Source organism: Acanthochromis polyacanthus, chromosome 4 (assembly GCF_021347895.1).
Source record: "Acanthochromis polyacanthus isolate Apoly-LR-REF ecotype Palm Island chromosome 4, KAUST_Apoly_ChrSc, whole genome shotgun sequence".
Lineage (NCBI taxonomy): Eukaryota > Metazoa > Chordata > Actinopteri > Pomacentridae > Acanthochromis > Acanthochromis polyacanthus.
In genome coordinates this window covers 25,383,823-25,528,001 of record NC_067116.1, presented here as the reverse complement: position 1 = coordinate 25,528,001, position 144,179 = coordinate 25,383,823, and the positions used below count along the sequence as shown (strand labels likewise).

The 144,179-nt window shown below is 42.0% G+C and overlaps 1 protein-coding gene across 12 annotated transcripts; it reads left to right on the top strand.

Moving 5' to 3' along the window:
* The first annotated feature begins 63,314 nt into the window (after positions 1 to 63,314).
* LOC110950787 (ephrin type-B receptor 3) lies at positions 63,315 to 124,739 on the top strand. 12 transcript variants are annotated; one of them, XM_022193623.2, is made up of 16 exons: positions 63,315 to 64,057; positions 93,478 to 93,542; positions 97,818 to 98,490; positions 102,367 to 102,522; positions 103,550 to 103,885; positions 106,512 to 106,636; positions 107,218 to 107,380; positions 107,929 to 108,037; positions 109,592 to 109,644; positions 109,881 to 110,015; positions 112,171 to 112,418; positions 112,985 to 113,200; positions 114,265 to 114,414; positions 114,702 to 114,901; positions 117,929 to 118,084; positions 120,240 to 124,739. In XM_022193623.2, exons 1-16 carry the CDS (start codon positions 63,994 to 63,996, stop codon positions 120,346 to 120,348), a joined length of 2,958 nt encoding a protein of 985 aa, XP_022049315.1. In that variant the 5' UTR covers positions 63,315 to 63,993; the 3' UTR covers positions 120,349 to 124,739. The 12 variants fall into 12 exon arrangements, with proteins under 12 accessions (XP_022049315.1, XP_051803019.1, XP_022049256.1 ...); XM_051947059.1 differs by having other exon boundaries at positions 109,881 to 110,099; XM_022193564.2 differs by having other exon boundaries at positions 109,881 to 110,099; positions 114,229 to 114,414.
* Positions 124,740 to 144,179: the final 19,440 nt, after the last annotated feature.

Genomic DNA, 144,179 nt, shown 5'->3' with positions numbered 1-144,179 from the left:
TGTTCCAGATAACTACAAGTTTGTTTATTCAGCTGGATCGATGAAATTTTGGCATCATGTTTTGACACTCGGAGAATCCCGTCTCTGTTCAAATGGCAGCACATCTGCTCGTGACTTCAAGAGGGTCTATCTTTGACGTTGCACTTTAAAAAGAGGTGGGGCTGTGGTAAAGAAGAGAATTTTAACCTCCGTAAATGAGAGCATTATGGAAGGAGACGGGGTCAACTGGAGAGATATGGCTACATTAGTGAGGCTCATGCTCCCCGAGTGGTGCTGGTGAGGGTCAGCCCAGAATATTAACGTACATTAGTCAGAACAAAGAGCTACACCAACAGTGGCAATGAGACGGGAGGTAGAGAAGGTCAAATGCTCCTTGGGGCCAGCTAGAAGCCATAACAGTGGGTATTTTAGATCAAAAGTGATATTGTGATGGTTTACATCAAGCAGAGTAAATCAAAAATGTGCATTTCACAGTGTCCTTGAAGAGAGATCTTTCTATTTTCCAGTCACCTTGAATGATTTTAGTTGTGATCTCAATCTCTGATCAGCTATTGGGATAATAACTGTGTGAGGATGACAAGCAATATGACAAGAAAACACCCTGGCCCTGTGTTGGCCCAGCTGTTTGATGGGAGTAAAGTCAATTATTAAAATGGAATTGACTGTAAATGCAGCAGGCAAGAGTTATGTGGTGATACTGACGTTATTTATTGAGGTGTTTGGGGTCATTTGCTGGCGTCTATCTAATCCAAAGGAGAAAGACTCCGTCCATATGGTTGTTTAATTCCACACACAGCCTATTACACATTCAGGAAATTAAAACAAAGCTTATGGAGCCAAAGGCCGTCAGCTAATTCTTTGCGGAAAACAGCTCATTTTTCATGTCTGCCCCTTTCATGTTGGTTTAAGATTTTCTGTGAGTGTAGTGATCTGGAACAATGTGTCTGTACTGTGTTTTCTTTTTCTCTATGAAACTGTGTGTGTGTGCGCATTTGTTGAGCATTTGTAGACAAGCATCTGGGCCGGTCTGCATTCTGCAACCACATGATGACAGCACCCGATGAAGTCACAGTAAACAGTGAACCAGCCCTCATTATCACTCCTATGTGCTTTTAGATTTATTCCGCTCAGTCGCAAAACCCCCTGCTGTTCTCCAGTGTGTCTTTTTTTTTACTTCTTGTCTCAGTGTGGACATTCAGTTAGTCTGCCAATGTTGCCTTAAAGTCCACAGTTTCTGTAGACAAACTGACTGCTTCTGACAGCTTAAAAAACGGGCCCAGATCTGCCTCCTAATTGTTAAAGTGAAATGTTTGAAGTCTGTGAAACCGCTGGCTTGATATTGTTTCAACAGTAGTCATAAAATGCATGCAGCTTTGCACAATGGCTTTCAGCAAACACCAACTAATAGGCAGTTTTGTGATGAAATTGAGAAATGCTTCATATTACTGGCTGAAAATGACTGAAATGCTTTACATTTACTTCAGTTGATTTCAAACTACTGAATACTTCCTATTTCTGTTGAAGATTGGAAGTGAAGCCTTTACGTATAATTGAATTACAGCCTTACACTGAAAACTGTGTTAATCAGCTTAATTTAAGACTCTGCAGAGGGGACATGCTCAAATTTAATTGACAATGGCATCAAAATATATTAGCAGATAATATAACATCCCTTTTAGAGCCACATTTTTATGAATTCTAATTGGTAGCTGCCACTGTCAAATAATTTAAAAAAGCATCGATAAGAACACAAATATAGAAATACCCAAAACCGTTTTAACTTTTGCACAGAATAGCGTTGCCCTTGCTAGGCCATCATCGCCTGCTCTTAAAACATTCAACATCTTTTATATTGCAATAATTGTGATCTGCAGAATTTTTCAGCTTTGGTAGATTCATGTAACTGGACAAGGTAGGTCAGTTTGCAGCTTATTACAGATTTTGACTCCTAAAGCTGCTGCTTAAACTCATATTCCTCTCAATGATAGTCAATACTGCCTGGCCATTCTCCATTTTTTGTTGAAAAGACAATGTCAGGTTGATATTTTGGTCTAATCTTACCACACACACACTCGCACACACAAGACTACCCTTTTCTTCTTTTCCCTCTTCTTTTACTGCATGTGTAACACAGCCACAAACTCTTTTTATCACCACCACCAATGACTTTAGCTTTAGTCTCCATCCTTCTCATTAGCCAGCGCTGGGAAATAAGGATTCAGTAAAAATACAGAGCATCATTAAACACTGTAAACTGTACACTCAGAATGGCAAAAGAACCCTGTAAAAGGGCTGGAAGGGTGCCAGGGAACCTATTTCATTCCTCCAGCTGCAGGTGTGCTCTCCTGCAACAAATCACCCATGCTACAGGTCTAATTTGTAAAAGACAACAACGTAAAATATATACAGAGCGTAAAATGTTTGTGGAACAAAGGCAGATGCTCCATACTGAGATATACGAGACTTGTTGGAGGAGGTCCGTGACAGAGAAGTAATTCATCTCGCTTTCATGTGATCAACCTTTGACATGAGGCGAGTGTAAAACACAGATAGAGACATTAAGTTAAAGTAAATGAACTAGTGAATGAAATGCTGATTAAATGGAAACTTAAGTATAAAAGTCAACAAACAAGCTAAGATCAAGATAGAAGGTAAATACTTGGACAGTGAGTTAATGTTAGTTCTGCCTAATGCTGAGCCATGAATGTTAAGCAGATTTCACACAAAAACATGAATAAAAGAGGAGACTCTCAGCTGGTGATTATAGGGTTTTATAGCACTCTTCTTTTCTTTACTTTCCAAAAGCGGGAATCGGTTCAAAACTTTTCAAACATGCGGATGTGTCTGTGCGATAAAGACGGCATTAACCTACTTGTGAATCAGAAAAATTGTCCTTTTTTGTCATTTTTCTCAATCTTCCATTTTAGTGAACCAGGATCCATTGAGGTGAATGAACGAACACGGCAAGGAGAGCATGCTATTTTAAGTGGACATGCGTAAATAGCCTCTTTGTGTGCACTTTGGAGCCCAGACAGATCTGCTCACTCAGGAAACTGAACCAGAGTATTTAACTTGGAAGGTTGAGGTGAGACTGCCGGAGCGCTTGGAGAGCCGGCTCACCTCACCCAGTCTACCATAAATTCTCACCCTCTTCAGATTCTCGCATGCTGTGAAGACTTATCCGTTTTCCACATTTCAGTGGAGATGAGATTCTTAGTATAGAACCGTTGCTTAATTGGAAAGCTCTGTGAATGTGATGTCAAAGTGCACCATGACACGCTGGAGAACAGAGCAGAGAGGACTGAAAATAGGGCTGAGACTGCCACCACCATATAGTCTGCTCCTGAGAGAGTATGTTCAAGTCTGCCATTTGTCTATTTCACATTATTTTTATTTTCATTTAAGTGAGGGCACCGTAAAACTTGAGTCGCCTCTTACCCTTCAGAACTCTTTATTTCAGGCATATTACCTAAATCACTGGAGGTATGTTGGAAAAACAGGACACCCCATAAAACCCTGAAAATGGCCTCCTGTTTTAACATACTCGAGGGGGACTGAATCAGACTCTTTGTGAAAAGAGCACTTGTGTCGGAATGAAGGACAATGAAATGGGACAAGCAAAGTTCAGGGGCATTTTATTGTCCTTTTATTTTCGACTTACTCAGGACCATTTTTGACTCGGGGTAGATACACAACTAACTGTCCTGAGACGAAACACAAGCAAGCCGTAGTTACCTATTATTTCAGAACATGACACAATGTTTCGCCGTGATACAGCTGCGGTTCTGAGGTTAAGACCCTGAAGGGACTGAGGAAAACAAGGGCGAGGGGTTTATAGAAGCATGGAATATCTGTAACCCAACCTTCAATTTTGCTGATTGACAGGTGGGCCAACCTGTGGCCTTTTTTATCTTGTTATGAGTGATTAGAAGTAGCTGGGAGGAGAGGGAAAGGGAGAGAAGACAAAGGAAAATTAAAGTACATTAGGACAGTCAATATGACATCATGTAGGTTGAAGGACATACCACTGGTAACACAATCTGGTAAAGTGTTTTGCAAGTTTATCGCCTAACTTCATTATTGCAGATAGGGGTTTGGAACATTTGCACAATGCGTGTGTGATGCTGATTTCCTATAGTGCGAATAGTGAGTTCAGAGATCAGAAACTGTAATGATTTAACATCAGCATTGTACTATGTGGTATTGACAGCAAAGTCTTTGTTTTCTTGAATCCTTGGATCACACATCGGGTGGATATCCTGTGTTACAATGTTGAAACAAAGCAATTATTAGATTTCTGGTTTATCTACACTCTCTTCTGACTTCTCTATTACCTGACACCATCTCAAATGTCTCAGTGTAATAAACATCGCTCATCTCTTACTTCAAACATTTAAGATCACTGCGGCTTGGAAGGTCGAACTATCAGCCAACTCCCATGAAGTTTATAAGGTTACTGGAGGTATTCCATCCACGGAAAAAGGGATTAGGACATTGCTAAAAGAACATTTTCTACTAAATGGGATCAATCAGGGTTTTACTTGCATATAATATGGCAACAACATTTTTTTTGAGTAAGTTATGGTTACCAAAACATAGAACATGTTTAATGCCATTGTGATAAACTACACCTGCAGGTACTCTACTGTAGGAATCTGTGCGAACATAATGGTACACACGTGGACAAAATTGTTGGTACCCCTCAGTTAAAGAAGGAAAAACCCACAATTCTCACTGAAATCACTTGAAACTCACAAAAGTAACAATAAATAAAAATTTATTGAAAATTAAATAATCAAAATCAGCCATTACTTTTGAATTGTTGATTAACATAATTATTTAAAAAAAAACAAACTAATGAAATAGGGCTGGACAAAAATGATGGTACCCATAACTTAATATTTTGTTGCACAACCTTTTGAGGCAATCACTGCAATTAAACGATTTCTGTATCTGTCAATGAGCGTTCTGCAGCTGTCAACAGGTATTTTGGCCCACTCCTCATGAGCAAACAGCTCCAGTTGTCTCAGGTTTGATGGGTGTCTTCTCCAAATGGCATGTTTCAGCTCCTTCCACATATGTTCAATGGGATTCAGATCTGGGCTCATAGAAGGCCACTTTAGAATAGTCCAACGCTTTTCTCTCAGCCATTCTTGGGTGTTTTTGGCTGTGTGTTTTGGATCGTTGTCCTGTTGGAAGACCCATGACCTGCGACTGAGACCAAGCTTTCTGACACTAGGCAGCACATTTCTCTCCAGAATGCCTTGATAGTCTTCAGATTTCATCGTACCTTGCACACTTTCAAGACACCCTGTGCCAGATGCAGCAAAGCAGCCCCAAAACATTACTGAGCCTCCTCCATGTTTCACCGTAGGGACAGTGTTCTTTTCTTCGTATGCTTGGTTTTTGAGTCTATGAACATAGAGTTGATGTGCCTTACCAAAAAGCTCCAGTTTGGTCTCATCTGTCCAAAGGACATTCTCCCAGAAGCTTTGTGGCTTGTCAACATGCATTTTTGCAAATTACAGTCTCGCTTTTTTATGAGTTTTTTTCAGCAGTGGTGTCCTCCTTGGTCGTCTCCTATGAAGTCCACTTTGGCTCAAACAACGACGAATGGTGCGATCTGACACTGATGTACCTTGGCCTTGGAGTTCACCTTTAATTTCTTTGGAGGTTGCTCTGGGCTCTTTGGATACAATTCCAACGATCCGTCTCTTCAATTTGTCATCAATTTTCCTCTTGCGGCCACGTCCAGGGAGGTTGGCTACTGTCCCGTGGGTCTTGAACTTCTGAATAATATGAGCCACTGTTGTCACAGGAACTTCAAGCTGTTTAGAGATGGTCTTATAGCCTTTACCTTTAAGATGTTTGTCTATAATTTTTTTTCGGATGTCCTGGGACAATTCTCTCCTTCGCTTTCTGTTGTCCCTGTTCAGTGTGGTACACACCTTTTCACCAAACAGCAGGGTGACTACTTGTCTCCCTTTAAATAGGCAGACTGACTGATTATGAGTTTGGAAATACCTGTGATGTCAATTAAATGACACACCTGAGTTAATCATGTCACTCTGGTCAAATAATTTTCAATCTTTTATAGAGGTACCATCATTTTTGTCCAGGCCTGTTTCATTAGTTTGTTTTTTTAAATAATTATGTTAATCAACGATTCAAAAGTAATGGCTGTTTTTGATTATTTAATTTTCAATAAATTTTTATTTATTGTTACTTTTGTGAGTTTCAAGTGATTTCAGTGAGAATTGTGGGTTTTTCCTTCTTTAACTGAGGGGTACCAACAATTTTGTCCACGTGTGTATATACACTCAACAAAAATATAACGCAACCCTTTTGTTTTTGCTCCCATTTTTTATGAGATGAGCTCAAAGATCTAAAACTTTTTCCACATACACAATATCACCATTTCTCTCAAATATTGTTCACAAATCTGTCTAAATGTGTGATAGTGAGCACTTCTCCTTTGCTGAGATAATCCATCCCACCTCACAGGTGTGCCATATCAAGATGCTGATTAGACACCATGATTAGTGCACAGGTGTGCCTTAGACTGCCCACAATACAAGGCCACTCTGAAAGGTGTAGTTTTATCACACAGCACAATGCCACAGATGTGGCAAGATATGAGGGAGCGTGCAATTGGCATGCTGACAGCAGGAATGTCAACCAGAGCTGTTGCTGGTGTATTGAATGTTCATTTCTCTACCAGAAGCCGTCTCCAAAGGCGTTTCAGAGAATTTGGCAGTACATCCAACCAGCCTCACAACCGCAGACCACATGTAACCACACCAGCCCAGGACCTCCACATCCAGCATGTTCACCTCCAAGATGGTCTGAGACCAGCCACTCAGACAGCTGCTGAAACAATCGGTTTGCATAACCAAAGAATTTCTGCACAAACGGTCAGAAACCGTCTCAGGGAAGCTCATCTGCATGCTCGTCGTCCTCATCAGGGTCTCCACCTGACTCCAGTTCGACGTCGTAACCGACTTGAGTGGGCAAATGCTCACATTCGATGGCGTCTGGCACGTTGGAGAGGTGTTCTCTTCACGGATGAATCCCGGTTTACACTGTTCAGAGCAGATGACAGACAGCGTGTGTGGCGTCGTGTGGGTGAGCGGTTTTCTGATGTCAGTGTTGTGGATGGAGTGGCCCATGGTGGCGGTGGGGTTATGGTATGGGCAGGTGTCTGTTGTGGACGAAGAACACAGGTGCATTTTATTGATGCATTTTGAATTCACAGAGATACCGTGACGAGATCCTGAGGCCCATTGTTGTGCCATACATCCAAGAACATCACCTCATGTTGCAGCAGGATAATGCACGGCCCCATGTTGCAAGGATCTGTACACAATTGTTGGAAGCTGAAAATGTCCCAGTTCTTGCATGGCCAGCATACTCACCGGACATGTCACCCATTGAGCATGTTTGGGGTGTTCTGGATGGGCGTATATGACAGCGTGTACCAGTTCCCACCAATATCCAGCAACTTCGCACAGTCATTGAAGAGGAGTGGACCCCCCCCCCCAATAAAACAAAACTGCACCTTTCAGAGTGGCCTTTTATTGTGGGCAGTCTAAGGCACACCTGTGCACTAATCATGGTGTCTAATCAGCATCTTGATATGGCACACCTGTGAGGTGGATGGATTATCTCAGCAAAGGAGAAGCGCTCACTATCACAGATTTAGACAGATTTGTGAACAATATTGGAGAGAAACGGTGATATTGTGTATGTGGAAAAAGTTTTAGATCTTTGAGTTCATCTCATAAAAAATGGGAGCAAAAACAAAAGTGTTGCCTTTGTATTTTTGTTGAGTGTATTATATATCCACTATATCCACCTGTAGAAATAACAAAAACAAACAAACAAAAAACAATAAATGAAACTCAAACACAATTTGGCAGTACAAAAGAGGCTGCTCTATTTGTTAGCGAAAACATTCTACTGTTGAGTATATCGACACAAGGGTAAAAAATGTAGGAGTTATGGCCAAGATCAGAAGGTACACAAACAAAATCAGAAAGAATAGCATAAAACCGGAGCACATCATAGTGAATAAAACCAAGGAAAGCTGTAAAGAAATGGGACTGCTTCAGAATCAAAAATAATTACCAGACACAACTAAGTTCACAGCCTACAAATCTGCAAATGAGTACTTAAACAATCTCTAATCAAATTAATCATGTTAGCATGTTTAAAACAACTTCATTTCGGCCAAAATGCTGCACCAAATATGTGCCAACAGCCAAACAGGAAGTAGAGAAGAGTACAAAATAAAATTGCACAGAATATCAAGAATAGGGCAAAAAGCATTTGAAAACATGAGATTGTTCTTTAAAAATGTCTATTGAACATTGTAATGAGAGTATGTTGGTAGGAACCAATGTGTTGTGTTTACCGGAAGGGGGCACTACGACTTACCTGGCAGAGGGTACAGTGTTAATAAATACAGAATGACAGAGCTATGAATGTCTTCGTCCTGTCTCCTTCCAGTACATGATGATACATGGTGTCAGAAGAAAAAGAAGCCCGTCTCCAGCAGCAAAACAAAGAAAAAGTTGGAAGTCGGCACCGGTGAGAGTCAAAAGTTGTGTTAGCCGCGGGTGAAGCTAACTCGAGCTAACTGAAGCTACAAGCTAACGGTGGGGAAAAAAAATAAGAAGTCAAGAGAGCAGCGCGAGAATGGCAGAGCCTCTTTTCTCTATCAACCCACCTGAAAACTTTGATTTCACCGATTACTCCTCATGGCCAAACTGGATTCGCCGTTTCGAAAGGTTTCGTGTGGCGGCAGGACTGGATGCTAAAGACGAAAACTATCAAGTAAACTCTTTAGTGTACACAATGGGAGATAAAGCGGATGATATTTTGAACACGCTAGGTTTGAGCACAGATGAGATGAATAAGTTCAAGAGTGTGAGAGATGCTTTTGACAAACATTTTATCGGCAAGCATAATGTTATATACGAGAGAGCACGTTTCAACAAAAGATGCCAGGAGCCAGGAGAATCTGCTGAATCCTTCATTGCGGCTGTTTATAAGCTAGCAGAAAACTGCCAGTATGGAACATTGCAGGACGAAATGATAAGAGATCGACTGGTTGTAGGAATACAATACCAAGGCCTGTCAGAAAAACTGCAAATGGACAGTGCATTAACATTGGAGAAAGCAGTTTTACAGATAAGACAGCATGAAGAGATTAAGAAGCAGCAACCGGTCGTGAGAGAAACAAACGTTAAAGACACAAAAGAGGCAAATGTGGACTTCTTAAGGTTTAAGAAAAAGGCTTTCAAAGACAATCGAGAAAAACCAAGAACATTAGAGGCAAAAAGACAGAGTGAATATCAAAAGGACAGAAATATTGTGGGCGCTGTGGAAAATCACCTGCACACTCCAGATACACCTGTGCAGCACGAGATGCTGAGTGCAATAAATGCCATAAAAAGGGACATTTTGCAGCAGTATGCAGATCAGGCAAAGTTGGTGCCGTCCTGGAGGAAGAGGACAACACTTTGTTTTTAGGAGCAGTGACTGCAGGAGCGCAGCCCAGCAACTGGAAGAAAGTTCTGGAGATAAATGGCAAAAATATGTCCTTCAAACTGGATACAGGAGCGGATGTGACAGTGATACCAGCTGCCAACTACTCGAAAGACCTACATGGCCCACTCACCAAGGCAGAGAAACCGCTGTGTGGTCCAAGTGGCGAAGCACTGAAAGTGAAAGGTCAGTTTATTGCTGTCATGAGATATAAAGAGAAAATGACAACGCAGCCAGTGTATGTCATACAGAGACTGTCTACCCCTCTGCTAGGCTTCCCAGCTATTTCAGCTTTGGGCCTATTGCACCCTGTAGACAGTGTTAATGACATGGAAGCTGACATGAAGAAACAGTACCCCAAAGTTTTCACAGGGCTGGGTCTCCTAAAAGGGGAGTACAAAATAAAACTGAAAGAAGGTGCCAAGCCCTATGCATTGTCATTACCGAGACGAGTCCCACTACCTTTAAACGACAAGGTGAAGGCGGAACTTGAGAGAATGGAGAAAATGGGAGTTATTGAGGCTATCGAGGAACCAACCGAGTGGTGTGCTGGAATGGTGGTGGCCCCGAAGCCCAACGAAAGGTCAGGATCTGCTCAGACTTAACTCACCTCAATGTGTATGTGTGTAGAGAGCGCCACATACTGCCGGCTGTTGATGAGACATTGGCGAAGTTCGCAGGAGCAACTGTTTTCACTAAACTAGATGCAACAGCAGGATTTTGGCAAATTCCACTGCACCCAGAGTCAGTCCCCTTGACTACTTTTATCACCCCATTTGGAAGATACTGCTATAAAAGACTGCCATTTGGGATCTCGTCTGCACCCGAACATTTTCAGAAAAGACTGACACAAATGCTAGCTGGACTGGAAGGGACGGTATGTCACGCTGACGACATACTAGTTTTCGGTTCAACTCGTGAACAGCATGACCAAAGACTGCACAGAGTACTAGAGCGGCTCCAGGAAAATGGGCTGACTCTCAACAATGATAAGTGCCAGTTTGCAGTGGAAAAAGTAATGTTCTTGGGTCACATAGTCACGGCCCAGGGCATTGAAGCGGACCCAGGCAAGATCAAAGCGATCAGGGAGATGCCCACACCCAAAGACACAGCAGATGTGAAAAGGTTTATTGGTATGGTGAACTATGTGGGAAAGTTTTCCCCACGCATTGCGGAGCTTACTCAACCACTAAGAGAACTCCTTAAAGTAGACATTACCTGGGAATGGGGAGCGGCACAGCAGCGCGCCTTGACGAGCTACGACTGGAGTTAAGCTCGCCCACAGTCCTCGCCCAGTATTGTCTAAACAGAGAGACTAAAGTTGCGGCAGACGCCTCGTCCTTTGGATTGGGGGAGTCATGTCCCAGAAGCAGCCATCAGGTGAATGGTGTCCTGTTGCTTTCATTTCACGCAGCATGACAAACGCAGAGCGCAGGTATGCCCAAATTGAAAAAGAGGCACTCGCATTGACCTGGGCATGTGAAACGATTTCAGTCATACCTGGTGGGAATGGACTTTTTGATTCAGACTGATCATAAGCCCCTTATTTCCCTGCTAGGCAGCAGAGCTCTTGATGACTTACCACTCGAATTCTAAGGTTTAGACTACGACTACTTCGCTTCACCTACAAAATTGAACACGTTCCAGGAAAGAACTTAATCACTGCAGACACACTGTCCAGAGTACCCATCCAAGCTCCACCCACAATGCAAGACAAGCAGTTGGAAGAAGATGTGTGTGTGTCTGTTAACCAGGTTGTGCAACAGTTGCCAAGCTTCTGAAAGTAAGCTTGCCCGAATCAGACAGGCACAGGACATGGACAGTACTTGCAGGAAACTGAAGACTTTGTACAAGCAGGGTGGCCTGACAGCAGGAAATCTCTCCCGCCTGCACTTCAGTTGTATTGGCAATATCGCCAGGAACCTGCATGACGTTGATGGCCTATTAATGAATGTGACAGACTTGTTATCCCTGTTAGCATGCAAGAGGAAATGCTTCAGGTTGTACACGAAGGACATCAGGGCATGACCAAATGCATCGCCAGAGCGCAACAGTCCATATGGTGGCCTGGCTGACAAACAGATCAAGATTAAAGTGGAAAACTGTAACGTGTGCACACGGGAAGTTCATGTGTCACCAGAGCCTCTCCTAACAACTCAACTTCCTAAAAGGCCATGGCAACGAGTAGCAGCGGATCTTTTCCAGTGGAACCGAGGCATGTATCTACTCGTCATCGACTACTTTTCCCAGATACATCGACAGTAGCAACTTGACCTCTACTACTGCAGGGGCTGTGAATAAACAAAAATGAAAGCAATTTTTGCTCGACATGGGGTCCCTGAACTCTTGTAACCGATAATGGCCCACAGTTTTCAGCAGCTGAGTTTGCAGCATTGCTACAGGACTATGATTTCGCCCATGTAACCTCGAGTCCTCTGTATCCTCAGGGCAATGGTGAAGCAGAGAGGGCTGTGAGGACTGTCAAATCTCTCTTGAAGAAAGGGAGGATCCACATAAGGCTCTCATGGCATATAGAGCCACTCCCTTGGCAAATGGCTCGTCTCCTGCCCAGTTGCTGATGGGTCGTAACATTCAGGACACCTTTACCTGTCAGTGAGAAAAACTTCAACCAAGATGGCCAAACTTTCGACTCTTCCGGAATAAGATCAGGACAACAAAGAAAAACAAGCTTTCTGGTTCAACCAAGAGACACAAAGCTCAAATAAAACAAGAGCTCAACCTGGACAAAAGGTCTGGGTGAAGGAAACACCAACACCTCGGGGACTATCACCAGTGCCAGCTAACACCCCGAGATCTTACAACATCGACTTGCCATCTGGACAGCTCAGGAAGGAACAGATCTCACATCAGAGTGATTCCGGATGGTTCAACTGTCACTAGGTCGGGGCGAGTTGTTCGTAACTCCGCGGAGACTGGACTATGATTTCTACCTATAGTAGAGAGCTGTGGTGCACAGGGCAGATAACACCTGCCAGCTTTGGGACACCAGGTGTCGAACCCTGGCCCCTAGACAGGTTCTGTGTTTTGTTAAAGAAAAAGTGTTAAAGCAATGAAAAAAAAAAAACGAATAGTAGGGAAAGAAGATGAATGTTAATTTGTTGCTTTACAAAGCTACTTCCATGTTTATTGAAAGGTTGTTAAAATAATAAAGCGGTTATTGGTTAGTACTGAAAAAAAAAAGAAACAATAGGAAAGTAAAAGCTCTGTTAAGAAACATAGAAAACAGACACTAAGCTAAAAGGGGGAGATGTAATGAGGTATGTTGGTAGGAACCAATGTGTTGTGTTTACCGGAGGGGGCACTACTACTTACCTGGCAGAGGGTACAGTGTTAATAATACAGAATGACAGAGCTATGATGTCTTGCTCTGTCTCCTTCCAGTACATGATGATACAAACATGAGGAACATTTGAAAACATGGAAGCACAATACGGTAGAAAGCTTTCACTTTCATATGTTTTAACGAATTAAACAGCAAGGAATACATTTTCAAAAACCTTACACAGAAAGACTGCAGCTCTTGGAGATGTGTGATTTCAGATACAACCAGCAAATGTATATAAATCTGTGACATCAACACTTTTCTCTTTAAGGCCTATATAATACATGATATAATATTAATAGAGTTCAAGAGGCAGTGTACAAAATGTTGACCTCTGCACGAAATTCTTGTGATCTGTGGGGATTTCTTTTGGTTAATCCCGTGCAGACAATCTTCCTTCATGCATCATTTTTAAACTGACATCCCAACCAAACCATTCCTTTGGTCACGCCAGGACTTTGTTCAACTACAAGAGAGCAGCATCAGATCCACCCTCTGAGTCCCAGTGCATCAGGGCGAGTGGGGACTCTCTTGTTCATGCGGTAACTATTAAAACCATGCCCCAAGTACTTGCAACAGTTCTGCTCTAAAGCCACAGCCGCAGTATTTCCCCCCGAAACGCTTAACAAGGACAATTACAAACTTGTTGCAAATATGGTGGATGCATTTGGAGTTGTCAAATGACTCAAGTGGTTTAAACACTTTCAAGCTGAAGGGTTTTGAATATTGCTATTGTCTAGGCAGCGGCAGTGAGAAATGCTAATCAGGAATGGAAGATCACTGTCAAAGAGTGTTATATGATTCAACAATAGAAAAGCTGCCTAGCATGAAAATATTTATAAATAAATTACCGGTACTGTCTGGAAGCTGTGTGCTCTTTTAAGCTGAGCTTTGATGCAAATCATCAAGTGCACAAAGTCACAGGGATAATCTAATCAGGCAACCTTTCGCTCACTCATTTATCGCTTTTTTTGGCAAGCGTTTCATGCGCAGATAATGGATTTCGGCGTGAAAGCATAAGATCGATATTTTTTATTGCCTGTTGAGATTTTCTAACCACGTTAAAGAAGCCCTCCTTGTGTCACAACTTAACCCTCACAGGGATGATGTGATTAGTTCGCTGTGCATACAGTCTGCTAGTCGTCCAGCTTGTTCATTGCTAATGCACGCTGGGTGAAGAATTCAACTTTGATAAATTGCTATTAGATGAAGATGGATTTGATTTTCCTCATCTGACTGCTTCGTGTTAAATCCCTCCAAGGATCCAAAAGAAGCCTGAAAAATGATCAGTATGCGTCTTATCCTCTCTATCTGACGTGTACACCTTACACACACCTCTACTATGATAGCCTGACACACACACACACACACACACACACACACACACACACACACACAACACACACACACACACACACACACACCACACACACACACACACACACACACCACACCTGTTCGTCTCCAGTAAATTTGCAAGAGATGCCCAGGCTGTGGGAGAGGGCAAACCAGCAAGCTGCACAGAGAGGAAGTACAAGAGTGTGTTTTTTTTTTTTTTTTTTTAACTTTTCTGCCATGCCACTTTTCTTATTTTTTTTTCCAGCTGGGCCAGTCCTGTTTGTGGCCCGTGATGGCAGGGTCCAGGGGACCCGGCGGTGTGAATAGTAATATGGACCATTGACACCTGTCAAAAGCCCTGTTAGTTGAGCGATTCAAAGCCCTGTCAGCTTGCACAGGGAAAGTTGCTACGCAGCCCTCTCCAATTTTCCCCCTCCTTCCCCGGTAAGTCTCTCCCTCTTCGTGCTCCCTCTTCCCCAACCCGGCTCAGCCTCCCTCTGCATCTTCCCCACTCTCACTCTCGAGGCTTCTTGTTAATTCCCTCCTCTCCCTTCTCCCTGGTCTATCCTATATTTTCATTTTCGCACATCTTTCCTCACATCCTGACACGCCACTTCGCCCATTCATCTTTGCCTTTTCTATTCTCTGTCAGCATTTGGATTGCAGATCTGCATGGGCTTAAGTCCTGCTTGTATGTCTATCATCATCACACCGGATCATATGGATTCGAGTCACAATCTGATCCCATTATGAATCAAAGAGTCACATTTGTTTCTTTAACTCTATTTCTTTCACACATTATCATAGGTTTCTCCATTTTTTTTTCCAACACTGGCTCTGTCCAGCTTCTCTGGCAGAAGTCTCAAGAGAATGATGTAACATTTACTTGTTATGGCGACGTTACCAAATTCAGATTGATACAAGTGGCATGTGAGTAATGCGATGAAAAAAATACAGCATTTGTTGTTCACACTAATACCTACAAAAAAGTGTTGCATGCAAAGAAAACATCTAAGTTGAATCATGTTTGGCTGTGAATTGACCTCAAAGTCCTTTTTCTTCTCTGCCTCAACCCTTCCCTATTCTCAGTACAGCGGCTTCCTACTGTGCTTATCCCTCGTCTCCCTTCACCCTCACATCACACAGGCTCTGCTCCTCTGCTGATCTCTCCTGATATGCCAACAGATCCAGAGATGTAGCCGTGGAAGTGGAGAGGGAACATAAGGCTCAGCGCCACTACTGGGAAACACGTCCTACCACGGTCTGAGTCAATTCAGCTCAATTGAATTACTATCAGCCCTAATCTGTTTACACTGGATTGCAGTTGCTTTCCCAGTGTGGAACAGGAACCAGGCAGGGGGGGTTATTTTGTGTGGTCTGCTCTTCTCATGCTCTAGTTTCATTTTTTCTTGATATAAAATACAAAAAAACAACAAAATGAGTTTTGAGGAAATTCACAATGCATCCTTATTACCTTTTTAAGCAAACGCCAACAAAACAACTTTGTGGACAAACTGTGAATATATCAAATGTCAAGATGTGGATTCTTTGGACGGTTAAATGGAGATGTGGTTCATTCCTTTGGTCAACGAAGCTGATTTACTGATACACTGTTGAACCGGAATATTGCTTTGTATTAGATTGTTTACAAGATAGCTTTTTAAAGCAAGTTTTTGTTATTTTTGGTTTTCATCCAGGGCATTAAATAGACAAATGTGATGTCTTTTTGGAAAATGATTTGTGCTCTTCTTTTTTTTTTTTTGTCCCACATAAGCCAAAGAGAGAAAAAGAAAGGAAGTTTTAACAGCAGATTACACTTGCTGAAGGGAAATAGTCAACAAAGAAAGAAGAATTGAACCAGCAAGTTCTGTCTCCATTTTTCATGTCTTATTAAAAACATACCCCTGGATAACATCTAATATCCTGCCTATTAAAAAACTGTGCCGGAACAGTCACCAGAGAACCACCAATTGTTTCCAGTGTAAAGTCATTAGAACTCATAATGAGTTGCAGGCAGATAGTTCCACTGCTCTTTCCTTTTCAAGTCGTCCGTCCTGGTCAACAGAAGACTGAGGAGTAAAACCGTAAAATCATTGCAGTGATTCTGCTCCAGAATAACTTGAAAAAGCCCTGATCTCCCCTCCTGGATACGACGTTCAATAATGAGAATTGAATATCTAAACCATATCACCCTGGAAAAATGACAATAATATTGACATCTTCTTTGACCTAGCTTGACTTTGGGCGAAATCCTGTGCTTGATTGGATTTCTCCCTGCCATTGATCATGACTCACATGAGGCATGCTATGGAGGTTCTCTGCTTCTAATTCAGGCACTGCCCAAAGCAGAAGCAGCTGATGCTGATGTATTTATTTTGTCATGCCTTTACTTCTTTTGTACAGGCTCCACAGACAATCAGCGCAGCAATACAGTGGTACTTGCGGGAGCAGAATGGTCGAGCGGCCAACACGTGCAGACAATTTGTCCATAAAGTGATCTAATAAAATGTTTGTTAGAGAAAGGACAGTTGTGCTCAATGTGGATCATTTTATAACAACAATGCATGTCCTCTCGAAGTCTCTTTACTCTCTCACTCATAATAAATGACCTGAGGGTTGCAAATGAGCCAGAATGAGTTAGAGGAGAACTACTGCCTGTTCACAAGCACCAGCAAAGGGGAGACACTCTGCATTAGATTGAATGTAATTGCCTTGGTTAGACACACCAAGAACCATATGAGAGGTTTCATTTCCCCTGCTTCTCTCTCCGCTTTTCTTCACACCAGTAATGCCACTCTGCTGTTCTCTGAAAAGACATTATGTACCATTCTATAGCCCAGTTACTTTTAAGTACCTGCATTTCTGTGTCAGGATAATGGACCTTGGCACTGAGATGTATCTGATCCAGCGGCTGGGTCGGCACAGAGATGGCTGATGAAGCGTGGGATGGGAATGAGTCCCGGCTATCTTGGCTGACGAAATTATAGCAGAGATAAAAATAAACAGTCCCCTGCACAAGTGTTAGGGAATAATAAGCATAACCCCAATCAAAGTTAATGATGTTGTATTAAATGGCATTTATTGAGAGCGAGGGAAACAACAGCTGTGACATCTTGCATCCAGAGGATAGATGGTAAACAAGATGTGGCGGTTGGTGGCATTTATAGGCTTGCATGCAGATTGTGGTGGCTGTGGGTGTGACATTGAAGGGTCAATATGAATCCAAGGATTACTGAGGAGAAATTGTAAAAGTTCTTTGCTTCCCAGTTGTTGTGGTGCATTTAAACATTTTTTTGTTTCCAGCCACACGGCTGCAGGTTAAAGTATGTTTTCTGTTGAGCGTCAATAGTCAAGGGCACAATTGAATTAAGAGCATCATTCATATTCACTCTGAACAGTTATGCCTGGTGAAGAATGAGTGAACCGCCCACGTTGCACCTTTTCCAGGGAATCTGTGAGTGTGGATATTTATTCGTTTTACCCACATGCTCTAATATGTGATCGGTTTCATTGAGGATACGCAGGAAAACTACAAATGAATCTATTCCAGAGCAAAGAATTCAAACCAGAGTGCTTTGTTTGTGTTATTACATTTTCAGACAGAGTATGACTAAATGCCTCTTAGTCAAATGGCGCCAGTGCGCTCTGAATGCACACCAGTTGTGTGTCCTGATCTCTGTTTCTCTATGCCTGCACATCTCCACAGCAGCTGGGGTGGCCTCTTGGCTAGGCCACCCTGGTTTTTGTGTGAGTCGGAGGGGCCTAATGGGGACAAGTGGAAGGCCCGAGGATAAGGAGGAGCAGCGGAGTTGATTTTGGCCCGAGCTGTAGATTTTTGAGAGGAACTGGACCCTTCCGTTTCTCAGCTACACCTGGTCCAGGACACAGGAGATGAGACCCCAGGCCAGCGTCATTGGCCCACATGATATAAAACAAACAGGTGGCATTGGGTATTTTCTCACTTGTTGGACTGTCACTTGCCATTGGCCAGAAGTAAGCATTTATTAAGGTGACTCAGTTGCTCATAAACAGCCATTAGTAAGGGATTTTCTCCAGCTCATATTTGGCTCTGGGCTTAGTGAGCCGGGGGACCAAATGATGATGTGGCAGGACGACAACTTTCCACCTCTTACATCACCGTAGAGGCACGCTGAGATGACCCCTCTAGCAGGATGGTCCTGAATAACAAGGTCAAAAATAATATGGCTTAGCACAGAACTAAACTCATCTCAAACTTGTGTCTTTGCGTCTGAGCCAGTCCCCATGATTGGGTCTTGAGGTCCTCTCCAAGGACAGCCATAAAACGCCCCGACCAGGGAACAGCCCAACAATTTAATGTCAGCAGTTCACATCTTTTTCTCTTACTCCTCAACCTCAAAGGAAGAGAAAAATACTGTGAATTTTGCTTCAACTACAGTCCTGACTTCTCCTCCGACATCAGGTTGAATTGTTTCCAATCCTGAAACACTGTACCTCTCTCGCCATATCCCATTACCTGTCAGTTTCTATTTCGCTTTTTTGGACGAGAAGGCATATTATTTTCCACTTTAATGGCATGATCTCTCAACAGTGACTGTCAGCAGCTCGGAACATGGCTTTCACTTCTACAGTTTTGTCCTTGCTTCAGTGGACAGAACACTAACAGGCTCCATTGAAAAGTTGTCCACAAAATAAGTATGAGAACTGGTTTTAAAGCTGTATTCCGTACAAAAGAGGGAAAAAAGAGAAAGTGGAGAGTTGTTATTGTGTATCTAGTTTTCTCTTGGTATCTGACCTCCCATTCTTGTTGACTCATATAAAAAAAAAAAAAAAAAAACTATTGGACTGTTATGTATTATTCGATGTCTTCTTTAGTTATTTTTGATGCGGTTTTCAAGAACCTAGTAGTGACAGTTTTACTGCCGTTAGATGTGGTTGTTCTATTCGGTTTAAATTAGTTACTGTATTTTTGCAGTTTGTATAGTTTATACCTCAGACATCTTGGTTTATTATTTTTATTTACATTCAAATTCAAATCTACAAATAAAACTAAATTAGTAAATCACAGTCAGAGTAAATACACCAGCATTGTTTAGTGACGATTATTGAGTCGCATTCTAAAATTGTAAAACTTAATTACATTTGTTGGAAATTATTATAGTTCCAACAAACAATCATGGTCATATTTCTACATCTAACTAACCTCATGAAGTTTTAAACAGATGCAGAATCAGAGAATGTCATGATTTCACCATAATAAAAATAAATACTCCTGTTTGATAGACCGAACAAAGGAAGCGATTTGGTTTTGTCATTGTTTCGTGCAAAACCACACGCATTTTAATCACCAACTGTTGCTGCATCTGTCTTCTATTTCTAATTACTGTTATGTGTCCTGCTCATTGTCTAACCTTTATTTATTCCTGTGTTAAAACTTTAGCTCATATTCAACAACAAATATTCATAGTGCTGGTACAGCCTTGTTTTACTCTCCAGTGAGCAAAATCACCGGAGCAACCGGGGTTGACTGCTTTGCTCAGGATGTGGCATGATTTTGAGGGAGAGGAGAGATCTGGGTTCACATAGAGCCAGTCAAGGAATTCAGATGAGTTACCTGTATACAAACCTCCCATCCAGAAACTATCCTCCTCCTCGCAGCATCTGGATAGCAGGGACAAGATATAATAAATCTCTGATCACCGTTAATTATTTCTTGATAAAAACAGGATCCATTCATTACTCACTGTAAACATGACCCCAATTTAATGCATAATTTCTGTTTTGTTTGTTTGGTTCAAAAACAGATGTGTCCTAATTATACATGCATTGCTCATTTGCAAAGCAAGTCGAGGTAATGATTAACAAGGTACAGTTGCTGTACCTTTGTAAGCGTCACCGCACATCATTTCTGGTTCAGATGCGCTAGTGTACAGATGAGTATTTGAATGCCGTGCACATGTTTTCAGTAAGAGACAGGGCTTTATCTGGATGTGGAATGAAGTTTGTTATGGGGTTACTGACTCCAGAAAGAGTGCTCCTTCATTATAAGTACTCCAAGCAGAACACACCAGGGAAGGAGCAAGAGGATTTTGGTTCTAGAAACTTGCTTCAACTTTCAGTTGCCCAACCAACATTACTAATTAAGTGACCAGCTCCAGTGTGAGTGCTACTTTGCTCTACCATGAGGCCCTCAGGCTCAGTGGGCATCAGGGGGCCACTGACGATCCATGTGGGGCAATGGAGCATACTGACTATGTCACATAGTGGGTCACTGTTTCGATCCAGCTGAGCTTTGCCTCTTTATTGGCCCCCAACATCAGGGTCTGCTGGTCACACAAATTAAGGGGCAATTAAGGCACTGAAACAGCAGAGAGATCAAAGCAGACTACTGGAGGAAAAGCCACTCTGGAGAGTTAAGCAGTTTTTTAAAGCAGCAAAAGTCTGGTTTAATGGGAGCTGGACCAAAGAAAATACATCATATTGTTCCCCCACTACTTCCAAGTGAAACAAAAAGAAGATTGCTTTGAAAGGGGGTTAGATACTGTTTAACTACTTGAGCAATGTGGGTGTTACTCTACAACCTATGCACATACACAATGTTTTTCTGTATTTGTGCAAAGTATAGTTCAATTCAGCTGGGGAACATCTCAATCTTTCGACTTGTCAAAGATGAGAGATTAAAAACAGAAAACGGTTGGATGGAATCCAGTCTGAAGAGAATTTTGCCGCTCAGAGCCATCATTGAGATTCCTGCATGTCTGCTAATTTCCATCAGCGTGACAGAGGGGGAAAAAAAGGGAAAACAAACAGCTTTCATCATCTCTCACTTTTCTTTCCCTGCCTTGTGCGTGGCAGTAACTCATGCCAATCTCAGGGCAGTCAAACAATTTCTTCAATGAAATGGGTTTCATGGATTAAAATGTAATTTGCTACAGTTAATGAAAATGCGTTCCGTATAAACACCAGAGTGCTTATTGAGTTGGGGTTTGGGAGGTGGGGGCTGACTTTAAACAATGACGACCAACAGGTCCTTTGTAGAGAGCCTGTCTGATGTTTGCAGATGGGCTCTGCTGCTCTTCGGAGAAATGCGATAGCGTCGGCTAATTTAATTTCGATATGCGTGTAACAGTATCTGCCTGAGTGCAAGTGGTCTTGTTTACTGTCGGTGCAAAGATGCATTTTGAAGACCCAGGCATATGTATGTATGTGTGTTCGCATTCATACCCGTGTGATTCCTCCTACACATTTGCATAGCCATGTGCTTCAGAAACTTGGTAATATTTCATGTCTCTCTTCTATTTCTAGTTGAGCATCCGCCTGCCTTCTCCTCGTCTTTTGAAACACAGACGCAAACCCAACACAATTGATCAGAGGCTGATTATAAACCGGGTTAAGCCTTGACTTTGAATCTAAAATCTGTAATTCCACTCCACAGTGAAAAGCAAAACATCTGTGTGACACGCTGAGGAGCACAGTAGTTTTCTAGACAGCCCCGCCTGTCTTGTTAGTCTTGTACATAACCACATTCTCAGTGTGCTATGCTAGTTAGAAATATACCAAAATCATCCTGTGACTTCTGTCTGTGACACCCAGAGAGCATATGCTGATATTTGAATATCTCACTCAGCAGATTCACCCTAGGAGAAAGTGTATCCCTTCAGAATGTCTGCATATGTAGGAATGTGCTCTGAGTGGGTACATTTGTCTGTCCATGAGCACATTTGTCTGAGTGGGTGTATATCCTCTTGTTGGAGGGGACGTTTTGGGTGAATGTGTATGTATTCACATACATTTGCATGCTTTAAGTGCTTCCCACAGACCCCAGTAGCACATAAGCATTAATTTCTACATGTTCTACAGTGTGTGTGTGCACTCATTAGGCTTGCACAGCTATGTGGGAGCAATGCACCAGGATAAGGGGTTAGGTTATATCCACTGAGAGGCTATGTGAGTGCGACTCTTCGTGTGTTGGGGGTTTGCTGGGAATGCTGCTGGCTCTCCGTCTGCAAATCTATCTGTCTGAGAGCATTTGTCTGCCTCAATATCCCCTTGCATGTGTGCTAACATGCGTTTGTGTGTGTGTGTGTGTGTGAAGAAGCAACTTCTTGGCATGTCTCATCTTCCTGGGGAGAGTTTCGCCTCCCTGCCGGGTGCAATGCACTCTGAAGTCCTCAGTATAATTTGATTTATGGAGAAATTATCAGACATTTTTTAAAAATAGTTCTTCTCTACTAAATTATCCATTAATATCCACTGATGTGCTACAATAATGAATATTAGAAGCAGACAACTTAATATCTGTTGCGGCTTTAATCCTAATGGCAAAAAGTTGATTAGAGTGTTGCACTTTTCTTTCATATTTAAAAAAAAAAAAACCCAAGGAACAATATATCAGATTAATTTTAAATGCAGTGATAATGACAGAACCATGCTTTGATGCCAAAACACTCTTAACTGGTTATGGATGAGGAAATTGATTCCGGTGCCTGGTCAATCCTCCAACCTCCTGGTGATACTTCATTGATTGTAATTTGACCGCGACTCTGTAACTTGAACATAAATTAACACTCGCTGACGTGCAAATCCTGTCCTGCATTAGAAAGAACTTGGCACAACCTACGTAATGACAGGTCCTGAGCAGCCATCTTGAGAATCACACCACCAGACACCAACATATTAAATATTCAAGTGGAAGAAGGGGGGCATGAAAGGTTTCTAAGTGTTACCACTCTGGTCTTCATATTGACTTATTGCTTGCCTAATGCTCAAACCTGTGCTCGGTGTTTGACAATGTTGGTGTGAACAGAAAATCTGATAAGCTCGGCCTCTCAGAGCGAGAAACACAATCTCTTCTCTGCATTTGGCCCTATTAAAATTTGAGCAGAGGAATCAATAAGGAAAACAGATGTCTGAATGAAGATATAAACAGCAGTCTTGACTGTACACAGTCATGCAATCGTAACACCCAGACTTCTTTTTGATCCGCATCCAAAGTCTGGCTGTTATGGGTTGGGAGGAGTTGTGGTGGGAAGAGAGTCACCACTGGTCCTAACTGTTGTGCATGTACAGGGATGCTGACATAAACAGCACTGTCTGTCTGTGGGGCTTAAAATAAAGCAGTTAATAAAGATATCTGAGGTCAGAGATTGCAGAGGTTGAGTAAGAAAAAAGGAGGTGAGGGACTGCACGGTCCCCAGGGATGGGGGTGGTACTTGGTTTTGCACGGCAGGCTACCAAAGAGGTGCTTGTTACAGGAAGGCAAGGGCATCACAGACTGCAAGCGGATCCACCCTAACATTACATCGGCATCACAGGTCTATCCATCTCATTGACAGGTCGGTGGCGTCAAGTGCCAGGGGGTGTGACACTGCTCACACTGGAGTGTGCCCTACACACACACACATTACTGGAGCCTCAAGAGGCCCCCCTCCATCTCACATCTGGAGGTGGCGCAATTTGATCTGTGTCCACAGCTTGGGGGGTCATAGCAGGAAGGACGAGCAGGGGCCCTTTCACTTAAGCTGATCCCTTCCATGCAACCCTGTGGCACTTACATATGAGGTCAAGATCGTAAAACCTCAGAATGTACAGTTGCTGGGGGGTTGCAGGGGATCTGTGGGGCCCCTGATTGCATGCGTGGGGGGGGCTGAGGCCAGGCCTATTTGTATCCATTGGTGTGTTGACATGTTTGGGTGTTGGTGTGCATGCTTTTACTGCTTCTATCACAGGTTGTCCTGTAATTTAGCGGCAGGGCGAGTGAGGAGGCGGCTTAGATTTTCTGCATTGTAAACTCAAACTTTATAGTTTCTGTGTAAACATACATGTATATATGTGTGTGTGTGTGTGTGTGCAAAAACATTGTTTCAATGGGAGAATTTACGAACATGTTTATATGTGTGTGGGTGGTGGTGGAGACAGGAGGTCTTAGGGCACCTGAGACTTTGCTCAACCTCAGCTGACCATGTCTCCCCCATTCATCCTTGTCATGCGTATGTCGTTGCATGCATGCGTGTGACTGTTTAACTTTGGTCCGTAATGAAAATTCCACATGTGGCACATCAGACATGGTTAATGGTTGCTGTCCTCACTGCTCACCGCTCACCGCTCATCCTGATCTGACAGGCCACTCCGATTGCACACTCACAAATACAAAGACATACACACAAAGCCCCTGGAGGAAAAAAAAAAGCGACAAATGTTTCTTTCTTGGGGGAGATATAGTGACAGGCTGAACTGTTCGAGGCAACACTTTCGAATCACTTTGGGACAATGGCAACTTTTCATGACATTTTCTCTCTTTCAACCTTTAAAAGCCACCTAAAAAGTTCCCCAAACATATTATTTCAAGCTTTTTCCATGCCTAGATATTACTTTTATAGACACTTGTGTATTTCCAAAAGCATCGTCAAAACACCTTCTCAGGAACGATTTCACCGACATCAAAATGTGTTTGTCAATATTCCTTCATTAATGGGTAATCAATGGGGGTGCCAACGGGATCCCTTTGCTGCAAGACGCCTTCCATCGAGCCGCTAATCGATCACAGCAAATAGCCAACGAGTGCAACGACAAAAAAAAAAGTCTCGTTGCTTTGTGTTTTGGTATTCATGCCCCCTTACCTCACCTCCTTTTCCTCTCCCTCACTCCCCTTTCCTTCGTATTGTGTTGGCAGCGGATGGTGACGATGGGATGGGAAGGATCTTTAATAGATTTGTCTCGGGCAGCACAATGGGAGGAGGAATCGTTGTTAACATTATAACATATCGATCGCTTCGACTCCATTTCCCAAGGCCCTGTCACACAGGAGCCATTACTCACAGCAGTCAACCCCACTGCCACATATTCGCACACATCCCCTTCTCATGGCTAGCTGTGACAGTGCATGTCTACACAGTTTTATTATGTTCATTTCTGGCGACCTTTTTAACCTCACTCCCATCTCACTTCTCTTCAATTTACTCTTGATTTTCCTTTATATGCTTAAAAAGGCAGCATGCACAAGGGCACTATTTGTGCTTGATGAGATGTAAACCAAGCTGTAAACATGTGTTTGTTTTGTTTTTTGCACTGCTGACTTACACTGCTTGGTTATGCCAACGACCAGCATACCATTGGGTTAAAGCGGAAGAATTAATTGGCAAATCCCTGTCATTAAACTGTGATCCAGCAGCACAAAACAACCATTCCACCTTTCACAATAACATTGCAGTGATTAGTTTCAGTGTGTGCACATTGTTTGTCTACATGAACATATAGGCTGATGAATTTACAGATTCATATGCGCATAAAAGAGAGTCCTGGTCATTAAAATGGATCTAATTGCATTGCCCCTGGTAATTGTGGTACCAAAAGAGCTGAAATTGCCAGTAGACACAGTTTTCCTACGTCCAGCCTACAGTCCCACAGTGCCTCTCATATATGCTTGATTACTTACATAAGTTTACCAGTTTATTCCTTCAGTGGCAGCTGGTAGTAACCATCCATTTATTATCTGTTATTTCAAACTCAGACTGGCTGAAATATTTTTTGGCTGGATGGAGAATTCTGTTTTGTTTTATATAAAATATGTTAGATGTTATATTATACTCATAATGTTTGGCTGTGCGGCTTTTTTTTAATTATGCAGATTTTTCCTATTAGTTTGTTTTTCTGCAAGGTATGCCTCCATAATTGTCAGAGAAGTTAAACAAAAGGGAATTTTATAAGATGTTTAAAATACAGCTTTTTAAAACAAATATTTTATACACACTCAGTGGCCAGTTTATTAGCAGCAATTGTGACATCTAATGTGACAACAGCTACATTATTCAGAACTGTATCAGCATCACATAAGACTCAGACAGATGCTATACTGGTGTGCATGTTTAGCTCAGAGTGCCAAAGAATAACTGAGTTAACAAGTTACAAAGCAACAAACAGCTGTAAGAAAACTAATGCCTCCAAAAGATGCTCCAACAAGGGCTTTTGGAAGGGGGATAAAAGATGCTTGCCTGGGCTTGCTTGGTCACAGATCTTACAAAAATTGTCTGTAACTATGTCAACGGAACTATAACTGCTGGGGAATTGTGCCAAAAGGAGTTGCTACTAGCAACAGAATGTCCAACCAATTCTGGTGTCACAATGCTCCAAGTTGATGTACAAAATGGGAGGCAAGTCTTTGAGGCGGCACGTATTGTAACAAACACATGTCTGTGTGGGTTAAAAATATAGCAAAGAAGGAAAAAAAAGAATAAAAATCTGACCTATATGTGGGCTTATTGAGTTTGCTTCAGAAACACAGAAAGAACAAGGGACAGAGTGTGAGTGGGGAAATTACAGAAAACACTTGAGTTCCTCGTGCATTCTGAGATCACACGGAGGTCAAGCTGAACAAAAACACACACACACACAATCGTATTCCCATACATATATTCAATGTGACAGTTTTTAAGTGGTTTGCAGCAAACATCTGTGCAGTTGTTGCATTGGTTGTTTGATGTGAACAACTGCAGTCCAACAGTTTGTCAGTCAAATTAATGCAAATGGCATGATAAAGGCAGAAATCTGCATTTAGTTTCTGCCTGAACACGCTTTTACAAATATGTCCCAGTTTTGAAAGAGAAAGTGTGCTTGCTTTAAACACTGTACTGTTAGGACTCATTTCACACTCTGTGCTATGTAGAGCAAGACAGTCCCTTCTCTCTTGTATCGTTATTAAAAAGATTAATCAACATGCATACTTTATTGACCATTGTTGATAGGTTAGCAAACCACCAATTGGAAACACCTCCTGAATTAATGTCAGGCAAAAATGCAATGAGTTTTCAATGGAAAAAATTAACATGATCAAAATATTATATCCAATCAACTCAGCAAACCCATCATGACCTCATCGCTCTCTGCAAAAAAAAAAAAAAAAAAATGCTTTTTACGTTTGAATTCACCTTAGCTATTAACAAAATTATAAAATAAATAATACAGCATATTAAACATGCTACTTATTTATTAAACCTTCATCCTACAACCTTTAGAAAAGCATCTTTTAGCTCTCTGGAAGTGGCGTTGTTGCATGTTGGAAATGGTTCATTTCTCTCTGGCATCTTTCCACTGACACTATAAAGCAGTCCTCAGGCTACTCCTGAAAGAGAGACGTGGATGCTTCAATACCAGGCAGCTACAGGGTCATCTCAAGTCCGTCCTTCAAAACATTATTAAGAAAGAAGCTTTTACTCAGATCAGTAATTTCTTGATGACAAATGACATCCTTGACAGCTTTCAGTCAGGCTCCTCTCATAAAGATCTTAAATGACATTTGCTGAATAATATTCCAGTGAGTTCCCGGTGAAATTACATCTCAGTGCAGCATTTGATACTGTGGATCATGAATTACATCTAGATAATTCATGCCAAATTGGTTTGGGTTATTGGGAACAGTCCTGTGGTGGGCCACATCATGCTTAGAAGCCACAGAATATATAGCCAGCACTGAGGATTGTGAATCTGATAGAACTACTATGCTATATGGGGTTCCACAAGGACTATTTCTTTGGTACCAGTATGTGCTCCTCCATATGGAAATTCTACAACACTGTTAGGTTGCTAATCACAGCCATGCAGACATCGGATGGTCTCATGAACTTGCTATGCTAGGTCTGTGTCTAGAGAAAGGAAATAAGTGGATACAATAAAACTTTCTTCAACTAAATTAGATTAAGAATGAAATGAGTTCCTCTTTTTTTTGGTCGTGAAGAAAGAAGACTGGCACTCAATACTTACCTTGAGTCTATGGGACTAAAAACAAAAACTCACGTCAAGAACCTTGTTGTAATCATTGATAAGAATCTAACTTTCAGTGAACATATCAAAGGTGTAACCAAATTTATATTCTGGCATCTTAAAAACATAACTGAAATGAGAAATTTTATGGTTTTGGAACAATATGCATACAGATTTACTGTGAAATTACCCTCCTAGCTTGTTAGGTTCTTCAGACTATCCAAATCGGCCAACAATCCACGCACACTATCAAACATTTCTCTCTTTAAAGTCTTATATCTGCTTATTTACTTAATTATTTCTAAACTGGCCAGCAAGATACTCATCAACATGAGTGGTCTTAGCTCCATAATGAATTCTAGCAAAACATTACTGGCTTGGTATTTCATGAGAAGTTGATGGTTTTTAGAGAATAGAACCTATCAACTCGTAGTGCTATTTGACATTAGGGTATTTCTGCATTGCCACTTGGTTTCTATCAGTAGTTGTTGATTGACGCTGATGGCACTGAAGAAAAGCTTGAGCTTCTTTCTTACAAATGCTCAATCAATTAGATTACAAGCCGTCTCATTACCACCATTGTTACTGCTCTGTACTATCCTGTGACTGTGAGAGAATATAAACACAGTTGGTAAAAATGTATAATCCAAAACCGTGCCACCTAGTTTTGTGGTGCATCAATCAATGGGTAAAACCTTCACATAGCTGCCACCGAATCCACCTCCAACAGATACATCAGCAGAAAAGTATCAGCCTTTATTCTGAGCAGAGTCTCACAGTCAAGAGAAACTGTAAGAATAGTAGAAAATGACAGAGTTGTCTTTCTGGACTGCAGATGTCTCTCAGCTATACAGGCTGTATAGGATTGAACTGACAGGCTTGAAACGTCCAAAGACAGTCAGCTTCAGAGGGACTGTCCAAGCCAATATCCAGGGCAATGGATCTTCCTGGATGTTAATGAGTTGCGATGGTTACCCAGCTACAGCCCTGACCTTGTTTAAAGGCCACGTTGTGAGTGTGTGTACATGGTTGCTTGAGATTCTGTGTGTGTTGTGTAACGTAAAACAGATACTTTTTCACTACAGACACAAGAAAAGTTACCTCTGCTTTTTTGAAGCAACTGAAAACAAACCTGTTTTCAAATCTCAGCCAGCTCTCTGTCCCATTGTTCCTATCACCTTCCAAAAAATCTAACCCTCCCAGCCACCAGCACTGGATCCATCACAACTGGTGAATCCAATTGCCTTGGCCTCCTCTGTCCCTGCCCATTTGATGACCTGCTGAAGATTGATGAACAGAGGACTTCAGGGTCAGAGAAGATCCCTTCTTTATCCCACCACCATGACGATGAAAACTTGTCTTTGATCTTAAGGTTGAAATCTGTCTCTTTTTGTCCCGATTCCTCTTGTTGAATGATGGTATGGAAAATCGAGAGAGAGGCCTGATACTTAAATATCAATTTTCTGCACGGTCACGCATCACCTACAGGTTATCTGTCTGCTGTGTTATTCTTTCGTGGTTTGATTTACTCCGTGGACTGGCGTATCACAGTCCCACTGAAATTTCAGTTTTGAATTTCTCTTTGGGTTACTAAGGTGCATCTCCTTGTTTATCTAAACAAAATATGTCAGTATTTATCTACTAATTCAGATTTTCTGTTCTAGCCCTACTAAGCACCCCTTTTCTCAGCTTCATAATAAAATGCTCCATTGTAAATGGGCTGCTTTACAGTGTACTTGGAGTTTTGTAGACCAAGGTGAACAAAAGATGTGCATGAGTGGGGCTGAAAGAGTGACTACACAGCAGGGTTTTAATAGTGACGGCAGGCTGGCCCACTGAACAAATCACTGAATGCACATTGAAAAAGGTTGGTGGAGCCCCCCACAGAGCACATACTGAGCTGAAAACCAATAAAATCATCTTATGAAGGAGTCCAAGCCCAGAGAAACAGCTGATTCAAACAAGCGTGACATTGGTATCTGTGTGATCGTCCTGGCTGCCTGGATAAAAATAATAAAAAAGCCAAAAATATATAGTTCAATGTATGTTCAGTTGCTGATCGCCCTTACCTCAAGACTACCACCAAGTGAAGAAAGAAGAGGACAAAAGCTACACTAACAGACACACAAACAAAACGGGTCTTGGAAGAGGTAACCGAGTTAACCACGCAACTTCAAGCTCCAGAAGAAAAAGCAAACGGCAGCTATACAGGAAGACAGGAACGCCAAATGTGAGGTTTGCCTGGAGAGCTGCAAAGAATGAGCCCATGAGGAGTGTACAGAGGAAAGGAAAATCTACACGTCACAACTGTTAACTCGACAAACCTACAGCAGGCAAATGGGTTCCTGGAAAAAATCCCAATCAAATGGAAATAGCACTCATGTTGATCTATTTAAGCCAGTGAGAGGTTGTAGTTTTCCTTTGCACAAAACATAATTGGTCAGCTCACAAGAGCAGCTTTATTTTGGCACGAATTGTAGTTAATGCACTTTGAAATGTTTAAATGCCGAAATGAAGTTGAGTTTTTTCATGCAATAGCCTTGTAGGAACAATTTTTTGTCCATAAAACGTGCAAATATATATCCACTGTGTGGCTATAGCATATAGTGACACTCCAGGAGTCAGTGCTTGTGTCATTTACTTCTATTTTAAATCAGATTGGAGTACTTCCATCCATCAGATCTTTAACATCTAACATCACTAACACCTTTTATGCACTTGCCAAGAAAGGACACAAATGCACCAACTGGTAAATCTGGTAAATTTTAATATCCTTATGTTTTATACATTATTTGATCACATGCTTGGTAATAAGTCAATGTAAAATCCATTGCTTACCTGAAATACTGTCAATTTGCCATCAAAAAAATGAATACTGTTGTTTAGCTGAGTTACCACCTATAGTTCACAGGCACTTCAGTTGTAATATTGGGCAATGTCCACTTACAGTTACATCTCTTTCAACTTGCTTTATTTTTGAAAAACTTTAAATGTTTTATCATAGTAGGCACATGTGGGTGATCTTTCCAAAAATATTGTAAATGTAGCTTTAAAATTTGCAACAAGAGTGATGAGAAGATGTTTCTAAATATAGAAACTCTTCCCTCCATATACTGAATAATACCAAAAACTACTCTCACTCTAACACACACAAACTCAAAGTGAGTAAGCTTGATAGTTATATGGGTTCAGATTTCTAAATTGACTGTCATGTACAAATTGAATATTAAAATTTTGACCTTAGAAACGGTAGATTTCCTTTTTTTTTTCCAAATCATCAATTTTTACCCAATCATAGTGCCATTAACTTTATTTTTGTCATATCTTTTCAGAATTTCATTCAAGACATAGTATTTTTTGCAACACATTGCAGCTAAGTGAAAGAAACTGACTGTTTAGGAGACAGAGGAGGGAAAAAAAAATCAAATTCTAAGTATCGTTTGCCTTGGAAAATTGTCCCGAATCAAGCAGTTTATGTGAAAGTCTCAAAAATGGGCTGAAAATCTAATTAAAACCGAACCTTAAACTTCAATTCACTCCCATCCTGGAAGCCACAACACAATGTGAACGTCTGCTCTGTCTGCGGTTGAACAATTTAGTTCCCGCCTGCATTGTAATTCAACAGAGCATCTAATTTTCACCTGTTCCAAGGTGATTCATCACACTTCCCCGCATTCACTCATTTGATTACCCCAACAATATGCCCTGTCTGCTTTTTAGGTTTCTGGCAAGCAGTCAGAGGCTCAGGCTCACCGAGCAATTACAACATTCGCACATTAACTAATCTTCTCTTTCCTTTCTCTTGCTCACTTTGTCTCTAAAATATTTCCCCAACTCCTCTAATGCTCTCCCTCTCTGTGTCTCATTAAGGTTATCCAGTCCTTTCTTTTTTCATCTCCCTTTCTCATCTCCTTTTGCTGCCATTTTTCTGTACCGCCACTCTGTTTCTCTTCCCCTTGTGTCCCCTTGTCATCCCACTTTCTGTCCACTTTTTCAAATTTTACAATCACCATCCCTGGTCTTCCAGAGCAGGCCATTGCTGTCCTTGAACTGGAGGGGGGGTCAAGAAACTAATTTGTTCTCTGATTTAGAAGCTACCCGGCCCAGTCAGTGGCCCCGACCCTGGGCGAGCCATGGTGAATTTTAATCACAGGTGAAGCTGGAGTTGGGTAGCAGTGCCAGGGTTGTCCATAGCTGAAGGACAATCTGTGACAGTCCTCACTGCCTGCCCTGCCAGTCCTGACTGCATTGTGAGAAAGAAGAGTTGCAAGTGTGTGTGTTTGGTAAATTAGAATTGGGCCCACGTTTTGGTGGCACCAACATACAGAGATTCACCGCATGATGCACGCAATATGGTGCAAAACTGACACTCCTGACCGAGCGTCCATGACACACTACATGTGTTTGAAAATAAGAGTGACAGAGAAAGAGATGAGCAGATTTACAGCTTATTAGGTGTTAGTGTGCGATCGCCCCCAGACAGAGGGACGAGGAAACAGACATCAGCCTTGTGTTTGCAGAAACACACAGCTTCGTGGATATTAGCCAAGCAGGAGTTTGTGAATCACTGTGAGCTTAATAAAGCAGATAGGAATGTCTTTTTTTTTTTTTAATATTGCACATTAAAATCCTTTTTTTTTTTTTTTTTTTTTTTTATCCAAAGAGGGTTGTGGTGAGGTGAAGGACTTTAGGAAATAAAAAAAGCTGTGAGTGCACAGAACTGGTAAGTAAATGACAGACAACAGGTGGGAAAAAAGTCATATTGGTTGAATTTGAAATTAATTTTTCACATTGTGCATAAAAGAGGACCCATTTAACATTGCACTCCTGTAATATTGTTGAGATCATGATGAATAGTTTTAACAAAAGTATCAGAATCAATGCAGCAGCACTAGAAATATAGACTTTTCTACTCCAAACATTTTATGCTGTCACTGTCTGCTATATAGTAACCCAACTGATAAAGAGCTGCTTTATGTATTCAGACATTGTAGCCTAAAGCAGGAAGCATCGTTGCCTCATGTGACAACACTTAAAGCAGTTAAAAGCCCTTTAGTTCAGTTCGTTGTCCTCCATAGTCTTGCAATATACCAGCCTTCACAGTGCAGGAAATACAAAATATTCCTGCAAAAACAGTCACATGCTCGCTTGAAGTAAATACTGTGGTAGCCTATTGCAGCATGACTCCACAGAATGCTTTTATGTTTGAAAAAAAAGAGGATTTTCTAATTAATCTGTGCATTTGTACAAAGCTAGTAATGAAAGACAATTAATTTTGCTTTGTGTGAATACTGCAGCTGCTGGGTTTTGACCTAGCTATCTCTCACTGTGGAGCCCAAAAAAGCAGCGCATCAACCCAGGAAGATATAGAAACAGATCTTTTTTTTTTCAAAGCCAGCAGAGGAGAAGACATGTCAAATCCCGGATTTCATTTGAGAGTGGAAGTGCGTTTTTTTTTTTGGATCTTTCCTTGAAGTGACTGTTATAAGGGAGATTTGGATAGATTCCTTTTGGCATAACCATACAAGCTCAGACATTCTGTGAGAAGAAATAAAGTGAACAGCGGCGTTGTCTTGTCAAGCAAAGAGCAGAAAATTCTGATGCGTACGTGTATTAAATCCTAGCAAATTGTGACATTTAAAATAGAACCATGTATTTCTTAATTTGCTTGCTCTTATCGTGGCTTATCTTTAGTTGTATTTGAGTATGGTTAAGTTAGTTGTGATTAAGGGCTTCAGACATTTGAGATGAAGTATTTCAACATCATGCTCTCCAAAATAAGCAATAATTTCCACGCTTCCCTCTTTCCTGTGTGACAGATTGCCGTTGATCCACTAAGTGATCCCTTATATTCTGCTCCCGAGGTCCCACAAACCTCTCCACTCTCTCTCCCCTTCTATCCATCCGGTGCTCTCTCCTTCCCCCAAACACTCAGCCTAGGAGTTGTGCTTGAGTGAAGCATTATAATAGCTCAAGGAAATGGCCCTTCTTGAGAAACTTTCAGGGAGCTGTCAAAGGGAGAAGATTAATGCCTGGCCAGGCTCTCCAGGGGACTGGGACCCCCCATTTCTCTCTTCCTTACCCATTTCTTTCACTCCCCCCTCTTCCTCCCCTCCTCATCATCCTCACTCAGCCAACAATGGCACGTCCCATGCAAACAAAAGATTTAGTAATGGAATCACTCGAAACGTCGTATACACATTAATTTAGTTGAGTCTCCGCTTACCGAGACATTATTGGTATTTTACGGTTGTTTTTTTTCTCCTCAAGAGACAGCAAAGTGCTTTGAGGACAAAGCAGCATTGATGTGCTCATTATCCCTCGGTAGATGACTTTATATCTCTCAGGCTGACATAGTGACGAATGTAAACATTCCACCGGCTGTCATTTTCAAGTCACAAATACTTCACAGCATTTGTTTGGAGGACAGGAATCTGTCTTGGAGGTATCTACGCTGATAGTTTCTGAAGGAAAAATCAGTCTACTGCTCACTCTCAATGCTATAAAGCAAGAGCACACAATAAGGCATCAGGCAGTGACATCCATCCATGCACACATTTGCCCATCACTGTGCCTGTCATCAGAACTTCTTCTAGTTGGCGAAGAGGAGGCCTGTACCCTCTTGGACTTTCTTTCTCTTAGTCTTTCTGTCTTTTGTCTCTTTCTCCATCCGTTCTTTACTCTGGCTGTCTTTGAGAATTTCTCCACATCCTACAATTGATGAGCTTGACACAGGGGTCTGCTCTCTCTCCATCTGCCTCCAGTCCTCCTGTCTGCCTCTCGTCATCTTTACGCCTTTTGAAATTGATGCACTTGACATGTGGGTCTGGGTTGCTTGCAGTGTGGCCCTTTTGCTGTGACCTTGACAATGATCATGGAAAATGAGGGGGACTTTCTGCTATACCACTTTTTTTTTTTTTTTTTTACCTGCCCCATTTGCTGGAACTTTTCTTGCACTTTTCTTGTTTACTTTACATTAATTAGATTAGACCGCCATCCCGTTTGTTGGTATGTACAGCATTTAAAGAGAGTGTACATCTGAGCTTTCAAATTGTGTGATGTGAGATCAGTCCACATTCTTCCCAAATGTGTGTTTGACGTGATATGAGCAACACACACACACACATACACTTAAAGATTAGAAAGTCAGGCCCGTCCTGCTGCACAGCTGCTGAGAAGATGGAAGGATGATCAACTACTCAACCATTCCTTTCTCTCTCTCTCTCTAGTCCCCCTTCCACCCTCATCTCCCCTAGATTTCAGAAAAGCAGGGGAAGTCTCTGCGGGGTGCCCTCATACTCTGTAGTAGAATCAGCCGTCCTCCTCGGGGACTGCTTGTTTGAACTTTTAGAATCTGAATTTGTAACGATATAGAGCAAAGCCCTGAAAGATGCAGCCATAACAGAGCAGCGCACATCAGACCGAGTCGAGGAGGGGCCAGATCAAACACACCCCTTAGGGAGTAATGATGAACCTCAGAGCGAAACCTCCAATCTCATCCACAAAGCATGATGGCATGCAAGACGCCTTTTGTCTCACGAACTCTCCAAGTTTGTGACCTCAGTGTATCATTTGCATCCAAGCAGCGTAAACAAGCATGTTATTTGTGCGGCATTCCCCGGGCCACCCACCCATCTCTTCCACTGACAGCACAGAGAGAGAATTAAACCCTTGGGGCAATCCTCACTTTTTTTTTTTTTTTTTTTTTTGCTGCATACACTTTGAACAAAGAAAGCAGACTGAAAACCCCTCCTAGCAAAAAAAAATTATGAGCCAAGATACTTTGGTTTTTTTCTACCCAATTCCAATTTGCTGTTGTACATTTATGTTGGCTCGGCTGCAGTGGCTGTGCGATAGAGATGACAAGGCTAATTACATAGCTCAGAAAATGTACACAGAGAAACGAAAACAGTCATGTTTTTCTGAACGTTGGACTGAAGCAGACAGCCAGTGGCACTGACCCCAATATCACACCGTATTTATTCTTCTGACAGAAACCAGCACCATGGTGCTGATTTTGTGCCACTGGGGCTCGTCTGCGCTGCTCTGCTATTTTTAAGTTTTGCCAAGCCAAACTAATGAACTGAAACAAACAGTTCTTTACTTTTTAAAGAATATACTGTCTTTATGATCAGACACAGGTGAAAGTAGGCCAGCTCAGCTCCAAAGAGAAAAAAACAGCCATATGAAGTGATCTAAAGTCTTGGCCTGTATGTAGCCTGCGTGTAGCGAACTTACCCTAAGAGGAAACTACTATGAACACCCTTTAACATCAGGTCTATAACGGATTATCAGGAATAAGAGAGGATTTTCTATAAGTGCTCTATGAAATCCTTTTTTGCTGTATCTAGTAACTGTGGCAACATGTAACTATTTGAACAGAGCAGCACGTTGTGGTTGAGCACATCGGTTTTAATGTGTGTGAGGTGGTGGAAGATGTCTGTGGAAAACTGAATAGCCCTGTAACACCTTAAAGCTTTGTAAGAAGGCCAAGAGAAGGTTACAGAGGGTTGGCTCATATTTCACTATTTTTATTTCACTTTGATTCAATAAATGTCAGGTTCAGTTCTTGAGACACTTCATGCTTTAGGTTTGTTTGGGTTCAATCCTCAACGCTGTTCAAAAGTTGACAGACCTCGAAAGCAGCTATACATTTATGTGAGTCTGAGTATTTGTTCAAAGATAATAATAAAAAATGCTCTGTGTGTGCATAAACATGCATATGTGGTAACATGGACTGCATGTTAACTGTGTGGTCCTTTTATTACAGCCAAAACTGCATTAGGTCACTACAAAACTACAAAAAAATAGAGGAAGATATACAGAAAATGATGGCACAACTGGGATGTGCATGATAAGGTCATGAACTCGAGACAGAAATCAAACAAAGACCTTCTCATATGTCAAAAATATCACCAGGATCCTCCTAGTTTTTTCATCATTCTCACTTTAAAGCAAGGTGGTTGCTTTGATGTTTAGAAATCTCTTTGAAATCTCTGCAATTCAAAAAAGAAAACACAAATTAGTGAAAAGCAGTGGATTATACGAAGCAGAACAAAAGAGATTTCTGTAATATAAGGATAATGAATTCTTAGTGAAGTCCTCGTCAAAACCGTAGAGTCAGTCAACACCAAGACCACACATGTACTAGACCAAAGTTGAGATGTTATGTAACTGTATCAGTCAAATACTTTGAATGGAAGCTCATTGCCTACTGCGTACACTGTTGTATGTGTTCAGGGATTCAAATGTGACCACACAATTCATATCCAAGTGTTTGAAATTCGCTGGTAAAACGATGCAAATGCAATTTTTTTTTTAACTGCATTTTCAATAAACTTAGGAATCAAACGCTGAATAAAGTTAAAACTTGTGCAAATGATCGGTCTCCAGACTTCCACAGAGACTGGTTCTGGGGTCTGTGTGCATCAAGAGTGATTAAATAGCTTCACCCAGCAGCTCCAAGTGTTAAAGGTGTGCAAAGTGTTATTAGCGGTAGCTCTGCCTGACCTCCCCAACACAGCTGTGTCCCCTTTAACCAATGAGGTCAGGACGGGTCACAGCTTAGCGAACCATGGGACCAGGAGAGGTCAGGAGGGAGAGGTGGAAAGATCAAGTCCACTTCCACAGAGGGCAGGGTTTAGGGGCACCAGCATGGTGAAGTCATTTCAAAGGAGATGCCAGTAATAGTCAAGCCTCTGCATCCACGGACATTTCTTTATGCTATGCTGCGTCCTTTTAAAATAAAAAAATAAAAAATAACATGCCTCCTTCTCTTTGCCCAAAAGACTGTAGTCATGGTTCATTATGAATATGTTTAGGCCCGTGGATGTGTGAGTCCTGCTGAATAAAGCATATGCTCGGAAATACAAGTCTCTTTTCTTCTGACTTCAAAGACAATTACTGGCACACGTACGCATAAAATCACACAAGGACTCTTGAAAGTGTGTCAATATGCATACATGAATTTTCCCTTCCCTTCTCGTCTTTGATCAGCTTCTCAATCTCCTGTTTTTGTATATCAGCTCTTTCCTTCCCCCACTTCACTCACACACACACACACTTCGCTCACACACACCTGCGTACATGCACACACACACACACACACACACACACACACACACACACACACACACACACACACACACACACACACACACACACACACACACACACACACACACACACACACACACACACACACACACACACACACACACAACAATCCCACGTTCACAATCCCTCTCACCTCCTCTCTTCACTCACACAACGCGCCACATGGTTTGATTTCCTGATGTCTCCTATTCAATTAATAATTTCTTTCCTGCTCCTTCATCGAGCCTTCAGAGACACTCTGCAAACATTTAAAAGTATGGAATGAGCTGCTGAATTTCAAGTTTGCAGGTCTGATTAATTTTCATAGGTTTAAAATATTATAATCTAATGCCACCTGCGCAGGACCCATGTCAACAAAGATTCATTTTTTTTGCCGTTCAAACTGATAGAGGATCATTGTGTTTTCATGCTACCACATTTCATTGTATCCCCTGCAACAAAATCTCACTCCAAATATTTGTATTTCACATTTGCTCATTTTTTGAGGTGAGCAGGACTCGGTTCTCTCTGACAGTGCTCGCTGTGTGCCTGCCCTCAAAACTAACTTCTGTGCCCTTTTTCAGACCTCTGTGATCCTGACAAAAAGCCAATATCTGCCAAAGCAGGACTGCATTTCACTTTAATAACACAGGAATGAAGTGTATCCTCAAACTGAGCTACCTTCCTTGCTCTCTTTCACCGCAGTAACTTAAGACTCTGTCGTCAGTGCTGGGTTTGACTGGACGCCATCCAGGATGTTTGGACAGCAGCTGACAGATAAAGCAATAAATGTTAAATAACAGTGATGAGTCAGCGGTCAGGAGGGACATTTTTTTTATCTCCTGGGGATTTTACACGAGTCAAGGTTTGGAGAGAAGTTGTTATCTAATAAATTGACTTGTAAGCTGTTAATTAATTAAAGCCATGAATGTTTTTGCCACAGACTTTATTTTCATTATTTAGTGGAGACCAATAATTTTCAGGGGCTTTAAAGTGCACTAATTTCTGTAGAAGCAATATTCTATTGCTTGTTTGGCTCACAAATTGTTGACATTGTGCAGCCCTTTGCTAACATGAATGAATGACAAAATTTACATCCCACGGACCCTGACAACCATGTGGATGAGTCAACAATGAATTGGGCTTTGGAAATCACCAAAATGTTGCAAGTCGTTAAAGAAAAAAATGTATACATGCTTGTTTCTTTAAAGCGCATTAAGATACATCCTTTCCATGAAGACACAGCGTAACATCATTGCAGTCAGATAAGATGAACGTAGCCACTTATTTCGCCAGCGGTGCAGTGCTGCTACTATCGCACAAATATCTCACTATCGTTGCATCTCACGCTCTCCAGCTTTGCGGGTGATGGATTGATAATAACGAGGTTAGTGTATGAAAAATGCATTAGGGCTAAGCATAATGGAATCAGACACGTGTTATAACCGCCACCTTTCATTAGACACACACATACACGCTCACACATATTCTTCTCTTCACCTCCTGACTTCCAGCAGTGTCTGACGCTTTGCTTTATTCCCCCTGTCCACCCACTCAACACCCACTCGCTGAAGTCTTTGCCTCATTGATGGCAATCACTCGGTGTGACTTCTGGCAGATAAAGTAGCCTTCAGATCATCTCCACCTCCCCTCGGCCTCCTTCCTCATCCCTTCCTGCTGATTTCATCATTTCCCTTCCGTCCAGCTACTGGACATTTAAGAGTCTGCTCACAAAGGCGGGCCTTGTGCTTCATCCGTGTCAGGATTAAACTGTTAACCAGGGTGTGACAAGTTGGGGAGGCCGTGCCTTTGAAATGCAAAGTGAACATAAATGGGAGGTAATAACCATGATGGGGTTTTTTTCCTCTTCTCCATGTGAATGTTGGTTGGAATTTTGTCAAGGATTAAATTCATTGCTCGCTGTGTATCAACTCAATTCTGGAGACTGTTTGTTCTTAGTCTCGATAGCCCTGAGGTCTGGTGTGACTTTGAAGTGTTTTTGTTCCCCCCCAAAATTGGTGCATTTCTTTAAGCCCCAAGAAATAATAAAATGGCCATAGTTGGAGAATGAAATTACTGGGCTGTTGCATTCCCATTCATCATATTAAAGGAATGTAGTCATCCAGAAAAAAAAGAATGAATAAAAGAACACAGGGGATCCAGTGGAATAATCCTCTACCCCACTTAAGCTTGAGCCAATTTTTCTCTTTAATTACATGTGAGCCGGGTCACTTTTGACAGTGAGGTTAAAGGAAAGATGGCTCCTTATGACAAAAGGCCTCCTTTCTGGTCACTTGTGAAGATTTTGACCATTAGCAAAATGTGTCTGGCGTGTCTGGTCTTAAAGGAGATGTGTAGACACAAATGGTCAGGGGTTAGTGGTTTTACAATACCATCAGCTTGGTGCTTTGAACCAGACTGTCATAGTAGAGAGTGGGCCCTAAAACCTGAGGTGACAGATGAGACAGGAAGTTTGAGCCACTTGGCCGCCAGGACGTCCTGTGTTACTCATTTTCAAAGGGACGGTGGCCAAGCAGTTGGCTGGTCTACCCAGCAACCTGATTGCAGGTGTCCATCAGATACTCATTACATTTAAAGCAGCTAAATTTCTAGGCGTTAAGCTATAAGCCATCAAAAGGCCCCATGCCGAAACAAGACCTGACTCTGAATAAAGCAATTATGAGGTGCACAGATATAAACATGAATAATGAATGACTGCATGCAGAATAAATGCATTTCCAATCCTGGCATGTTGGCTGAAAAGGTGCCGGTTTTATGTGTTGAAAATCAAAATTTATGTTAATTTTTATCCCTTAGTATACAGCACTGCAAGCAAAACGCTTTGCATTTCAATGACAAATCCACACTGAGCCTCCACTCAGACATTTAGATCCAAAGTTGGAATTTCAATTGGAGAATTTTCGTTTCAGGTTCCTTCATCTCCACCACCCTGTTGGCATTTTACTCTCCATCTGAATGACACCCAGTCTTACTGTCTGTCGTCTTTTTAATGGGATAGATGTGCATTTTTACAGACTGGCACATAATGGGAGTGAAAGCTGTTTATTTCCAACATGGTATGGCTGTGAAAAGATTCCAATGCTAGTGGAAAACCTTGATCGTGTGTTTTTGCTGAGATTCAGACCAGCCTTCAGGACAAAAAAGCTGCTGCTGAGAGGGCATGAAGAGCTGAGCCAAAAGATGGTTACAATAAAAACATGTTTAGAGAGACGGATCAAACCTAGCGACAACATCTCTATTGTAACGTCTAACTTTAACTAATGCGTAAAGGAAATATGGAAAGATCCTGTCTTGCATGACATACTGCCTTTCCAAAAAGCCTCCATCAACATGTTGTGACAGGAGGCTCAGTAAAACACACAGCGTAATGAGCCAGATCCACTCTTCCAATAAGAGGTCACTGCCAACTTCTTTTGCTTGACTCCTGAGAGCACTTTTTTTTCAATGTAATGAAATGAACCCCTCTTTCTCAGGCTTTGCCAGCAAGTTACTTTTTGCCTTAACATCAGTGCATTTACAATGGAAATTGTAATTTAATCATGCAATGCATTATTTATTTGCATTTTTCTGGGGCAACATATTGTAGAGTCACTGGAAGGAGATGAGGAGAGAGAATGAGAGACAGAAAGATGGAGTGAGGGTAATAAGAACAAGTTCAGAAGGAGGAATGGGATCTTGAATTTAGAAATTGTTGATGTCTGCCATAAGTTTTTTTGGCATGTGAACTGCAGTCCGTGTTTATTTGGTAGCCTCTGGGAACTCCACAAAGTAGTTTCGTCAAAGATAGATGACACTGTGATCCAGTCAGGCATAAATCACTTTCTCATCAGACCTTTCTCTGAACCGAAAAATCTTTCAACCAAATAGAATGCATTTAATTGTCTGAATGTTTGGTAGATGAGTTTATGCTAATTGCTATTACTACTTATTTATGTGACTATGTAGAAGTCGTAGATGGAGCACCTTCAGGTCCCAGACCTTCAAAATTAAAGCAGTAATATGACTTTACAGTGTCACATGTCATTTTATTTTTACTGCCTTCGTGTTGATGTTCTCTCAGTAATGCAAAAACAGCTTTTTGCTGCATAAGGCATTGGAAAAATGTATGCTACTCCTACATCCTGCTTTGATGTTCCATAGCAACCCTGACTCACAAGAAATTATGCTCCATTGCATCTAAACTGCATTTTCATTTATGCTTTGAAAGAAACACATTTTTCTCCTTGAAAGGTAGGAGTATGACGAAATAGGAAGCATCCCCACTTTCAAACAGCCACAAAGTTTGCATCTGTGACGAACTGTTTTTACCTTTAAAGCTCAGTTTGTCTATACAGAGTCAAAAATATTGATGTCAACAACGTCATTTGGACAAACTGTAATTACACTGTGACTAGTCAGAATTTTTTATCTGAGATCTCTTTAGTTCAGTTTTGAACATTCATCCATCCGTCCATTCTCTATACACCGCTTTATCCTCACTAGGGTCGCGGGGGGTGCTGGAGCCTATCCCAGCCGACTCGGGCGAAGGCAGGGGACACCCTGGACAGGTCGCCAGTCTCAGTTTTGAACAGTCAAAATAATAGTTGCAGATATCTCAAACATCATTAGGACTAGTCTGAATTGTTATCCATGACTCGGCTTGTGCAAGGCATTCCATAAAATATTGGTCCAGCGAATCATTTGCAGCTGTTGTGGTGGATAAGATCATCAGACAATGCCGAGAAATAGTAAGAGGTCATCAGCAAAGTGTTTGTGGAAATGGAGAACTTCGATCAGAAGAGACTTGTGGTTGAAAATAACTGGAAGGCTGCTCCGGTGTAGTGGTAAAATAGTTTTTTTTTGTGTGTAGTTTAGTGTTGTAGTTTGTTTGAAAAGCCAGCTGCCTCCAACTTACTGCAGCTTGTATTGTAATGTGATGTATTTTCTGTCAAAACTCTAATTTAAGATATCTGTAATTACATTTTGACCAGGCAGAAATCCAGCTTGAGATATCTAAACCATTTTGACTAGTTAAAACTTAAGTAAAGACATCTAAAAAGGCAATGTAGATATCAACTGAGGCAATATTTTGAACTAGAACTAGTCAAACTTAAACTGCAGATATCTAAAACTGGAATCAATACTGGTCACAATTCAGTTGCAGATATTTGTAATGAGAAACACAATGCACATGAATGGTAAAAGTGACTATGGATAGGAAAATGGTGTTGTCGATATATGAAATGGTCTAACTGAATTATGGAAATCTGCAATAAATATTCAGTCTAGTGATTAAATGTTAACACAGCTGGCCTGTGTCTGTAGGTAGTGCCATAACTCTGCCACAAGTCCTTCATCCATTATTAGATGTTACTCAGAATTTTGATTAATTCAGGGACCTAAACTACATAGTTTGGTTGAGGAAAATATCATGGTTTCGATTAAAAAGACACTTTATCACAACATGTTTAAGCCTTTCCTCCATTTTCAAGGTGTACCAGGTAGTCCCACTCCATTTCATATGTGACTGGCTGGCAAATAACTAGCAAAGACATGTTGATTAGAATGTATGTGTGATATGTTGCAAGCAAATATAATCTGTGCAAAGATGCCTTACCCTCCAAATGTAATTGAGAATGCAGTCTAGTTGTAGAGGAATGTAAATTTCAGGAGACAGGGCTGTCTATAGAAGGCTGTCCAAGTTTCTGCAGTTCATTTGCAATTTCAAGAGAAAAATAGGGTATGACTGACATGTTCTATTCATCCATATAACATGCTGAAACACTGCTGTATATGAGATATATCACATTTGGCAAAGAGCAAAAATATCCTTATTCTGCGCTTGTCAGCAGCAAACCACAACATAAAATATCTTTATATTCTCTGAGCCCCGTTCTTGCTGATTGGAGTTGTTCTCCAGGAGTTTAAGTTTAGCTATATTCTGACAATACATAGTTGACATTACCCCAGTGAAAACTTTCCTCAGGGCACAAAGGTAAGCTGTCCTTTCTAATCACAGCCACTGCTTTGCAATAGCTCTGCTATCTCCTTTCTCATCCATTTTCTATCCATTTGACTGGATCCTCATCCATCAAGAGCCCCACAATTAAGCCTGTGGATTCAATTTGTCATTCACCCCCTTCATTTTACTGCCAGTGAGGCAGAGGACAAAATATGTCTAATTCTGACAACAAGTGGGTAATTGTAACTAATTTGACACTGGCCACAGGCTACGATGAAACAGCCACTGCTTTTTTAAGCTGTCAGATTTGGCAGAGCAGATACTTCTCAGAGGGGGGAATTTTTGATATTATCAAACAGGTGCTTCATAAAAGGGCTGATCTGGCCTTTAAACAAGAACCGACATGCTGTCTTAATGGAGTCTGAGCAGCTTGATAAGTATTGATTAATGCTAAAAGATAGTTGGGATGCTCAGAGTTGTAGATTGGGCTTTTATGTGCTTTGGTATGAGCTGCAACTACTGCAACAAGAAGATTACAAAAATGATGGTTGATCAGCTATGGTTAATGGTTGCTACTTCTGTATTTGTTTTTCCATCATTAAAACTGAATTTCAGAACTGAATTTTAATTTCCACATTATTAGCTGTAAATTATACAATCTAGGGGGATAAGAATGATTAACATTCACAGATTTTGGATTTGAATATTTGATCCTCTTTGTGTGGAGCTGTGGTGTGGAAGCCTGGAAAATATCTCCTTCTCAGGTGAGATGAACCACAAGATCCCCCTTAACACGAGTTTGCGTGACTGTTAATTACAAGTAGCAGATGTCAAACACTGTGCGTAAACAGCTTTTCCCACCTAATGAAGAACAAACAACACAGATCAGCCAGTGACAGCCATGCGGTCTGAGGTATAGTTTCTACAATGTAAAGTCATCTTTTTGTTTTTTATAGTCAAACCTCAGTTTCATATTTGATCATCATAGATACACATAGGCAAAATACCACAACTAAGACAGAGGTGGGCATAAACTCGCCTGACAAAATGTCAGACATAGTTTTACCTTCACAGCCCTCTTTCCCTCATAAAATTACACCCAGGCATGTGCGCAAGGCTCAAATTCAATCAAGGAAACGAGTGTAGGTTGGAAAGGGGGGACTATACTGAGGCTACAAAAATTTAATTTGTTTTTCTCATTCCAGGGATGGGAGCCCAAGTCCCACTCTCGTCCTCGCACCCCCTCCCTGCGAGCGCCTTTCAATTTGCCAGATTAGCACCACCATTGTACCGCTGGCGTGTTCCAGAGACACACCAGCACCCCCTCCCCTCCCAAAACACCAGCGCCGCCCCCACCACCCCTCACCCCTCTGCGACGACCACTCCCCGTCTCCCCAATCTTATTAAACTAATTAACTCTTTCCCCCCTTCACCAATTTCATTCCATCTCATTTAGATGCTTCTTCCATCCCTGACCCCATCTTTAATCACGTTTAAAGTGAACTTAATGCACCTCTACCGGAGCCCCCTCTGCTCTCGGGCGTCATGTGAACGATGAGCGACAGAGAAGAGCTCGCCATTAGGAATGTGTTCGTTCAAACTGTCTCTCCCGAAAAGGGAAAAAAAAAAAAATGCTCGACACCAAAAATATTCTGTTTCCATGGCAATATGGACTTAGTCAAGCTTCAAGTAGCATACCATATGAGTGTTTTAGGTTAGACTTTTCCTCAAGCAAGGGAACCGGCAGAAGATACCACTGGCTGAACATATTTGATACAAGATATTTTTATTCCATTTTTCTTTCTTAACCTTTAACTTATAGCCCATGAGCTGATGATGAACTTTTTTGTTTTCTTTTTACAAAAATGCCCTGCTGTATTTATAAATATGTGTAAAAACCTGTTTTGGGTCCTAAAATAAGGTGCTTGCCAGTAGTAAAAACGCACAATTTGCAATTTCAGACTTTGACACAAGAACCTCACAGATGTAAAGGATAAGTCTGTGACTCATCCTAATGTAAATAAATTACATCTCTCCTGCATATTACAGTTTTTCTATCAATAGCAATTTTCTCTACATACACAAGCACCTGTGCAATATCACTGTCTTGTGCTCACAGAGGAATCTGTGCAATAACAATAGAACTTGTGTAATATCAGCATTTTTAATATCCATGTTTTCTACTCATGAAAGATTCTGTGCAATATCAAAAGCGCTTAGGTATATTTCTTGTTTATTTTTCTACCGATGTCACTACATTTTTGCACTGTCGACTTGCTGTTGTAACACAACACGTTTCTCTGCTGTGGGATCCAGGAAGGCTCATTTTATTACAGGTTTTAATAGTCCATGTGGTATTAATTATGATCTATGATAAAGGCTTTATTTCATATCTGCATATCTGTCAAGAGTGAAACAATCCAGTATTCACAATCAAATTTTCTTGAAATCTGAATGACTGCATTCAGCTGGATGTAGTTTATAGAATAGCACATTTATCATGATCCCAGCTGCAGACAGTATAAAAAGTGGTTCCACGGTGGAAGCATCTCTGTGTATTTTATACAAACCAGATTATTTCTTCACTTCTGCATTCCCATTGGAAGCTTTGTGATATTTCCATCGCAAACCCTCCCAACAGCCGACACCCTGAATTAGGCTTACTTTGACATTTGTATCAATCACAGCACATACCGTGGATTGCTAGGTGAAATTTAAAATAAACATATGCAGTCCACCTTTAATCTTCTCAGTCATGGTGTTTATACCAACAGATAAACACACGGAGGAGAGAAAGCAACGCTCCCCGTCCTCAGAGAGCGCATCTCGTTTCAGGAGAGGATGTGACCTTTCCCTCTCAGGAAGGAACACTTATGTGTGATGAGAGACGCTTTATGACAATCGTACTCAAGGAAATCCAGGTTACCCTCCTTTAGAATAACAATTGTGCAGTGTTTTCTTTTTTTTTAAAGTTCTGGCAGGTTTTACAGTGCTTTCGTTTTCAGTGCTCGAACAGACACAGCCAGCTTTCAGTTTCAGTTAATGCCCTCTACAGAAAACAAGTCATATGATGAAGATGCTGGCCAACTGGACACTTACAGTATAGTTGTAAAAATTAGTTAGCACCCTTTTCTAAATTGGCTGAGGCAAAATTAGAAATCCCAGTTCTCAATAATCTTCTTCCTAAATTATTAGCTGTAACATCAGGTCTTCTACCAGTCTGTTGTTGCAAGTGCAATTTTCTTCGCAGCCATCTGTTTTGGCAGCAGCATCAGCGACACGAAGAAACTGAATAAGCTGATAAAGAAGCCTCTTTCTGTGTTGGGGACCGCCTGGAGCCCCTGGAGTTGTTTTTTGAGAGACCGATGTGGCACAAACTGCTGAACATAATGGACAACACTTCACATCCCTTGCATGACCTAATAATCACACAGCAGAGTTTTTAACTCGGCTGTAGTCGGAGAAAGTCATTCCTACCCGCTGCAATAATGTTGTACAATGACTCCCCTCTGTGCAAAAGAGAAGACATATAGAAGAAGAATAGATAAAATATGATATAATACTATATATATTCTGAGAACTTTGCACATTCAACTTTAATTTGCACTCTGTCAACTCTGTCTTGTCTTATTCTATGTCTAAAAATACTTTATTGATCTATTTTTGTCCAGATTTTATGAGAGAAGAGAAGAAGCACTCTCCATTTACTATGAATAATCTACTATTTGTACTGAGCAACATATTTGTTTAGTCGTTGAGAACATGTCTTTACCAACACCCTTACTGTACATGCAAATATTTGTGGCTTTTATTGGAACTTCAAAGCAACAGCATTCGGTTAGGTAGAACCACTGAGCCACAACACAGCAAAAAAGTCTGAGATTAGCATAGCAGGTCAGTGTATCTGATATTTTAGCATCCGATAAGCTTTCGAACTGGTGGATTTTTTCTTAGAGGAACTGTATTTTGGTTGTCTCATCAGTATCCCGAAGCGGCAACCCCCACCAGTGCAGCCGCTTGTACTGTTTTAATGCGGAGCTGGTTATGATCTAAATGCCTGCTGAATGCCTGCATGGTGGGTAAGGGTTGGGTTATGTTTGATCAGAACTAGTTTGTTGTCCGACCACAAAGAATCAGACATGCAATTCTGAAGAAGCATTCCTACTGCAGCAATGGAACACAGCGCGGGTATCTCACTTTGCTTTGCCTCTCTTTAGATTACAGCCATCATTCTTGTGTTGTATCATGTTTGAACCTAAATGGATGCAACTGAATGGTTAAAAAGGGTTTGACATCACTAAACTCTACTCTGCTGAAAAAATAAATACTGTGCTCGTAAATTTCCGGCACCTCTAAAAGCCCGAACACCTCTGCAAGGAGGAAGGCAAATCTGTGCGGTTCACACCTTCGTGAGAGTAACTGTTTGTTGTTAAAGGGTGGAGGGTGCTGTAATTTACCCAACCTGAATGTGGAAGGCAGCTGTAGGAGCTGTCCAAATGTTTTTCATGACATTCACACATCAACCATCCTCAACGTAAGGTCATGCGATCTACCAATTATCGGTTTTCGGCACTAAACCAACAGAGCACCTTGAAAACAATGCCACACCCTCACCACACTTCTGCTACCCGCCAACATCTCTGGATTTTCAAGTCCGGATCCTGACTTTTCTTTCCACAACCCCGAGGGCAGAACCCCCTTGAAGGATTAAAATAAGACAGGAAGAGATGGAGAGGGAAACAAGGAAGAGACGGAAGGATGAGCCCTGCTAATGGGTGGTGGAGCGGCAGCTGACAGAAGCCACATTGTCAATAGGGTGTGAAATTCCTGCTTAGATGGGACCTCCGTCTGGTAAATAGCTGAAGGGACAGAGAGGGCAGGAAACGCGTCAGCCTGTCTGGCCGCACGGGCCCCATGAGCTTTCCCATCATACCCACAGAGAGAAGAAGGGTTTATCTGTGGTTGCCGATGCCCAACCAATCTCCCCGCTGACCTCTGTTGGCAACCAGCATGGAGGCTGCCATAAAAGCCAACAAAGCACTAGGTGAAGAGGCCCCGCTGTACTGGTGTGTGGCCTGAAGCCGTTACAGAAATAGCTATCATAAAATAACACCGGCAGTTGGGACCAAAGGGCAACAAATGAAGAAAATGCATCACATAAATGAGCCCAACAGTGCACGGAGCACTCTTATTGCCTCAGCATATCACTGTAATTTCTAAGTTGATGTAATGTGAGGAAACATATCCTTTGATGAAAAAAGGAAGGGCATAATAGACTCAGCTGTCAACTGAAACGCACAGCTGTCACTGCAATATGGCTTCAAAGCAGCCCGAATATTTTACATATTGTCACAATAATACAAAGAAATGACATTATAAGCCTCTGACAACAGAGACCAACCAGGCTGGAATCAATCTCATCTTTCTGAGATTTGAAAAAGGTCTCTACTGAGTTCAGAAGACTTTGAAACTTTGAAATGACCTGGTTCCGTCCTACTGTCAGGGACCTCGACCTTTATAGGACAGGGGTGACCCCACTACTGCTTTCACCTCAAACTCAGTGACACATTTCTCCAATAACAGCCCATTAATTAGTTGAGCGCATTACACTATTCAGAGGTGGGACAGTTCTTTGCCTGGAGCTGGCCACCCTGTCTCAGGCGGATAGACACATGCAAATCTGTTTGTTTCATCAAGTGTGAATTCAATTTGCGAAGTTCCTTTTAATCTAGAACACCTTTGCCCCCAGCGCATAGGAGACCACAGAGCTCTCGTTTGGCGAAGTTTTGATGAAAAAGGAGGAAGCAAAAGGGCAAAAGGAGAAAGAAGAGAAGACAAAGAAGTGAGAAAAGGCAAAGGTGGGCCTCCGTTAGGGAGGGAGAAAGACTCAAGGTCCTCCAACCTTGGGGAATCTATATGAAATGCTGCCAGGATCTTTTCCCCCTCAGCACACGTGGGAAACATCTGAACACAGAACGGCAGATAATGCCCAAGACAAAATGGCAAACAATAACAGATAGCACTGGATGGAGACGAGGGAGAAGTGGGGAAAAAAAGAGGCCGATGTTATCAGCATTTCTCTACCCGTGCACGCTGTTTGTAGTCTGTTTTGTCAGGGTGTTTCTCATGCTTGTCTGTAGATTGTGTTCTGTTTCCCTTGTGGATGCAGCCAGTTGAGAAAACAGGGATTTGCTACAAAGGCAGAACATCACTTTTGTGCTGGAGTGAGTAGAAGAGGGTATCGCAGTCCCTTGCGAAAAGTTTCCTGAAAGCATGAGAGGAGAGATGTGCCTGATTTGCTCACTGAGACACGCACAAATAGATCCAGACACACACAAAGACGCACACGCTCTTAAAAACACACTTTGAACTACAGCCTCACACACTAAACACTTAAACGCTTGTCCCACAGAACAGACTTGTACGCCCCACATGCCCTCACACACCTAAATTTTCTACTCATTTTTCCGGTTGAGTAAAAACAAAGTGGTGTCAATTTATATGCATACACACTTCAACAATACACACGCCTCAGGATGTTACACATCTCTGTAACTCGTGATTCTAGTGATTAAGTGCAGTGGAATGTGTTTTGGAGGCCAAAAAGAGACACCTCCGTACCAACCAACATGACCTCAGTCAGGCCTGAGTGCGTTCAGGCCAGGATGCGTCACTATGCGCCGATGACAGACAGCTGGTCCAACGCTGTCTATATGGAGGCGTGCAGTGACATGACATCCTCTATTATCACATGAATGTGAATCAGGCCCAAAAGCAACAGACTACAAATCACATCGGCGAAAGCAACAAGACAGCATTTTCCATTTTAGGAGGAGGTTAGGAAGGATGAGTAAAAGGCCCCCAGGGCCAAATGTTGTCTGTACGTCAATTTTCTTTTATTTTCTTTTTTTTTTTTTGTGGCAGGCGGCAGTTTTGCCATAACAATGACTTTTTGAGGCTTTGTGGGCATGCAGAAAGTTTTTTTTTCTTTTTTTTTTTTTTTTGTTGCGGTGCTTTGGCTGTTTATAGCCCGTCTCATTTGCAGCCTTTTTTCAGTTGGTTTTTGGCTAAAAGAACAACAAAAACAATTATTCCAGACATGCTATTTATTTTTATTTCAAATTAAAATCTGGCTTGGCAAGCATCACTACAAACAACTCAATGAGCTATTGCACCACAGTGTCCCCTCAAAATATAAAGCTACTGCTCACATTTCGGTTTACTTCCTTTCCTCATTTTTTCCCCCCATTTTGTCAGAATTAATAAGAGGCAGCAGAAGGAGTATAAGCCGGCTAGCAGTATTAGAACGGCAGGGGTGTAGTATGTAGTTTCATTAAAATTAACAAAGGAAGATTTAGCACAGCACAATAATTTATGAAAAACAAACGAATGCCCAAATATGATCACATTTACCAAAAAATGTTTAATTTCAAGATGACATTGGCAGATACATCAGAGGTAAATTACTTTATTTTGACTACTATTTTTTTTTAAATACGATCACTGTGTTGCATTGTGTTGCATTGTAGGCATTATTTCAAGCTTATGAGCTATTTAGTTGCTATTTGAATTTAGACTGTAGTTTTTGCTACTGTTGTTACAATCTGATGAGAATAAAAATATACTCGGTACAGTTTCTTGTAAAAAAATTGCATAGTTTTATTTTATAAATTAGCGAGGATTTTTTACATTTTTTTTTTAAGCCTTGGATTTATGTGGTCTTCCCCACATTTCTTTTGTAAATGTTTGAATACCTTATCCTCCAGTGAGCCTTTATTTGCTTTGAAGCTCAGGCTGCATTCTTTTGAGATTCTTGTGAGAAAGATTAAATTGGTTGAAAAATGTCTCTGAAGTCCTCTCAAGAAAATTTTTTTTTCCTCAATGGAAAAAATAAAACTGTGTTGAATTTGCAGTTGTTTATTTTTTTTTTACAGAGGGTATTCTGTGTGACGACCCCAATTTTTTTTTTTTTTATCAGATTAACAGTATGAAGGTTTGGGATCTGGCTTAGCTCTGTATGGCTAACTGTTCTGATGACAAGTCCCTGCAGCCTGTGGGGACGAGGACAGACAGTCTTGACACACACCACACCGCTGCACTGGAGCACCTCAGAGGGTCGCAGTAATCCTACCGTATACCATTACACTGCATATAGACTAAACACAAGGCCAGGTGAGAGAATGACAGAGTGCTGCATGCATGTATGTGTGACTGAGCTCACAGTGTGCATGTACCAAAGCATGCATTTTCAGTTTTTGTTAAAGTAGTCATGTCAGTGTGTGTATATGTGTGTGTGTGGGCCTGCTGGCCTGTCTCACACTGTGTCTCCACCAGCGCTATAAGTTTGTGGCGAACAACAGCACGAGTGTGTGCGAGCCTGCTTGTGTGTAGGTCTGCATAATGCAGAACAGCCTTGCCTCCCACCCCAACCTGAAAAAAAAAGTCACAGCCAGGAGGCCACTTTGAAATACCAGGTGCTCATTTGGCAAATCCAGGCAACTGGGGTGTTTACATTTCAGCGACTGAGAGGGGAAAAAGACCAGATGCCCCCTTGAGCTGCTCAGCAGCGTCCACACAGAGATCACTCACATCGCCATGGGTGACAGAAACGTGTGTGTGTTATAGGAAGGGTGGAAGGATATAGAGAGCACTGTGCAAAGTCCTTAAACACCCTATGATGACTTGCAGCAGGGAGACATGAAATAACGCAACAATGCTGAAAATTAGCCACTCTGTTGAAGTTTGTTTGTTTGAACAGCACCCATTCTCTAACCACACAAACCACACGCACACACACTTACACACTTCTCCAGCACACCCTCTTGCTCCTCTCACTGTTTCTCTTTCCCTCTTATTACCCTGTTCTCCTTCTCTCTGGCTTTTCAATAGCTCTATTGTCCTCTCCCATTGTTGACACACTGTTTGCAAACAGCTCAAGTACTTCCTTATCAGTTAAGAAAACAATGGGGCATAAAGGGAGAGTATGTAATGTGGGGGTTTGGTGAATTGCAAAGGCAGTGGATCTCTTTTGACACACGCACATACATCACATGCACACGCAAATATGTACGCACACATACATGCAGCCACAGAGTACTTTGCCCCAGCTGGCGCTACAGACACTTTTATTGTTTCATTATGTCTACTATCAATTTACCGGCAGTAAATTCGCTTTGTCTTGATAAAACATTGCCTGTCAATTTTCTTCACAGCACCTGTACATAACAAATCACTGAGGCACTCTTTCTTACTGATTGCTTCTTGGCAGAGCATTTTGTGTTGTCTGTTCATATCAACCACAGCCATAAGGCGGGTGAATGGCGGTTGGTCTGCGGTTAAGCGCTGGCAGTACGATTGTTTCTACGTGTATGTATATCTGTGTCATAAAATACATTCATAGCTTTTCTCTGTCTGCACATGTATGCAGGCACTCATTCTTGCTTTTAATTCTTAACTTTGGCTATATTTTTATTTGCAGGACTGCACCCACTTAAATAAGGCACCAAAGTTATTATGACATGATTTCCATTCCCACTGAATGAATAACTTTTTTATGACCAGTAACCAAACACCGTTGTGATATCGGAGTTTAACATTTTCCAAAACTGCTTCGGTGTTTTCTTAGAGAATCATACTATCATATTGTGAAAAAAAAGTGTGTGCTTGTTTGGGGTAATGTCAGCCTGTGTGTCATGTAAATGTCACTTGGGATTGGAAAGTGGTTGAACTTGGCCACCTCCTGTGTGTTGCTGTCTGTCAAATGCTTGCTGGGTACAGTCATGTGTTTGTGTGTGTGTGTGTGTGTGTGTGTGTGTGTGTGTTGCCGGCACAACTGCATGCATTCATCCCCGCTGCCATGTGCGTACTGTGCAGGCTTGTCTGCTCATGGGCGCACGTTCTTGAGTTACACATCGGCTTCACCAAATTACCTTCTCTGCCAGGGATCTTGCTCTTTTTTTTTTTTTGCCTGGTCTGCCCATTGGTTGTCACAGCATGCATGAGTAGAAACGCACAAAAACATTGCTCCAAACATCACACAAGCAACCAGCAGCAGTGTGGATTCAGCTTTTAGCTTAACATTCTCTCACAAAAGTGTATAAATTACACAGTGATATTACACACTAGATAAGCAAAGATTCACAGTGACTTCAAGAGTCTCAAGAGATTTACCTTTCAAAAATAAAATGCAGTGGCGTTAGAAGTTTTTAAAAAATTCAGTCGGCAAAAGAAACAGACATTTGTTGAAAGTCATCTCATGATTACTGGTTATAATGGAACCTTCTGCCGATACCAGACAAAATACACGCTAGATCATATGTGAAACAATTCACCTGTCTAAGCAGTGTAAATTGTTGTGACTCATAGATGAGATATTATGAGTACAGCCGAGCAGTGCTTGTTTCACTTGTTGCCCCAAATATTGATGATGTAACCATGTGTAAGTGCATGGACAAGTCGGAGCCCTGCGGCAAACAATAAAGTTACCCTGTTTTGTCAGCCTCAAGTTTAGTGGAGGTTGAGACAACTGTGAAACTGCAGGGGGATTGTTTGTTTCATCTGTAGCTAGACTCTTAGTTGTTAGGATACTCATTCAAGCAATATTTACAGTCAGGCAGAAAGAAATCAATAAAGGTAGTGAAGTCATGAGAACATGTGACCCAACATGCATTTGCACAGACATGAGATATGGAATTTTAACTGCTGCAATCGTTGGCAGCTGCACTTTTTTTTTTTTGATCTGTACATTAAAAGATTTGTATACCTTTCATACTCTGGAAGTTTGATGGCTGTGTCTGACTGTGAAACTTTATGAAACTGACAATTTGACACCAACAACACTGTGATTGGCCAGCTGTAGGAAAATGAAAAACAGCTCCCATTTCTATCAGATGCAACTCTGTGAAAGTCCTTAGAGAGAGAAATTCTCTTAAAATGTGTACCGATATGCCCACATCTAAAACATATTGTGCCTCCTCTTCTTTATGCAGACCATTTTTTCACTCCACCTTAGTAAAGCTGTTTTTTTTAAATTGTAACATTTTTTATTTTATTTTTGTATAACCAAACTTTAAAAATCAGAGCTTCAGCAAAGTTAAGCTTCTGTTGAATATGTTAAATGCAGTTTTTCAATGCTGTGAAAGCACTCAAAAAAAATCACATACTTCTCCATTGTACTGGGAAACAAATGATCTAGACAAATAAACATTCTTTTGTGTGTACGGTATTTAGAAAAACCTTTAATACTGGTAGCAACTTTACTGTTTATTTTTTTTTTCCTCTTTTATTAAGCTGCAGTGTACAATAACGGAGTAGATGTCCATGCTTTTGGTTCTATGTGAGTATAATGACAGTTACTAACCTATATCAGGGTAAATAATGCTTTGTAATTTTGCTTGTTCTTAATGTTTCTGGCATTTGGGGCCGGATTCTGCTGTGCTTTGTTCCTTAGCATGCTAACTTGTACTTGGGGAGTATCATCTGGCTCAGAGGAGGAACCTAATAAGGACACACATACACAATGCCATGCCAACGCAATAAGGCCTTTGGTTACATTACGCATATGCTAAGGTAATAAGGACTTAGCACGCACACACATACACAGACCACACACCCACCCACACTGAGGTAATAAGGGCCTGGCTTACACACAAACACGCATACATACTTGAATTACTACAGTCTTGCACCATCTTGCCAGGTGCTCTCTCACCACATGCCCGACAGCCTGCAGATCAAGCAGTCTACGGACCGAGCGAGCTGACCAGCTCACTCTCTGTACCACCACCACCACCACCTTTGCAACACAATCTACCCTCAATCAGATGTCTTTATTCTGCACTCAGATCATCCAGCAGAGCCCTCTTGCCCATACAGGCAAAGTCATTAGAAATTACCCAGTATTAAGTATTAACCCAGGGATGTGGCTGATGCTTACTATGGGGTGCCCAGATGTAGCAGCAGTGGTGGTGGTGGTTAAGGCACTCTGCTTTCCATTATGCATCTTTTTGGTTATGGCATGTCATATACAAGTGGTGTGATCATGCAGAGAGAGAGTGCAACCGGATGGGAGCCATGTTTAATGGTAGCGAGGCCTAAACTGAAACCATGTGCTTTTGTGGTTAGAAGCTATGTCATGACTAACTACATCTGGGAGAGTCAACATAGAGCCGGACACCGAGGGGAGAAGAAAATCCCTTTTCACTTGACTGACAGTAACTAGACAGGGACAATTTATTGTGATTTGATGCTCATAAAAAGTTGACACCGAAACTGTTGACCTCTGCTTCAGTCCGTGGCCTAAAGTGAGTCTTCTGAGTGCATCAGTGACTATACTATCGCTGATTTTGATGTGCTTTCAAATAGTCGCGAAGTCCTGTGGGGCCCTGCTTAAAAAGTTCTTTTCCAGACTTTTTTTTTCTTTTGTTAGGAATGTTGATCGGGACCTTCGATACCCAACAGTACAAAGCATCTGCCACTGTTTGCCACTGTTGTCGACCCTTAAGGTCACAGACTGCTCGTAAGATTGCATTTTGCAGCTGGACATGCTGAAACGTCAAGGGTCAATGGAGGGATTCTGGGTATGAAGGAAGAATGGAGCCCACAAGGGAGACACAGTGTTGACATTGTGTTTGGACACTTTGAACAATGTTATCTCAGACAGTGCGGGGCTATGGGCCAATCAATCATTCTGTTATTGGGCCAGCTTCGGTGATTATTCATCCTGGACCTTTGATATTAGCCGATGTCAAATGGATCCCTCATGAGCCTCCTTTCTTGCTCACTGTCTGGACTTTGTCCTTGGGAATTTGTCACGGCTGTATTTCTTCAGAACATTTGGTTATTAAAGTAAATTGAGTGTTCTTTCTCAGTCCAACATGAAAGTAATCCACAGCTTCGATGGAAGGGTCCGGAATATTTATGAATCTAAAGCAATTGTGTTGGCACAAGTTCCGCACAAGATATTTCAAGCTCAGCCATGGATGCAAGAAGACAGCATATAAATCTGGAATGTACAGACAGGCGTACCTCAGGAGCAGAGAGGGAGCGGGTCGCACTATTGGGAAGAATACGCATTTACAAAGTCAATGATAGTAGCGACCTGCACCACACGCTATTTTCCCATTCTGTTAATGGGAAAAGCTGCGAAGCATGCCGGAGTGATTTTGCTGGACTGTATACCTGCCTTGACCTCCCTCCACCTTCGCTGCCACTGAGGCCAGACGAAATACTGTAAATTACAGTCTGTAATACAGAGAAGAGCGGAATGATGGCAGAAGAGCGAGAAATAGAGAAAAACACCTTTGAGAAATAAAAGGTTGAGAGAGGGCTGTGTGGGCAGAGGTATGTTTGTAGTTATTTGGGATATTAAGCCTCCGTTAAGACTCCAATGCATCAGTTTTGACTGAAAGATTTAAAAAATAGACTTACATTTAACATTGTGATATATATTTTTTCTTTCATTTGTATAACTGTAAAATAGTACAAGCACTGGTACATGTAATACTCTATGCATCCAACAGCTTCTCGGAAACTTTTCTGAAATGTACACGGACTCACACACACGATAATATTGGACACAAGTGTCTTAACTCCATTAAACATACTTCAAATTGCATGAAAACATTAGCCATGGTTGGGTTGAACTCAAATGAAGTTAAGCCATTTCATTTAAGCTTGAATCTTGCTTGAGAACAGGAAAGGGCTTTTGCTCGGCTGAATTTCTCCATTCACAGCATGTAAAGACAGGAACTGAGCCTCATTTAGCGAAACTGCGAGCAAAAGCAATCACTTATCCACAACCTCATCCTCAAAACCTGAATTTCTCACCAAGCGTCGCCGCCTGTCAGGCTGCGTGTTCTCTACGTAATCCCATCACAGTGCTGAGAGGTTACGTCTCTCACTTTTTTTTTTGTCCGCACAACGTATAATTTGCATGCTCGGGTTGTTTGTCAGCCGTGCATGCGTGTGCCTGCATGACGCCACGACACTCATACGTGCACTCGAATGCGCCTGTCTGGGACTGTCTGTCTGCCTAAATGCCTTCCTGTCGGCCCGTCTGTCGGCACACAGACAGCAGGGTCAGGGTGATGGGAGTTTGAGTCATAAATCTGCAGTCAGCTGAGACAGTGAAGTATATCCTTTCTCGGTAAGGTAGAGAAAGTGCTGAAAGGTGATGGATACTCACGAGGAACAGACAGTCGTGGGTTGTGGCAGAAGTCGGGGTGCTTGGTGATGGCAAGCGAAGAGGTGGCAAGGAGGTGGTGATTTACAGCGGCAGGTCTGGAGCTGGAGGCGATGCAGAGGATGTGTTTGTGCACAGGAGGGTGGATGATGGTGGTCTTGAGGGGGTTCAGCCGGGACTGCATTTGTGATCCTGTGTTAAGTGCTTGGTCAGTGGTGAGGGCCCCGAGGATTAGACCCCCACCCCTTAAAACTCTCGTGAGCAGTCCTCCCCTCCTTTCTCTCCCACAACTCCTCTCTTCCTGGATTCCAGCTTTGAGCTTTTGTGAGATTCTCCAGAGCCACCCACCACCAGCTTCTCCTCCACCAGTGCAACCAGTACACTTAGCCTGTTCCCTCGCACACACACACACATCAAAAGACACTCTAACACAAGCAGCAGCTCGCCATTCCCTTAATATTGCCGGAGTAAAGTGATCCTCTCACACTCACATCACATTAGTGCTGCTATTAGACCAGACCCAGACATGAGAGCTACAGTGTGTGTGTGTGTGTGTGTGTGTGTGTGTGTCTGTCTGCAAGAGTTTTTCTACATGCTAGAGGGGGTGACTCTGTGTGTTTGTGTTTGCGTCCAGCCATGTGATTTTGTGAAGGAGGAGGCAACAGAGAAGTTGAGTATGAGTCAGAAAAAGGCCTTTGGTCTCCGCTCGTGTGTGTCTACGCGCCGCATTTTCAGAGAGAAAGTAGAGACACTGATATCCTGGCACGACATGAGTGGGAGGAAGGATGGATGAGGTTAGCGAGGGTCTGGCGAGGGCTCAGTAGGTGTAAGCTTGAGAAATTTCCATATGGCAGTAAAATGTCTGCCACTTTACTTATTGAGTTTCTAATGTGTGCCATGTGCTATTGGGACGCTCTCAGGAGCACTTAATGGATCTTTTCCCTGTGTCCGTGTACAGTGTGTGTTTATATGTATTTGTTCGAGGTCGCATTTGGAACAAATTGTGGGCTTCAAACCAGATCAGACACGGCTTCGGAGCAAAATTGATGTCCACAATTTGGCTGCTTTCAGAAACAGCGAAAGTATCCCCTTATCCTCATTCGGCTTAGATTATAGGGTGAAGGTAAGAACGATGTTTAACATCAGGGATGTTTGGTTACGGGTTACAGCAATGGTAAGTGTCCAGGTAAAAATATAAACAAAAAAATAAATAAATGCAACATCTTAAAAAATAAGCTATCGTTATGTGCTGCCGGGTGATTTCAGCACCATCTTGAGCCTTTACAGTCATTGTATAACAACAGGGCTGTTTACACAGTTATGCTGCTACCATTCATCGGTGGGTAAACTCTCAATCATCAAACCAGACCCACATGATACTGGCTATAAAATGTAGAAAAATAAATCTCCTCCATAAGATTTGTAAAAACCCAAGTAAAGCTGAAGTGCAGGACCTGGATTTATTAATGTGGATGTTCCAGTCACTGGTGAACGTGCTTCTCCCCCAGTGTGTTGGTTTATACCAAGCCCATATTTAGGGTTTGACACATTTATTTTTTACATTGGCAAACAGCTGAGGTGAAGGAATTCCATTACCTTATCCTTGGCAATCTTTTGTTCGTCACAAACCAAACATTTTGCTCTGTGATCTTTCCGGAAGAAATAGGTGTAACACACGCCTGACAAATCAGAATTTTAAGGTTATCATTATGTTGATCGTCATTTTCTTTAAAGAGCAGTCGGAGGCACATAAGTCACAAAGGTGGCCGCCGTGAACTTACTGTGCTTCTGGTTGCCCTTTAATAGCGACCAGGCAGGAGAGCCTCAGCGGTTTTGGCAACAAATGAGAAAGTCGACTTTGAAGCTGCCACAGATCCTCTTACCCACGTCGCTTCACTTATAAAATGATTTTCCTTTCAAATGGACTATGTCGTTGCGAGGTATACAGGAATTCTTATGGGGAGCTGACAAATTTAGTGTCAGTGAGACCTAACCCCAAAACATGAGGGAGCCTTTAATGTTTTTTTTCTTTCCCTCTCTGCTTCTGCTCTCTTAGTATCACAGCAACACAGACGAAAACACTAAAATTATTCTTCTTAGAAATTATAATGACAAAAACTTAGAAAGCATAATTCTGAGAACAAAATGTTATAATTTCAAAACGCTAATCACCTTTTTAAAAGTGAGACTGAATGTTGGTGTAACATCAACTCTTTTTCTCAGTATATAGTAAGAAGTTGTTTCATGTCTTGTGGATATGTTCTTTTTAGGATTTCCAGATACTTAGCCCACATGCTGAGCTGCTATGTCACCAAACAGCTACAATGATCAAAGATACAGAACAGATGAACAGCTGTTTGAAGAAAATATTGCACATACAATGTTTGTAGCAGCAACAGAAATGATTGTTTTCCTTATATTTCTTTTCATTCGCTTTATTTGGTTGATTCTGGTTGTACTCACAACAAGAACAGTGCGGATCAATAATTTGCTTCTCAAAAATATTTCTTTTATCATCTTTGCAGTCAGTCGAAAAAAAACATGTTATGGAAACATAAAAGTAGCTTTAGACATGAGGGTACACAAAGTAAAGGTATCTTTTTGCTAAGTTAGCTTCAAACACTGAGTTGAGAAACTTTTGAAGATTTTCCAGTCACATCCAACCTCTTCTTTATGCTTGATCGCTGGTATCAGCCAGAAAATTGATCTAAATTCCTAAACAAGCAAGCAAAAAAAAAAAAAAAAAAAAAAAAATTCAGAAAAAGTAATAAAAGAGATTCAGAGCAGTTTTACAAAATGTTGGAATATTTCATGACAGGGAATCCTAAACCTCTAAAGAAATGACACCATATGCGCACCAGCTAAAGTCAAAAGTCTGTTTAGTTGGCACGGTTGCTTTACAATTTTATGCAAACAAAATCTACACGTTGTTTGGGTTTTGAAGACTCACTTTAAATAAAAATGATCAGCTATTGTATCTTTTTTGCTAAATAAAATTTTTAAAAAACACTGGCAAGACATCTAATGGCAACTATGTTTCCAGTTCTTTAACATATACGCTCGCTTGGAAGTTAAAAAGCTGAACTACTTCGGTTTAGAAATGACCCAAATGGCAAAAGCTTTTCTCATTAAACTACTTATTGCCTGTAAACCTTGTGACAGTGACAACACTGACACATTACACGGAGACGCACAACGGCTACATCTGCCTGCCTGCAGTCCTCAGGACAAAACTTACAATCACTTTTCAACTTTACGCTGACAGAAGAGCCATTTGGCTGCACTTGGACACTTTATGTTTCCACATAAGACACTTTAAACATTTCTCAATATACAGACAGAACAGAGGACAAATTGCACTGTATTAACAAAGCACTAATATTTACATTTTTGAATAAAGCTAGCATATGTGAGCCTCATTAATTGTAATTATAAGTTCATTTGAGGAGTGTTAAACTCTAAACTTCTTAATAATCTAGCTGACATCTGTCATACCAGTGTAAATGCAGACTGGTCCAGGTTCAGCCTCACATCACTGGCTCTGCTGTATGTTCCTAACTGTATTAAACGTATAACATGAATCCATTTCATTTTTAAAAAATAGCAAACCTGACAATTATTACTGAGCATTAAAATGAGTGTCAATAGCTGTGAAATATCTGCTTTTGTTTAGCCAGCAGTGCTGTAATGACCCCCTAGAGCTCAGGGTTTTTTTGTTTGAGTGACCAAAAGGCTGTTTGCCTTCATTGAAAGCCCTTTAATGAGCCCTAAAACTGACAAACGGTGCAAAGCCAAACTGTTTTTTCTCTAAATAAAAAGTAACTTATATTGAGGGGTGCCGGGTGACAGAAATGCACACTTTTATTTTTTTGTTTTTTGCCTAACTTTGTTTACTGCTGCTTTGAGAATACGCCGAAGCACTTAATACTACGATAAATCTACAGTAAAGGCAGAGAGATCGAGGCTGTAAAAGTCTGGTCGTGACTGATGCCTCCTTCTTCAGCTTATCCAAGGAAGAGGAAAAGTAAATTTTAGGACTATAGGTATGGAGGAGGGGGGAAAAATGAAAAACAACGCCGGATCTTTTGCGATCGAGCGACATGTCTGAGTTCTAAAACCTAAAGAGCGATTTAAATAAGTGTGAAGCGCAGTGTTGCTCTCTAGAATAAGGGCGTCGCTTCAAGGAAACTTTCTCCGCTTTTGCAAATACTTTTACAAAATAAAAAATAAAAAAATCCGATGCCACTCTCTCCGCAGTCGAAATCAGTATTTAGTCTTTTACACATTTCACGAGCAGTCCTTTCAAATTACCCCTTTTGAAACGGCTTTTAAAAATTATCCATACATTTTTTTTAACGAAGTCCAAAATAAAAGCGCATTTGATGTCATGATGTCGCCTTCATACTCACAGAAAACATGAAAATGGGAGATTTTTAATGGATAGAGAAAATATCCAAAGTGTCCATCGGAGATTCGTTTTGAATGACTGAGAGCTGTGAAGTGCAGAGAAGTTTGTTTTAATGAAAGCAAAAAACTTGAATAGAAAAAATAGTTCCTTTCTCCTCTGGATGGAAACGGGAGCGACCCGCAGGGGGGCGCTGTGCGTCCGTGCCATTGCATGGACTGTGAGGAAAACAGAGACACGCTACAGAGAAAATAGGTAATAAATAATAGTAACAAAGATCAACTTCACAATTCGGTTATTAAATGAAAAAAACAAAGCGTTGCAAACATTCGAGTGGAGCTAAATGAATAAAAAAAATAATAATCCTGTTAGTCTCACAAAAATATTCTGTGTGGAAAAGAGGAGGAGAGGATCCTGTGCTGAGCTGTGAGGAGATGCAAAGACAAAGAAATGCTCCAAAAACGCAACAAATGCGCCCCAGTTTCAGACACGCAAAGACTTGATTTTGACAATAAATGTGAGACTAAATGATTGTCAAGGTAGACATTTTTTCAGTGCAGCTGCTTCAGCCGTAACCCCTCCTCCTCCCCTGGTGCCCCCTCGGTCTCTCTCTCTCTCTCTCTCTCTCTCTCTCTCTCTCTCTCTCTCTCTCTCTCTCTCTCTCTCTCTCTCTCTCTCTCTCTCTCTCTCTCTCTCTCCTCACCAGCTCTGTGCTTCATTCCAGCGCACAAGCCGAGCGAAGCAGACGGTTTACGCAGCAGCCAAAGCCGATAAATTCGCTCAGGGAATAAATATCTATAAACCGCGGCTGTTTCTTCATAGGAATACCACTTGAGTCGTGGACGCACACGAGCGCGCACATGTCTACATGGGACTGTACGGCAGGATTGTGACACCAGTGCGGCTCTCCCTGCTCTGACCACACAGAAACTCTTTGGAAGGCTGCTATTTCCTCTTTTTTATTATTATTACTGAGCATCAACTAAATCCTGATGGAAATACCCTCCGGATGGTGACCACCACGGACTGGACTACCTGCGTACAGTTTATTCGCTCCATGCAGAGGGAAGGGACTGGGAGACTTGCGCCCGTTGCCTTTGCTCTGGTTTAATAAGGCATTCTGGAGATCACTGAGAAAGGAGAAGGGCTGCCGTGTTCACATACTTTATACTGAGGGTGTTTTTTTGTTTCTTTATTTCCCTCCGAACTCTCACCTTTCTGCGTGCTGTCGGTGAATGGGGGGAACTCTGGTCCTGGAGGCTTGACACAGCTGGGACTGGGACGGGACGGGGTGCGTGGATCGCCCGGGATTCTATTCACTCCTCTCTCGCGCGCGCGCTCTCTCTCTCCCGTGGGTCTATTTACATGTCCGACCTGACCACTTTATGACAATGGATTACTTTCTGCTTTTATGCAGCCTCTTGCTGCCTGTGGTGTCCGCCGTTGAAGGTAAGAAATGTCATCTTCACATGGTGTTGTCTTGCGTATTTTCTCTGACAGGCTGGGCGTCACAGCCCCCGAGGCTCCCGTACACACACACGAATTCCACATTTTCTGTCAACCTTACGAATTAAAAGTAAACGTTTTATTTCCAAAGTGGCCATCTGCCGTGTTTTTTCCCCCCGGCACCTTTTAATGGTATCATTGGCTTTAGGCAGCGCGGCGCTGTGTGGCCGGTGCTGGATTCAATACACAATTGTTATGCGCCAAGGCTCAAAGCTGATCCATTTCAGTGATAGTTGTGTATTCTTCTTTTTTGCAGAGGCAGGTAGTGCCTGCTGCTGGTGCTTTCTTTGTCACTTTAAGGAAATTAGCTCCACACTGTATCTCTTCGGGGAGTCTCGGCTCTCTCTCTCTCTCTCTCTCTCTCTCTCTCTCTCCCCTCCCTCACCCTCCGACACTTTCCCCCCACCAGGTCGGCTGCGTGTATTTTAGGGTTGTTTGAGTGTGTGGCCTTTTGACATCTGCTTTAAGTGCACTTCTTTAAAAAACAGTCCATTCTGATAGTCAGTTTATTCGGAGAGCTGAATAATGCATGAAGAAATTCATCCAAACTTACATTTAAACCAAAATAGTAAAGAAAATATATCATTATACCGCTATTCCTTGAAGTTTAGATTGATTTAAGCTGTCCTCTCCATGAATTGATATTGATTGCGTATTCACAGCTCTATGTTTTTTAACAGTTGCTTCCATTGACAAAGTGTCTGTTATTGCTGAGTGGAGAAGTTTGCAGTGCGTAAAATCAATGACGAATTCAGTCTGTCGTCTTTTTTTTCTATCTTCTTCTCTCAGCGAGGCGCTGTCTCACTCCTCTGTTGTGGCTTCTCTTACAGTTTGGAATGTGCCACTCTCCTGTGTTTGTGAAATCAAGAATAAGGGGAAGTGGAAATAAGGTTGAAAGAGGGCCTAAAGCTTGAACTGTGAATGCTGGAGCCTCATGCCGGCGAAGCTCCCGGTTGGCTCGTGATGCCAGTAGGAAAGTAGGACAGTGGGCCAGTGGCTCGGGAAACGCTTTTCTTTCTCAGCTTATTTCCCGACCTGTCCGCACAATGTCTTTTTTTTTCTAGAATCAGAAATGAAATACATTTTTTGACCTAAAAAAAATCAAGCTATTTTTCTTTCTATGTTCCTCTCATGGTTTGAAATAAAACCCAAGCTGTGCACAGTGAATAGATTCAGCTCTGGATGAAGGTTTTTATTTATTTAACTGCGATAAAAGTTCCTGTTACTTATTAAATACCAGCTAAACCGATCAATTAAAATAAAGAGTGTGTTTTAAAGCCTCAAAAACTTACTTTTATGTGTCTTAACCTTATTTTTAAAAAGAAAAAAAATCCAATCCGGGTCAGTTTGCTGATCAAAGAAATCATAATTCTCACGAAATGTCTTTCCTCACTTGTATTTTCTCTGCCAGGCATAAAGCACTAAATGTGGAAATACAGTAAAACTTATCTGATAAGGTTTGATGTTTTGTTAGTGGCACAAGATAACAGGCGACCGAAGTGGCTGCAGTACAGAGCTTTTATTAGAACCATCAAACTCTAATTCGAACCTCTTCTGAAACCGAAACTGCACTTCTTTATTTTCCCGGAGACCCCCCGGATCCCCCTCGGTGACCCCTGCATGTCACCGGACCCCAACTGACTTAAAACACATGGCTTGAATGGATGAGTGGATTCTTGTTGTGGAGAAGTTTTGGGAGCTCATAAGGTAGAGAGAGAGAGCGAGAGAGAGAGAGAAGATGGAACGAGAGACAGAAGGAAGAGAAAACTTGGCTGTTTTCTTGACAATAGTAGCGAGTTTTCTGCGCGCAGGGCTTGAAGTTGATGTATTTCGTTAGAAGAATCTATTCCCTACATAAGTGATGCCATAAATTGTACCCGGCTGACCTGGCTGGGGGGGGGGTTACCTAAGCTTTTAATACAGCCCGGTGATTTATGGCTGGCTGCTGGGACTTCTTTCTGGGATATCTGGCTTTATGGCGAGTTAGGAGAAAAATAAGCGGCCTGGCTGGTGGAGGACGGTTCCCCGGGCCCTCCGTGCGTCTCTCCGGGGTCTCGGGGTCACACACCGAGACGAGGCTCCTTATGAATTCGTGTTTTCTTGTCCATTTCCCCCTCCATCTTTTCTTTTTGTCCCATTTTGTCTTTTTTTGTTCACGCTCGATCCTTGAATTTAGACCTGCTATTTAAACCCAAGGTCTTCAATCTTATAAATGTAGTTTACTTTAAATTATGTAATTATGGGTCAATTAGAGCCAGGGTGTCTGAGGTTCCCGGTGTTAGTGCTAAACAATAATCTGAATCCTCATTTACCTCATTTAACTGATTGGGTGGCAACCATTGAGAGCAATAAAAGAACGACAGTGGTTTTGCGCACGGTTTGGTTTTCCTGCTTTGCTTTGCGTAAAAACAAACAAACAATTAAAGCACTTTATTTTATTTATTTATTTACTTATTTACTTATTTATTTAATGAAATGTGTTTTATATATAAAGTTTGCATATTTAAGTGTGTTTAACGTGTTATTTACCTCTAATTCCACTTCAGTTTATTTCAGTTTTTTATTACGAGATAATGAAATGTTTTAGAACGTGTTTTTTGTCAGTGCGCAAAGCTGAATGTGGCGCTGCTGCTTAGGTCAGGATATTCCTCGGTGGGTGTAAGAAAGGCCTTGGCTGCTGAACTTTCAGAGCACTGAGGAGACAAATTGCCTCGATGACAGTCCTCTGTAGCACACAGACGGTTTGCTTACCCTTCGGTGTAAATTACTTGTGATCCAGGGAGGAAGAACGGAAAAAAGGAGGGTATGAGCCAGGGCAGTTTAAGGATATTTAGGACAGGCCAGGGAGCAGTTCGATGTTTCCTTCTTGTATATTTAAAGCTATCTACTGTTTACATGATGCGTAAAGTTGAGGCCTAACTGTTTTATCCATAGGATATCAGCCTGTAAGCACTGACATGGATGAGTCCAGTTTGGGGTCCACTACTGTTTAAAAAATGTCATCTCCGTTGTGCTTGCACTTTCAAATCCAAATATTTCCTTTCTTGTTGAGCAATTTCCAGTTTAAACTAAGACAAATGGACTTTATAGTCGCAGCTCAGGGTTCCCCACTCAGCCTCGATGTTTTTTAAAATGTTTTTTTCTATTTATGGCTGTGTATTTCGTGGACTGATTACGCACAAGCAGGGCCTTTGTAGCGCACATGTTTATGTTTTTATGTGGGTGAGATCACACCTCCACGGGAGCTTTCCTGTGCCTGTTTTCAGTTGGCACATTTCTCATCAAACTCTCTCTCATGATTTATTCGCGCCTTTCCTTCTCCTTTAGCGAGGGAGGTCCCCTCCTGTCGTCATCGCCATTTTATTATTAAATAGTTATTTATTGTCTGAGTTGGAGATCATTAGACAAACAACACCTCTGGAAATAAAAATACAAAGGAAGAATAGAGACAGACCGACAAAGAAAAAGCGTTTGCTCACTTTTGGGATACAGGGCCCAGAGGGAATTTCCTACCAGATGGTAAAATAAATGTATTTAAGTTGTATTTCTACAAATGTAAAATCGGTGTAAGTTAAACTTTAAGACGATTTGAGTTAATACTGGGTGAATAATGCATTTTTTCCACCACGTTCACGCACCAAACGTCGTCCTGTGTCATCCACGTTGTTCCTTGTCGACTTCCATGGAGGAAAAAAATAGAATAATACAGAATCAATATTTGACCCATTTATAGTTTTAGAACGACCCAGTCCAACCAAAACGCAGTTAACCTTTGTCCTAAACCGAGTAAATGAGAGTAGTGTCCTGGCCCTGGTCTGCAGCAGCTCCATTTCAGAGCGCAGCGTCAGTCTGTGTGGCCTGAGCCGGACTCAGTCAAGCTGCTCTGTCAAACCTTACTTTAGCAGCTCGTCTACATGACATTCAAAAGCAAATTGCTTAACAGATATATTTAGGGTGCCATTGACATGACAAAAGGACGTATTAGTTGCTCTGAGGTGGCCGAGTGGAAATGCGCTTAAGAGGCGTGGAAGTGAATTTGCAAAACAAGAGCAAAGTCATTCTGCCAATTCAACTAATGGATCATTATAAGACTATCTATCCATCCATCTATCTATCTATCTATCTGGACGACACAGAAATTACTGGAAATCTCAATTAGTGCGGTCTGATTGATCGAACAAATCAGCGCAGCTCAGCCTTTTCAAAGCGCTGAATCAGGTGTGATTGTGGAGACTGCCAAGCTGTCCCCCTGCTCGAAGCAATTACCAATTCATAAGGATATTTATCGGCGCGTCCTGAATCAATTGGCCCGTTGAAGGACGACTTTGCAATCATGCGCAGTATAAGCAGGAATGCACACTGGGCGCTAAAGGTTTCTAACAAGCACACTGAAAAATAGAATGTAAAAGGAACAAGAAAAAATTACAACAGTAATTATTATTATTATTTTTATTATTATGACATGCACAAGAGGGGTCTTATTTTTATTATTTTATACTATCACTACTAATGGTACTAATGTAAATTATTATTCATATATCTTAACAAATATATTACTAGTAATATAGCAATAATAATAATAATAATAATAATAACAAATCAGTCTGTAAACCAACTTGATTTTCAATGTCAAAACTATAGATTTGCTCAAATTTAAAAAATCAATATGTATGTTCAATAAATGTACAAATATATTCACTATTGTCATATATTATGAAGTAATGTTAACAATTATTATTGTTGTTTTTGTTGGTCAACTCATTTTGCACCTCTCAGTACGCTTTAAATTCAAAGGGTTGTTCACCGCCGATCATGTTTATTGGCAGAGAGGTGGAAATTCTACACAGTGACATATATTTTGGCACCGAGACGCAGTCTGATATCACGGATCTGCGTTTGGTTCAAAGAATAAATGAAGGAAATTATAAAGACATGAGAGGCAGTAACTGTGCCAGCCCGTCACCCCCTTCGCCAGTGTCCTGGTATATTGACCTCAACAGGGATCCCAGCCAGGCGCTTGGTCATATGCTAGGCCGCAGCCATTTTGAACAGATGTACTCTGACTTGGGTTCACATTGGCGTAAGGCGCTCAGGAAGAAGGGGGGGACGGATGACGACATGTTGGGGTGGGGATGGTATGGGTGTAGGGGGGGCAGTGGTCTGGTGGTGGTGGTGGTGGTTGGGATATGGGGCAGATTTTGGATCGGAGGCCCAGAGAGCAACAGAGCTGACAGACTTTACAGATGCGACGGGCCTGCGGGAGCACTCATGCACGCCGACTGATGGTTCATGGCTCAAATGGCGACATGGAAAGATTCACCGAGCTGGAATGTCACATGTAGACAAGCAGCAGCCGCGTCGGGCCTGCTGGGGGCCTTCGTACGCCAGGAAGTGGACAAAACGGGACAGGCAGTGAAAATGGGTCGACGGGGATGAAGAAAGGGGTGTTGTCAAAGCGTGTTTCTTCCCTAACGTGGAGTCCTTATTGGGGATGAAACTAAATATGACTCAGGGAATGTCATCACCTTAGTATCACTGTATTTGTGCAGGGCTTAACAGGATAAATGCAGTGAGTTGCTTGGATTCGGAGGAAAAACATCAGGCAGAGCAAAAACAATACTGCTGTGAGAAACAGAGTAATTATTACAGTAATGCAACGATTTTTGTCGATTGACTTAAACCTATCAAATTCCCATTAGCAGCCATATTGATATGTACAGAATGTGTCATTGTCTATGACTATATCTGCACCAACTAGAAGTAGCGACTGCTAACAGTTTAAGTCAGCCTTTTTTTTGTGACGCTGTAAGTGACTTTTATTGCCATTAGTCTAGTTTACTATGATTATTGTGATCGGAGTCACAGATATGTCACTAATATATTTGTGATGTAAATAAAACTGGAGCAAAACATATACTGTACTTTACCGCACTTAAACTCTGACATATTTAATCACAATAATATAGTCATGTATACTTTACTCACATTACTGCTGTAATGGCTTTCAAGCATTTTATTTACGTTCAGTTAAACAAGCCATTCTAAATGGTATAAACTGACATCAGCTTTTATGAGAGAAGCTTCCAAAAAGCATGTTTTATGGGCCACCAAGTCTGTGTATAGAGCATAGAGTTTTTCATGTGTTTTGTATATGGCATGTGTGCACGCAGTCTGTCCTGGCATCCAACAGAGAGGCCTTGTGGGATGGCAGGTCTTTGACACCCACTGTCGAGAGCAAGCAGGGGAGGGTGAATGTGTCTGGGCCTGCCCACCGCACAGACACACTGCTGCTGTCGGTAGTTAGCCGAGCAGAACAAGAGAGAAAGAGAGAGCGAGGCGCACCGACACAGGGAGTGAAAGAGAGCGAGGAAGAGGTTTTGCACTGGGGAGACCAAGATGGGTGGTACGATCTCCGTGGTAGGAGTGTGTATATATGTGTGTGTTTGGGAGGTTACAAGGGTTGGGGAGTGTTTGTGTGTGCATTGCTGGGGGTAGAGGGTGTAATGTGATGTCTCCATAGGTTTTTTTTTTTTTTTTTTTTAATATAAAAGGAAAGCTAATCTTAAATTCAGGCTGCAATAATCCTGACATTTTTAATTGCCACTGTAGATGCCCCATTTCCATTTTCTACAGAGAAACAAAATCCGTGCAGATTTATTGTTCTTGATTGTACTTCCTGCACAGGGTTACAGACAACAGATTTAAGTGACAGCCATTTGCATGTATATTTTTTCTAACTTTATCTTGGATCTCTTTGTTTTGGTGAAGCAAAGCATATGAAGATTTTATAGCCTGTGTTCATGCGAAGGTTTAGATGTGGATGTTTGATGGGAATTTTTCGTGACTGAACTCACTCAGACGGGGATCTTCCCCTTCCAAGTCCTTACTGAACTATATTAATGACTTTCAAAATACTGATGAAATCTTTGACATAATATTAATGGCCATAAGAGTTGGCGTTTTATAGGCCCTGTCTGCACCGGATGTCCATAAAGTGCAGCTGAAATTACCATGTGTCAAAATGTCCAGATTAGAAGTGAGTTAGTGCCTGCTGTGCCTTCCACCCACACTCAACCCACGTTCCGTCACCCCTATCCAGAGGTCATGGGGAGGGGGGTGGGGGGTCTCTTTGGATGATTTCAAGGCGGGGCTCGCTCCCCAAGGCGAGTCTTGTTCCTTCTCAACAATAGTTGTCCTAACACAATCAAGCTCCAGGGGTTATCCTATTCCTCCAGCCCATTAAAATACATTGAAAGAGGACATGTATATTTAGAAAGACCGACTGTGCAACGCTCCATGCCTCATTGACACACATAACATAACAGATCAGGTCTAAAGCACAGCCAGAGACTGGGTAAATGGTATGCGGTAGACTTTTTTTTTTTTTGTCATTATGGCTAGCCAACAGATGAGGCAACCACATTTCTTGAAAATGCATCCCTATACAGATAAACTGCACTTTCAACTGTATTTGAAGGGAAACGGATCACAAATAGGTTTTTAATCAACAAGTCTTTGCCATTGATTTTATTGCTTTACTGTCATTCCCTTTCAGCCAGCCAATCACATATTAGATTTGGGCAGGACTCATCACCCTGGAAACCCAACATATGGAGGAACATGTAGTGCAAGATTCATATTCTAACTAAACCCAGCCATTCCTAAAGCTGACCAAAACTATGTGTTCCACGCACGACCCAAAACCCACTCTACTGGGTGAAAGTCCTGTTGCAGTGTTTCCTTCAAAACTAAAGAGATGTAGTTGTATAGTAATTTTCTGACACAGAGTTGGGTAAGGACAGTTATACTGTTTGGATGCATGACCTAGATTGTTTTTGAGCGATTACTACATTAGAAGCTTTCATGGACACCTGACAGCCATTATGCTTCATGTCCTTTGTAAGTTGAAAAACGGCTGAAGGAAACCAAAAGGTCTGAAGGGTGGAGCTTTGAAGACCTAGGCTTCTCCTTGCAGCAGCCTGATCCACCTCAGGGCCTCCTCTTACCATTTCTTTACGAGCTACAGACTCTTGTAACAATTTTTTGCCAAAGGAGCAGAAAGAGATCTTTGATATTTGTCTTTAAAAATGGCCAGTTACATCTGTCTGGAGAGTGGACACAGCTGTAAAACAGTGTGCCTTGAGGCGGGAAGAAAAGGCCGCATTACCTGGTTTCAGCCTTTGCTGGTCTTGTTAAATATAAGAAGAACAGTTAGATGCAGGAAATGGGGAAGGAAATTTCTCTGTTGAGTTTAACCATAGCTGGGTGGTTAATGGTAAGACATTTGAGGCAGACGGCCTAGCTCCAGGCCTTGTTCCTTTCAGAGCAGGGAAACAGCTTTTGCTAATTTTCAAGCAGCCATCCTGAGTAAGCCTATATGTGATGATAGGCGCTGCTTCAAAGAAACGTTGAAGTCATGACTGATGTGATGGGCTCATGTGTCCACTGTAATTAACCATAATGTATGTGTGAGAACAAGAGTGTTTGAATGGTGTATATTTTACTTGGTAAGGAGTCTGTGTGCGAGCATTCACACTGCATACAGTGTTGCAGCAGGCTGCTGTTACACCTTACTCTGTCCCACTTCTCATCCTTGGTGTCAAAAACACTCACCACCTGCACTTCATCTACACTTCAAAAGGCCCGCAGGCAAGAGGAGGGCTCCCCACTTCTATTAAATATTTCTCCCTTTCTCTTGTCTTCTCAAGAACAGCGGCAGGTTTAACGGACCTCTGCTCTCTTATCAACAGCTCACCAAATTCACTCTGAGCATCTTAAACACACTCTTCTGCACAGCACGCTCAGGGTGAATCCAATGCATTTCAGTGGCAGCAGGACCAATCATATGTGACCTTTTGTCAAGATATTTACATAATTTCACACTGCAGTTTTCCTCAGATGCTGTCAGCTGCTGAGAGCATTTATTTAACCTCAGCTCACACTGAAATGGAGTCTGTTACGTGGCAACTTTAATGTGGAGGTGAGCGCAATATTTAGAGGACAATGAAAGGAAGATCAAAAAGCCTAAATGGCTGTTATTAGGGGCAATCATTTCATGAGGACAATCTAGCAAATGTGGAGGTGCTGCTTTTGGTGTGTTACTCAGACGGATCTAACACCTGTCCATTTGGTGGAAGAGTAGATGGCAGATAGCTATAAAGTGGTTTGTGACACCAGCAGACAGAGAAGGGAGGCCACCCTGTGGATTTGTCACCGGCTTTAGACTGTTTTCAGACCTGTTACACGTCTGAGAGAAAGCTTGTACTATGAGCTTTAAAATACATTTCTGTCAGACTTGGTGGTGGTTAGTTATGATTTTAAAAGGGATTTGACCAAAAGTGCTGTGAAACACTAATTGCAATGAGCCAGATGAAAGCACCAGACAATAGGCTGACCCCCTCCCTCTGTGCCAAGTCAGGCCATAAACAGCTTCCTTTTCCCCTCTCACACCCTATGGAAATCTCTTCTGACCTCTCAACTCACACACACACACACACACACACACACATGCACTGAAGACACATGAATGATGACAGTTGCTTAATCACACAGCCATGCACACATTACATCCAATACACATGCATGCAAGCCCTGCCCCCCCTCCCCACGAAATCTTCACCCTTGCGCCCGCTTCCTCGGGTCAGGGCTCCCATCCACATGCACTCTCTCCGCTGCTAATGAATCAATCAGCTGGTTCCATTCATTTCATTTCTGTCAGACCCAATCGATCAGCCTTCCTCCCTGTCCTCACGGAGCAGCGGGGGAGCTCACAGATCGAGAAGAGAAGAAGGGAGCTTGAAACATCCAGACATTTCAAAGACTCCTCATGTCTTATCCACATTGGTTCCACAGAAATATGGCATTTTGATGGTGTGTATCAGAGTGTATGTATGTGTGTGAAATGAGAGAGAGGAGGGATTAAAAAAGATCAAGCATGCATAATGTCTCCTGCTAAAATTTTTACATGGTATACAACCTTCTTTTTACCTTTTGAAGACTTGCATGTTAGCACTGTGGATTGCAACAACACCGAACGGCAGTAGCAGATAGCAGGTAGCGGATATCAGTTCTAGGGGTGCCCCTTCTCTGCTATGACGCATAAACTACCCCATCCTTGAGCCTCGAACTTGGCTAGGTGAGCGATGTGTATGGTGAGTCCAACTCTCGCCATGCTTCACTTCCCCACCTACTGAGTCAAAGTCAGAAAGGTTATCATTTATTAAAAACTCCTCAAAGTTAGAGCTGTTTGTGTGTGTGTACGTGTGTGTGAGGCCATGCCGGCTGAGAAAGAGAGGGAGGGAATAAGATAGGGTTCTGAGGGTTCTCATTTCAAACACCACTTAGTTCGGTTTATTGGCCTGCCAGTTCATTTCAAAAGGTGTTGAGCGAAGCAGCTATACAGGCCAGAGGTTGTGGGGAGCCAAGGTCAGTTGAGTTGAGTTTAAGGGGGAAGGATGGAGAGGGACAGGTAGTCAGCGGAAGAACAGAAGGAAGGAGCGTGGAGAGCCGAGCAACAGAGCAGCAGTAGGTTCTGAGATTGTGAGATCCATCTGAGCAGCGAAACTGTAATCTCCTGACTTGGAATACTGCCACCAGTCCATCGTCCAAGTCTTTACTTTCACACCATGCAGCTTCCTCCCAGATCCTGGAATGCACCTATGAATGGAGATCCACAGCTTTCCATCAGTGCCTTTCACTAACTTTTACCCTCAGTCTCTGCTTCTTGCACACATACACTTGCATTGGTCCCACATGAAAGGTCCAGGCTTTGATGTAGTCTGGAAGGAATCTGCCAGTGACTTTTTAATGAATCTGACAAGCAAGCCAGTGCCAATCAATGGAAACATTGTGTGACAATTTCAAGATGCAATCTCCGATAATGTCAGAATGTAGAAGTCAATGGCAGATGGAACGAAATAATTAGAGCTGAACAAAAGGCAAAGGGAGCAAGTCACAACACAAATCTCATACGAGTAGTGCTTGCAAACTCACCAAGAGCTAAGTATTGTAGTTTTATTACCTGACCATGCTGAAAAATCCAAGAAGTTCACATCTTTTTAATCTTGGTTGTGAATGGCAAGAAAGCATGGTGTCATTTTCCAGCATCTGTTCTTGACAGAGTGCTAATGTTTGCCTTGATTCCAAATGGTCACTGATTTATATAGACCAATAAACATTATTTAAATTTGGCTAGAGGAGTTTTTGGTTGTATAATTTCTGTGGCAGTTTGGCATGAGGTAATCAGGTGCTAAAATCTTCTAAGAGTCCTCGAGTCTAGACAGATCGGCTTTTTGGCATCCAGAAAATGCCAAGATGAAAAATCTTAATGTTTAAGGTTTTACACCAGGTGCTTGCCCCCACTTGCTCTTGGCCAACAATGCCCACACATCTTCTCTTAAACTACTTGCGAGCTGTTTGTTCTTTCATGCCATCCTTTCTGTCCATGGTTCTGTCCCCTTACCCCTCTTCTGTTCTCTCTTCTGTGACTGCAGCTTATCACAGTTACAGAAGGTCCTAATTGCAGTATTATTTTCCTCTGCCTGTTATTTCATGCCCTTGTGATATCAAAATACCAACAGCGACAGTAAGCAGCTGTGAGACAGATGCTATTTACTGCTCGGAGATCCATTGTTGTTGTCTACTACTTGATAAGGTCTTGATTGTCAAGATGATTTCTTCTGTTGTGTGTGGGGAGAGGAAAGTCTCTAGTTAAGAGGTATGGCAAATGCATGTCATTCCTGCTCATTCCACTGATTGAAATGGTTTCCTGTATCTCACAAAGGCCAAATGGTATTTTGCTTGCAGAGAAGGGAAACAAACAAAAAAACGAGGTCAAAGGACTAACACTTACATGGCAGGTCTGACATGGGCTTTTCTTTCAACATGTCGTTGCTGCCCTCGACATTTTCACAAAACATGCTTCTTGCCTGTCAGCTGGACAATATGAAAGAGTACTGCAGAATCAAAGGCTATGAAACAGAAAAGCAAGAGTGCCTCAGAAGGCTGTAACTTAATATGCTGCTTTAGGTGGCAGAGGGTGTCTAAGTGTGAGCTGCAGTAGGTGTCTGGGTTTTAAATACCTAGACAAACAGCTTAGAGTGTGAAAACAATCGACAGGGACATGAAAGTGTGAGCGAGACCACACAGGAGTCAGATAACCCCTGGCCAGATGGGGATGGTCAAGTGAGCACAGGAGAAGGGCTGTGGGGGGTTGTGATGTTTATGCCACGAGTGTCAGAAAAGAGATACAAAAGCATTACCCCCGTGCCACTTCTGGCCTCTGCAAATCCCCATGGGGGCAGGAACTAAAAGGGTGGTGATGATTAGAGATTCAATTTGGCTTGCTATCAATCAATGCCACCAAGATAGACAGGATTGCTGCCGATAGCCCATCCTTGCTACCAGATTGGGTTTGTGCCACTTGGGATTCACGCCCTTTTTTTACGCTTTGTTAATTAAGCGACCAAGCTGCCCCTGCACTTACTTATTTATGAATCTTGGCTTCGACCGGTACTGGAAACCACTTGGTCTCCCCTAATTAGTCTCTCACTAATGGCCCTACTTCCAGACAATTCTAGACCAGCAAAACCCCATTTTGTGTATGCACACACCAAACCATAACACCCATATGACCTTGACGTTACACAACCCACGTTGTCTGGTGTTGTGTTGCTGTGGTACTGAATAAAGTGCCCCACATGGGATAATGAGGCAACACTTAAGAAAATCAATTTCCATCTCCATCTGTCTAAGTGATTCCTCACCTGTTCATTAACCCAAGAATAGAGAAGGCTGGATGTGTTGAGCCTTGACAGTCGTGAGATATGGAAGAGAACCTGAAGAAGCAGAACTAGAGGCTCCGTGTTGGTGAAATATTAACACTTTCCCAGAGCAGCATGGGCTTTTCACATTTAATGCAGCCATTATTTATTGATATGTGCATTGTCTATTAAATGGTGGCTCGTTACAAACACTGAAAAACAACAGATGCATACTGTCGACTTCACAACAGCTTTTTGATGAAAGTATGCCAGCAGCATGACATCATCCCTATTAACTCCTGAGCTTATAATTACTGTAAATATCAACGAGTCCTGCAAACACCATGCCCAAACAGGTTTTTTCGTTTCCTTTTAATATGAAGTCACTGTTCAGGGGTCAGTAAGCCCATTCGCTGCGGCCCTGTGTGGTGTGGTTAGAATCCCATAAACACTGGTCCCAAGTCAGATTTACTGGCCAGCAGCCCGAGGGATTCATTTGTATTCTTCCCACTTTGACTGGTTCAGGGTCAGGACTGATGACTAATCAGGTCAGTGCGGATACACACCCTGTGGTTGGAACGTTACCAACTCCACCTTGCTCACTCGGACCACCAAGTGTTCCAGCTTGTGTATCTGTGCTGAAGGTAGATGGAACACATACGATCTGACTGAAAAATACTGATATTTTTGGTGCATCTCATTTCCCATGTCTCGGGTTGTGGAGAAAAACAAACTTGCACCTAGTTCTTGTTTATTCCCTTCAGATTTTATCGCCACAGGCCACAACAGAACTGAACCCAGCTGAACACATGTGCTAATGGGTGAGCTTAGGCATCAACACTGGGATTGTTATTTTTTTAACTAGCTGAGCTTGCCACAGGCTGTGTTATAAGTATCACAATAAGGCAGGTGGGTAGGTAGGGGAAACTTTCGGGTTAGTTATGAAAAAGTTAACCATTGCTTGTCTCGGACACTCCTGGTGCAAAACAAGATTCCTGTAGTTTGTATGCATATTGATGCAGATGCATTTGTATATGTATCTGCATTAGCACAGAGAGAAATAATAACAAGAACAAAAAAAAAATCTCTCCAGATTGTTGCTTCTTCGGAGTATCTGAATCACTGAACACTGTTGTCCAGTCGTCTCTCAGTTTCAAACAATCCAGATAATATTTCAGAATTGAGTGGACTGCCACAACAACAATAGTTGATACATCAACACACTATTGATTGTCCATACAGGCTGACCTTTTTAACCAGTGACTCATGCAAACGTGTTAACAACACGTCTTCCCTTTTGATCTATGTATATAGGAATACAATTTTAGCTCAACCCCAATTTTCTCCCAAGTCACCACACCCTAGTCTTCTGGGTATTTGCACAAAAGGAAACACGAATACACACACATACAGGCATGGCCACTGGTATTATCCAGTGATAATGTGGTACCTCTGTAATATTTCTATGGGCTGAAATTCCCAGATGACCTTCCGTGTCCCTTCACAAGCTCACACTCAACTACAGATGCACACACATTGAATGCAAATTCATGTTTTAGATACAGTAAAATCTACGCGCTCGATTGTGTATTTGTGTATGTGTGTGTGTGTGTATGTGCGTGTATGCATGTGCATAATCATGCATTGTGTGTCAGCACATTAATCAATGGGTGCCTGCCGGCCTTGTGGCTCGAGCTACTGTTAGTGTGTGTATGTAGGTAGTGGTGGTGTGGGGTAATTGGTGACACCCCGCTCCCTCCAAACTGCCAGCTTTAGTTACACATCAATGAAGGGTGAATAATACATTAGCTAGGGTAGCCCATATCCCTTCTACATATCCCAAGAGAAAGAGAGGGATTGAGAGGTAGACAGATGACAGAATGAAAAATATCTACACTATATATCTTAGATAGAGGGGAAAAAAGGCCAGAACGGTATTTAACCCTAACACTCTGTGTTCCCTCCCGAATTCATTTATCATCCCTATCATTCAACCCAACCGTCTCACTTCAGCCTGTCCCTAAATCATTTATGACCATATGCAACTGAACTGCATTCTCAGTTGCATTTTTCAATGAAACATATTTTTTCCTGGTAAGTGTGACATAGTAGGAACTTCTCCACTTGTGTCAACATTAGGAGGTTTGATGGGCAGTATTGGTAGAAATCCAACACACTACTTTCATTCAGGAGACTGGGTTCATGTCCCGTGTGGGGTTATTATTTTAGTCTCCTTTTCACTCGCTGTTTAATTATTTTACCTCACTGTTTTGTTAGGTTTAGGCACCAAACAGCGTGGTTAGATTTAGGAAAATCTCTTTTTTTTTGGTTAAAATACACCTATCTCTTTTCCCTCTTCTATTTTCTGGGTCATCAGGGTCACAAATCCTGCCCTGTCTAAATATATAATTGGTTGGCTTAAAAGGAGCGAGAGTTGAAAGCAAATCAATAACTGGCAAATTAAGATGATTAGAAATGTATTTATGGCATGTCACAAGCAAATGTAGTCTGGAAGAATATATGCTTTCCTCAAACTGTAATTTGAAAATCTTTCAGGGACATAATATTTGGAAGACAGGGCTGACAGCATCAGCTTACCTCACACCACCTTTCCACTGCTTTGGCAACATGAATATGGAGAAAGGGCAGAAACTCCACCTATTGTACTGTTTTGGGGTTAGTGGACTTGGTGGAGTTTGAAGATACTTACGTGTGGAATAGTGATGCAAGTGATTTTGTTATCATGCTGTGATTATTTAAGGATTCATCTTATCATAGACTGTTGACAGGATGACTATCTGTGTTTTTAGACAAAAACAGAAATGTCATTTTGTCTATGCTGGCCTGCTCTGTGTGTCTGAAGCGTCTGCATCTGGGACTTGTGTCCTTGCCAGTGTGCCTGTTTCTGTACTTGTGTACATTTGTGTGTCAGTGAATGTGTGTGTGTATGTGCTACTAACTGGTGTATGATTTATTCCTTCTTTCTCTGGTGTTGCTGTCTGGGGCCCTCTGTGTGTCATGCCAATGCACAGAGGTCTTTATGTAATTGAAGCGGGCCTCTGAAAGCCCCTTGCCATATGGACCCCAGCAGCCTTGGATGTCTGTCTGTCCATCCATCAATTTCTTTTAATTGCCAAGAGCCAAGATTCTGTGCTGTGACTATCTATTGAATGGTTTCTATATAGGTTAAATACATTAATATTAATAAGGTTTGGGACCTCATAAATCCCTGACCATGGGATTGACCAGTAAATGCATGGGCTGGGCTGAGAACAGGTAGTGTGGATGCTGAAGGCTCTAGTTTGCTGTAACTTTGCTTATACTGTCAGTCAACTCTATTTATTTATATCCTCCTTTTTCAAACATTGTCCCCCCTCTATTCTTTTTTCATGAAGTTAGCTCCCTGGTGCTGTAAAATACAGTTTGAGGGCTAAAATGTTACCAGTCTTTACAGCATATATTTAGGCTTATTATGGTGATTATACTAATGCTAAACTAGACATGATGCAAACTTATTGAGCACCTTTTAAAAAAAAAAAAAAAAAAAGCTGGAAACTGTCAGAATTCTGTAGCTGACTGTCGGCTTCTTGCAGTTCAGGAACTGGAGCATATTTTACAGTACTGCCACACTTACAGGAAACCACTCTGCAGGAACATAGCTAAATGGCTGAAATGTGATTGTAAGTACATGTAAGGTTGAGTAGATATTAGCATTGACAGTGCCATGTTTTAAGATTTTATGGATGCTCTCCCTCCCTCTCCCTCTCTGTGCCTTTCTGCTGGCCGGTTCATTACTGGTGCTTTTAGCTGCTAAAGAGGCGAAGTCCATTTGCGCAGAGGAGGTTCTAACAAGTCAAGTTATTACAGCAGCGAAGTGTGAGATTAATTAACTCAGTTGGCGATTAAGAATATGGGTCCAACAAGAATCTCGGTGGCAGCGAGTGGAAAGAGACAGAGATGGTGCGAGAGAGAGAGAGAGAGCGCGTTTCCACTCTGAAACAGATCAACATGATTAATCTCACCGAGCCATTGTGGGAATTTGCGTCGAGAAACAAAATAGCCGTAAATAATTATGGTCTCTCCCCTGCACCTTTTACTCTAAGTTAATGATGCCAAATAACAAATAACACATTTATCTGTCACCACCAACTTCAGATTCAAAATAAAGCCCATTCTCTAAAATAAATATATAAAAGCCATTTCAGTAATCAGTTTGCAGCTGTTTGTTCAATCATAGACCATTAAGCGTTGTTGAGATGGCAAAGAATGAAGCGAGAGAGACAGAAATTAGAACAGGTATTCAGCCATTTTGTGCCACAGAGCAATGCTGCCATCAAGGTTGTGCACGGCTCGAAACTAGAACTACTCATTCCGAAATTTCCAGTGGTCACTTTGTTCGAGCTATTAAAACCCACACCTCGGAAGGAGAAAATGTAGAGATGGGAGCGGTAGACATATGTGCGAAGGAGAGCGACTGTCATAGAAGTTGAAACAAAGGAAAGACAGAAAAGAAAGGAAGGAAGGATTTGTGAGAGGAAGAGAAAGGACAAACCACGGAGCTGACCTGGCCAGTTTACCTGCCCTGTGTTTTATATTACAGCATCTGGTATGTGAATGAATCTGGGGTCATTGTCCCTGTCTGCATGTTTGCATGATATATTGCAGTTTTATTTTGTTTACATAAGTCACCACTCCCCAACTTTTAGGTGAAGTTACAAGAGAGACAAAGAGATTGCTTTGATGGGATCTTTGTGTGTGTGAATTTGTGACGTCGCTACAGAAAGGGTGGTGTGTGTGTCTGGGAGTCTGTCAGTCGCAGAGGCCTGCGGCGTCCTGACCTGGAGGTTGCATTCCTGACATTAACTGCCCTAACCTTCCTTTTGTTCTTGGCATCTTTGACCTAAATGGCTAATGGCTGGGCAAGCAGGTAAACTGTAACAAACCCTCTGTCTGCTTAACAAGCTGATGTGGAGGACAGCTGGGGTTTGCACCTCACCTGGTTCTCTTCATCCCTCCTTTTGAAAAGAGAGGATTAAAGGGGTAGGGTTGTGGGGTGGGGTAGAGCATAATTACTCATTCACTAAAATTCCCCATCTGCCATTTTTTTCCCTGTCTTTTTTCTTCTTCTTCACAGGTAAATGAGGGCATACCTGGGAAATTAACATGACTGGCGGTGATAATTGACTTGATAATTACCCTGAAACATCTTCATAAATCATCTGTGGTTGCTCGATGAGCCAAAAGATGACTTGTAGTGTGTTAGCCGGAATCATGCTAATAGGGTAGTCCGAGCTCCTATTTTGGTTCTGTTATTTTGTTTATACTGTCTGTGCGAGTTTCCGAGGAGAAGCAGAAAAGAAACAAGCAAACCTCAAAGACTTTTGGTTTCTACCACCACAGTATTTTTTAAACTGTTTTAAAGTAATTGGAGGCCACTGGCATGTAGAAATGTGGACCGCATTGGGGCTTTGCCCCTCACTGCAGACGCACAGGCAGCTGTTCCGGGTGTAACAGGAAGTATCCGTCTTTAATTAGATTCAGCACAATCATTACATGCTGCACATGGAAGTGCATTGTAAGGTGATCTGATATGTTGGCAGATGACTGTATTAGTCGAGACTGCATTAAGAGAAACAATGGTGGAGGACAGAGAGGGAGAAGTCAGAGAGAATCAGGGAGAGAGAGGCCATGTGTTTGTGAGAGCGACTCAGTGGCTGTTGAAACAGAATGGCAAAGCTGGGTGCTAAGCCCTTTTCTTGTGGTGCTCAGCCATTCAAAAAGCCACGGCTTTTATTCAATGCCTGGTTCCAGCTCTTTCTAGGCTACACCCGCAGTGAACAAACAGGATTTGTGTGTGTGTCCATGTGTGTGTGTGTATGTACAAGTCTTAATAACATGTCTTATTTTTTGTTTGTATGTATTATACATAATGTGTATTAGCATTATGTAAGTGTATGATTCTGTGTTCCCCTGTGTTTTAGTTCTGTTTGTTGAGCCAGCCATTGCTGACACGCAAAATTGTCTGAAACCTGCCATTAGTGCTGTGAGGTAACTATTCACACACAATTTGACTGCGCAGGCAGCATAATGGCTCATCTCCTGATGAACAAAAGTCTGTGTATGCTTGTGCATGTTTATGCTTCTAATGCCCCCTGAGACACTGCGATAATCAGCAGCTTCCACCCATACAACCAAGTACTCATTCATTCACACAGGTGAGTGTATGCGTGCACATGCAAACGCTATTCTGTGCACCAATGAAATGTTTTCATTGATATTCAAACACAGGTCCCCAAGGACAAGTTGCTGCTATCTCAGTTTCATATATTTGGCCTGGGAATCTGCACTGCTATCCTCCACACAGTCTGTTGCCAGAGCTATCAAGCTGTTATGAATGGATGCCTTGGTTGGCAAAGGGGCAGTGGAGCAGAGGAAGGCCATCGAGGTGAGGAGAGGAGAGTAAAGGAGAGAGGAGAGGAGAGCCAGAGAGTAAAAAAAAATCAGAGAGAATAGGACAGCAGTGAAGTAGACAATGGCTCCCTGGGCTGCAGTAAGGCAATAAGCAAAAACAGTTCCCATCAGGCTGCATGTTAAACACAGACACTTCAGGCTGACACACAAACATACAGAGGACAGTGTGGATGTCTACATGCGCACACACACAGCTACACTTAGTCTCTGGAGGCCTCAGCATGTCAGCATGCCAAAAACACAGTGGCAATGAAAGAAGTGCAGGGGCTGTGGGGAATACAAGAGAGCATGTACCAGCTTTCCATCCTCTCCGCTCCCTTCTTTTCTCTCCTCTGTGTTCTCTCCTCCCTCTTGCTCCCCCTTTTGTTACCTTACTGGCCCCTCTTGCCTTTCATTCCCAACTTTTTCTCTGCTTTGCTCCCATTTCTTTCTTTGTCTCTGCCTTGAATATCTCTTCTGTTGCATTTTCTTGCTGCCTCTTCCTTCTCCCATTTTCCTTTACTTCTTCTCTTCCCTTCTATCTTTCTGATTTTGCTGAATTCTATGGAGATTAAGAACAAAGCTACTATAAATGCACCAAATTACTTTTTTTTTTTTTTTTTTCAAATCACAAGCAGCCACACCCAAAGCTGGGAATCATTTTCTCTCTCTTTTCTCTCTCCACATGCCTCTCACTTGCTTATCTCTGCAAATAACCTCATATTCACCGGTTATTTCCTTTGTGCTTTGGCTGTATTAGGCTGGGAAGTAATGCAATGAGAATGTGGGAGGTACACAATCTATTATTGGTTTCACATGGTTGATATCTCATTTATTGCCTGTTGTATAGGACGTTGATGTCCTGTATATTTCAATGTGATTGCAGTCAGTTTGACTTGGAGTTCTGATCCAAGTGAATTAGAATCACTGAGCAAATACAGGTCTCTGAAATCACAAGAGCACTTCCCAGGAATTCTCTGGTCTTACAAAAGGGACACAAGATATCTGTAGGAATGTGACTGATTGATTAAGGTAAAGAATAAGGATTGATCGATGGCTGACAAAACCCCGTTGGCAGCCTTGGTATGCTAAATGTGACTTGGATTTGGTTAGCATGGAGTCCTGACACTCACCTGTCACAGTGTTAGCCTGCACCACTAAAGCCCAAAATCCCTCAGAGAGACAGAGGCGCCAGGTGAATGTCTCCTCACAGACAGACAGACACACACACACACACACAGGCAGAAAACGCGTGAGCATGAATGTCTACCTCTCTTCTCTTGCACCTGCATGCCTCCCTTTGATTCAATTTAATTAGAATTTTCTGAGGATTCAAACATTTAATTTAAATGAGACTGTTGTGTCAGAACAAGGCTTTCAAGACTAATTAAATCATAATCTATCTTCCCCTCTTCTGCTCTGACCTTTGAGGCACTTCATATTTATTGGCTTCTGCGCTAACTCACATGATTCTTATCAAGGTTGTGAGCCGCAGATTGCCGTTTGTTCATTAGCCTTATCCACTGAGGAGATATTGAAGCGGTCCACATGTTTGGCCAGGCAAAGCAGCAAATCAAAGAATATCGGTGCTGCTTTATCTCATCAAGTAAAAGACCCCTTTTATGTTTCTCTCTTTGTAGATGAACATATAACAAGGCAATTGTTGAATATCAGTAACAAGCTTTAAATAAATGCCAAAGTAAATGGACATTTATCTGTTGTGCAGATTGTTTCTGTCACATTGAATGAGCGGCTGCTAGACTCGAGTTGCATTAAAATTAGTAACAGTTCAGGGAATTCAAGCAGCCTAATTTTTTTTTCCCAAAGATGAAATGTAAGACAGTCTGTTAAATAATTTGTCAAATAGTTTCCTTTGTTGTATAGCTTTTGTCTTATATAGCATACTGCTCTGTCTGCAGATCAGCACAGTGTGCTCTTTTTCCCTGCTTTCTGCTTGCAGTGCCCTTGAGCAAGGCTTTGAACCCCTGCACACAAAGGAATGCTTTGGGGAAAAATCGGCCCTGAACAAAAGTATATTTCACAGTATATGGTATAAATAGGTGTGTTTGAAAGATAATGGTGGAGCTGATCCTTGGAGGTGTGCTGCCTGCTTGTTATTTTGGTGTCTGTCAAAGAAGTCTTTTTATAGAAGTTTGAAATGTGCACTTACATGGGTGTGTGGCGTACTTGTCTTTAATCTGTGTGGCAAAAAACTAATAAATCCATCAGAGCTCGCTGTGGATGCAGCTGCACTATATTTTGCTTTAAATAAGACTTGTATTCCAGATATCGCTGCCCCTCCACAGGGAGCGTGAGGCGAAACAAAGTAAAAAAAATCCAGACCTGTGGTGACATGCGCACACTCCATCGAACACAACCGGATACACACGAGCAGACAAATTACTCTGTCGAGCTTCCGTTCGCATTCTGACTAATACTAACTTAAACGCAACCACAAATACCCACAAAATTCGACAAGTAGATCCGCATTTCCGTATGCAGATCCTCGAGGTAAAAGCGAACCTGCTACTCACTTGCTTGTTTGCATTTTTCAGTCGCAGTTGGCTGAGTCATTCGCCAGGAAATCGGATGATGGCATCTAGGCGTCTCACGCAGAGGCACATACTGCTCAAGTCACCCCGTGCTCAGATTCAGCAAACTAATTCATGACTAGACTGTTATGTTTAAATGGTGTTTACTGTCAGCATTTCATTTCTTATTTCATGGGGGGCCAAAAAAAAAACAAAAAAAAAAACCTCAGACTAAATTAAAAAATGTTGTAAAAGGGTGAAGTGTGATGAATTTCCTGGAAGTGGTTGTAAATGAAAAAATTACTTCATTTATGGCAAAGTTTGAGGCAATAGTTTCCATGTTGGGTGATGTAAACATCCCATGTTGCTACAGAAATTTGGTCTCGTGCCCATTTCCTGCTGGTGGTTAAACACAGGCAGACCTGATGCCCATAACGTAATCACTGGTAAATGAGGAACATACTTAAAGTGGTGAATATGACACCAAACCTTAAAAATCACGGCTACAATGAGACAACACATGTTGGAATATTACTCAAAACTGATTTATTTTATGACACTTTCCAACTCGTTAAACATAGACAAAGGGAAATGATGGCTTACGACAATAATCTGTTCATTTACTGGAAGAACTGTGTTTTCATTTCAGGTGAGCTCAGTACAAAATATGTGGCCTCATGCTTGGCTGTCTGTGATCTCAGCGTTGTAAATCTGCAGGGTCTAGGATGACTCCTCCACAAGAATATTTCAGTACAGGATGAAAAGCAGTAAACTTTGTGTCACACAGGAAAGCATGACTGTATAAAAAAAGCAAAAAAAAAACCAAAGGTGGTTAGGTGTTCTCAGGCAAAGGTTTACGGACTGTGCTATTAAGTCATGACAGTCAGCAGTCTTGTGGGAGCTGTACACACACGTAAGGGTAAATACATTCAGGGAGTGAAAATATGGATGTTTATAACAGAAGCTTTTATGTTCCCTTCTGAGAGCAAAATGCTAAATCTATCTCTCACAGTATGGAAAATGAAATGGGAACAATAGGACCTAAAGCTAAGATGAAAACACCGAGTTAGTGTAAGGTGATGATTGGCTGTGCTGCTGCATCGGTATTTTCATCTTCAAGTGAACAATGACAAGTGTTCGCTCAGACTGAAGTACAGTAACAAAACGAAGATAGCGCTCCTGATGAAACGCAGTCACATATACTATCAAAGACGCCCATCGAACCTTCCCTGAATTGGATTTTGAAGGCAATCTAAAGTGCTTGTGTCAGCCAGTAAAACAAGTCCTAATGGCTTACCCCCAACTGCGAATGTGCTTGTTTGAGTGTGTACGTGTTATGTTGTCAGTGCTATTGATGAAGGGGCTGTGACTTATTCAATAGCACCCAAACACTGGGCGATTCAATGAAGCTATGAGACAATGCAGACAGCTGTGAATGCTGGATCTCAGGCTTGGTTGGGTTATTAACTGAGAAGTTGAGGCAAAAGAAGAGAGAGAATGCGCACATTCACACACGTAAAGCGCCGTGTGGGAAACTGCAGTCAGACGAGTCAGTTAGAAAATGTTTAGCAAGTGATCCCAAGAGATACAAGGGATAAAAGAAGCAGAAAGTCCAGTTTTGACCACATACATTTATCTATGACTCAAACAGCCACATGCGTGATCACTCATAGTCATCATAGCTAAATGGTGGCTTCTGAAGACCGAGCAAACACATACATGTGTGCACTTCTTCGAACACATATGCTGACACACATGTATTCGCACACATAGAGGCACACCTGGTTTTGTAGACAGCTGCCCTTAGGGCTACCTGTTCGTCAGATCCTCTGTGCTTTGTAATTAGGAGCGTAGAAGGGGATGGGGAAGGGGGCAAAAGAGAGAGAGAGGGAGAGAGAGATGATAGAAAGACAGAATGAGGGAGGGAGAAACAGAGAGAGAAGAATGAGGGGGGTAAAGACAAAGGAGCCTATTCCTTTGGCAGTACAGGAACTAGACTAGACTTCATGAGCCCTTGAAAGAGGCAATACCCGGTTGCAAGAAACACACACACATGTGCACACACGTATATGTAATTTCAAAAAGCAGCTGCACTAGCTCACAATGTCATCCTTGCTGCGATCAAAGCTCTTTCTTTTTCCATTTCAACTGCTTTACTTGGCTCTGCTTTGTTCCTCAAAGCCACTGACGGGGAAAAAAAAGCCTTGGTTGTTTATTTATCACAAAAAGTCACAGCATGATCGGTTAAGAGCTGCTTGTCAGAAATTGCCTCTGGAGATACGACGGACTAAGCAGACAGACCAAAAAAAAAAAGAAGTCACGCTGTCCAAAATCTGGAAAGCATTCAGCTCCAAGGTATGTTTGGACAGGAGGGGAGAATGATTGAGGAAAGGATCCCATTGACAAAGATTTGATATTATCTGGCTTGAGAGGCAGTACAAGAGTGGGAAGAATCTGTAGAAAAAATATGAATTGATAAACAGGAGGAAAAAAGGAGACAGAAAGGGAGAAAGGCTTATTTGCAAGGCATCGGCGGTGTTACCCTGTTAGAGCACACACACACAGACACACAATCACAGGACAAACCTCTTGTGTGACAGCCATTGTGGGATGACTGACAGTGAGTGGTAGCCGGATGAAGTGTGTGTGTCCGTGTATGTGTGTGTGTGCTGATGGGGAGGGGTTGTCATGGGAGGCGAGTCCGTTCAGGAATTCCACAGAGGAATCAACTCCTTGGCTTGTCCATGTCGCAGCAACCAATTACCGTGACTGTGACTGTGTGTATGTGTGTGAGTTTGAGGGTGTGTGTGTGTGTGTGTGTGTGGTGCAGGAGGGAGGGGGGTGCAAAAGGGGAGGTCTCGCCATAAAATGGAGGGGACTTCTCCTAATCATCGCCCTCTGGCCCCGCACAAAGGCAAAAAGACTGCTCGGACAATTTGAATTTGAATAGCATCTCTCCTCCTGCTCTCTCTTTTTTTTTCTGTGTCTCTCTTTCTCCTGCTTCTGCCTCAGCTTCACTTTGGATGACAAAAGTGGAGCCAACAAAGATAGCTCACAAAGCAATCAGGCTAATAGCGCTAATAAGTTGAGCGTGGGGTCCTCGCTCTCAGTGTTGACACATTTCACTGTTTCTGTGTCTAAACAGGGACTCAAGTGTTTGGCAACCAGACGGTATAGTATTTTAATGGAGTGGCTACCCCATGCCAGGTTGCCATGTGCTTGGTCTGTTTGACTGCAGAAGCACACAACAAAAGCAACTCGGAGAAGAGGTGGGGAGAAGATAATTAACTAGTGGAGAAGCCTGAAGGGAAGGGTTTTTGGGAAGGAGTCATTAGGGGGGTTTGAAGTTTCTTTTTTTTTCTTTTTTTCTCCTTTTTTTTGGGCTGGACACAAAATCCTGCTTTCATCATGTTTCATTAATACAGCAGTTAATGCTAAATGCCTGAGGAGAAGCCATTCTGTTTTGCAATTAAAGCAGAAAGTGTGGCTAACAGGACACACGGAGGAAAAGAATTTGGTTAACTTTGCAAACATTAGTCTGCGTGTACCCGCGCCTCCAAGGTTGTCGGGACATACAGAATCTTTAAGTGTCTCATCTGACGGTATCGTGATGCAAAAAAAATGCTCAAAGTATTCGCGGCAAGATCCAAGCTAAATCCCTCACCTGTCTGCTCCTTGCGACCTGGGGACTTAGCCCTGTGAAACACATTCCTCTCTCTCAATAATAGCCTTTCTTCCCCTTTTTCCTCCTTGGGTCCTTCTCTTTTTTCTTTCTTTTAAGAAGTCTGCCTGTTTGAACAAAGAAATATTTTAAGAGGCTTGTAACTCTGGCTGCTGTGTGTGTGTGTATGTGTGTGTGTGTGTGTGTGTGTGTGTGTGTGTGTGTGTGTGTGCGTGTGTGTATGTGTGTGTGTGGATGCGGCCATAGGGACGAATGCTTCAGTGCCCTCCCCTGTTATTAGGCCTGCCCTGTCATTACGGGATTAGAGTGCAGGGGTTGGCTTTGCATGCATGTGTGTGTGTATGTGCGTGCAAGCATTTATTTGTCTGTGTATGATCTCTCCAAGCCTGTTTGTATTTCTGCAATTTTTCTCACACAATCAGGGCATGCAGAGAAAACAAATGTCACTGCCATTTTCCCCCACGGTTGTTACAGTAATCCCAGGTGCATTTGACCTCCGTCATAAATAACACTTTACTAAAAGCAATCCTCAGGTGACTCAAACGGTGACTCGCTCATTGGATAGTCTCCGTAAGCAGTAGGAGGTTGAAAAACAGTCCCCGTGTCACATCCATCACTGCACAGTGTGAAAACATAAGCACGGAGGGAGAGAAATCGGCAAGAAGAGGAAGGAAGGAAGGAAGAAAAAGGAATAGATACTTCTAGTGGAGAAAAAAGACAGACATTAGTGAAAGTGTGCGATAAACAGAGGATAGATGAAAACGAAAGTGAGCGAAACTACGGGGAATTAGATCTATTTCACAAGGATGATGAGAAAGAGATTGAAAATGAATGAGGGAAAAAGAAAGAATGCGAGAAAGATGGATTAAACTGCCTCGTGCATTTCTGTGTCCTGATCTAGAGATACCTCCCACATCTACATGTTTCACTCTTGCCCTGTTTGAGCTTTACGGCAGTGAAAGTACATTTGCATGTTCATTTTCCTGATTTGCTCCAGCCTCCAGCCTTTCCTTTCGTGCTTTCACATGTCCAGGATTTGAAAGAGTTAAGTGAAACATATACAGTCTAAAAGGCAAAGCGCTCTCTGTGAACAGGGGAGGGTCTTGTCGTCACACGGCGACTGTTTCTCCCCCAACTTGTCCTTCTAGTTTTCTTTCCACCTATTTCTGTTTTCTTTCTTTCTTTTACCCAGGCCCATTAGGCAAGCTGCCAGCATGGTCTTAGAAGCTTTCAGAGGTTGTGTGCTTTTAAAAAAAATACCTTTCGCTCTTTAATCTGTCTTTCTCTGCCTCCCTCGCGTCCTTTATCATCTATATAGCATGTGTCTGTCGGTTCGACTCCGCAAGTGGCTGCTTTGTGCGTGGGCATACAGCACTTTATTTTCTGGTTTGGTTTGTTTTGTGTTTGTGTTTTCTATGCCTGTACGTGTGCTGCAAAATACTGAATATTGCAATGCGCTTGTGTCACCTGATGTGTAATTTAGACAAACACACACAAACATAGTGTATAGAGACAAATGGGCACAGCAGATATACACACACACATACACTGACACACATGAGCACATACACTGACAGAGAGGGAGCGGCCGGGTTAGGTCGGGGTCATCCAGTCCTTTTTGCTCTGGCCCATTGACTCAGGATTGGTGCTCCACTTTGGGCACAATACAGGGCTTTGCACCAAACACACACACACACACACACACACACATACAGACACATAATTGCCCTTGGACACACAGCCATGCACACACAGAAACACAGCTTCAGTAAGGTTAAACAATGCGGATGCATGGAGAAAGGAGGGGTTACTGTTGCACACGCTCTCCCGAATGATCCACCGTCCAAACCACTGACTCAGACCGCACAGGTGTGTGCGTGTTGCTTTGCATATACCCATTTCTGCTGCACGCTTCTCGTTCTTTCCATCTCATCTCTGCCTCCCCCTCCTGTTCTCTCCCAGCCTGTCCACGATTTTCAGCAAGGTCAGCTCTAATGACAAACCAGGCGTACCGTACACAAAGCCCAGTTGTAATAATAAAGACCAGTCAGCAGGGGTATATCATTTCCACTACACCAGCTTACCTACCTGGGTAACCGTCTGTAACAAGTCCCAAATCACACACTGTCGCAGTCTGAGTTGGGGGAAGTCCTGCAGCTAATATGCACTGACACAGTTTCTGAGATGAAAACACTAGTAGGCCCTTGTTTGCTCAAGTGACAAATGTGGCTGCATCTGCTTACAAAGAAAGCTCTTGGCAGAAGCAGACCGCATTTGTGATTTGTTTTAGAACATTTGCGCTATCAGCATGCAGAGAATATTGGAGAGTGGCTGGTAAGAGAGAGACCGCATTGTTTCTGATGAAAATTGTGACTCTGATTTGACCCTGTGCTGCTGTGAATACAACATGTTCACGACAGCTCCCAGAGCCATCCCAGACAGACAGATCTCAGTGCATGAACGGTCTCTCAGTGAAGCTTTCAAACTGTTTTTCTTCAGGAGAGCAAGCCAAAGATTTTTTGCATGGTACAGCATCTTGTTTTGTCTGGAACTATCTTGGATGTAACATTTTTTCATATACACAAGTCAGAGACACTGTCAGTCAAAGTGCATAGGGGTGAAATTCAGTGGGAATTCCCAGCTGAAGCAGCATGCTGTTTGTTCAGAGTTAGACATAATTCACAAGAGTAGGAGTGTGTTTGTGATTGTAGCAGTGACAACAGCAGGTATGTGGAGAAGAGGTGGTAAAATTCTTGGATTGCATTCATTTATTTTGCACCCAAGTCCCATTTCTTTGGCAAAAGAAAGTCTACAAAGGTGTGAGAGAGATACAGAGGAAAACTAAAAGATAGTCATAAACCAGTCAAGTGGGCAGGGAGACTTCTTCAGGGCAATCCTTTGCAACTGAGGCAGGAAAAAAATGGAACATCTTGCACTTCCCTCGATGACCGGGGACAGTGCAATCCCACTCCCTGGCTGCACCGTTTCATCATCTTTTACTATCTTGTAGAACAGCACAGCGGTTGAGATAATAACGGTGGCTGCATATTGCGCCTTGAGCGCCAGGTAGTAAAAGACTCGACATTTATAGTCTTCCTTCCCCACGCTCACAAAGCTGGCATCCTTGCCAGTGGAAACAAGAGGGTGGAAAGTGGAAAAGGGATTTGCAGAAGAGAGCCCTGTCCACCATTTTGTGATTGTGTCTTTCGTGTGTGCGTTCCTCTCAGATAGGTGTAGCGGGGAGCGAAACTTCAAGTGTGTTCAAGTATTGACACAAAGTGAATCTAATTGAAGCGTTCTGACCTGTGTTTCCCCTCAAGAGCTCCTCTTTTGTGTCAGCTAACTTTATTACCCCTCTCTCTCCATTCAACCCTTCTGTCGGGCTGTATATCTCGTGGAGTTTTACAACATGCTGATCACTGTATATATGTGTGTGTGTGTGGGAAGCGGAACTGTTTTTCAGTGAGGCTTTTGCTGTTGTTTTCTTTCCCTTGTTTAAAGCCTAATTGTGACTAATTAACCAAATGAGAAGCCACAATAAAATGTCAGACAGTATCTCACCGATCACCCACCTGGATCTCCGTCTCACTCGCCAACTGTCTTTTTTTGTCACACACACACACACACACACACACACACACACACACACACACACACACACACACACACACACACACACACACACACACACACACTGGCGCGTACAGTACTTCTTTGTCTAATTGAATTGAATATCACTCTAAGCCTGTCCTCTCTGTTCAGTTATTCACACAGTTATCTGAGAACAGCTTTGGTCAAAGCCTCTTATCTGTCCCTCGGATCATTTTACACAAGTTTTATGACGTTGTTGTAAAACTATTGAAAGTTCTATTGATCTCGTCTGTCACCCGTGTTCCTCTTTGTCTGACCCGGTTGTTTTCTTTCTGCTTCCATTTACAGAGACGTTGATGGACACTAAGTGGGCCACGACAGAATTAGCTTGGACTGCACACCCTGAGACCGGGGTGAGTACACTGGGCATCGTGTGTGTGCACTTGTGTGTGTGTGTGTGTTTATGATAAGCAAGACTGTTTTATGAATGGAGACTCAAATGGTGGGAAAAAAAAGAAAGAACAGTCAGCCTTTTTGTAATTTGAAAGTCATACACTCTCATTCAGCAAATCACTCGGCAGGAAATGTTTTAACATTTATCAGGATGCGCTTTTTAGCAAGCAGAAAAAGATCCGCTGCAATCCAATTTCACTGACCCACCCAGTCGCAGATGGTTCCTTCCCCTCCCCTGCCTCACTGCACTTCAAGCATGTGAAAAGTGTCAGTTTCCGCATGTAGTAACCTTTTAAACACTGAAATATTTCTCACCGTTGACCCATTGCACGTCCGGGCACCCAAATCTACCTCACACAAAGTGCCAGTGACAGCCTCATCTAGCTTTCCCATGTGGTTTCCACAATGGACTAAAGAGGAGCAAAAAGAGTCTTGACCCCTCCTCAGCTATACTTCAAAGACCTCTAGCACTCCTCCCCTTGCCTTTGTGTGGTCCCAGCCTGACTTGGTCCTTGTGTTTTGAAATGTGGGCCCCCATTTTTTAAAAAATATTTTTGTTTTTACCCCAACGCACTTGCAAGGAGATTCCTCCCCAGCTGTTCGAAGTCACTCACCCTCTTTATTCTAATTTCTTTTACCTTCCAGTCGCTAAACACTAACGAAGCCAGACACACTAGCCACCTCAGCTGTAAACAATCACTAAGACACACCCCCTCACAGGCTGTTATGCCCTCTCTCTGCTTCCCACTTTCCTCCTCCCATCCGTCCATCTTCCTCATCACCCCTCCTCTGCCTCCTTCCCTCTTGTTAAGCCACAATGCAACAGCGATGCTCCAACCAGTTCAAAGCAGACATGGAGTACGACTCAAAAATGCCTCCCTGTTTCTTTTCTTACCAGACTTGCAACAGATGCTCCTTTTCAAGGGATGAGCATACAGTGGCGAGCCTTTTTGTGCTCCAGATTTCCCACATTACGCACCAAAAGAGACAAATTTCTCCCTGTGCTTTTTTGTTTTGCAGCAGAATGTGCCACAAACAGCGCTTGCCCTCCCTGAGTTATCTTTCCACCTTTTGTGTTTTCCTTCCTTTTATTTTTCCCGCACACACACACACACACATTAAAAAAAATCAATCGCCCCCGTTGTCTTGTTTCGGTCTTTAAACGCACTCTATTCGCTACGTGTTTATTTGTATGCTTTTGCAGTCGTGCAAAGGGGACGATGCAGCCTGTTTTTTTTATGGGTGACGAGTGTTAAAGAGGAAACGATACAGTGCTGAGAGGACAAACAAAGCGGCGCACTGAGCAAGTTCGAAGGGGAGGGAGAGAGCAGTGAGGTTGAGATTAAGTCAAATCCAGAGACGTATCCATACAGCTAGAGGGAGACGGTGTATATGAAAAAAAAAATCAATTTCTAAAAAAAAAATCTCATACAAAAACAACAGACTACACACATTCTCCCTGGGATGCTGTCCAGCCAAGTCTGAGTCATAGCATCTCTATCTTGTTTCACAGTGTTGCACAACAAATACAGATAAAGCTGCAGACATAATACTACAAAGATGATGCATACTTAAGTATTGATAATTATAAGGGAGTGTCTTCACATGCCACAGGCGCTTGCGTACAGTATCTTTTCATATCATTTCACCCCTCTGTCTCCACTGTACATTTCTCCGTCTCACGGTCTGCGTTTATCTGTATGGCCTGTAGCATTGGAGTATGATGCACGTCTAGGTATGTGCATGTTGACACATATCTGAAGGTGCACTTCCCATTATTCACTGTCTCCCTGTATTGTGTGCATATTTGTACATAAACCATATCATTTATACTCCAAACCAGATGGGAGCTGAAAGGGGAATTCCACTCTGTAGCAGGGCTCTCCTCAGACCTAGTATCAGACTCGCAGGGCTTTCCATAACCATACACCGAAAGCAATATACCAAGTTAGTTAGATAATAACTATTGTTAGGGTATTACTCCACAGACCCCCAGCATGATAACACAGGTTATAAACAGGCTGCAACGTCCTTACAATTAGCCTTGGTGAGGTTATTTATACTAACCATAAACAAAAAAATAAAAGCACACTAATTGGTAGCACTGAGCTTGTTGGGATTTAGCGTTTCAGCTAATTCCTAAAGCTAAAAATAATAGTTTGCCTAAGTTCCCATCAAGGTTGCTGGGAGCTAATGTTCGCTCTTAATTCATGTAATATTGAAGAATGAAATGAATTGTTAAAAATGTCTTACCGAGCTTCCCCATTCAAGAGTCGTAATTTAGCAAAATTTTGCAAAAGATTGCAAAACATTTTCCCAGCAGACTTTTGAACCTCGAAGGAGGGCGATAATGCATCACAGAAGCATTGTTCATTGTCATCTGAAAGTGAATTCCAGAGATCTGATTGGAAAGGGCACAACGAAAATGCAGTGGATCGGCAATCTTGGTGTAACGATTCATCTTGTTGGTAATCGATGCCAAGAAACTTGACCCTTTTTCGCACGACCTACTTAATTCATTCAGGCTTCATAAGCAGGCGCTCAGAGTGTTTGCCCACTGGTGCATGTCTCGTGGGGTGACCTCTCTCTAAATGCACACATACGCAAACAGACACACACCTACACATTCACGCAAACACGCAGAACAAGTACAAGTTTGGGCAGACAGGCTCACACAATCACATTTAAACAAACACACACACAGCTTCATACACACCCCCACAAACACTTGGCTGCATCGCTCTTTTGCAGAGAGTGATTTATTACACTGAACTAAATACCCATTGACACTTCATGCTTTTAGCCATCCCATTGACCTGGCTGGTGATTATCGATTCCCTCTGGTCGCTTGCTCCCTCGTCTTGCCATCATTTTAATGCCACAGCCGAACTACACCCATTCTCCATCTCTCTCCCTCATGGCCTCCAGGGTCTTGGATGAATAGCCCTGTCTCCACCACATCCATATCACAGCCTTAATTAAGATGCTCAGATGGAAACAACGGTCTCCAAAGCACAAATTGGTGCCTGTTTATCAGAGTTTTGAGAAAGTCAAATTATCTGGAGCAAACTTTGATCCCAAGAGTGCAACCAGAGACATAAAATTATGTCTTGGCATTTTAGAAAAAATTATTTCATTCTTTTGAAAAGAGTAGAAGGACCATCCTGGAAGCAAAAGGCCGCAAGTACAATGTCATGGATTTGGGTAGCAAGTACAACAGCTATGTCAAGTATATGATGATTGAGCAGTGTACAATGTACAAAAAGATTGACCCAAATATGCACCACAACTTTCACTCCTTTGTCCAGTTATTTTTTTTCTCCCCAGTGTCCTTTTAAAGCTTTAATGCATTGCCATGCTTTATGCAAAACACTTTGAATTTTGAATTGTATTTGAACGGTGGTATGCAAATTAAATCGCCAGGTCTTGACTTTGGTAAAAAAATACATGCAGTCAAATGTTTGTCTGATAGAAAAGGAAAGGGGAGCAGATCCCTCAGTACTCACACCCACACAGACACACGCAGATATATTATACACACAGGGATCGCTGTTTGAAGTGAAACAATTTAATCGTGGTGTCCTCATTCGAGATTGAAAAATACATTAGATTACAGTGTCTCACAGCAAAGCTTTTGCAGTCTAGTTTTCTTGCACTCATTTAATGAAGCTGGTAATCAAAGTTTAGACAATTTAATCCCATTTTATCCTGAGTAATTCACCCCCTGGGTACTGTAGTTGCTTTGAAAGATGTAGAAGAGTGTAAAAACAGAAAAGCATGAAGGTTAACCGGTGCCTCTTCCCTGCCTTTATTAGAGGACGTTGCAGTCATTGCTCTATAATTGAAGCGTAATTGGTTGTGAAGCAATGTGGCTGCTACTTCCAAACAGATATGAGGTAAACATGCTGTGGTGGCTCTGTGGTAAGGAGGTGACAGGTTGCTGTAATTGTGATAAATCTGCAGTCCTTGTCCCTAGCTTTTCGCTACACTAATCAGAGATGAAAGGCGCATCATGGCTAAAGCAAGGGATGGAGGTGGAAAAAAAGCCTGCTTTCCTGTTACTTCTCTCTCCAGGTCCTAACCTCTGTCCTGTTAGTTTCATTCTTTTCTTACGATGCACCGTGTTGTAATGTCACTTGACAATGGCTCAGTGTCTGTCAAGTTGTCTGTGAAATACATCAACAAACATTTAAGCGTCTAATTTGTTCATGTTCTTCATTTTCTCTCTTTTTCAGTGGGAAGAGGTGAGTGGTTACGATGACGCCATGAACCCAATCCGGACGTACCAAGTCTGCAATGTACGAGAACTCAACCAGAATAACTGGCTACGCAGTGACTTCATCCCACGAAAAGATGTACTGCGTGTATATGTGGAGATGAAATTCACAGTGCGTGACTGCAACAGCATTCCCAACATACCAGGTTCCTGCAAAGAGACCTTCAACCTCTTCTACTATGAGTCGGACTCAGACTCGGCCACAGCCACCAGTCCTTTCTGGATGGAGAACCCTTACGTGAAGGTGGACACCATTGCCCCAGACGAGAGCTTCTCCATGCTTGAGTCTGGACGGGTGAACACAAAAGTCCGAAGTTTTGGGCCGCTGTCGAAAGCTGGGTTCTACTTGGCCTTCCAGGACCTTGGTGCTTGCATGTCACTCATCTCAGTGAGAGTGTTTTACAAGAAGTGCTCCACCACAATCGCCCATTTTGCCGTTTTCCCAGAAACAGCAACTGGAGCCGAGGCAACATCCTTGGTCATTGCGCCGGGAACTTGTGTCCCCAATGCTGTGGAGGTGTCTGTACCACTGAAGCTTTATTGCAATGGAGATGGGGAATGGATGGTTCCTGTGGGAGCCTGTACCTGCTCGGCTGGTTTTGAACCGGCCATGAAGGATACACAATGTCAAGGTGAGTGTTTTCACAACAGATATTTTAGGTCAGTCCAGGATTGCATTACTTATTGTTTGCAGTGGTGGATTAAGAGGTTAGACATTCTTCAGCAGGACACAGAAGGTTCGAGTCCTCTCTACAGAACAGTATTATTTTATACCTTATGCCTTAGTCCAACCTTCCAGATACACAATTATGGGGCTGGAGGGATTTCCTTATGGCAATCAATAATTTATCACATTATAACTCCTGAGAAACTTACATTTGCATTTCAGGCACATAGTATTTGATGCTTGTATGCAGGGTGAATTACAATGAGTGTGCAGGAAAGGGTCAAAGTCTTGTTGAAGGACATTTCATCTGGACACATGACTGCTGTGGACACAAACTGATTGCTGGAGAGACTGAGTCTGGATTGTTTTGGCTCCAGGTTACAGTGTCTATCACTGGATTGTCCAGCTGCCACATTAATATGAGTCACTTATTTGCCCTGTTTTCTTTGACACATTAATCCAACGATTACAAGGTAGAATAAAAGACGTGTGACACTGTCAGCAGGTGGCTGTTCGCTCCTCTGACCTTAGTGCTGCCTTGCAGCTGGTTGCTAAATAAATGAAAATGCTGTCTATTTATGAAAGCTGAGTTGGCTGATGGTTTCGGGTCTGATGGAAAACATGACGGGTTCACAGAGGTTGCGAGAAAGGTGAATTTAAACAGCAAGGTCTCGACTGGAATGGAGTGCAGGTGACAGCAGGAGAAGAACGAAGGATAAATGGAAAAATGTGCATGTGTGTTGAGGGGTATGGGGGCGTAAAATTAGGCTTAGGGTGTCTAGGTCAAATGGAGACAGCAGAATGAGGGAGAGACAGGAGCCGGCAGGGTTATTGATCAGCGGGGTTGATTGCAAGGTGTTTGTGCATTCTCACTTTGTGTGCGGTTTGTGCGTCATCTTTGCTCGCTTGATTTGAGAAGGGCTCATTCTTCTTCTTATAGAGGAGAGAGATGAGGCTGAGAAGACCTTTTCTTCAATATCCATAGTGTGATCAGACAGAGAGTGGGAGGATGCTTTACACGAGCAGCTTCTGGCACACCCTGGATATTGAATATGTGCTCACCTTTAGATTGAAAGTATGTGTGTGAGAGAGAAAGGGAGAGCATAGTAAATCTAAAGCATGGTGTATGTGGTTAAAAACTCATTTGTTTGTTCCTGGCAGCTCAAGGTTAAAGCCCTGGCGACTGGGCCCTGATAAAATGTTCTCTAATCACTGGAAACCACAAGGGATAAATCTCCTTCTCTTCTTCTTTTCTCACATCACCTCTCCTCAGGTTCACTCTCCTTCTCCTTCCTCTCCAACTATTTTAGTCCATTTTTCATCATCCTTTCACTGTGAATCCTTCTTTCTCTGCTTTTTCTGTCCTTGTTCCAACATGCAATATTTCCTCCAGTCCTCCCTTTCTCTCTACTCGTCTTTACTTCTCCAATTCCTTCCTAATCTGAAGGCCGTTGCTCTCATTAATAAGCCGCCAGAGTTACAGTAAGGATGTGAGCATTAATATTAATCGATGAGCCTCTTCTTTTTTTTTGCCTTCGCACTCATTTGCTGCACATTTTTCACCCCCAATATTCTTTACTTTTTTCATGCCTCACACTTTCCTATTTCAGCATACATTCTAATCAGTTCCTTAAGCTCTATGTTCTGCATGAGAGGATAAGACACAGGGGAGTGAGGAAGAGAGGGAGGGGGGTGAGCTCCTACAGGATTAGCATTTTCTATGCCTCCACCTCTTCCACCTCGCCCTCCCCCTTTTTTTTCTCTACCCCCTTGTCTCTTTTTCCTCCTCTTTCTTTAATGGTTCCTCTAAGGGAAAAATGGATGAAAGGAGGAGGATGACCCCTTTACTCACTGGAATTGATTGATCAGCACTTTCAACCCTTTCCTGAAAAAAAAAGTAGCCTCATTTAATGGAAACACTCCTCAACATCTTTGGATAGGCTAATGTTCAAAAACCAATATTCACATCCCCTCTGAGTTGAAAAATTTCTTGGAGTTTACTTTGTTTTATGTGAACTTAAATGAACTTGCTCGGGTCACGATCCCCAAAGAAGAAGAAGCTGTTCTAGCACCTGCTGAAACCCGAGGTCACTGCTTATCTGTTTATCAAGCAGTGCTTCCTGTTAGCCAGTGGTGTGGATGACTCAGATTAATGATCTAAGAACAAATACACTCAGTGCTAATGTACACGGTGCAGCCAACTGGTGGATTTGTGCTAATATTGAACTTTCACAAACTGGAAAACAGCAGGAGCAGTAAGTGATCTGCTGCAAATTTCACCTCCAACCTTGTTGTCAACAGGGAGCATAAATCCAACACAGAAGCTATACAGTGACAATTATCATTCAGAGGGACAAACGCTGCAGTGTGTCCTTGGCATTGATGATCTAACGCACTAGTGGGTCAGCTAATCAACTGGCCCTTGTAAACTCTGCCTTACCTGCTCCTGTCTTTTTATTAAGCACCACAGCAAACTCATTCATCTTTTTACGAGACAGTTTGCAAAAGATATGGAGCCAGCCAAAGTGTTCTGGATCACAATGCTGCTGTCACAGTTTCCCTGCATGTCTGCTTCTTATCACCCGAGTTATAAACTTCCAAACAGCGGCTATAAATGGCGAGAGGGCATTTTCAAAGGGTACCGACGTTTTCATCTGATTAACTTGGCTACTAGAACCAGTTTAGCTAAACACTAAATTTTGTGCATGACAGTGATTTAAAATGCAAAAAGATGCACATAGTCTTTTATGGAGAAAAGCCTCTTGACACAGTGCACTGAAGTTTCAAGGATTCGCTGTGTCTGCACAGACAGTTATCTTTGCACAGTTGTTCACAGACCCATGTTTATATATTGGCATGTGTGCCTCTCTGATTCCCTGCATGTTTGTTTACATGAATTTCACAAAAGACTGAGTTCAGCTGAAATCGCTTTGACTACATGTATGTAATTCGGGTTTGACAGCCTTCTTGTATGAGCAAACAGACACATGCTGCTCAGAAAGCCCAATCTTCTTCTGCAAGCGTTTGCTAGAGATGCATTCATCATCAGTATATGCACATACATACACATTTAAACACACAAAATACACCCCCTGTCAAAAGTTTTAGGACACTTTCTCATTCAAATAAAGTAGAACCTGTCCTCCAACGTTTGATGGGGGTGTATCTCCCAAATTTGGTACACATATGCAGCACATCCGGCTGAACAAAAAAGTCAGTGACAGCCACATTCCAAACCCAACAGAAAGTGAGCTATTTTGCGTTGAATATCAGATTTTGCCCATTTTTCTTTTTTTTTCTAGAGCGAACTCCTCCTAGGGGTAAACTCCAAATCACCTCAAATTCGGCCAGTACATAGAGGAGGCCTTAATGAACCAAAGTTATTAAAATCTTTTTCCAAAGTAAAAGGGCGTGTCCGTGGCGGCCTCTGGAATTTTGATCCTTCACCATGAAATTTCAAAGGCTGTGTAAATGCCCTGAACATGCTCCAATCGACCTGAAACTTTACATGTATGATCAGAGTCCTGCCCTGATCACATCCATATGATGAAATACACCCCCTGTCAAAAGTTGTAGGACAGGTTCGACTTTATTTGAATGAGACAGTGTCCTAAAACTTTTGACAGGGGGTGTAAATGCAGAATCATTTTAAAAAACATTGTAACCATTTTTATCTCCAAACTCCAGAATTAGAGCACAGCCCGTTTGTGATACATGGTAGAAATTGTTATACAGATTCCCGTTGCTTGAGGATTACTTTTCAAACCGCCGAGTTCAATGTCGCCATTCAAAATGGTTATTCACAGTTGTCTTTCCCCATCTTTCTCGCTCTTGCCATCAGCTTGCAGCCCTGGCACCTTCAAGTCCAAACAAGGGGATGGCTTCTGCCTGCCGTGCCCAGCCAACAGCCGTGCCAGCGCTGGAGCAGCCAGTGTTTGTTCCTGTCGAAACGGTTATTACCGCTCAGACACAGATGTACCTGACTCCCCCTGCACAAGTAAGTCAACACATCCTTCTACTGACTATACAGCATCAGCGTGTATTAAAGTCACAATTTTAAATTCTGTTAATGAAAACCTTTTTTTTCTCCTGTCAAAATCAGAACACGGTTCATACATCATGTTCAAACAGTAATCAAATGTGTTGCTAACCATAAAACAAAATTCTCAATTGTGTAGTGAATGTTCTTCAAACTTCCTTGTTTGAATTTTATCAGTCAGTGGCTGATAAAAGCTGTCAGGACAATGTTCCCACCGTGCCACACGGACGGCAAACAAGTCTGCTTGCTTTCCCAACGTTATTCAAAACTTTATCATGCAGCTCCTCCTCCTCCCGCCTGCTTGTAAAGTCTGCGTGTTCTTGATGCCTCCGCCCCTCGACAGGCAGAAAGTAGAGCAATTTTTCTAGTAGCGCTGCCTTCGTTAAGAGAAAACATACACACATCGGAGCAAATTCATTCAATAGTGAAGAGAGAAGGAGATGCTTTTTTTTTTTTCTGTTGCTGGGGTGGGGGACTGATTCTCCCACAGCACAGTGAGAGATAAGGCTTCGGTAATTGGATAAGAATTGCTAGGGCTCTGCCAATAGTTTGTCTTGCTCGTTGCCCTCAGCACTTTACACACACACACACACACACACATACACAGACACGCAGTGGAAATAAGCATGCAATTTGAATTTGAACTCCTGTCCTCCTTTTTCTGAAGAACTGCTGGAACAGTCTCTTATTATGTGGAAGGGAAAAAAAACGATCTAGTTAATGCATGAGAAATGTACTAATACCACAGCACAAGGAAAATTCTTGGGCCATGAATTGTGTTGATAGTAGCTAAGGAGTAATGAATGTATGTGTGTATAATGATATGTAAACTGTGTTTTCCAATATGAATCTTTGTCTATTGTCAGGATGCTCTGTCCTGTCACCAAGGCAAATTTATTTACACCTATTGTCCAAGGAGATTGAATTCATTCTCATTCCAAACCTATTTTCCTCATCTCATCCACGCTTTACCTCTCTTTTGCAGCTGTTCCATCTGCCCCACGCAGTGTCATCTCCAGCGTGAACGAAACCTCGCTCGTGCTGGAGTGGAGCGAGCCACGTGACCTGGGCGGCCGAGATGACGTCTTCTACAACGTTATCTGTAAGAAGTGTCTTCCAGAACGGGGAATGTGCTCGCGGTGTGATGACAACGTAGATATCTCACCACGCCACCTGGGCTTGACCCAGCGCCGCGTGGCAGTCCGTAACCTCCAAGCCCACACGCAGTACAGCTTCGAGATCCAGGCGGTCAACGGTGTCTCCAACAAGAGCCCCTATACACCTCAGTTTTCAGCAGTGAACATCACCACAAATCAGGCTGGTAAGTACAGCTGCAGCCTCGTGGCTACCTGTCAAAGTTCAATATTGAACTTGTGGGCAAAGCCAGCGTTCAAAGGCTGGAAAGAGATACAAAGGAGTGTCAGAGAATGCATTCTGCACTTAAGAAGTAGAGATCAATTTCTTGTATACATGTAGGAGTATATTACATATTTTCCTTTGAACAGGGATTGAGAAGGAAGACATTCTTCTGAATGAGCTTAGAAATGGACCTTTTTTCACACGCCCACAGCATGCTCTGTACTAACACCGCTGTAAATAGCAATAGCGAGGCAGTGTGTATTCAAAGTGTTGAACCCTCAGTATTCAAGCTGCCCACTGGTTCCAACCCACCACTCCTCCGGCTCACAGCAACAACAGTATCTAGGCCAATGTGGCAATCACTGCTGAGATGAAATAATTTCACGTATAGACGTTTGAAAAACAAAAACAGAATAAGTGAGAGGAGCAGTGAGTGATAAGCTACGGTATGTTTTATTTATTTAGGATGTTAAAATAATAATCAGGATTCATGATTTTTGGATTCTAAGACATTTTTTTGGGAAGTAAGCATATCGCTTTGCAATTACTTTGGAAATTTAGTCATTTTTGCAGGTTCAGTGTACCTTAAATGACCTCAATAAAGTGGAGCTTATGCTACACTTTTGTCCTTGTGAGTTGCTCTCTTCATTGAGGAGCTCACAGGGTTCTTAAGCTGCGCCTTCGATGTGTTTAGCCGCTATGTTAAATTTGCACTTTCGGCAGACTTAGACAACAGCAAGGATTATCCTTCGCTCCTCCCTCATCACCCGTCTCTTCTCTCCATGGCCTTGTCCTCCTCACCTCTAACCTTGTGTTCCTGCTCCTAAAGATGCTTTAGGAATGCCTTCTCTTTGTGGGTGTAGGACCCCAAGGCCCCACAAGGCCCTATGTGAGGGTGTCATTGTTTTATGAGGGGTCTAGCACTTGGCTGACAGGGATCCCTGTCCACCCTTGGGTGCTTGGGGTCAGTCGGGTGCAGAGAGAGCGATGAAGGGAAAGGACAGGGAAAGAGAGCATCGACTGTGATCAGATTATCTATTTGTGTAGTCCCAAGACCATGCCTGCATGCGCATTCACCTTTTAAGAAGCAAAATAAATAGTGGGGTGGTGATAAGCCCCAGGGGCCACCTCCATGGATACTGCAACGTCTTCTCCCGGAGGAGGGCCCCTAATCCCCTGGCTCGAGTAACCAGGGGATCTGCCAAGGAAGTATTGTCTTCTGGGGAGAAAGAGACGTGGAGAGATGGAATGGATGAGGCTGGCGGGGGGGTGGGGGGGGTGGGTGATGCTCAGGGGAGGGGAGCAGAGGATTGGGCAGCAAAGAAAGAGAGAGAAACAGAAGGTTGTCTGGTCACAAACACAAGCAGCAGGGGGAGAAAGGAAATGCAAGGAGGCGGATCAAAGAACTTAAAACTTGGGCTATAAGAGCTTTTAACAAAAACAGGGTGAGCACGGGTGTGGAGAAGACAGAGACACTGAAGCAGGTTTTATGTTTTATCTGAACTGCGTGTTGGATGCTGTCCAGACACACACAAATGCACATATACATACACACACCTTTCCACTGCTGTATGGTGGGTGTCAACCATTGTCTGTAATTTTTCTGACATCTGGCAATTTGAAATTCACCCCTACTTTAAGTCGTGATCAGTCAGTTGTGCAGAGATCAGAGAGGAGCGGGACACTTTACTCCTCTTCCTAGCTCATTCTGAGACACCATGACCTGGAGCTGGGTCAGAGAGGAGATGGAGGCCTTTGTTGCTGAAAAAGAAGATGAAAAGAAAAAAGCTGGAGAGGACTGTTAAAGGGGAAAAAGGGAAATTCAAGAAGGTGATTGCGTGAGTCCAGGAAAAAGCGAGAAACTTTGCTTTTGAAGAGCAGGTACCACTGGTGATAGATAGACCGTGGATGTTATGATACAAAAAGCAGTAGACTGAGAAGAGGGGCTGAGTCAGAGGTACAGAACAAGCCTGAACTTAGAAAAGAGGAAAAGAGAGACAGGGAGGCAGACAGCAGTTGGCCGTTAATAGGCACATGTGAACAAAGCATGGAAAGCTAAAGTGGGTGGAGTGCTAGTGTGTTTTTTACACACTGTGATTTGGTGTCCACAGAACAATGTATGTACATTTGTGCACATATTATATAAAGCATGCTAACTGTATAGTGCATGAACATTTTCCTATGTGTACAGTACATGTGTACACACCACATAATGCATATGATTTTGGTTCAGCAAGAAAAGTCTACATCTGTGTATGTTTGAGTCTCGGCTCGCCTGCAGTTGATGACTGACAGAGGAAACTGTGTGTACCAGAGACTTGTCCATCAGTTTTGCTGTTTGATTCTCTTGTCACAGGAGAATTAGACATCTCCTCTCCTTCCCCTAGGACTCTGGGAGGGAGAATTTGAGCATTAGTGGAGAATGGCTCTGCATACTAACTATTGGCCAAAGCTTCTCACAAAGCTCACAGGCTAAGACTTTGTATTTGGGCTTCTGTGGACACACAAAGGGCACGGAACTTCAAAAGACATAACACAGAAAACGATAAATAAAGCGGATTTTCTTTTATTTGTTTTGCCCTGTGCAGCTCCATCTGCAGTGCCCACAGTTCACCTGATGGCGGCCACAGCGAGCACCATGAGCCTGTCCTGGCTGCCTCCAGAGAAACCCAACGGAATCATTCTGGATTATGAGATTAAGTACCATGAGAAGGTAAGCGGCAATGTAAGTGAACGCCTCTAATTCAATCCAATTTCATTGACTAGAATGGGTCTCTGTTTCATCTGTGTTTCTGTAAATGTGCAAAACAATGCCTCTGCTGATAAACACATGGTTGCTGTGAGGCAAGTCATTTCCATTCTTGTGTGATCATCCTCTTCTACTTATTCCCCCCTTTTTTTCCCACCCCTCTATCCGCACAATCCTTTCCCATATTTTTATTTCGCTCTGCCCTTTTCTGAACCCCTCTTGCCCTTCTTCTTACCCGCCCCATCCTCTCTCATTTGTGCATTAAAAAGTCTCTGTATTTTCTAGAGGCCCAGAGTTGTGACTGGATCCGGCTTGGGGAAAGAACAAAGGCACTCAGTTCTGTTCAGATCTGTTTGTTGTGTTCTCCTGTCAGATTAACATACCGTCTACAGTCTGTCTCTAAATTTTTCTCTCTTGCTCTTGTCTCAGTATGTTTTTTCACCCACCTAGGATGGTAGCAGAAAAGTTGAGGATCAGAGAAGGGATTATGATGAGTGGAATAGCAACAAATGTGGTATTTTCCTCACTTTCTTTTCTGTTTGCAGGATCAGGGTGAGGCCATTGCCCATACCATGACTGCTCAACGGAGCAACGCCCGCATCGAAGGTCTCAAGGCTGGTACTCCTTATGTGGTCCAGGTCCGAGCCAGAACGGTGGCTGGTTATGGCCGATACAGCAGCCCGGCCGACTTTAGCACCAACCTGCAAAGTAAGTTATACCCATATCTACTTCATTACCCAGGGATATATTGGGGTATTTGTGGCTTAGCACCAATGCCTCTGTGATAGTGCTATGGATAAGCTTATGAACATAATGGAGGCTCAAAAGCTTACAGAGTTAGAAGCCAATATACCAATTTTTCATGGAAAGGAACTGAAATTCTTAAAGATAAAGTGACTTGTGATTTAATGAAAATCTACCTTTACCGGCATCAGCCTCACTCTTCCGCTACACTGTACTCATTGCTGAGCAGACAATGTAAAAGAATCCTGCAGCCTTTATTAATGTATTTATTATTCCCAAGTTGCTCCACATTTTTCTTAATACAGCCTAAGGAACACAAGGGCATGATTTGACTTATGTAAGCATGCTGCATGACTCTGTAGGAGCTATAATAGGCACAAATGTCTGTAGTAAAACTTATGGTACACACAGTGATGTGGTCTTTGGCTGCTGTACATTGGATTGCAGCGAGTGTGAGTGTGTGTTTGCAACAAGCTCTCTTTGTGACCACTTTTTCTCTTTTACCCCTAAAGCCGACCCTCCGAAGTCATTACAGGAGCAGCTCCCACTCATCGTTGGATCAGCCACCGCCACACTGGTCTTCATCATTGTTGTGGTGGTCATTGCAATCGTCTGCCTCAGGTCAGAAATACAACTCCTAAAAGAGTAAATGAGCAGCATGAATGAATATAGGATAACAGTGAGGCAAAATGCTTCTACATAAAATGGTAAAACAGCAAGGACTTACAGAAACATTTGTGCAAAATGTTTTTCCTTCAAGTTAAAAACAAAAAAAACAAAAACTGAGATAGCTTCAAATGTCAGCTTTGTTTGCATGTCCTCCAAACCACCCCAGAACAGTCTCAGCTGATTGCTGCACCACCTGTGAGGCCACTGAATGCCAGATTAGCCTTCTGAATCTGTAAATAGTAAACAGATTTGGCCAAAATGCTACTTTTCTCACTGGACACAGCATGGTGGAGCAGCTGTTGGGCCTGATAGGCCTGCCCTCATGGCCCAGCACTCCAAATCAACTGTGCGATTGCCCGACCACAAAGAACCCAGATGCGCCCCTGTCTGCTGAGCCCAATTGACTGGGAAGACGCGAGCGGCTGCTCATACCTTTCAAAAAGTCTGACACTGCATCTGCTGGGTCTAACCACACTCGTTTATCCTTATACCACTCATTTGTCAAGCAGCAAATGCAGTGCGTGTGTTTATATATGTGTGAAAGGTTGGCACCCACTGCTGACTGGCACCCACTGGGGTCCCTCCACAATCCAGTTCAGGCAGCGGCTGACAAGCGTGGGCATCGGTCACGCTAGACTGAATAATAATCTCCCTGGATCCCCCTCCTCTTCTCCCTCCTGCCTCTTCGCTCTCTTCTATTTTCACACCGCTACATTGTGTCTCTCTCAGGGTCTTGGCTTAGCCGCTGCCCTGACTGCCACAGAAGAAGAAGGAGAAAATAGTAATAATACAAAACACAGAGCTTCAGCATATACCAGAACAAAAATTTGAATTTAAAATAAGATGCAAATCACCATCGGGTATTTTTGCCCCGGTTACTGGTTAGACAACAAAGGAAGCGCATTAACATGTAATTTCAACAACCCAGCCCCCTATCTGTGCACCCCATCCCACCCCCACTACAGTGCAGGAGGGACATACGCAGGAAGGATAGGATATATAGAATTAGAGACATGGGTGAAACAGAAAAAAATGTGGATAAATGAATAGAATGGAACGACAGGATGACGGCAAGACAGCAAGATTTGGATTGAATTGAAATGAACAGTGTGATGTCTGTAGGGCGAGAAAGGCAAGACAGCTGAGCTTGCCGTTTGAGCCTTTGTCTCGGCTGCTCGTTTTGGGGGTACCGAGAGTGAATGGCTTTCACTTGCTGCCTCAGACAATGGTATGATATCCTTTTGTTTAGACTCTCGTTATAGTCCCCAAGTATGAATCATTTTACCACTTGGCATTGATACAATCTTTATCAGTGTATCCCTTGCTGCCAGCTCAAAAGAGACTAAACATCTTCACCAAGCCACATCGTGGTGTGACTGGATTGCATGCTACACCAGGCATTATTAGGGATCTGTTTTCTCCTTGCGCCTTTGTTCCTTTCCAGTATTTGGGCCCTGCTGTGTGGAACCCACGTGACTCAGTTTGTGTTTTCATCTTTCCCAACAGAAAGCAGAGAAATGGTTCAGAGTCAGAGTACACAGAGAAACTGCAGCAGTACAGTAAGTCTCTTTGCTAAGATCCTTATTCTTTTTGCTTTACTCTACATTCATACTCTACATTCAAACAGCTGTATTCCCAGCGTGATCTTTAAATGTACCACAAAAGAATTATGAAGGATCTTACATTTCTCAACACCATATTGATAAAAAATTAAGTTTTCACTACATTGCATAGTTGTATCTATTGTTCAAAGTTTGGTTGGCAGCATAGATTCACTTTCCTGTTCTTGCCACTGAATCCCCAATAGTGACGCCGGGAATGAAGGTCTACATTGACCCCTTCACCTATGAGGATCCCAACGAGGCAGTGCGCGAGTTTGCCAAGGAGATTGATGTGTCCTGCGTGAAGATCGAGGAGGTCATTGGCGCAGGTAACCCACCAAAGCTCCTGAGCTACAGGGGGAAGACTGCTAGTCACCTCCAGGCCATTCCGTTAGAGGACTTCACACCAAGCGGTACTTTCACTCAATTCATCGCTAGCCCTCTTCTTGCTCCCTCCCCTACCTCACTCGTCACCTCTTAGGAATCCTTTTCCAGTCTTAGAGATGTCCCCAGCACTCCCCTGTGTGTAAAACATTGTTAGCTGTATCCTCTTGAAGTTAGTGTTAGTCACAGTCCTAGCATCCTCACCATGCCATGTGCATTGAGAGTAGTTGTATTAGCTTTTTTGTATTGAGGATTATCATTTCTTCCATGTCCTAAAAAAGTAGAGCCCAATCCTGGAACTTGTGCAATGCAGTTTATGGAAATTGATTTAGTTTAAGTATGACACAGCAGTCATTTCTAACTGATTAAAAATCTTCTTGAATCTAATGGAAGCAGATTTCGGACAATACAACACTATAGCCCCATACAGATAGGATTTATTTCTCTAGGGGAGATTTTAATCCTGTCTGAGCCCATGTGTGTGTGAGAGTTTACTCTTATCTCCCCCAGTACTAATTACAGCGCTGATGTTTTTTGGCACACTTGTTGACCTTCTATTTCTTAACGTATTGTACAGATAAACACTCTTGAGTGTTTGCACATGGGCTTCCCAAATTCCAAGCATTCAATTTCAGCTGTCACCCCTATTTGACTTCTGTAGAGTTTAGTAAAATAATTTTACTTGTACATTGCTGACATACTGTTATTATTAAAAGTCCATGTAGAGATGCTACAGGCTTGTCAGATGGATAATGTCTATCTTATGTTAAACTATTTAATGTGGAATGTGTTCAGTTACACAAAGCAATTTCCAAGAGACACGGCTCTAATATATATCTGCTGCATCCCTCTATAATATTTAATCCCTCTGGAAGGCGCACAAGATATTTAACTGTTTGTAGTCCAGGATTGGCTGTCTCTGTCCCTGTCCACTTTTTAGTATCTTGAGAACCTCTTAGTAAAAAAAAAAAAAAAAGAGGGCTTCTACTTGATCACTATATTAGACCCTTGTCTTGGGCACACCTCATCCACTATGTGGTTGTATTTCCTGTTTTTTGTTTTTTTTAGAACCCCTCCCTACCATGATGTTGTAGACAGTGAAATATTTTATGTATTTGATATATTTGAAAGTAATATCTCTGCTTAAAAGCTGCAGGACTGTGTCCATGTGAGATTGAGTTTTTGTAGCATATGTATCTGACCCAAAATGGAGGACGTTGTGATGGCAGAGATGGGAATCCCCTACTACTGCTTCTGCTACTACCATTACTACTGCTACTACTACTACTACTACGACAGCTCTTCTACTGCTGAGGCTACTACTTGAAACCCGTCGCTTCCCAGCATTCGCCTTTAAAGTGACGAACCTTCAACCCCTGTCTTCCCTGTCCCCTTCCTCTCCTCTACCCCTTCCTCCATCCATCCATCCATCCATCCCTCCATCCCTTGCCCTCTCCCCCATGACTTCCCCTCCACCTTTGCACCGTGTTGACATGTATCACTCTCATCGCCTACTTGTTCTTGCATTCTCGCACACGCTTGGTGTAGACTCTAAACGTAAAGCGTCCACAACCCCCAAAGCCCCCAAGCTTCTGTCTCCACCCATCTCCTCCTCATGCGCCCGCTTCCCCAACCCCTCTGAAGCTTAGCACTGCCCCCCCTTATCCTCCCCGCCTCTCCTCTGTTCCCCTCAGCTTCACTCATCCTGTCATCTCGCTTTTCCCATTTTTTTGTTTTATTTTAACATGTTTTATTCTGTTCGACACCTCTCCACATCCCGCCATCATGCCTCTCACTCACCGTGTTGTGTCTGTTAATCCGTGACTTAACAGTACAAAGTCACTGTATGCACCCCTTCCATCACCATCCTTTGAGACTGGCCTAGAGTCCTGGCTTCTCTTGCAGTTCCCCCTGTCCCACCCCTCCTGCTACCCTTCCCTGGCTCCTTGGTTCTAACCAGTTAACTGTCCCCTCTCCCCTCTTCTCCCCCACTCTCCTCCACTCTTCCATCATGCCTCTCTTCCCTCCCTTTTTCTCTCGCTGTCCTTCCATCTCTCCTCTTTTGCTGTTTTTCTGGCTGTCTGACCTGGGCTCTCGCAGGAGAGTTTGGGGAGGTGTGCCGTGGTCGCCTGAAGCTGCCTGGCCGTCGGGAGATCATTGTAGCCATCAAGACTCTCAAGGTGGGCTACACTGACCGCCAGAGGCGAGACTTCCTGTCCGAAGCTTCCATCATGGGCCAGTTTGACCACCCCAACATCATCCGTCTGGAAGGTGTGGTCACCAAGAGTCGACCTGTGATGATTGTGACCGAGTTCATGGAGAATGGGGCATTGGACTCCTTTCTAAGGGTGAGCAAAAACAGGCACAAACAGATAAAAATAGCTCCAATGTTAGCTACTCTTAAAAAAGCATGTATTTGTGATTGTGTCATTAGCATATCTATTGGACAAATGAGCCCGTCCAAATCTGCTTGATCTGCTTTTTTAGTTGTCTCACTTTCTTTGGAGCCTTAACAGGTCTTTTTAAACTCAGCTGCAGAGCCCACAATGGAAATCTGACAACTGCTGCATTCAGGCAGTTAGTGACATTTAAAAAGAGCTCAGCCTCCAATGAATCTCTGCTTCAAAGTCACATCATACATTGTCTCCCAGAGAAAAAGAAGTGATACAAGGCGATATAGAGAAGAGAGAATAGAACATGGGCAGGCAGAATAGAGAAAGACATTAGAGTGTGAAATGATAGCAGATAAATGATGGAAGTAAGAGGACACATGCTAAGAAAGTAAGACATTGAAAATAGAAGGCAAAGTAGGACCAAAAATGTAAATAAGGGATAAACATGCATTCCTTTGAACATGCAACCTTTATCTACATTCAGATTTATCCTTGTCACTCTCTCTCTCTTCCTTTGCCAGCTCAATGACGGGCAGTTCACGGTGATCCAGCTGGTTGGCATGCTGCGCGGTATCGCAGCAGGCATGAAGTACCTGTCAGACATGAACTACGTGCACAGAGACCTGGCTGCCCGTAATATCTTGGTTAACAGTAATCTGGTGTGTAAGGTTTCTGACTTTGGCCTGTCCCGTTTCCTCGAGGATGACCCTACAGATCCTACCTACACCAGCTCACTGGTGAGTCAGCATGGATGTTACGTGTGCATGTGTTTCTTTGTTCATGTGTTCGTGTTTGAAGTCTACGTTTAAAGGCGCCACCTGCGACTTTTTAACATCAATACATCGTGGCTGATTTAATTTTAGCTACTTTCACAAATGAATTCTGAAGTCTATTCCCACATGGCATGACCAATCTGGGTAGACGGAGTTTTTCTTCTTGTCACTTTGGCACAGGGAAGTGGAAAATAGGACCAGCTGAAACAATAGAATAACGAACATATCACCGCAGTTAAATTTATTGCAGAATATAGGAAATTTTATAGTCACAATAATACCTCCAAAGGGCCGAATTATGGATATTGTGGTGGCTATGTACATTTTTTTACACTTAATCCGGATATGCTGCTGTGTTTTAAAGCTCTAGCAGATATCCAGAAATTTTCCTGCTGTCATTGAGTTTGACTATTATTGTGAACATTTTATAAAGATAGGCAGCCTCCTCCAATATTAGTTTGTGTGCTTTTTAGTTAGATTTCTTTTTAAACACGAAAAGGGCACTCTTCTTCCATTGCAACCCAGCTGGGATTTAGGGTGAGAGAAAAGTCACTTCCAGTTAAGCATTGCAAAAGAAAATAAGACCTGCAGCAATATCGGGGGAGTGAAAAATGACAAGTTTCTTGGTGACAAGAAGCTGTGTTGTTAATTTGTAAATTCTTTGCTTTGAGAGGCATTGCTAGTTTGAGATACCAATCATCGCCTGCAATTCAGTTTTTCTTGTCAGTCTATAAAAGGATTCTAAACTGACGATGATGTATTGATGTTGAAAAATACAGCAGGCAGCACATTAAATAGTCTTGAGATTTCACTTGTTTGTACATATCATTTTCCTATAATTCGTGCGACTAACCTCGTGTGTGTTTGTGGTGTTTGTGTTCTGTGGCATGCACCCATGTGTTGTGCATCAGCGCTTCCCTTGGAGTGTTTTTCTCACCCTCTCTCTCCCTCTTGTATGTGTGTGACTCTGTGTTTGTGCTCCATCCCTCCAGTATTTCATGCTCACCTACTCATTCGCATATCCACAGGGAGGAAAGATCCCCATTCGCTGGACGGCTCCTGAGGCCATCGCCTATAGGAAGTTCACCTCGGCCAGTGACGTGTGGAGCTACGGCATTGTCATGTGGGAAGTAATGTCATATGGCGAGCGACCATACTGGGACATGAGCAATCAAGATGTAAGACGATATGATGATTTTTTTCTTCCATGCACGGTCAAAAGTCATTCTCTTTCTCTTTACATACCCACCCACACCTACCACTCTGGCTCATATTTCTATGCATAACTTCAGGCTCTTTCCTCCTTTACCTCTGACTTTCCCATCATTTCCCCACCACAGCTCTTCTGCCCTCCCTTACTTTGCCCTTTTCATCGACCCATCTCTTTACCCGTGTTGTCCGTCCTCCCTCTACACCACACTCGGTGATTAGAAGTGATTGTGATTTCTCTGTTGTCCTTCCTCAGGTGATAAACGCTGTGGAGCAGGACTATCGACTGCCCCCACCCATGGACTGCCCCACGGCCCTACACCAACTCATGTTGGACTGCTGGGTGAAAGAAAGGAACCTGCGACCCAAATTCACCCAGATTGTGGCCACGCTGGATAAGCTTATTCGCAATGCTGCCAGCCTCAAAGTGGTCACCAACAGCACACAGTCCACTGGGTAAGTCCTCCTCATAGTATAGAAAAAGTATGTAGTTCACATCAAGTTCAGAATCAGTGTGAAAGCCCTGTCAAGCAAAACTTCTAAGCAGATACGCATTTGTTCTGTCCTAGGCTTTGTTTGTGACGTTGGATCTCATAGTTTCCCTGAGGTTTCTTGTTGAGTGCTGTTTTATATACAGAGATCAATAATGTCTAATTATGTACATTATTAATACTAGTGTGGATTGCTTTCTTTGTGGTTTTCTTAAGTTATGTCATGGAGGAGATTTGCAAGATGCTTGTAATAGACTGTAGTAACATGTAATTAGTTTATTGAATTAAATCACTTTACTTATTAGTAAATGTGAGCGCTGGCTAAGTCCATTCACCTGAGCGACACACAATGCAAATATCCCTTATCAAAGTTGATACAGTGCATGTGAGTCACTCTGACTCAGCTGTAACAACCTTTTAATGCTTATAAATCACAGATTTCTTCCCATACAACTCTTAAGTTCCCACAAATGCAGGCTGAGCCATTATGCAAATCCAAATTACCATCACTCAATAAAACCCTTAAAGCGGCCCCTCCACCTACCGGGAGCTCAATCAATGATGTCACATCTACATTTAGCTGAACTATCTTTCTTTGCAACCTGTTTCTTAGAGAGAATTTGGAGGATGGAAGGTGGTGGAGTTGGAGCGTCAAGGAGAGGGGGGGTGACCTACCTATCTGTCCCTGCATCAGGGTCTTTCTGTCTTGAGGGAGGGCCGCAGACAATCCTGGGTTGGGCTCATGGGGGAAACCAGGGTCTCGGTTGGCCACTGGAGTGACGTTCTTAGAAGATTAGGCTTGCGGTTAATTAGCTCGATTAAGGCGATGCAAAAAAGAGATAGGAGCGCCATTTAATTAGCCACTAACGAGATTTTAAACGGGCCAGCGGAGAGGTGGCCTCCTGCCGACAAACCTAACAAGGGAAGAGTGAGAGATGATGCAGTCGTCCTGGTCGGCACGGAAGGGTGGCTGGAGGTTAGCTAACACTGTCTGACATAAAAATCCTTTGGTGATGTTATTATATATACTTAACTGCAAATGTGTTTAACTTTCTACCGTTAAGCTTCTTCTGTAAATACAGAGATTCGCACCTCAGACATCAACCACATCCAAAGTCCTTAAGAGACACTCTGAGAGCCCTAATCATTCATCGCCATCACGGCTTGGCCTATAGCAATCTCACTAGCTTGCCCACAGTATTATCCAGCTTTCCTGGTGTGTTTCTGCGCATTCCTCACATGTGGCCTGCAATATTCTTGACCCAACTTTAGCGAAGCAAGACCAACAATAGTCCATTAAGAGAAGCCAGAGTCTGGTGTTAACGACAACCCAAGGCCTCAGGCTCCGAAGCACAGGCCTTATTAAAAATCACTCCATCTACACCACTCAATGGAGCCTCTGTATCACTGTTATTAACTCCCCCTCCATGCCTTTTCTCTTTCCTCCTTCTTTCTCTCTCCATTCCTCTTTTAATTGTTAATGAATCTAATGCCATCAAAAAGGATGACAGGGTTCAACAGAGCAGAGAGGAGAGGAGACAGTGCTGCTCTTTCTCTTTGCCTGCTCCCTCATCTGTTTCTTCTCCTTCACCTCCCTGCACCTCCCCATCATCCTCCTCTCCACCTCAGCCTCCTCTCTTGTTCATCCGCTCTACTTCACTCTGAGTTGTTGTGCCACTTTTATTAAAACTCCCAAGGTGGCCCTCTCTATCTGCAGCATTGATCAGCAAAGGAGGTTAGCTTATTTTTTAGAAAGGCCGTTTTGGGCTGCCAACAGGTGTGCAGGAACGTGCAAAATACACTAAAGGCAATTTTTAGTTAAGCAGTTTAAGGAAATGTCACACAGCAAAATGCATTCATACACAAAGAAATGCAGTCAAACACGCATGTAGGTTTTGTGAGTCATTTTTTCCACAGTATCATGAGTCAGTCCTAATGTGCAACCACACACACATGTGAACAACATCTGTGTTTACATTCCACGGATGCTTATCCCTTTTTATGAAGCATTTTCCGAAAATGTCTTTCCACGTCTATGGGACTCTGCTGCATGCATCCTTTTGTGAAACCAACGTTGCGTAGAGATCCAAAAACATAGTATGCCTAAACATTCAGAAATACCCTATTCAATGTACTGTAAATGCAAAAATGATATGGTAAAGTGCATATGGCTTATAGCGTGCTGGTTACCTTCATGTTCGTACAGACGACCCAAATTTGATTTGAACTGACCAGCAAAACCACACGGAATCCAATCTTCCCAGATCAGATTTAAACCACATTTGTACGTGGTTTAAAAGTGCAACTCAGTACAACCGCACAGATTGAATTTCAAGTTTTCTTTTCTGTCGCGTCAGTCCCAGCGCAACACACTGACATGATTTTGCAACATGAAGAATTGGAACCAACAAACAAGCGGAAAACTGTTGAAAAGGCTCTGTGAGAGTTTGTGGTGGAAACATGGCACAATCTGCATTTTTACACACTCATGCTGCCAGATCAGTGCATTCAGGTGTTCTTAGTGCAATGTTCACTTTGTTAATGCCACACTTGTTGTTGTAATGGTATAAAATAATAACAAAAATCTGCTATAGTGATTCTCTGTCAATTACATTGTGGATATAGAGCTCTGATACCCGCTCTGTGAATACACACCACCTTGCCTCACCAGCTGCAGCCCCAACATCCACCACCCAAGCCTCCAGCCAGTCTCTCCACAGTCATTAAAGTGCCCCAGCCCCCCACCCACCCACCCTGTACGCCCCCCTCCCACCTCTTGCACACAACTCCTTACATGTGGAGGAGAGGAGACGAGGGGGAGAGGAGAGGAGAGGGGGAGAAAAAGAGGAGGAGACGCAGAGAAACGGAGAGGTGGCGCTCGGCAGGGGTGCATTTGGGGGTGAGCCCGGCCGGTAGAGGCAGCAGAGTGACGACCTTAACCCTCTCTCTCTGTCTCTCTTTCTCTCTCGTCCCTCCCCCTCTCCTGATGTAGGGTATCCCAGCCCTTGCTTGACCGCTGTGTGCCAGACTATACCACTTTCACCACTGTGGGGGACTGGCTGGATGCCATCAAGATGAGCCGCTACCGTGACAACTTCGTCAACGCCGGATTTGCTTCCTTTGACCTGGTGGCCCAGATGACAGCAGAGTGAGTGGAGCTAATCAGGCCTAACAAGTGATTGACTGGGCTGAGTTTGAGAGTCAAATTAGTGCTATACAGATTGACCTTGGGGGAATAAAAATAGCTTTGTGGCAAAATTAAACATGATAAGATGTGGGAAAGTGGCCTCTGATAGACACATATGTCAAATGCAAAACAAATACAAAGCATTCAAAATAAAGCACATTTTACCGTGGTAGCACATTAAGCAGACATTCAAGTGCAAATGCAGTTATTGTGCTATAAAAACAAACCTTCCCTTGAAGATATACAGTATCAGGCTTTTTTGCATAGCATTTTTCAGCGCTTATAACATTAATTTTAAAAAGCAAAATGTGAGATATATGGGTGAAATAAATAGCCAAGAAGGATGAGGGAAAGATCGTCCAGGGCAAAGAAATCAAAAAACTACATAACATCTTCTATGCTTTTATTGCAACTTGGAATATAATTGACCAATCTTTATAGGCAGAATAGATAGGATCATGTAATCAGCAGCAAAAAAATCAGATCAACAATACACAATTTCCCAATATAACGCAACTGTCTCTGCAAGATCTTGCAGCTGCTTCCTAAGCTACGATCCCCACTTGATGACCCATCTTACAAACAGGAAATGATACAATGGAAGTCATGGAAATTGTTGGCCAGTGATGAGCAAATAAATGAATTGGGATTATTATGATAAATAAATCATTCTCATTAGCTACATAATAGGCAATGGAGGTGGGGGTAATTTGTTTCAATTTGGCTAGGCTGACAGGTGTGGTGTACTGTGGCTCTGTGTTGCCCTTAATGGCCAGTAATTCCTCTAATGGTGGCCATTTATTATCATTTCATCCTCCGTTGCTGTGCTGATGGGGATAGTGAAATGCGAAAAAAAAAACAAAAACACACCATTTATGTGTGTGAAGTTGCAGTGATACACCCCGATTTGGCTCTAGAGAGGACAGATGTGCAGTGTGAATGTGTGTCTCAGAGTGTGTGTGTGCGCGCGCACATGCACATACTCAGTGCATATGTGTGTGTTTGTCCACTTAGGTACACACCTTTGTTCTCAAATGGACAGCGACACAATGTCAACCAGACAAGCAGAGTGTATGGTGTCTGCGTGTAATATTAGATTATCCACTGTTTGTGTGTGTGTGAGAGTGAAAGCAGAGGACGCAGACAGTGGCACAGCCCCAGCAGCCAGCTAATCGCTGCCCCAGACGACGTCCTCGGCTATCGACTGGGGAAATCAAACAAGCGAGCGGAAAAGAGAGGTTCTCGTGATATTACTGTGCAGTGTTAAACCAACATGGCCACAGTGATTAGATTATGCAGTCTGATTAATGGCGAACAAAGCCAGTGTGCTCTCCCAGGCCTTTTTAAGAGTGTAGTAATGTCAACTGTATGTCAACAATTAAATATTGGTGTGAGTTCTTTGCTCAAACACTAATTTGCATTTTCCAGTCTTTGATGTACTAGTTTACACACACACACACACACACACACACACACACACACACACACACACACACACACACACACACACACACACACACATCCCATAAACGTGTGTATATAATATTATATATATGAAGAATGCTGTGCAACAGTGGGTAGCTTAAAGCTGATTTGCTGACACACAGACCCATTCTAAGTATGAATGACAGGCTACTAGCTGAGTAATCTGTCTAATATTATGCGAAAAATAAATAAATAAATAAATGAAGAATCTTTGCTTCGCTGTTTTTCCGGTAAAGTGACAGGCTGGTGTGGACTCTGTGAAATCTGCCAGCTGCCACACACAGTAGTGAAGTTTGCTCTTTAATCATTAACTATCATTATGGCCTTTTGACTCCCTTCCTCTTGCCCACCTGCTGGGTAACAGAAGTACGCTACATTAAGGACTAACGCTCACGATAGCTGGATGAGTGTCCCCATTTTGTTAACATACTCTCAGGAAGCCATTTCATGGGCGATTGCCAAGGTGACGCCTGTCCCTTGTTCCCGGTCGGTAGCAAGTGCATTCACTTGCGGCGAAAAGAGAAATTTGCACTTCACCTTCAAACATGTGATGTTTGTCTACTTTTGTTTGTTTTTTTTTCTTTTATCACTGGGCCACCTGTCCTTATTTTTTTTTCTTCTCGTTCCACAGGGACTTGCTGCGAATAGGGGTAACGTTGGCCGGCCATCAGAAGAAGATTCTTGGTAGCATTCAGGACATGAGACTACAGATGAACCAAACACTTCCTGTCCAGGTGTGAGCGGCGGGAGACACAGACCGATGCAGTCAAAGGACAGCTAGACAGGAAAAGAGGGGGAGAAACTGTGCCAGAGAGGGCCACTGGAAAACCCTAGCTGCCTGATCCATCTCTGCCAATTAGACACTACGAAACTGGCTTGCAGTGCCTCTGAATATATTTTTTTCTTTATTTCATTACCACTTACATTTCCTGTTCCTGCTTTTTTTGTTGTTGTTGTTATTCGTCATTTTTTCTTTTTCCATCCAAGCAGAAATTGTGTGTTTTTGAAAGAGGAGAAAGAGTTACCCCCCTTATATCCCATGCGTGCCTCACCAGCTCTGGAGTGGGTTGATGTTTGCATGCATGTGTGTTTTTAGTGAGGTTGGAGTTAGTCATGTAACTGAATAGTCGAGCTCTGATTCTCACACAAGAGCCCCTCCCCTTGACGCCTCGACCCGGCTCTGCTGGCTGTAATGCATAGTGAAGTGAATAAGTCTTCACAACACAAGGCAAAAAATAAAAAAATAAATAAATGGATAAAAACAGATGTGATTCAGACCACAGGAGATAGAGGACAATTCTTCCCCTGATAGAAGTTGTTTTATTGTGCACGTGTGTTGTTCTCCATCTTCATATTGAAGGTGCGTTATGTAAAAGGGCACTTGCTGGAGAAAGGGTGAGGTGGTGGAGGAGGAGATAAGATGGGCTGCGGTCAAAGGTCAAGAGGATAAAGAGGTCAAGAAGGTCAAAGTCGGGCAGCCGCATTTTTTTGGATGCTTGTGTTGTGGCTGCTGGATCTTCAACAGGTCACCTGACGACCTCTTCGCTCTGACCTGCGGTGACTCAGGATAGTTCCACAGTTCGGGAACACCTGCTCATCAGCTGTGTTTTTACACATAAAAATGTTCTTATTTTTGTTTGTCCACACTACATTTTTTTTTTTTTTTGCTTTCTTACACACCTTTTGTGGGAGATTTGTAGTTTCAAAATGGCCGGTCAAACTGAAGTACCCCCCCTCCCTCCTTCCCCTGCTGGACACTTGATGTGATTATGGGGGAGACAAGGACTGTGGCAACAATATAGACAGACCCCTTGGCCTTTTGTGTGCATTTTTTGTATGCGTGTATGCGTGCGCGTATGTGTGATGAAGCGTGCCTGGATGTGCGGGTGTGTCAAGTTGCACACAAGTATACTGTACAATACAGCTTCCGCTATTTGCCACCATGGAGAATTAACGCATGAACTGAACTGTGATAAGGAGCAAATATATCTGAAACAATTACTCTATATTCTGTGGACAACTGTTAAACATTCTTTTTTATTGAATCCAAAAAATGGACTTTGGACTTACACACACACACACACACACACACACACACACACACACACACACACACACACACACACACACACACACACACACACACACACATACATATATATATATGGACATACATATATATGTATGTCAATATATATGTATCATGCAGAAACTGAGAGCAACCATGATGAACACTTTAATTTCAACTTAATATTATCTGGATTTAGAAATAATCAAAATCCTTGTTTTAATTTTTTGACATCCTGCCCTATGTATTTATTTGTACCTCGCCCACCGACCCACACCCCCCACCACCGCCGCCACCAACACCAACACAGATGGACTTTAGGTTGTTTGGGACAGTGGACTTGGAACAATCAGAAGGAAGAGAAACTCCAAGAGGATTTCACCTATTGAATTGATGATTATTAAACTAAAAGAAATTGCATATAAATTGGATATTGTATTTTTGTTGTTGTTCTAAACAGCCTGTACATGTTTTGTAACAAAAAATAAGATAAATAACAAAACAAAAAAAAAAATGGTGTTTTGACAAAACGGGAGTGTCGTTGTGAAATGTTTGATTCAGAGTGAAATTATCAGAGAAGGACGATGGGAGAGAAGAGGGAAAGTTGGAAGTAGAATGGAAGAGATGAACACCGCCCATGGTTAGACCGTCGGTAATGACGTGCCACCCTTTTTTTCTTTGCTCGCACACATTGTTGTCTGAGTTTGCGTAGGCGTGCTAAAATTTGTGTGCGCCACCTGAGCTGCAACTTCCCCGATCCATTCTCATTCCCAACATAAAGAGCATTTGTGAAGCATTGAACTGTTACTAATCGTCTTCCGGGCACATTATTTCCGACTCCTGCAAACAACTCAAATGTAGTTCAACCCACATTATGTAGGACTGTGAAGAGGTTATTAGGGAGACGGTTCGGAGATAATGTCGTGTCAAACTAGTCGGCCCACCTGCCAAGCATTCCGGTTTGCTTGCAGGTGGAGCTCCATCACACGAGCTGCAGTTTGCCACCCCTGAAAAAGGAATCTTTATATTAATTTTGGATGCCTGATGACATCAGCCGATGAAAATGACCCATTTTGGCGAATCAGGGTACGTGTTTTTAAAGGTTGATTAATGTCCATTGTCAAATAAATAAACTGAAAGATTGAAAGCTGTCTGAGGAGAAGCCTACTGGTCTGCTAGGTCGATTAATATGAGCATGCAGCAAGCGCAGACATAAGGCAGGCTGACCTATCATTATCTCTCTTCATTTCCTGTCTGGCCTGCAATCATCCTGTCTCTGCTCGGGCTGCTGCGTGATTAGTACAGTGCAGGATCAACAGCCTTGGCATGCAGACAGTCAAAATCGGCAGCCAGCCCTCATCTTAACCGATAGCAGCTGCATCACTGAGACCGTGCTATTTGAGCGCGTGTTTGAAGGTGGTAGGATTAAGGAACTGCGGCTGCATCTCTGGTGTGATTTTCTTGACAGTCTCCATATTGTTTGGGTTGGAGCTTATCAATGCAATATGTGAATATTATTTCAGTGCGCAATGAAAAGGTGAAGTTAGCTTCCATGCAGTGCTTCTCACTAGTTTGTCAGCCTCTCTTAAGTTCCTCCAAAAGAGGAGGATATTATGCAAAACAACAGTGTGTTTCCTATTTTACATTGTTTCTTCTTATTCCACATGCAGATGTTTTCATTACTGCTAGTACACTCTATGAAGGGCTTACTAACCTGTAACAGTTGTAGTACACAATCAAGTAGTGGTTTAACAGTTGTGTACAATACATTAAATGAGTCTCACTTCCTTTCTTCCTATCATTTTCCTCAAAGTGATCAGCTCATATTTATCACATGACCGCTCCGAATCAGGAGTATTGGCAACAACATTTCAGTCTGCGCAAATAATTTGATTCCCTCCAAAGCAAAACGGCATTTTGATTGGAAAAAGTGCCCCATTTGGAAATCACAGAGGAGCAGAATTAATGCAATCAGGATCTCACTTTTGCCTAAAGTTTCTTGAGAATACGCTACGTTGCTGCCTCGTCCTCCTCTCGGCTCAATCATTCAATCAGCTAAGCCCCTCTGTTGCAAACTCGCATGTGGCACCAAACAAGACACAGTTGATGAGCATAAAAATAGAGAAAAAAACGGAGGGGGAAGAAAGGGGCTAAATACAATCAGATGGCAGACATGCCCACTCATGAGAAATGGCAGTTTGGAGCTTGCATCAACTACTGATGAGGTGCACATGGTGTTCTGGGGTCTGGAGTTGTTCACCAAAGTCAACTCGCCATGAGTGATGAGCTCAACTGGCAGCGTTGCACATATTTAAAAGATTAAACCGCCACCACTTCAACTGCAAACAATTAATCTTTAAGTGGATTTTTCACACATTCATGAGAGTGTTTCATATTTAACGTTCACAGAGGGGGAAAGAAACTTGCTCTCCTGTGTTTTTTGTTCATCCATCTGACTGCATGTCGCTGAAATTAAGATGGATTGCGTTTATGTGAGCTTGTGTGTGTGAGAGAGAGCATTATATACAAAAACAGTTTGATCAGCAGTGTTTAGGCTTTGCCAGTTGTTATATATTTGTGTGCCAATAGGATTCAGACTATCCTAACATTCCTTACACCTTTCTTTCCCCATTTTACATCCTCTGCTGATCATCGTGGATTCAACCCATCCTCAGTTCCGACTCTCTCTAGCTTTTCCTTTACTTCTGTTTGTCTGTTGGAATAAATGTATACAGTACTGTCTCTTCTTCTGTCTTCTAACAAGTTCAGCACACATTTTTTTCGGTCACTGCAAAAACCCGCTTCATTAAATGTAAGTGACATGTTTTCCTGAGAGTACTGTACATGTTTAGTGAAATTTGGGGGGTGGGGAGGTGATACGGGGAGAGGAAAAGAGAAAATGTAATTGTTAATTCTTCTGGGTTTTTTTTTTTTTTGGGAAAAGCATTGAGATGTATTTAATGATGCAGACATACACAACAAATTACTAAAAAAAAAATGATGCATTCTTGTAGAAATATTTTTAAAAGACCCTTTTGCAATTAAATTATTTAAGAAATGTGACCTGATCTCCTGGCTCAGTCTTTGTGTCGTGTTTTGAATCGATGATTCGTCTCTGAGGACTACCATGCCAACTCATGATCACACACATTTTATCCAGTCAAGTAATTGCCCATGACAAGCACATTCAGTTTCTTTTATGGCCATCTTTTACTCCTTTAATCATGAGCATCACAATAACATTTTTTGTCCCATAACTCATGCAACAACCTGCTTCAGATAAACATCTCACTCTCCTGGATTTAACTGCACATTTCTGCATTTGTCTGCAGCGTACCTGTCAGGCGGAACTGTTCCTTTTACATCCAAAACTCCCTGATTGCATATTTGTGTTTCAGACAGGCTTAAAGTGTACTACTGCCTTGACTGCTGTGGAAAAGCCTGTGGGCCTTTAGAGTAACATTAATGTTTATAGAAATATGTTTATTTTGTTTGGTATCTTCATTGCTACAGGCAACAAATGAGCTGGTATTGATCCTTGGGAGAAGTTACTGAGAGTTCATCTATTCCTAATGTCCCTTAAGTGCAATTATTTAATTTGCTACTATAAAAACACCACTTGCAGGAAGCAGCAAATATAGCTGTGACAGAACTGAAGTGAATGACACACCTGTCTAGATCCACAAATATAGCTGCATCTATCCAAATCACACAGAAGTTACCATCATTGCTTGATTGATTCACTCTGAACCTATCAAATTAGCAAGATGCACAACATATTTAAAAAAGTTTTCAGTGTACACAGCAGCGCAACAGTATGTCAATAACTTGCAACACTAAAGCTCCCCATATTGTCTTTCAAGCCCACTAATTAATATGAGCTCAACTCATGTCTGCAGGCACTGAGCCCACAGTCTTGTTTTCCAGTAGAAAGGAAAAGATGCTCAGATCATAGATTCTACCTCATCTGCCCCTTTGCCTTGTCCCCTGGCTCCCCTCTTCTCCCTTTCCCTGTCCAATTAAATACCGAGTCTTGGATCGGTCTTTCTCAGTGTCTGTGTAGGGCACATATTTTCGAAATGCTCCCCCGTAGATGCACTCTGAGAAGTTTCAACAGATTATTAGGGTTCTTCTTGCGTTCCAGCAGGCTGAATAAATTTTTAGGACTTTTACAGCTTCTTGTACTCGACTGTTGTTGTCAGACGATGGGCTCTGAGGACACTCGATCCGGCAGTGTTTCGTGGACACATAATTTTCGTGTATCTCATCATTTGTTCACATGATCATCATCTATTTTTGCCATTCTGGGACCGCTTTGGCAGACGGACCTTGGAAACATCCTGTAAAGAAATAAAATTAACTGCTGTATTCCTCCTGCCACAGATGGGAGCCCACAGGTTGTGAGTTTATTTTGACTTGCCCAGATAGCTCCCTCAGTGCTCGATACATAGTATAATCTGTCAGTTTGACGTAAATATGGACACATGCCAAGATGAACTAGAGCACTGTATACTTTCCAAGGGCTATTGACGGAGTGTCACATTACTCCAAGCTGCATAATATTGATTGTCTGCAGGCTGGTTTCATCAAAACATGTCATATAATGTAAGAGAGAATTATTAAGACGTCAATAAAGATTAATTTCTTATCCCTGCTCGGTCAGTGAGGCAGCATTAGCATAAATATTGTTGTGCATTAACATGTATTAGCCACATGTCGGTCAGGAGGAGATCAATGAAAAACATGATCATACGGCAACGGGGGGAGAAAAAGAAAAGAAATCCTTACAACCTCCTTACCCGCTCCTTCCCCTCATTTCCAAATCCAGACTTCTTTTATGCTCTCGTAGTCCCTACAGACTAAACCTCAGTCTCCCCCCGTCTTATTAAACCCCACTAACACCCGCACACCCGTTCCTCTGTCTACTTTTTCATCCTCTCCCGTCTCTTCTGCCATAATCCCTCTCTTTCACTTCAGCTTGGCACAGCTAATTGGTCACGTCTGTTCTGTGACATGGGGACCTGACATAATTGCTGGACAAATAGCGAGGCGTTTAGCTTCAGACCTGTCTCAACGAAGCTGTACACAGACACCAGCCGACTGGAAAGCCTAATTACCACTCCGGCCCCATTGCTTGCTAATTGGCAAATACTTCCAACAATGAAATATGTGTGCATGAGCTTGTCTGCACCTCTGATTCCCTGTAGAGCCCTGCACAATCCAAATGAAATGCAGTAACATAGTAATAAAAATGAAAAATCTATTAAACTAGGAAAAAACAAACTGCATGTGTGATATGAGTCACCACACGGCTGCCTTTAAAATGTAACGCTCAGCGTGTCATATATGACATATCTTACCTGCTCTGCTATCTTGCGGTCTGTCATGGTAATGCTAATTACATACATTTCTGTTTTGTTATCTTAGCTCAGTCCAGGCTTCCTGCACTCACAATGCTTGTGTTTTTTTTCCCTCCTTTCATACAAGGCTCTTCAGAAACCCCCCACACCAGCTTTCCAACACATGCAGTCACTTTCAGACATGACTGAACTGATTATAACAACCCAGGGTTTTAGGCATTTAATTCATTCCTGATCCCTTAATAATACATTCCTTACCTGTTAATTTCAGGATGTTTCTGTCTTTATTTGCCATGCCGACAAACAAATAAAAAACAGGAAAAAGGGGAGAATAGGGATTTTTAGAAATGGTTATTGTCTTAGTGTGTTGTGCAGAACTTTGTACACTTAATCTTTAAGTAAATACATATTTCTGTACTTAGAGGGAAGTTTTTCACTTCATCCAATGTTTCTGAAATGCGCAAATGATTGCCTCCATTCAAAGATTATCCTGTTGCACAAGCCCTGAAATATCTGACCACCCGCTCACATCGCCCCCTTCCCCAAAAAGGGGGACCCAGCCTTTTCTGCCCCAGAACAAGCATCCTATTGTTGGGTGTTTGGGTGCAGCTGCGTGGTCTTTCTGTCTGATGGGTTGAGCATGTCTGCCCGGGAAAACAATATTCAACAGGACTGCGCCTAGGGACCAGGGGGTGACCTGGAGTTCACGGTCAAAGCCGGACAATCGGTGGGAATCTGTCACATGTGAGAGGTATGGCAGCCTTCAGGTACAGCAAGGCCATTGAACAAGCACATCAAAATGCCGCTGCAGGGAGATAAGATGTCCTCACGGCTGCAGTTATCAAGATAGAGCTTTAATTTACTGTAAACAGAGCATAATACCAGTACCACGGTGCATAAATCACATGGCTTAGCACAAAACCGCACTGACGTGGGGCTGCAACTCAGGAGAATGAAGCTCAGACGTACTGCGATGCATATATGATGTTTGGCGAGATAATGAAATTACTTGCGTCGAGCCTCCCGCTGACTTTGTGCCCTCATCACAGTTCGGCAGACTTCTAGCAGACTTGTATTTGCGAGCCTAGTGGGAATTTAATGCAGTGTTTGCAAAAGGCGCCGCACATTTTATTGATTTTCATTTTAAACTTAAGATAAAGTCCAAGCTCAATAATGGAAGTCAACTCATATGAGCAGTGCGAGAGAAAAAGATTTACAAGATGTTTTTAATCTGCTAATTGATACCCGTCTGCAGGATCCTTTTGTTTTCTACATGTCTGTCTCAACCTGTTAACAGAATCATTGAATTGAACTGAATGAAAATGAACAACAATCATACTCTGTTTAGCTGGCGTAATTATGAATAATAATATCCCAGCAAACACCTGCTGGCCACCATTTCACTGACGTGAAACCTGCTGCGCCATCGATAATCTTGCACACCAACTAAAGATAATTAATAGCTTGTGCTTTGCACTTATGAAAGACGGTCACGACATTGCCAAGTCGAGGTCATTTTTCCTCTCCATTGGTGTCATCGGCAGGCATGAAGGGAAGGGCCTTGTTCCTGCCTGACATCTCATTAACTGCTCGTCGATATTTATCAGTCTTAATCAGAGCTGTGGCAGGTCCGGTGTGATTACTTCCTGGGTGTGAAAGCAATCACACCTCGTCCTCCCCACTGTCCTTGATTTATGGAGGGAAAAACAGCCTGGCATGGTTGAGGAAGTTTGAGAGGGCTGCATAAAAAGAAGAAGAAGAAGATGGAATTGAAAAGAACGCATTCCCAGCTTCTGGCTTATCTCCCCTTATTGCAAACATGCTGCGGAAGATAGAATACATCAGCATCCAAGCTTGGCAATAATGACAGACTATTTGTTTTCTGTCTTGGAAATTCTGAAAAATCGCTGTTTGTGTGTCCATAACATAAACAACAAGAGTTAGGAAAACAGTCGAGAGAATATTACATCTCAGAAATGCAATGCATTACCTAACCACAAGGTATTTTTTGTTTACTTCCAGAATTATTTTCAACAATTTCCCCACATCAAAAAGTGTGTCTGTGAAATCAGCATTTGTCCAGCTTGATTTAAAAAAAAATTAAATGACATTAATAAGTACCAATAGTTAAATATTATTATTATTATTACATTTCCAAGTGGATTATAAAAACACACTTAAAATAGCCCCTACTCATCATCAGTTTTATTTTTTAAGATATAAATTATTCAGGGCGTCATCCTGTGGGTCACACAAGATTTGTTGAAGCTGATAAATGGCCGAATCCTTAATGTGCATTGTGCAAAAAGCAAAGTGGTGCACAGTTTCAGAGAACACCTAAATACGCAGCGAGAAGCATCACACAAGCAGCAGGAGGTGAAAATAATCACCTCACACAAAGCGTGGCATCAACAAAGCGCAAACACCAGGTGGAAGACAGAGGAGACAGACGGAAATAACACGGTTTTCTTCGTCATTTCCTCTACCTATGAAAAAAATAAAAATCTGTTTCATTTGTGTGTTCTAATTTGACTGAAAGTGATTGTAGTAGCATCAAGAATGAGTTAAATTAGAAAATAAGTATATAATACAGTAGTTTGAGTAGCATTTTCCCATGTGGGCTCAAAATTATATAAAAAATGATATCAAAGGAGCAAATTAATTTCTTGTTCACACACAAACTATGGTCATTCTTGTTGCCATCAGGAGTCCGGTCTTACTCCTTGACCTCACTAAGGACCTCTAACAAGGCCAATGTGAAGCAATCTAATGTCAGGTGGCAGGCAGACAAAGGTGAGGCGGTGGGGGGTGTTGGATAATGTGCTAACATTCTTGCAGCTGTGTGGGTTCGAAGGCCAGTGAGGTGTTTTTATGAGGGACCGAGTGTCAACTCATTACGAACTCAGCTTCACCTCTCTGGACTGCCAGTGACCTGTAAACAGTACGAGTTGCACAGAGTTGTCACGAAACAAAGGCGAAGGCTAAAAAAAAGCGCTGCTTGAATGCGATGCAAGCGCAGCAGGAAGGCCGATGCGTTTTCTCTCCGCTAAATTAAGACGAAACGTGAAAGTGGGGCACCGTCCGATTTTGCAAATTAAGAGACAAGCCAAATTATGTCTTTTCTTTTATCCGTTGTCGTTGCTGTTTTTGGTCGGCAACGCCACTCTAGCGGCATCTATCTCAGCTGCTTAGTTGCAACGGAGAATTCTGATTGGACCAAAATGACTGATAGTGATCCCGCCTGCAGCCAGACACTGGCATCATGGAGGATGGGGTCATACAAAGGCCAGATCGCGATGCATCTTGGGTACAAACGTGTCCTCTTTTTTCCAAGTAGGAGGAGGACAGTTGTGAAAGCAAAAAAAAAAAAAAAGTAGGACAGCTGGTAAACAGAGAAGCCATCCTTCTATTAAACTAGACACAGATTTAAATAAACTAATCAGACATTAACGCTTTAAGGATAGTTGTTGCCGTCATGCTACACCAGCATGAGCATTGTGGTTAATAGCTGTATTGAGACAAGCCTAAACACACAGTGCTCACATATCGCTCATTAACAAAGATTTGCATCAAGCCTAATTTAGCAGAGTGCACTATCAGGGTGTAAATGGTGTCCAATAAAGAACAATAAAGGCTTTCGATAGAGGCATAGTTAGTGGTGGCAATTACCTCTCATTACATTCGAGATCGTTAGAGCCATCATATTAAACACATGGAAAATGTGAAATAAAAACTATGCTCCACACATCAAAGGCGGCCCATAAACTCGGCTTCCATAATAAGATTAGAATGTGCTAATTTGTGAAGCGCTATTATCTGGTGCTATGTTGCTCGAGTGTTTTTAGAAGAGGACAAATTTTTTTTAAAGGAAAATGGCTCTACAAGCCAGCAATGTCATGTTTCTTCTGCTCAACTATTTTACCCTTAATCCTTTTCTCCTTAAGCCTGATTGCTACAGTATATTGGTGTGCAATTGCAGAGCAGTTTTCATTTTGAAGCCACTGACTTGTTCAGCTAATACCTTGGCAGCAATCAATGTGCTGTGATTGTCAAAAGGAGTTGAAATTTTTAATTTTAGTCAGTAAGTTTTAAACTTTGTCATCTTCTGCTCTGATTTAAACTATCACTGCTGAACTACAGGTTATGACTGAGTTCAAATCTTTGCACCTGCATACCCGGCGTGTGAGTCTGTCTGCGGCTCAGACTGTGTGCGGTTTCTACCCCCGGCTGTTCATATTTGCTTTCATGTTTTCATACTCGGCTGCAAAAGTGTGCGTGTCTTCAGAGGAGGTGATTTTTGCTGTGTTGACATATGAACGCCATCTCTGCCTGACGGGAGCAGAAAAAAGGATTAGCAGCAGGTTTAAGGAAAAAAGATCGAGACATGCTTGACAACAACAATACAAGCACACCTCCAACCACACATGCTCCACTGGTCCCGTGTGATGTGATAAAAACCATCACATCGGCTGAGAGGCACGGCAGACAGTTGGGAGACATGCACAGGCACAACACAATCCAATGACTATCACTTCTTCTGCTGGCACACCGTGTACCGTAGCACAGAGCTGAAAAGAAGCTGCACCTGCACCTTACAAAATGGTACCAATACTGCGACGATAAATTTAACATGACACATTTTTCAAGTTGCTTTATTTCTATAGAACCTAGCTAAGAAAAGTTAACATTTGACTTTGATTTGATTTTCTACTGTATTCAAAAGAAATGCCTTTGCAGTAATTGTACTTCAATAAAAGAAAATCTCTCTCTATTCCTTTAACATAGCAAGCATTTAATGAAATTTTATTTGACTGATGCACCCACATGTCCTGAATTTGTCTCTTCATTGAGCAAATCAGCGCAGAGGTCATGAACATTTAAGCATGAGTCACACAATTTTCTGAAAGAAAGATATTGGAAATATATTAAAATCACAAAAGCAAGAGTTTTCAGTTAGTACTTTCTGTGCTTTAGTCAGAACATTCATTTTGACAAGGTTAGGCCTCAAGAATCTTTGGGTATACAGTATGAAGACATGTATCTGAAGTGCATCGGAAACAAGAACATCTGCTTTGATTGTGAAGCAAAGACACCTTGATGTTTAGTGTTGCTCTCTCCTGATGACCCGGCCAACTGTAACTGTACTTTGGGTGTCAGGTTTTTGATGTAAAAACACTGTTAATAAATCCATGCCAACAATCTTACATTATATATAATTGTCTTAGTCCCTTTTGTTCTCTAAAGTGCTTTGTGTTGCATTCCATTTTTAATGAAAAAAGCTTCACAAATAAAGCCTGACTGATTGATATTGTTGGTTTAAAAAACGGAGGTTTTAATTGGAAACCATGCTTGGCCTTCTAGAAATGTTTCAGCGTGATATCATCTAATCTATGATTCATTAATCAGACTAAAGCAATGTTTTTGTTCTACTGAAAACACTTAGTCACATTTTCTTGCCCAAGGGCAGATGAAAAAGTAACAACAGCAGGAGTTTTAGAGGCCAAAAGACATCTTGCACACCTTCCTGTTTAGACTCTCTAAATTGGTTTGAACTGCCAACTCTGGTCGAAAGCTCAATTTTCTCTCACTGTTAACTCGGTGCCATGTGTAGTTGAGATAATGTGGCGGTAGTTACTGATGGAGCTGAGTTTTCCTCGGGACATACACCCTCTCACTGGACTGGTGATTATTGCCAGACTTTATTTCCTCTGCCAGGGAACATTCTGTACATGCTCACATACACACAAACACAGTACATCTTCTCTCATTCTTTCTTTCCTCTTCTCTCTCTCTCTCTGTCTCTCTCTTTCACACACACTCACAATTCAGACACCATGTGCATCCACAAACATGCATTCCTGCACAAAAGAGTACACATGGTTCACCTTGAACAGAGATAGTGATGATCCTCCGAAAGGACTTTGAGAACAGTGGAGGGGTGTTGAATCGATTTGATGATAGTGGAGCAGCGGTGATTATGGTAATACGTCTTTGTTATGGCATATAGTAAAGACACAAAAACAACACAGCGACAATCTGAAAGGGGCGTTAATTTCCCACTATTCTTTTGTTGCCTCCTTTGATCCGCTGTCGCTCCCGTCACTTGTCTGATGCCTTCGTTTTAATCCTCATCACCATCTGCCCCCTGCTCTCTGAGAGTCACAGAGAGGTCATGTTTGTAAAATCCGATTCAGTCCTAGTGAGAAACCACTGCAAATTTAATACAATACCACGTTGTTCCTTTCTATGATCGTCATGCTTTCTTCCCTGCTTTCTCCTCCCTGCAGACACAGACTCATGATTGTGGAAATTAAGTGTGCTTTTTATCAGTGTAGCCGATGGGAATCTCAGTAGCCGTGTTCGCTGTGCTACCATAATACTGTACATCAATTCCACCCACTGTTACAATGCAATGTGACAGCATACTCATTTGAATGCTTCCTGCATTTTCATACTGCTGCGATTTACAAGTAATGCACATGCCTGTTTAGCTTGTTTGTTGAGCCCAGTATGAAAAAATAGATTTTAATGTTATAGTCTAGCACCGTACTGACTTATCAGATATGTTGAATGAAGTGTGCAATTTGATGTGTAGTCTACAGTATGAGCAAAGAGTTTCCACAGTTACCATTGCCATATCCGCAAGAACATAATGTGGTTTGTATTATTCCCAGAGTACTGAGTGTTTACCAAATGAAAGGTAAAAAGGCTTTTAAGCGGCCTTGAATCGTAAATACAGGTATAGCCCATTACACTCGGCTCTGAAACGTGAGGAGCTTTTTGCGGAGGTCTGAGATGTGGCACACATGTGCGGCGCAGAAGCGAGGAGACTGCCAACGGTGATGAATAGCTTTCAATCAGGCTGCAAAATGGGTTCACACACCTCTTGGAAGGAGTTTAGTCAGATAATTGCTGTTCAGAAGAAAGGCTATTCGGATTACACGGTAGGAAATTCATTACAATCTGATGAGGTTCATCAGTGTTGAGCGTAAAAAAAACATTTAACCTTGTGAAAGATGGAATGCCTTTTAAAACAAATTTTTAAGACGATTTGTATTCACCTAAGAACAGTGGAAGTGAAACTTAATTTGGGTGAGGTTTGAAAGTTGTTAAGGTGAGTGCTTTGCTGGCTGAGGTTTTGACAAAAAGCGCACGTGTCATCAATCTGTAGAATTGAATTGAGCCGAAGGGAAGTTATAGAATCATTTATTTTATTACACCATTGTATAAAGTAATTTTATCCTTTATTACTCATTAATCCCATTTTCTAACTAGCTAGCTCTGAGTCAAAGAAAACAAATCAGTGAGCAGCAATTTATGAGCAATTTAGCAAAGTATCCATGTCAGTGGTATACATAATCTTTCCTAATGATCCATAACTGATTTAGCTTGCTTAGCATGAAGTGCCAGCCGTGCGCATCTTTCATCTTGTCAAAAAATACTTACTGTTACAGATGACTGCACTTTTTAACGCGTTAAGACAAGAGAAACTCCAATCTCAGGAAGAGAATATTGAAAAATGTGTTTGCACCGCCCACATACACAGTGATCACTGCAGAATGATCCCTGAAAAAAATGCAAGAAAACAACAAATAACTTAGGAAAGACAAAAGAAACATACAGTACAGGTCACACACTGACTGATGCTATCAGGAGTATAAAACAGCTTGTCTTCATGCATTTGCATTTCTCAACTTTGTAGTCATAGTTATATTTGGATGCAAACCTGGACGTGACATAAACTGGGTAGGCAATGCTTTGTGTTTCCCTGATCTTGATTCCTTTTTTCATGTGTGTGTGTTACATTGATTTGATTAGGCAAAAATAGACATGAAACAAACCAAAAACAACAACACTTTCGACAAATAAAAGGATAAGCTTCATTGCAGATGCAACTGCGTGCTAGCTGGCCTATTGGGAGGAAAACTATCTCAGTCCATCTCCAGTTAGCACTTAATGCTCGCCCAGTCATGCCACACAGGCTCTGTGCTGATGCTGACATGAAGAATGGAGTCATATCCCTTTGTGCTTTCAGCCAGTGATCAAAACACCGTCAAACACACGGCAAGCACTATAAAATGTAATTTTTACAATGTAATAATTTTGTTTGAACTAAGATGAGAGGCACTGCAACCTTAGCTTTTCAACTGTGGTTAAAATTACAGAAACAAAAAAGTCAACATATTTGCTTTGACTATCCAGATAATATGACTCTGAAAAATGCCCATCGCTGGGGCGGATCCAGATACATTCCAAGATTTAAGGTGGAACATTCCTTTAAACCAACCTAAATTTCATGTTTTGATCATTATCAAGTGAGAAACCTTAATCCAGACTCCTCATAAAGACGTTTGAGATTTATGCTGCTATCATTTGTTTAGTCCAGACTAAATGACAGAAATCCACAACTGTAATTTTATTGCAGGACTCGGTTATTAAATGTCAAAACAATCCATGTGACTCTAAGAACTCAACAACTTTACAAACTCTACGATTAAACTCTCCACAAGGATCCTAAATAAGTTGGACTTCTACATGAGAGCTTTACTTATTCTTCATCTACTTCTTGAAAAGCTTGTTCAATAAAAAAAACAAAAACTAATATTTTCAGCTGAACTAAAGACAGACTTTGTGATTTTTCTGCTCACATGTTGTGTTGTTGTAAACTTACTCTTTCAAATAAATAGACTCCTCACCCCCTGGAAACCAGTGTTTATCCTGTTCTTGTGTCACTCCTCAGCAACCCTACACAGCCAGTTGTAATGTTTTTTGAGCAACACACCATACTATGACGTTTTTACAGTGATGGTTCTAATATGAAACCAGTTTGACATGTTCAGGAGTTCTATGTGTGAAAACTCAGAGAAACCAGGTATCAGAAGGTGGTTTTCAACTTTCTCTGTTAACCTTCTGCTTCAACTTTAAACTAAATTTACTTCACGAAGCCAGCCCTCTGGACTTCCAGTAAGCTGTGTTCCTATTGGCTGTCCAGGTGGCTGTTTGGTGTTATCAGGAACACCTGAGCAGCTCAGTGTCTTCCTGCTTTATGTCTGCAGTCAAACATTTCCTCTGCTTCTCTTCACTGAACCGGGTTTGGTTCTATTGCTTTAGTTTGTTCTTTAGGTGTTGGCTTGCAGTTTTCAGCAGTAAAATCTTCTTTAATGTGTTTCTTGGTGTGTTTTAGGGCTTTGTACTGGATAGTTGTCTTGGTAAATGTGGTTCTTTAGCCACAGTTAGCACATGGTGCAAACGTGTGCAGTGATTAGTGGATTTGGTGCAGCTGAGTTGTGTCTTTATCTTGGCTGTAGTGAGTCTTTAGAGGTTTTTGGTCAGACACATTCTGTATTCTTGCTTGTGAACCAACGTTGGTTGTCCAGAAGGTAAGAGTTCCTGTTCTGATTCTCTGTTTAAAGAGGTCCTCTGGTAGGCTGCAGGAGACTTTAGTGTTTGGGTTGTGCTAGTTTGGTTTTTGTACAGTTTCATTTGGGCGACTATCTTGAGGCCCCTCCATGTGGTTTAGTGAGGTTTCTGTAACAGTTCTACAAAGCAACCTGCAGCAGAAGAGACTTTGAGAGTTTTTAGGAAGTTCTGGAGACCAGACTTTAGAGCAGCAGAAACATTTGTCGGCAGTTTGAGCAGGAGAAGGTGAGCTTAAGAGTAGAAATGAGAAGGAAACCTTCTTGACCCATGTGGTAAGGTCCTGTACCAAGAGTTTGAGCAGGTTGTGAAGAGTCTGTCGTTCCTTGGTCTGAAAGCACAAGAAGAGTCGACTCATTAAAGGAGAAAACAGGAGACATTGTTGGTTCTTCTGTCGTTCTGCAGTTTCCTTAGACTGAATATCAAGTTTCTATTTTAAATGATTTACCGTGAGCCCAAGAAGATTTCAATAAACAACCTCCATCCCCTGAACACAACAGATTTTATTACTGTTAAATCTTGTTTTAAAAAAAATAAAATATATATATATATATATATATATATATATATATATGTTTGAGTTTTAGTCATCGTTTTAGCATAGTTTCTTCTCTTTGTTTAGTTTTGTCATCTGTGTGAAAGGTGCTAAACAAATAAAGTTGAATTGATAAACTCAATAACTGACTAACTCATGATTGTGACAATTATTTTCATTATGACTGAAGGGTTTGTTTCATTTTTAAAGTTTGGGTTAAAATCTTGACAGAAAAAAAATAAAGAAATAAATGGCATAAAGCAATTAAATCAAAGGAAAAAAACATTCAATACAATAAAACTTTATAAAAGAAAATTAAACATTATAATTAAATTATATTAAACATGCAACATTTAATAAGATAAGTAAACACAAGATACAAAACATGTAATTATGAAATTAAATATTTCTAAACAAAATTAAACATTAAAGATGAAATATTTTAGATAAGTAAACACTTAAAAATACAATTAATATATAAAACAAAAAAATACAAAACATTTAATTTGATTATTAAATGTTTAAAAAGATTAGACTTAATTAAAAAACTAAATGTTAAATTAGAAAATTAAATCTTAAAGACAATAAAACTTTAAACAGGAATTAAACAGAAAATACAATGAAGCATTTAAAAAGAAAATTCAACATTGAAAGGTGGTAAAACATTTAAAAAGAAAAACCTTAAAGATTTAATCTAAAAAATTAACATTGGGAAAGAAAAGGAAATTTTTCAAAGAAGCCGGTAAAACATTTGAAAAAAAACAAACATTAAAAAGACAAAACGCTTCAAAATCAAATCAGACAGAAAAGAATAAAAGGTGAGAAAAAACCAAAACTAAACATTTAAGAAGAATCAAACTAGAGACAAAACATTTGAAAAGACACCAGTTAGACTTTAGAAGATCAAATTAAACAGAAGAGACAATAAAACGATCAAAAAGAGCAAAAAAAGATAAAGGTCTTAAAGTGTCTTCTAGCCTGAAATGAAAACATCAAGTTGTTTCTTCAAACATTTCCTCTTTCTGTGTTCCTGGTTTGATCGTGGACAAATTTGTTAAGTGTTCATTTCAGAAAACTGCTTTCCACATAAAGTCTACTATTAGTTGAATTCATCGATCAAACTAATGTTACCTTCTGATCTCCACAAACTTTACTGTTCAGTGAAGAGAATCAAAGTTTGTTCAGGATTTCTAAAGAACCCACAGGTGAAGGTCTGAGAAGAACTCAGATGGATGGTCTAAATGTGAAATCAAGACTCATGGTCACAAGTTTTAAGGCTTCTGTTAACCAGAAAGTTCAAACTAACACAGAAGTACTGAGAAACTTTTAAAACTTCAGTCCTCAGACTGTCTCAAAGTTCAAACTAACAGAGATCAATTGTGGGACTTAGAAAATTTCAGCTCTCAGACTGTCCGAAGGTTCAAACTAACAGTGAACTACTCAGGAACTTAGAAGAATTCAGTCCTTGGACTGTCTGAAAGTTAAATCTAGCAGAGATCTACTGTGGGACTTAGAAAATTTCAGCCCTCAGACTGTGTGAAAGCTCAGGTCCTGAGGACTCGGGAGGTCTCGAGGCTTTGGAAAGTCTTGGATCTGAGGGTTCAACCCTCCAGCACAAAGGCTGAAGTCCAACCTCCTGAGAAAAACGGTCGAGTCGAGACTCGAGTTAAAAAAAACAACTTGAAAACGACAAAAAAGTTTACTTTTAGTTGTGTTTATTTATTTTTATTTTACTCACACCCATTTGCTTTTAACCTGTTCACATGTTGTGTTGTTTCAAACTTACTCTTTCAAATAAATACGTGGTCTTTCTGGCCCTGCTGGAGAACATCTTCATCAACTACGTCTTCTTTTGAAGAGGCCCTCAGATGCTGCGATCTCTGACCTTTAGGAGGAACTGCTACTTTCACTCTGTAACGAGACGGCGGCTATTTTAAAGACTCAGCTCCTGGTGGCTATGAGTGAAAATTTAACATCCATCAAAACAGAACTGCAGACGGTTAAATTTGAGCTTTCGGTCAGTATTTCAAACAACAAGTGCGACCAGGGTGTCCTAAAGCATGCTGTGGGTGAAACGGAAACTTCACTCTCCACATCACCAGCGACATCGTCACACTCCAAAGCAGAGCACCTGCCTGCTGAACTTGGACTATAAAGGTGAAGAATGTGAGCAGAGGAACAGATGTGATCAGAAAGAAGTCATTTTCTTTTTTCTTTTCTTTCTGGTTGACTTGATGCTGTCTGATGCAGATGTTGGAGCTGATTCTGATCTTTCAGGATAAAAAGCTGCTTTTCCTTCATAGACTTTAAAGGAAATTATTCTCTCAAGTTTTCTCTACTATTTATATTTTTACTATCTGTGGTTATTTCATTATTGTAAAATAAAATTGGAGGCATAAAGACTTATTTAGTTATTTTATTCCTGAAATCTTTGACGTAGCAGAACTAAACTTCCTTTTTCGTTCTTGTACTTCTGATATTAGAACTAAACATGTCTTCAACATGGATCATCTGGTTTTAATCAGTCAGTAGCAACATCACAACAACAAATGAGAAAATTTTCAACAAATTAATGAAACTGATGTCATTTAAAACCATCAGTCTGTTTTAGTGTCAAATTAAAGCGGATTACTGACCACTAGAACATTAACGTTACTGTCTTAATCACATTTATGTTTCCTGAACGTTACATTAACGTCAATCAGCCACAGTTTTATGAACTTAATGAACCACATTACAGGAACACAACACACTTTAGCTGCTGACAGGAAACAACACAAACATTGTTAGCCTGATACTACATTTAGCTGCTAATCAGGACTGGTCAGCTAGCTCAGTTAGCATCGCTAATTCACATTAAAGCTAATATTCACTGGATGCTAACTCTCTTCTCTGGTCAACACACACATAAATAAACTCCACCAACTCCTGGGGTTCACTGCTCACATTATAGCTGACTCTAAAGTTGAACATAAAGTTCATTAAAACTGGCACCGATCAGTAAATTATCATTTATTATTACTGACAAGCTGTCAGCTTGTCAAGCCCAAACGAAAAATTAATCCATATTCTGGCTACATTACTGACAACAGCATCCATAGAGTGACCGGAAGTTAGCCGACCTAGCGGAAGTGCTAATGAGGTCTGCTCTGGCACGGATTATTACTGTCACACATGTAGCTTCGAAAATAAATCCTGTCCAAAACACAGAGCTGTAGCTCCGTTTCAGTGTGAAGTCTAATGATTCTCTGAGTGACTGTGTCTATCTTCCTCTAATAAAATCCTGTCCACTGGGAGCTACAGCCATAGATATATATCTATCTACTGATTCATATCTATACTCACTAGCCTGGTCTGATGCAGTCTCGATGATGACGTTTCAAGAGTATGTCAGAACCAGGCGTGAACTAACCGTGACGTCGCCCGTTGGTTTCAACGCCGAGAAAATGAAGCACGGATTTTGCTACTTCCTGGTCACCATTTTGGATTTTTTGGAGCCAGTGACGTAACAAGCGCCATCAAACAGGCTGGACCGGAGAGCAACTCGGGGCAGGATTGGCTGAAGACTCTCTTATCCCGCCCACATTTTACCGCAGAGGCTTCTGTTGCTGTCTATCAAGTATAGACACGCCCCCTGCCTCCCCCAACTTTAACGATTTATTTAAAATTCAGTATTGATTTATTTTAAGATCGGCCACCTAATCTCTCATTTTGACCATGAAAACTAATGGGAAAAAATCCTGAGCTGTAGAAAATCAGTCTATCAAATTTTAGTTTTTCTAAAAATGAATTGGGGTGAATTGGGCAATAAAGTCACTTGGGGCTACAATTGCAATTCAGAATTTTTCCAACATTTCAGCTTATACAACCTTGTAATAAGCTCTATATGGTTATAACTACCATCAAGTTAATCAAGCTAAAGTGAAGCAAATGAAAAATGTCCCATTTTCTTCTTGACTGCTGAGCTGTTCCTAAGAGCCAAATAGAGTCCTCCACTCATATCGAGATAACAGGAAAAGCTGGACACATACTCACCACAATCAAAGAAAGCAGAGGGTTAAAGGAAAATGTGGAAGTGATAGGAAAATAGATGTCGTGTATATGTGTAAGAAGCAATAAACACACTAATATTTGAGCTGAGCTTGTTGAGTTTAGATGAGGACACAATGAACAGACAACATCACCAGAGAGGATTAGGAGGGACTCAGATTGTCTGGCACTTCAGTGAGTTCCAGAAACTCTCAATACCTGCCAAGTGAGAGGCAGAGAGACAACAGTCAGTCAGCATAGCAGACTGCTGCATGTAAAGCTCGGCTATAGCAAAGGACACTGATGACATCTTCCAAGACGATCTCATCAGATGAGCATTAGAGAGTGAGAGAGCGAGCAGCAAACTAAGACTGAAACTGCACAGTCAGAAGTGGGAGCTGTCACTCCATGGAAACCCATGTCCTGTGAGAGTAGTTTGAAGACTGCCCAGACACACACTAGCATCAGGAAATTCAATAATTTATTGGATCAAGTCAGCAATATCGAGTTGTTGTATACTGACAGTCAATAGAAACTTTGAGGTAGAAATGTACACAGAATTCTACTTGTAGGGGGGTTATAATTATTCATTGTGGATTTACTGATGATCTAGTGCCCTGGTAGTTGAGATAATGATGAGTTGTCATTTTGTCATGATTCACTGCACATGGGTTGGTCACTTTGCAAAAGTGAACCAAATACACACCAAGCAATACTCAGTGAGTATCTGCACAATTTGAGAATGGGTTTTGAAGGCCTATATAAAGGCCCAAAAAAGGCCACCATTGTTAGTCCAGTGAACAGCATCAAGCTGCGTCTATCACATGAACAATGTCTCTGGGCACTGGGTATGGTGGAGGCCGGTTTGAGCTACAGTGATGTAGCCAGGCGTATGGGCTGTTCCCAACCCACAATCAGAAGCCTGGTCCAAAGCATGCGCCGACGGATTGCTGCCTGCATCGAAGCAAATGGAGGCCATACTCAGTATTGACTGTTGTGACTTTGTGTTTGGCAGGTGCCGTTTTCTTTTGTGAAATTCTTGATTTTGAAATCATTCTTGAAACTTTAGATTTTTGTTTCTGTATGCCAATATGCTAAACAAATGATTCATATGAAGAAAATCCAGTTTCGGGCTTCAAAATAAAAATTATGTTGAAAAATATGGTCTCAAAGTTTCTATTGACTGTCAGTGTAGGTCTGGTAGTTAAGTTTAACTGCATCACTCTGCTTTGCATTATACTTGTTAAGACCTGAGGAGACTAAGTTTGCATTGAACACAGAGTTTATGCTAAGTTGGTAAGAACGGTCACTTCTGGATATTTTAGTATGCAAACAGCCATAATTCACATTTTTGATGAACTAACTATGCATTAATTTGTCTCACACACATGCATTTAATTTAGTCATTAACACATTCAATCCAAATTCATTTATTGGTTATAAACCAATAAATTGTTTGTTGTCTCATCTATTATACCTCCTACTGCTGCTGATTATGGGTCCAAACTGGAAGAGAGAATCTAGTGAGATTTATAGATGAGGGAACACGGACTGTTCCATGTTGGTTGGAGTAGAAAAAAGGATTTTTAATTGTTTTGCTATTTTTAAAATACCCTAAATTGTTAATATTTCTAAATGAGAATAATTAACCTAAAATGATGGCAGTTTTTACACAGGGATTTCATGTTTAAAACTCAATGAATTATAATTTTTTGGAAAATAAAAGAGCATTTTTTAAAACAATTAGTTTCCACATTAACATGATTCAGGGATATTCTGGTAACTGTGGTTATTCATTTTCATTTGAAAATTTAAAGGCCTTTTGTAACACATTAGTACAAAATATACAACAACAACAACAACAATAATAATAACTTTATATATATAGCACCCTCAAGAACAACATTCACAAGATGCTTTGACAGTCACAATATGTAATCACAGAGACAATCAAGTAAGCCAAAGGCATAAGGAGGCAAGGCAGAGCAGTCAAACACAATAAATAGTTAAAATGACAGTAACAAGTTAAGTGAATAATGAACTAAATTTGTATGCACATCAAGCAGAGGAACTAGGCAGTTTAAAGTTAGAAATTAAAAAAATCTAAAATTAAAGGATCAAAGATGACGTCACACCGAAGAAGTGGGCAGCTAAAATTAAAATAAAGCAAGAGAGAACATATGAAAGAAACAGGTAACTAGTACATAAATACAGAGTACAACACTAATACTAATTAAAGCCAAAAATAAAGTTGACTGTGGATATGACTAAATCGTTCTGATGAATATATATTCAAATGCTGCATCACAACAATAACGCTGTTTCATGTTTAATGTGTGTCAGTGGTCAGCCTGAAAAAGATGATGAGAAAGGATGAGACAAGTGCTACAGTCAGGGACGACTCTGTTGTGAATGGTGAGCAGCTTGTGTTCGAGTGAGCAGGTCACCATATTTAGGAGTCTTCATCCAGTGTGTCTTTCGATGTTGAAACTGGAGGAGGGCGAGGTGGTGAAAGGTTGGACACAAACTAACATTGTCGGCCTGACTGAACCAGTGGGGGTACATCACAAGGTCGAAGCCAAACTGGAATCATGGTGCTGGAGGCCAGCATGCTGTTTAGCTCCCATGTGGGTGCAGGACACGTTGTGCCCTTTCACCCCAGAGTGCTCTGTTCTGTGGAAGTCAAGCCTGGTTCAGCACACACACACACACACACACACACACACACACACACACACACACACACACACACACACACACACACACACACACACACACACTCTCCATAGTAGTTACTGCTGTGGCCTCTGAGAAGTGAAACAAGGTTAAATGCAAATAGATTATGGTAATGGTTTGTTTATTCAGATGAGATTGTGAACATGATGTATTCTAGTGAATTCAATACTCAGTTTTGATTCCTAGCATCAACTTTGTCAAATTGTATGAGGACTATGATCCAGTTTGAGGTGGACTGCATTTAGTATCTTTCCTTGTTTTGATAAAAACATACTAAGGTATATTTAAGTGTGTGAGATGTGTGCTCCTCTGCTATTTTATGCCTATTTGACTTTAATCTAATTCGATAAATCAATACAGTATGAGGTCAATTCCAAGAAAAAATAAAAAAAATAAATCCATGACTTTATTATGACAGCATAATAA

Bases quoted from the DNA above. Each gene is read 5' to 3' on its own strand.
- LOC110950787 (XM_051947055.1), top strand. From the start codon at position 63,994: ATGACAATGGATTACTTTCTGCTTTTATGCAGCCTCTTGCTGCCTGTG. The intron at 64,058-93,477 runs GTAAGAAATGTC...TTCCATTTACAG, and splicing joins TGTGGTGTCCGCCGTTGAAG to AGACGTTGATGGACACTAAG. The intron at 118,085-120,239 runs GTGAGTGGAGCT...CTCGTTCCACAG, and splicing joins GTGGCCCAGATGACAGCAGA to GGACTTGCTGCGAATAGGGG.